The following is a 141,935-nucleotide window of genomic DNA, read 5'->3' as shown; positions in this document are numbered from 1 at the left end:
GGCAACATCAACGATTGTTATTCATTATAAACCAACCTTCACGTCACCAAATTGTCAACGTGAGACTACACTGGCACACACATTGGAGTCCTCTTATCCATCCATTTTCATTCATGTTTTTTCCAACAAAGGAAATCTTACTTGAGTCCACATCTAACTAATTCACTCCTGGAGCCAGTTAGTTAAATCCATTTTCATTCATGTTTTTTCATTCATAGTATTCGAACTCACTTAACAAGTCTCCAAAACGAGTCAAAAAACAAACTCTAAAACGAGTTCGAGCTTGCTTAACGAGTTAGACTTGTTAATTATGATAATCGAGCTAATAACGAGACGAGCTTAAACTATTGGTGAGCTTGATAATTCCAAAACGAGCCGAGCTTGAGCCTTATGATAAAAGTTTGATTCAAGTTTGATCCAAACTCGAACCCGAATATAACTTAAATGAGCCGAACCCGAACTTACTCGTTTACATCCCTACAATGCTGCATTGTGAATGGAAGGGCATTTCATGGGAGGTGATGGTTGTTGTGATATGATTACGCTAACACAGTAATCTATAATTGCACCAATAAATGACAAGCATGCAATAAACGGTAATAAGAGTAAGGTTAAGAATTTGTGTATCTCCGGTTGAAGCGTCGGGCTTGCCGACTGTCTTTAGAGAATTTATTGCCGCCCATGGTGCAGAGGCTCTCCGGCAAAATCTTCCCAAGATCCGACAACCGCTCGTTCCGTTCGTAGGTGCACTCTAAGACGAACGCCGCAATCGGACTCAACCTCAGATCGCAGAACCAAGCCTCAGAACTTGGAAAGAAGAAGAAGAAGAAGAAGAAGAAAGCAGAGAGCAGAGGAATGCTTTGCTTTGTTCGGAGTGAGTTGAGAAGGAGCAGAGGAAGTGTATTTATACACTTGAAGCAGTGCAGAGGAAGCGACGCACGCTTTGCTTCTGCTTCCTCATCTCACGTGCGGGTGCGCTGCTTCGCATCCTCACGCGACGCGGACAGAATTGAACAGATGCCGTCGCACTGCTACGCTTCCTCGCGCGGACAAAACCGAACCACCAGGTGCGAGGGACAGAACCACAAAAATAAACCAGGTCACCAAACTGGCAAAAACAGACCAGGCCACCCGCAAGCGCGAGGCCCACGAGCTGGGGATTTGCACCCCCCTGCGCGCGATGATCGCGTGCGTCGCGCCCGGTTTATGAATTTCCGGCTCGAACCCCCCGAAACCACCTGATTTGGGCTTAGCCCGCGCATGCGTGTAAGTCCCCTTAACATTGCTAAGCATGGATGGAAGGACTCCATATATAAGGCCTTCCAACCTTCTTGGCTTAGCAATGTGGGACTAAAAGCATAAGGAATAATGTGAATTAAAACTCAACAATCCCCCACTAATTCAAATTATTTTAGTCGAAAACAAAGATAAGTTCTGAGGCTTGGTTGCAATGAGCTTTTAGTGAAAATATCTTCCAGTTTGAATTTTCACCTAAGTACACCAATCTTATTCACATAGGTTTGAAGAGAACTGAGTCTTGATCTTAAACCTTTTATATGTGAAGATCAATTGGTAACAACTCATCACTGGCGACGGTTGAATCCTTCTGGGTTGGTGCATTACGGCCATGCCACCGAATCTTGTTTCATAAGTGTTAAGAAGAGTTGCCTAGACCCCCCACACTGCGACCCCACAGTTACACTTACATAGGTGAGTTCTCCAAGGATGTACTGCAAACATCTTGTCATTAAGACCTTGAACTCATTAAGAGCTCCTAAGCTCATCCTTACTAGCAGTCAAGCATCTATCTAGGGAAGAGACTATGAGATTACATATCAATCAATTTGATGCTTACGATTCATCCTTATAGCTTATTTATACCACATTGAACCTACTTCTTGGGATCTCCAATCACATAGGTTGGGTTGCTGCTATAGATGAATCCAGGACAGGCCTCAGTCCCATTTCCTTACTGGATCTCTTGATTTTCTCAGAATCAAGCCCTTTAGTGAGTGGATCAGCAATATTGTCCTTTGAACTTACAAAGTCCAATGACACCACTCCAAGAGACACTAACTCACGAATAGACTTTAATCGTATTCGTACATGTCTCTTCTATTTCTGGTTATACTTGGAGCTTCTAATCTGAGCTATTGTTGTTTGATTATCACAGTGTACTGAAATAGAAGGTATTGGCTTCATCATCAAGGGAATTTCAGAAAGAAGACCCTTCAGCCAATCAACTTCAGTTACTGTGGTATCCAAAGCACACAATTCTGCCTCAGATGTAGAACGGGTTATAATCGTCTGTTTAACAGACCTCCAAGCAACTGCACCGCCTCTAAGTGTAAAGACATAACCAGTAACGCTTTTACACTCAGCAGTGTCCGCTATCCAACTAGCATCACTATATCCCTCCAGGACTGCAGGGAATCTTCCATACCACAAGCCCAAGGATATAGTACCTTTTAGATATCTGAGTACTCTGTCTAATGCATCCCAATGCGTTCTGTCCGGACAGCTGGTAAACCTGCTCAATTTCGATATAGCAAAAGAAATATCAGGTCTAGAACAATTTGCTAAATACATTAGACTACCTATTATTTGTGAGTATCTTAATTGAGACACTGCCACACCACTCTTGTTCTTGTGGAGAGTTTTTGAAGGATCATACGGTGTGACTACATATTTAACTTGGCTATAGCCATATTTCTCTAATACTCTCTCAATATAGAATGACTGAGAAATTGCTATTCCATCAGTTGATCGAGTCAACTTCAGCCCTAAAATCATGTCAGCACAACCCATATCCTTCATATCAAACTTACCACTTAAGAGGGCCTTAGTATCATTAATAATAGAAAGGTTAGAACCAAAAAGTAGAATATCATCTACATATAAACATAAGATAATACAACTATCACCTTTCATTTTAGCATACACACATTTATCAGAGTCATTCATTTCAAAGCCAAACGATAGCATAGCACTATCAAATTTTTCGTGGCACTGCTTTGGGGCTTGCTTCAAACCATAAAGAGATTTAACTAACCTACAGACTTTATTCTCATTTCCAGAAACTACATGTCCCTCAGGCTGATCCATATATATCTCTTCTTCAAGATCTCCATTAAGGAATGTCGTTTTGACATCCATTTGATGAACCTCAAGATGATATATGGATGCCAATGCTATCAACACTCGGATTGTAGTAATTCTAGTAACAGGAGAATAAGTGTCAAAATAGTCAATCCCTTCTTTCTGTTTAAATCCCTTAGCAACTAGGCGGGCTTATCTCTAGTAGGAATACTAGATATAGACTGAGGTGTTCTTGTCTTCATAGGAAATATATCCTCAAAAAATGTAGCATTGCGAAGTTCGACAATAGTATTTGCATCTATTTCAGAAATTTCTGATTTAATAATCAGAAATCTATATGCAATACTATTTTGAGCATAACCCAAGAAGATACCATCTACGGTCTTTGGACCAAGTTTTTTTCCTTCTGTGTTCAGGTACTAGTACCTTTGCAAGGCACCCCCACACTTTAAAGTATTTCAAATTTGTCCTCTGGCCTTTCCAAAGCTCATATGGGCTTTTATCCCTAGACCTCATGGGGATTCTATTTAACACATGACATGCAGTGTATAGAACTTCCCCCCATATGAAGTTGGGTAACCCAGAACTACCTAACATGGAATTAATCATATCTTTAAGGGTTCGATTTTTTCGTTCTGCTATACCGTTGGATTGAGGACTATATGGAGCAGTTACCTCATGAATTATACCTGTATCTTGACAAAATTTTTGAAACAGGTTTGAGGTAAACTCTCCACCCCTATCTAACCTTAACCTCTTAACAGATTTATTTGTTTGATTCTCAACTTCAGATTTAAAAATCATAAATTTATTTAAAGCTTCATCCTTAGTTTTCAGCAAATAAACATAACAATAACGAGAGTGATCATCAATGAAGGTGATGAAATATCTTTTATGATCTCTCGTTATTACACCGTTAAACTCACAACAGTCAGTATGGATCAATTCTAAAATATCAGAATTTCTCTCAACTGATTTGAAGGGTTTTCGGGTTTATTTATATTGCACACAAACTTCACATTTTTTCTTATCATTTATAGCATGCTTAGGAATCATGTCTAGGTTCATCATCCTTTTCACGGTATTAAAATTGACATGTCCTAATCTGTCATGCCATATATCATAAGACTCAATGTTATATGAACAACCAATATCAGTAGATTTATTTAAGGTAGCATTTTCTACATTGAGTTTAAATAAACCTTCATTAAGGTAACCTTTTCCAATAAAGGTTCCTAAATGTAATATTACAACTTTAGTACATTTAAAGTTAAACTCATAACCAGCACGGACTAACTTTGACCCGCTAATCAAATTTCGACGGACTGCTGGAACATGATGCACCTCATGCAGTGACAGGACTTTTCCAGAGGTGAACCTCAGGTCAACTTGTCCTATCCCAAACACCCTGGCTACAGAATGGTTCCCCATGGTTACGGAAGTGCCTTCAATTACCTGATAAGTAAGGAAGGCAGAGCGATCAGCACAACAGTGCACATTTGCACCTGTATCAACTAACCATTCATTAGGTTGATAGATCAAATTTAGTTCGGGTTTGAAGGTAACAAACCTATTGCTGGTGTCGTCACTAGCAGTCACGACATTTGCTTGTGCTTTGATGTTGGACGTATTGCTTTGGTTTTTCTCCTTGTATTTTCGCTTAGGGCAGAATTTGGCATAATGTCCAATTTGTCCACATGCCCAGCACAGCTTGGTTACATTTTTCTTTTGAACCTTTGGTTTGGGTTTCATCTTGTTCTTCATTTTCTGATTTTTGAATTTCTTCTTGTCAGATGAGACTACTACATTTGCCTTTGGAATAAAATCCATAGGCATTCTTGTATCATCATTTTTTATGTTGCTTCCGATGTTCTTCTTCGATATTTAAGGCAATCATCAAATCTTCTAGAGAGATTTTACCTCTCCGATGTTTAAGAGTCATGCCAAAATCTTCCCAACTCGGAGGTAATTTTTCGATGATTGATAAGACCTGAAATTTTTCGGGTAATGGCATATCTCCTTCGGCAAGACCATGAATTTGAACTTGAAATTCATGTGTCTGCTCAATTACAGATTTGCCTTCAACCATTTTGAAGTTTAGGAATTTTGCCACAGTGTACTTTTCTAAACCAGAATCTTCGGAGTTGTATTTTTTATCCAAAGATTTCCACAGCTCTTTAGCTGAAGAGGTTGAACAGTACACATCAAATAGTGCGTCTGAGAGGGCAGACAGGATCCTCCCATGACAGAGATAATCCCTTTGCTTAAACCTCTGTAAGGCAGCACTATAGGCAGGTTCCTCTTCATCAGGTGAAGGAGGATCTGTTTCTATAACGGAGAATATCCCTAGCGTAGTAAGCCAAAATTTCATCCGTTGTTGCCAGCATCTGAAGTTTTGCCCGAAAAATCTTTCGGGTCGAGCGCTAGTCTCATCAAACCCCGTTACCCTATCATTCATCATGTCTATTGATGCTACAATAAATTCTCTAAAATTGTTGTGATATGATTACGCTAACACAGTAATCTATAATTGCACCAATAAATGACAAACATGCAATAAACGGTAATAAGAGTAAGGTTAAGCATTTGTGTATCTCCGGTTGAAGGATCGGGCTTGCCGACTGTTTTTAGAGAATTTATTGTCGCCCATGGTGCAGAGGCTCTCCGGCAAAATCCTCCCAAGATCCGACAACCGCTCGCGCCGTTCGTAGGTGCACTCCAAGACGAACGCCGCACTCGGACTCAACCTCAGATCGCAGAACCAAGCGTCAGAACTTGGAAAGAAGAAGAAGAAGGAGAAAGCAGAGGAATGCTTTGCTTTGTTCGGAGTGAGTTGAGAAGGAGCAGAGGAAGTGTATTTATACACTTGAAGCAGTGCAGAGGAAGCGACGCACGCTTTGCTTCTGCTTCGCATCCTCACGCGCGGGTGCACTGCTTCGCATCCTCACACGACGCGGACAGAATCGAACAGATGCCGTCATGCTTTGCTCAGTTGTCTTAGCCGAGCCGGGGCCGAGCAAGTTCAACTAAGCCCAGATCTCTTTTAGGCCGAGCCAGATTCTCTTTGGATTACGTCTGATCCGTCTTGACTTTAAAAGACAGCTCAACACAATTCTTAATCTCACGGGACACGCAGGGGCTGTAGGCTTCCACGACTTCAGTTGGTTTAGAATATTGCAAGATGCAAGGTGAAAGAAGGTTGCCCTTCATGTGTGGTTGAAACCTGCCACCGCAAGGGCCCAAGCACAAGCGTCCGCCATGCAAGCACCACGAGCTTGGCAGAGTTGCAGTAACAGATTGGGCACGCAATGCAACTGTTCGACCAAATGCCAAAACGAAGACGCATATATGGCGTAAGTCAGTAGCCTTGTCTGATTCCCGGAATCAGCAGAATCCCAACACACGTACCTGATCCCTCTCCTGCTTTTATTGATCTCTTTTCACCTGCTTTCCTCTTCTGCAACATCAATCTTGCAGCCGAGTTGCGGTTGTTCTTTTGACTCGATTACTTGTAAAAAGCCCTGCGCCAGCTCTTGTCCTTTTTCTTATGCTACTCTGGCTCGCACTCCATCTTATCTCCTCACTTGCCCATCAATGCATTCAATACCTGGCTGGCCTAATCCTCCTCCTCCTCTCCTTCATATTGGTGTTATAAATCCCAGAGAAAAAGCAGCGGAGCACACTCATCAATCAGTTCCCCTGCTTCTCTTTCTCTCCTCGGCAGCTAGAAATGGGCCTTCTCCACTGGATCAGCTTCCTTCTCTCATTCATTCTTCTTTCCACTGCCTTCAACAATTCAGTCGAAGGTAAGCTTCTTAACCTGACCTTTTCCTTAATCATTAAGTTTTAAGCTCGCTCCGGTTTGCTCGCAGGGAGATCATTATTCAGGTTTCTGGAAATCCCAAGTGTGAGTCCTCGATTAACTCAGAATTTGCTAAGAACGTAACTTCATGTAACTTTGGTTGTTAATTAGCAGGAAAGAGGAGAACAGACAAAGGTGAGAACTTTGATCGGATCAAGGCCACCAATGTGTGAGAGAAGCTGCAGAGCATGCGGCCACTGTGAGGCAGTGCAAGTGCCAGTGATCCCACAAGCATTGAACAAGGATCGAAGCAAGAAACTCCAGGCCTCGGCCTCTGATTCGAGGGGTGACATGAGCTCCAATTACAAGCCCCTCAGTTGGAAATGCAAGTGCGGGAACTTGATATTCAATCCTTAATTCCATGCAGGATCACTGAATTATAGATAATAGAATAGACACTGCTTTATCTTCTTCTCTTCTTCTTGTGTGGCATCGGAGCTTAGATTAAAAATAGACAGAGACTCAGTCCGACAAAGGGTCCGTGAAGGGACACGACAACATTTTGTACAGTTAAATGCTCACACAGCACGCCATTCCATCCCCATGAAAGGCTATGTCACAGCACAGTGCCCAACCCAGCTATCTCGTCTTATTATGTTATTATATATATATATATGGATTACTGTTTTGCAAGCAAAATTGGGGTGCAGAAAAGATTTCTCCTCCATGAGAGGGGAAATACTGTTTGAAGTGTGTGCATTGATGGGGGCATTCCATTGATGTCACTCCATAGCAAAAGAGATGAAAAGGATTAGGCAGGCAAATAACGGAGTATCTCTCATTTTGTTTCCGGCCAAATACTATAGACGATCAAATCATCAAACAATGAGCGAACTGACGTGCATATTCATTGGAGATCTTCCATGGGGAAGATGGGAAGACCTAAAATGCATTTCAACATAAAGTTAGAATGGTACCAGGAGGAATCTGGACATGTCACTCCATTAGAATTTACTTAGATATGAAGTTAGGAGGGATAAAAACAAGTGAGAGCTTAGTGAAGTCAAAGAGAGTTCAGAATATTTTTATACTTACCTTCTTTTATGATTTATATAGTTGTCAGAAGTTATCTCTATATTCCCACGTTTTTTCATCATCCTTGCATAATCCTATGAATGAATTAAATTTGATGACCGTTAGTTGTCTTTCTATTCATTAAGTATCACATATTTGACGGAGAATATCCAAGAGACCAGATTTGACGATCATTTTGATCATAACTTCATTCATTTAGTGTCACGTGTTCCAAAATATTCATAATCGTTATTTGTATTTTTCAAAAAAAAAAAACTAGTCTTATTAATGAGACGATTATGCTGCCTCCTTATTCACATGTCTCTCATGTGTTTTCTAAGGATTCCTAGAATGTGAGTCTAATCCGATGATGAATAAGGAAATGACCTTGATATTGAGTGGTCATGCTGCAAAGGTTGGAACCGCCAACCCAGCGGCCCCCTCAACTCGGCCCCACAAGTATGAGAGGGAGTAAATCACGGTGAATACGGGCCCAGCTATGAGTGGTCATGAAGATAGATGAAGTGGACGACTGAAACTAAGACAGGGAAGATGTTCAAAGGTAGGAAGCATGTCGTCGACTAAGTCCGGACAAGGAGGATGTCGATGATCAAAGTTGAATTTGAGATTATGATTGGATCTAAGACTGAGATATAGATGATGTCAAAATATAAGATAGAATCGAGGACGGTGTTGGGATATGATGATGTGGCATGGATAATATTGAGATCCGAGGTTGAGATAAAAAGGATATTAGATTTAAGTTAGAGATAGAGAGGATGTCAAAAATTGGAGATGAGATAGTGATGACTTAAGTCAAGTCTTAATAGTTATCAATCTCTTGACATAAGCTATTTCTTTAGATGAGTACGCTGAGATCAAATCTGAATCCGGATCTGATTTTTTTTAACGTGATTTATCTTGATTTTGACTAAGTTTCGTATGATTTTGACCATATAAAGTATGTGGGACCCAGGATTCTATCACATCAGTTACATCAGTAGATTTAGTGACTATTTAACGTAAATCTATGCATGAGGCATCCTGCATCAGTTGCCACCATGCATGAGGCATGGCCACGTTGGCAGGGGCAACGTGGCAACGGCTGATTAGGCGTCCCAATGTTACCTCTTCATATCGTAGTCACGGACGCAGTGTCCGAAATAGTTCAGGGTTTAGGTCAATAAAACTAGGGTTCCCTACTAATGTACATTGTAGATGGATAATTGGATATACAATTTCCTTTTGTGCATTTAGAGTCGGATCGGATATATAAAAGAAGTTTTATTCATTTCTCATCAATTTAATTAGTCTTAGTTTTGGACTCTTATAATCAATTACCGTTACTCAACCGAAACAACAACTTAGTAAACCATTAAATATAATTCACAAATATGTGCAAGTGAACCTCATTTGCACATGTAATAATGTCAAAATTGAGTGTGAGTTGTTCCCAATTAAAAGTCCTTCCTCTTTAAGTTCTATAGCAATCTTTTCCATCTAGACGGTCGTCGTTCGCTCAATTTACGCACCGATTACGCCGGCATACGACACATTTGTCGTAAGCATTAATAACTCTCAACCAATTTTCTCAAAACCATAAGCGGGAATCCATAATTCGACTATGCGATTCGATGCGTGCCTATTTTTGTCGAATTAATAAACACTTTTAATTTATAATCATATATAGATAGACTTGCTTAAATCATTAATATAGAAGCTCAAATGTAAAACACACCAAAAACACTTGAAATCATGGAAATCAAAAGCAAACTTGATCATAAAATGAGTCCAATTCAACAAGAACCAGCAAAAACTTAAGCAACATTGTAGAACAAAGCTTCATCTCTAGATCTCTCTCTTTCAGCTGCATGCCCCAGAAGCATTCATGGTAGCTCAGGATCCACATCTCCTCCTCCTCCTTCATTGGTTGTCGGATTTACATGTCCCTCTCCTCCTCTTTCTTCTTCTCCATCCATGGAAGCTTCATTACTCACATATCCTCCTTCTTCCACAGAGGTCAGATTATTGTAGTGACAACCATTTCCTTCTCCTCCATGAAAGGAAGTTACATTCACATATCCTCCTCCTCCTCCTTCTCCTCCTCCTCCTCCATGAAAGGAAGTAATTGTATTCACATATCCTCCTCCTTCTCCTCCTCCTCCTCCATGAAAGGAACTTGTGCCAACATTTCCTCCTCCTCCTCCATAGAAGCTGGGAGTTGGAGTATTCACATATCCTCCTCCTCCTCCATGGAAGCTGGGAGTTGGAGGAGTTGGAGTATTCACATATCCTCCTCCATGGAAGCTGGGAGTTGGAGTGTTCACATATCCTCCTCCTCCATGGAAGCTGGGAGTTGGAGTATTCACATATCCTCCTCCTCCATAGAAGCTGGGAGTTGAAGTATTCACATATCCTCCTCCTCCTCCATTGAAGGAAGTTGTGCCTACATATCCTCCTCCACCTCCATGGAAGAAAGTTGTGTCATATCCTCCTCCTCCTCCTCCTCCATGGAAGGGAGCTGTATTGACATATCCTCTTCCTCCTCCTCCTCCTCCTCCTCCTCCAAGGAAGGGAGTTGTATTCAAGTATCCTCCTCCTCCTCCTCCATGGAAGGAAGTTGTGCCTACATAACCTCCTCTGTTCAGATATAATCCTCCTCCTCCTCCTCCAAAGATGGAAGATGAGTTCGCATATCCTCCTTTGCCTCCTCCTTGAGCACTGCGAGCTCGAAGGAAGGAAGCTAAGCTCGCATATCCTCCTCTTCCTCCACCACTATCACGTTCAAGGATGAAATTTGAGTTACTGCGCGTGGAGAAGATGCCGCTGCTAGTTCCTGCTCTGGCCGCAGGCCAGATACTCCCTCCTCCGGCGCCGCTGCCACTGCCGCTTGCGCCGCCGGCACTATTGACTGCGCTCGCCATGCTCAAGTGCCCCCTCACTCGAGTCTCTGCTCGAGACTTGATGTTCTCCAGCATCTCCTTCATTTTATCCATCTCCTCCAGCCCCACGCCGGCGAGGTTGTCCATCCACTCGAACCACTGCATTGCCTCCGTATGCCTCTGCTCCAGCACCGCCCGCTCCGCCTTCGTCTCGTCCAGTTCCCTCGTCACCTCCATCACCTTCTGGTTCAGGTCCTTCACCACCTGCGCCTCACAAAACCTCAAAACGCAAAATTCGTAACAAAATCAAGCACCGCGCCATCGACGACCAAAATCCAATTCATCACCTGCTTTCTCTGGTACAGCTCAGGCGCCGGGCCGCCGATCCTGTACGGATCGCTGGACAAGAATCGGTCGATGATCAAGTTGACCGAAGGGCTTCCGAACGAGTGCGGCCTGCCGGTCGGGGAGAAGACCACCACCGCCACCTCCACGCCGCAGAGCGTGGCCAGATCACTGGACTTGGCATAGATCCCGTTCCTCCGCTTCGAGAAGCTGATGTACCTAGCGTCTTCGTCCTCGATCCTCTTGATCTCGATCTTCTGCTTCCCCCGCGTCGTCTTCCTCCCTCTCGCCATTGCCGCTGTCCTGATCATTAACTGCTCCCACACAATCTCACTCGACGAGGTCAATCCCATTTATAGGGGAGACTAGCGGACTAAAGAACAGAGCACTCGGGTTGCGCGAATTGTCTAAATTTGGAAACTGATTCAATCATTCGAACGTTTCGAACAAATTTTATATCCTTTTTTGGTAGGAACTCAAGTGCAAGGAATTTTTTTTTTCATTTTTTAATTCTTAAATTATGATGCAATAATAACTCCATTTCAATATAATAATAATATTATTATTAAAATCCATTGAATGTCCTCTCGAGATAATTACTATGCATGAACTCGTATTAGTAACATATTAACCAAAAGTCATTAGTATAAATTGCAAAGGATTAAGAAAATTTTACGTTCGTTATATTTTAATATATATTAACAATTAATTATTTTGAGGCCCGAATGCAATTTTTGGTAATTGATAAAGGGTTCTATAGGGTAAGTTGTAATTAAATAATATTAACCTAGGAATATATATTTATATATATTTGGTTAGGTGGCAAGAAGCTAGTGAACTAGGGTTAAAGGTTTAAATTTTAGAGAAACTCCTTCCCAACATGAGATACTTGTGAAGTGCTCATTTATTTGCGCATTTAATTAATTTATTGATAAAAAATTAATTAATTTTTTTTATTTTAGAGTTTCCTCTCCATGAAAATTGTTTTCCTCCCTTGGGTGAATGAAATAGTGGTAGTGAAGCAAATTAAAACATTTTCTCTATGTATACTCGATATGGAATTAAGTTCATCGCTAGCGAATTTAAGAAAGCCCGGCCGATCGAGCAATGTGGCATTTAGCACCTTGTGATTTTGCTATTATGGCTTATCGTTGGAGTAATGCGGCCAAAAATTGTCAAACACACTCTGATTTGATCCGTCTAGATTAATAAATCACACCGCGTGCCGACAATTAATCAATGCGATCGAACAAGTAATCATAAGATAATAATTGATCGTTGATCGGTACGATGTATGAATTCATTGTATAACCTAGTAGCCATTATAAGTCATTAATAATTAATTTTAAAAGCATCAATGACCACATTATACATGTGATTTAAGTTAGATAGGTTTATGCAAAAAAAAAAAAAAGATTTTTTTTTTGTTATTAAGACAATTTATTCACATGTATTTTGAAGTTTAAAGATAAATTAGGCAACTATTGAGGGTTTTATAGGTAAGTTATTATTGAATATTTATTAATAATGTAGGAATATATTTGATTATGAGACTCTCCTCCACGTAGATAAAATAGAAATTCTAGAAACCCTCCTAGCTTCCACGGAGAACTCAGCAAAAATTGAATTCTATAGAAACCCTTTAACCGGAGATAACTAAAGTTCATACGTTTGGTTTGGCTAGCAATGAAGTAAGAGTTATTTCGTTCACCCCGAGCCCTTATCGCCGACCCATTTGGTTTGGCTAGCATGGCGCCACCTAATGTGGTCTGTGTGAAAGAGATAAAGAGATGCGTATTTGTGTGACAAAAGACAGGCGATTTGCTCGCCCTAGTACTCACGTTCCATGCTTAGTACGTCGAGTTTCGATCTCGTAACCTAATTAATATAGTAATATTCTATATTTTAACCATCGCACCTGCCCCAAGAGGAAAAAGAGATATGTATTTATGGTGGTAAAATATGAATATGCTCATCCCGACGCCCTTGCCAATCCGTCCTAGGGACAACACGGAGGAGGTAAATCACTGATGACTACTAGCCTTTGGAATAGTAACTAACACATAAGGGAGGTATTTACCTCAACTTTGCTGAGATTCGAACCCCAGACCTCATGGTGGGAACACCTCATGCGCTAGCCACTGGACCGTCCCGAGGGGACACAGAGATATGTATTTATAGTGGCAAAAGACGAATACACTCACCCCCAGCGCCCCCGCCAAGCCGGAGGAGATAAATCACGGATGACTACTAGCCTTTGGAATAGTGATTAGCACATAAGGGAGGTATTTATCTCGGCTTTGCTGAGATTTGAACCCTAGACCTCATGGTGACAACACCTCATGTGCTAGTCACTAGACCGTTCCGAGGGGATAAAGAGATATGTATTTATGGTGGCAAAATGTGAATACGCTCGCCCCCAGTGCCCCCGCCAACCCGTCCCAAGGCCAACAAAGAGATATGTATTTATTGTGACAAAAGGCGAATACGTTCGCCCCCAGCACCTCCGCCAACCCATCCTAAGGTCAACACAGAGGAGGTAAATCACGGGCGGCTACTAGCTTTTGGAATAGTGACTAGCACATAAGGGAGGCATTTACCTCGGCTTTGCCGAAATTTGAACCCCAGACCTCATTGTGGCAACACCTCATGCGCTAGCCACTAGACCCATCCGAGAGGATAAAGAGATATGCATTTATTAATGGCAAAAAGGCGAATACGCTCGCCCCCAGCGCCCCCGCCAACCCGTCCCAGGGCCAACACGGAGGAGATAAATCACGAGCGGCTATTATCCTTTGGAATAGTGATTAGCACATAAGGGAGGCACATAAGGGCCAACATAAAGAGATATGTATTTATGTGGCAAAAGGCGAAATCGCTCGCCCCCAGCGCCCCCGCCGCACCCGACCCAAGGCCATCACGAGGGAAGTAAATCACAACATCCTGAGCGAGCATGTGGCAAGTGGGGTGAGTTGCACAGGGACCAGGGATTTACGCTTCGACTACCCTGAGTTTCGACCCCGCGACCTCATGTGGCAAGCATCCCACCACATACCAACTCGGATGACCTGTGGGGTCAAAGAGATATGTATTTATGATAGTGTGTGTGTGAGAGAGAGAGAAAGAGAGAGAGAGAGAATATGGGGGTACCAGTAAGGTTGAGTATTTAGGGAAAATCAAACGAAAATCAAATAAATCAAATATTTTTGAACAAATAGTATCCATCTACCTTTATCATTATAATTGAATAAACCGAATTGATCATATGATATTGATTAATTTGATAATCGATATTGTTAAGGGGTGACTCATATCTGAATAAAGGTCAATGTGAAGGACATCATGGATAAAAAGAAAGAAACAATGGAAAAAATTTATTAAGGTTTTTCATATTAGAATATTGTCAAGATTTTTTCTAACAGAATTTTATTATAATTTTTTCGTAATAGAATTCTGTTACGATTTTTCAGGTATATTTTAGCATGTTACGATTTAGACACTATTTATAGGGATCATTATGAACTTATTAGTAAGATCATCATTATAGTGCAGATTCTTTTGTGTAAAGAGAATTCTAATAAAGTTTCGGTCGTTTTTGTGGAGTAAGCATGCCGCTGAACCACAGTAACTCTTGTTCTCCTTCTTCCTCTTTTTCTTGCTCCTCGTATTTGGTCTTTCTTGTACACCTTTGTCTTGTTACTCCTCGTAATCTCTTTCTGTTTTCCTCTTCTTTTGTGTTAGAGGTTGAGAGGTGTTGCGATTTCTTCGACATGTCAGGGACGTCTTCTGTGAAGTTTGACAGAACTGGGAACTTCAGATTATGACAGAGAAGGGTGGAGGATTTGCTGGTGTAACAAGACATGGTAAATGCACCAGGAGAAAGGAAACCGGAAAATATATAGAGATTGGATTGGGAAAAACTTCAAGAGAAGGTAGTGATAACAATCATGCTTTGTTTTATGGATGACGTGACGTACCATGTCATGAACTAGGAGTCACTGGTGATAGTTTGGAAAAAGTTGAAAAGTTAGTACATATCAAAGTCATTAATAAATAAACTGTATCTCAAGTAAAAGTTATACGAACTCAAGATGACAAAGGGAACCAATTTGAGCCAACACATCAACTTATTCAACTAGATCGTGAGCGATTTGAAGCAAGTTAATGTAAAAATTGAGGACAAAGACAAGGCTTTGATGTTGTTGAATTCTCTACCTTCATCTCCTACGTACGAGAATTTGATTACTACTTTAATGTGCGATAAGAAAACTCTTAAATTGGAGAAAATCACAGGTGCATTGCTAGGTGTTCACCAAAGGAAGAAAATAAGCAATGAAGTTTCTTAGGGAGAAAGACTTGTAGTAAATAGCAATCAAGAGCGTGGTAGGAGCAAATCTCGACATAGATCAGGCAACAACAACAAGACTCATTCTAAGTCAAGAAAGAAGAAGGTGATCACTTGCTATAAGTGTGGAGGAAAAAGTCATATGAAGAGAGATTGTTTAGAGATAAAGAAATATATTGCAGAGAACAAAGGTAGTTCGCCAAAGTGTAAATATAATTAAAGAGGAAAATTTAGAGAGTGATGATGGAGATATGCTATCAGTTATGTTGAGTTCAAAGCAGTTGACAGATGTATGGATCTTAGATTCTGCATGTTCATATCACATGACTCCAAACAAAGAGTGGTTTTACACCTACTGGATAATAAATTTTGGTTCAATGTTGATAGAAAATGATGTGTCATGCAGAGTTATCGTCATAAGGAACGTCAGAATCAATATATTTGATGGTGTAATCAGAACCCTATATGATGTCAAACATATGTCATAGCTAAGGAAGAACTTGATCTCACTAGACAAACTAGATGATATTGGTTGTAATTACAAATCAGTCAACGGGGTGATAAAGGTCAATAAAGGAGCTCTGATAGTAATGAAAGGATAGAAGTTAGCAAGGAACTTTTACAAGTTGGTAGGGACTACGGTTGTAGGTAAAGTCACCTCTGGGAGTCTAAATCAAACTGTACAATCTGGTGGCATATTTGGCTAGGTATATGGGTGAATGTGAGATACTGGAACTTCACAAGAGAGATTTATTGAATGATGTCAAGACGTGCAAACTTGAATTCTATAAATTATGTGTTCTTGGAAAATAAAGTAAAGTGCAATTCAAGACGGCGGCAATACACAAGAAGAGGGGATTCTGGACTATGTACATATGAACCTCTAGGGACCAACCAGTATAGCATCATGAGGAGGGCACTTATATTTTATGAGTTTTATTGATAATTACTTACGAAAGGTCTGGGTATACTTTATGTGTCATAAATTAGAAATTTTTGTAAAGTTTAAACGGTGAACAATTGAAGTGGAGAACCAGATTAGAAGGAAGATCAAATATCTTAGGTCAGACAATGAGACTGAGTACATGAATTCAAAATTTTAGTAATTTTGTGAGCAGCATGTGATAATGAGGCATTTCTTGCTTCATAGAATATATTAGCATAACGGGGTGGTGGAAAGGTTAAATAGGGAAATCATTAAGAAGGCAAGATGTCTTACGTTAAATGCGGAACTAACAAAGAATTTCTGGGTAGAAATGATTAATATGACATGTTATTTCATTAATAGATCACCAAGAATAACACTAGAAGGTAAAGTATCAGAAGAAATATAAACAAAGAATCCTGTAAATTACTCTCATATTCGAGTTTTTGGATGTCCAACCTATATACACATATCTAGCGAGGAAAAATCAAAGTTAGATGTAAAGTCAAACTAATGAATTTTTCTGTTGGTATGGGAAGCATCCAACAATCGAACCTAAATTTTGATAATGGCAAAGGATTCAAAGTTAAGATGATTTGTGATCTAATGTGTTGAATGAGCTTGCAGGAAAAGTCCTAAGATATCTTAGACAAAAGTCCTAGCTGCGGTTAGGCAGACAGGAAAATCCTAGGGGGTGGTAACCCTAGGCGGAAAGCCTTGATGGGTCAAGGTCTTCGGGCAAAAGTCTTAGAGTCAGAGACTTTAGGTGGAAAGTCCTGGTGTTGCGAACCAGGTGAAAGACTAGGCGGGTCGTGGAGCGGACGTCCAGCAGAAAGACTTGAAGACTCAAATGCTGAGCAAAAGTCCAGTTGGTCTGGAAGACCGGTCTGGCAATAGGTATAATCTCATGAGTGGAGTAGGTGAGGACGCATTCCCTGAAGAGGGAACAGTAGGCGTCAATTCGACCTAGGGTTTCCGGGTCGAAAATCCAAAGTCAGAATCGAACAGTCCGATGACTGTCAAACATCTTTGTTTATCTTATTATTATGTGCTAACTTTGTGTTGCAAGGTATGCTTGGTATTTTGGGACTAACGTATCTTGCAAGAAGCAAAAAAGACACTTAAAACTTGGATGAATAATGTCCGGGGTGCCTCCATGGAGCTTGGAGGCGCCTCGGATGCTTTGGCAAAAGCTGCGCAAGAAGCCAACTTGGAGGCGCCCTCAAGGAGTGCTGAGGCGCCTCAGACGACATTGGAGGCACCCTCAAGGGAGATCGAGGCGCCTTCAAGAGGATAGGCTGCGATCGGTTCAACCCTTATCTTCGCCGCGGAAACGGCGGAGTTGAGGGCAGCCTCAAGGAAGTTGAAGGCGCCCTCAATGGGCTTTATAAGGAGGTCTCGAGCAGCAGCATGAATTATCACATTCTGAGCCATCTTTCAGCAGCGCACTGCCAACGAGATGATCTGGTTGAGCTACAACAAGACCCCCACGACCCGAAGCTACGAAGTTTCATTTCTTTGTTGTCGGTATAGTTTTTCTATTACTGTTATTGTAATAACTTTTGTAATACTTGTGCGATTATAGTGATTGCCCAAAGTAAACGCTCAATGAGTATGAACCTTGGAGTAGGAGTCGCCCTAGGCTTTGAACCAAGTAAAAACACTTGGTATCCTTCTGTGTTGTGTTTTAATTTCCGCTGCATTTACTCAATAGTTTTTCGTATACGAAAAGTGAAAGCCACGAGCGCTATTCACCCCCCTCTAGCGCGTCTCGATCCAACATTTTTCTAGGGTATTAAAAAGGAGTTAAAGGCTTCATGTTTTGGGATTCTAAGGCAAACAAGGTGGTGATCAATAGAGATGAGGTATTTGATGAAAAGACCATGTTATAAAGTACTCAGGAAGATGAAAAGTAAACATCACATATCAACAAGCAGAAGGACATTGTGCAAATGGAACTAGAGACTCATGACTCTAATAATGATAGCTCAATGCAAATAGAACATCACAATATACTTGGAGGAAAGACGAGACGGGTCATAAAGCCACCTACTAGATACGATTTTAAAGACTTGATATCTTATGTGCTTATCACTAGTAGTAGAAATCCTACATCTTTTCAAGAGGTAGTACACAACTCTAATAAGGATAAGTGGATGGGTGATATAGCAGAGGAGATGGATTCATTATATAAGAACCAAATGTACGATCTAGTGGAACTTCTTGAAGGAAAGTGAACTATAGGGTGCAAGTAGCTATTCATGAAAAAGGAAATCATGTTAGAAAAAGAAGAAGTGAAGTTCAAGACTCGATTGATAAAAAAGGGGTATTCACAAAGAAAGAAGATTAACTATGAAGAGATTTTCTCTCTAGTGGTAAGATATACATTAATTAGAACGGTGTTGGCTTTCATGGCACACCACAATTTGCAGCTGGAGCAAATGGATCTGAAGACATTAGAGGAGCAGATTTTTATGTCATAACCTGAGGGATTTAGCCAGCTCGGACAAGAGAAGTTGGTTTGCAAGTTGAAAAAATCGCTCTATAGATTGAAATAATCTCATAGGCAATAGTACAAAAATTTTGATTCATATATGATTCAAAACAGATATAAGAGATGCGAGTATAATTGTTGCATATATGTGAAGAGCCTTGAAGATGAATCATTAGTTTTCTTACTATTATACATGAATAACATGCTCATTATTGAGAAGAAGATGAAAGAGGTTGACAAATTGAAGAGACTATTGAGCAAAGTATTTAATATAAAAGATTTGGGAGAGACCAAGAAGATTTTTGAGATGGAGATTCACATGGATAGAGCTACAGAAAGATTAGGTTTGTCTCAAAGTAGCTATATGGAGAAGACACTGGATAGGTTTAATATGAAGAATGCAAAGTCAATGAGTACACCCCTAGGGCATCACTTAAATTATCTAGTACACAATACCCAAAGAATTATCTAGTACACAATACTCTAAGACAGACAAGGAGATCTAGGAGATGTCAAAGGTTCCTTATGTCAGTGTAGTTTGTTGTCTGATATATGTCATAGTTTGCACGAGACCAGATTTGACACAAGTAGTTAGTATGATAAGCAAATTTTTCTCAAATCCTAGTCAACCACATTGGAATGCAATAAAATAGTTTTTTATATACTTGAGAAATACAACTGATTATGACATCATGTTCAGTGAACAATCGAAAGATCTTTCAATTGTTGGGTACGTGGATGAAGAGTATATAGAAGATTTAGATGACAGGAGGTCTACTGTAGGATATATATTCACTTGGTGAGAGAACCTATCTATTGGAAGTCTATAATTCAAGCTATTGTTGTATTATCTACTATAGAATTAGAGTACATGACAGCAGCTGAAGCAACAAAGAAAGTTTTATGGCTTATAGGGTTGGTCAAAGAACTGGGTGTTCGACAAGGTGGAGTTAAAGTGCTATCTATTTAGCGAAGAATCAGTGTATCATGTAAGAATCAAGCACATTGATGTAAGGTTTCACAAGATCAAAGAGCTGATTGCTTTTGGGGGAATTCAATTTGAGAAGGTTTACATTGCAGACAATGTTGTAGACATATTGACAAAGCCTCTGAATTTTAAGTAGATGGTAAGGGAATACTTTGGATGAGGGAATGACTGTGTGCTAGATGTTGACTACCTCTGATAGGAAGTACTATTTGAGGCACACAAATCCGGATTCTTAATTCATCCTAGAAGTACAAATCTGTATAGATAATTGAAGAAAAACTTTTGGTGGAGTGCGATGTTATGAATTGCAAGTGCATGGATACATCGTCCGTAATATAAAAGATTGTCGAATCCACATGAACTGTTAATTAAGCACTAGTTAACTTTGTACGATGAATTATCTAGACAATCGAAAGATGGTTCACAAATGCTAGGAAAAGAAAGAGAAGAGAGAAGAGAGAGTGAGATTGAGAGCGAGAGTAAAGAGAGAGTAGAGAGGGAGAGAATGAACGTAGTGAAAGAAGGATGATAGATTCTAGGATTTTAGTTTTGTTATGATGCTAGTTAATATCTCTATACATTGTTCATCTACCTAACTCCATGCTTATACTCGTGTAGGACTTCTAACTAGAGTCCGGTATAACCCCGCGAAAGTCGCACTGGAGAGTCTACCCAACTTCTAATACCATTAAGTAAAGAACTAACTCTAGAAACTCCAGTTCAGAGAGAATCCCAATTACTAGGACCCCCGGTTATATATTTCTAGAGTTATCTAATGTACTTCCTAATGGTAGCACTAGAGTATCAACTCCAATTAGAACGCTCTAATAAGGATTAGTCCATATGTTAAGATCTTTTGACTCTAGAAAGTGGGTAAGTATCGATGCTTGATAACTAGCATTTTTATCTGTTATTTTGGTTCTTGGACTTGACATTTTTACCCTCTCATACACTTAATTTAATATTTATATCATGTTTTTCGAGTTAAGATTTATTTAGAGCGCTGATATAATTTTTTCTATATTTTTTGATATTTCATCTAAAAAATGTACATCTTATTTGTAGGGAAGCAATCTGGAAGATCTGGACCGTCCATAGAGATCATTTCATTCCAAGAGGAAAGAACCCAATTCAACTCTTAAAGCTCAATCTTGAAGCCCAATTTCATAACTCAATTTCATGCCCTCTTATTGGATCCAAATCTTTCCCCTTAACCCAAAAGCCTCAACTCGTCAAACCTGAACCATTAAGAAAATCGTTCCCTTTTCTCTTTATACGGATGACACAGTGCAGAACCTTCCTCTTCTCGTGTTTTCGTCGACTAGGGCACGCGACTTCTCACCCCCACACTTCTTCTTCTCCTTTCTTTCTCAACTCCAATCGGCGACTTCTTTTCTTTTCTTCACTGCCGCCAGCTGGCCATCCATAGTCCACCTCATCTTCTTGATTCCAATCGGTGACGACAGCAAGCATCCTTGGCGGAAGCTGTAAGCGACAGCGACGATTCCCTCGATCTAGCTCAACTCACCAACGAGGTGTTGGATCGAAAGCGCTAGAGGGAGCCTCCCTTTATGATTATTCCCACGTCTTCCACCATATCGTCGATCTTTCTTTCTTCCAGTCCTTCTTCTCACCGAGCCCCAGGCACTGATTGAACTAGAAGCCTTTTCACTCACCCTCTGCGGTCGCTCCCCTCTGAGCCTCTACGCGCCTGCCTTCGCATGAGCATGAAATGAGTTTGGAAGCGAGGTAGCCTGGGGAGGAATTCCCGTCGAGCAAGCAAGCTAGCGCCTACTATTGCTCTATTGCAAGACCACTACTTCAACCCTCTTTAGTAGGCACTGATCGCACCTATCATTAGCGCTTGCTCCTCCCTTATACCGCATCTCTACTTGAGCGAGTAGTCTCTCGTTCGCGTAAACTCCTCCGTTGAATAGCGCTCGTAGCTTTCACAAGTATCATATTCGGAAATTCAAGTAACGCAGCAGAAAGTAAAAAATACACACACAAGAAGACCAAGATTTACTTGGTTCGGAGCCTAGGGCGACTTCTACTCCAAGGCCCGTGATTGTAGATTGCTTTCGGTGGGCAATCACTATCAATTCGTAAGTCTTTTACAATTTTGAAATACAAGTGCTGGATAAAGAAATACGATACCGACAGTATAAAAGATTTGAAGAATGGAGTCGTCAGTTGTCGGAGTAGCAGCGCGTGGTGGAAGCATTCGGAGAGCGTTTAAAAGCACCAGTTGTTTTGTTCGAGATTGATGACTAGGCTGCTTCCCGAGGCTCCATTTTATAGGCTCTGTAAGACTGATCCAGATCTCCAAGTCTCGGGATCAGGTTTGACCCGAGGCGGATCAGTCTATCGATCAGGCGATCTCCTCCTATCCGATCTGCCCAATCCGCTCGCTCCGCTTCGATCTGGTCAAGTCTTATCCCCGGTTCAATCGACCGAAAACCCGATTCGGTCGATCGATCCCCTGGTCAAGCCCGGTCCATTAGCTAGAAATCTGATCTGCTACTTTGGGGGTTCGATCGACCGATAACCCTGTTCGGTCGACCGATCTCGGTCAATTCTGACCCTGCACAGAAACTGTTAGAAATGTTCTCCTGCAAAACAGAGTTAGAATATAGCAGAGAATATATAGGTAAGTAAATTGACAGTCTTCGGACTGTCCGGTTCTGACTTTGGATTTTTTATCGGAAACCCTAGGTCGAACCGACGCCTACTGGAAGGGCAGAATTGAAATTTTCCTGAAGATCCAGTTCGAGATGTGGATGATCATCAAGACTGGATTTGAACTACCAACTGACGGAGACGACAAAGGTGGAAGCCAATGCCAAAGCAACTTGCACCCTCCAGTGTGGACTAACAAAGGAGGAACTCAATCGAGATGGTCCGTTCTTAAGCGCAAAGGAGCTGTGGGAGAAGCTGATCGAGCTTCATGAGGGAACGTCTGACACTAAGGTAAGTAAAAGGGATTTGATACTTAATAAACTGTACAAGATTAAACTGCACGAAGGTGAGACGACTACCCAACTCCATGCCCGGATCCAGGATCTCCTCAACGGGCTTCATGCGATCGGACAAAGAGTGGAGAACCGCAACGTAATCAGGTACTCTCTGAACGGTTTTCCAAGGAACACCTTGTGGGCATCCATGGTAGATGCTTACAAGGTGTTTAAGGACCTTTCCTCTATAAAACTAGATGAGTTATTTTCCGAATTCGAGTTGCATGAGCAGATTAATGCACGATCGGTCGAGAAAGGGTTGGCTTTGATTGCAGGTATAGGCAGAGTGTGTGAATCGAAATCAAAACGCAGAACCGAACCGGAGTCAAAAGAAGAATCAGAATCAGACGACGACGACGAGCTCACGACCGAGCTTGTTAACCTGGTGAAGAAACTCTACAAAAGAAGGGTTTCAACAAAAAAGGATGTCAGAAAGGTCATCCAGTCTAAAGAAGCTCAACTAAGCTCAAAGGTGAAATTCGAGGTCACGTGCTACGGGTGCAATCAGAAGGGGCACATCAAGGCGAACTGCCCGAACCAGAAAGATTCAAAAAAGCCAAGAAGAAAGAAGGCCCTGAAGGCGACTTGGGACGAGTCTTCTTCCGAGGAATCCGACAACGAAGAACTCGAGCAGGCAAGCTTTCTCGCGTTGACAGCCCGGGACTACACCAACGAATCTGGAAGCGAGGACGAATCGGAAGCCGAGTCCAAGAGAAGCCACGGATCCGTATCTGTTTCCGAAGGGCCAAACCCCTCTGTAAGTATGAATCGTCTTTATAATTTAATTAATTATTTAATGCGTAAAGTAGCTAAGTCCAACGTTCAGATCAAATCACTTCTAAAGAAAGTAAAATCCCTTAAAGAAGCGACTAATAACGAATCTTTGACTGAATCTGTTCAGACTGGAACCTCAACTCAAGTCCAAAAGCTTGAGGAAGAGAATTCCAGCCTGAAAATTCAAATCAAAGATTTAAAGATTGCATTAGAACGGTTTACATTGGGCTCCAAGAATCTTGACTTGATTCTTGGAAAATAGAAAGTCGTATACAATCGATCCGGACTAGGATTTAAAGCTAAAAAGAAATTTCGTTCATATTTATCGCTTATTAATAGACCAAATAGTAGGATAGTCCAAGCATGGGTACCCAGGTCCAACCTGGCAAATCAAGTTGGACTTGGTCAATATTGGGTTCCCAAGGATCAAGTACATTACCTTGATAGATTATATCGATGCTATGATCCAGGAGGAGCAAATAGGAAAAATATCCAAATAAAAAGATAAACCATTAAAGGAATATAACTCAAATCTAAATTTAAATAAAATTATCAATAATGTAGGAGAAGACTCCAGAATAACTCGCACCTCTAAAACTAGCCTACCCGGCAGGATAACCCAAACCAAGCTACCTGGCAGGGTAATTAGGACTAATTAGAAAGGGAACAAGTTTAACTTGACCTATGGTACTGGTGAAATTTTGGATGATAGTACGTTAGGGAAGTTTAGTCTATGCATGTCTAGGAAGATATGACTTCGACCTGGTGCATTTGGCTAAGTGGAACTAACCTAAGCTACCCTTTATGGATCCTAACCAGTTAGACCAAGGTTTTGTATTAAGTTCAGTGGATAGGACTATTTGAAAAACCTCGAAGGCATGGTTACTTTAATGATGCCCAAGTGACTCACCATAGCCTAGAAGTTTATCCAGAGAATGCCTATTTGTTGAGCCCAAAGCTAAACTTGAATCTAACACAAAGTTAAACCAAACCCTATAATTAAACTCAATTCATCTCACAAAATTATAGGATTCCCTGATTTAAAATTTAGATCGGGTGAGATGACTAAAATTTTAAAAAAAACCTTTAAAAACTTATTTTATTTTTTTTTAAAAAAAACTTATTTAAAAATCTTTTAAAAACTTATTTAAAAATCTTTTAAAAACTTATTTAAAAATCTTTTAAAAAACTTATTTAAAAATATTTTAAAAAACTTATTTAAAAAAAACTTTTAAAAACTTATTTAAAAATCTTTTAAAAACTTATTTAAAAATCTTTTAAAAAAACTTATTTAAAAATCTTTTATCTTTTAAAAACTTATTTAAAAATCTTTTAAAAACTTATTTAAAAATCTTTTAAAAACTTATTTAAAAATCTTTTAACTTAATTAAAAATCTTTTCAACATAATTCATCAATCTAATCTACTTAACTTAATCCACTTAATCAATAACCAAAATAAATCATCTCACAATCACTCATAAGGGATACCTGATTGAAAACTCAAATTGAGTGATACGGAGATAACCTCAATCAAACTATCTGTTCCATCAAAGAGATTCCAATTTAAATACTTTCTGTGTAAGAATTGGATCAATGGATGTTGGATAGTGGATGCTCCAGACATATGACTGGAGATAGATTAAAGTTCATAAAGCTTAAATTAAAGAGATTAGGATCAGTTGCATTCGGCAATAACGGTAAACTTAAGGTAATCGGAAGAGGTAACATCGAACTCAGTTCCGATTTTGTTATACGAAAAGTATTATTAGTTGAAAATTTTAACTTTAACCTACTTAGCATCAGTCAATTATGTGATAGTGGTTACTCAGTGAACTTTACCAAATCTGGGTGTATAGTTAAATATGTTGACAACCCTGAAATCATTCTTAAGGGCATTAGGAGAAATAACGTTTACACAATTAACCTACCAACATCCTCTATAAAGTGCTTTCTGACACAACAAGAGGAAACTGAGTTGTGGCACAGGAGACTGGGTCACACTCATACTGGACTCATTTCAAAAATGAGTCAAATGTTGGTTAGTCTTAGGAAAATGTACCGGTTCCACTGTACAAAATTTTTTTTACAAGTGTCGAACCTTTCCTTAAATAACATATTGTGTTCTTTAGAAATTAAATTAGGAATCACAGATGGAACTTAACATCATTGATTCCAAATTTAACTTATCTGTTCTTAATGGTTTAGATTTGAATCGCAAGCGGAACATAACACTATTGATTCAAATCTACCTAAGTTATTAATTCCATAAATATTAATTTCCAAAATTGGCTTTCAGGACTGCATGGCGAGGCACATGACCTTCTTGGATATGGGAGCAACCACCACCGCCTAGGCAAAGCCTTTTAAGGAAAGCTAATATTTATTTCCTTAAATAACTCTAGGTTAACCAAAAGGAACAATCGAATCACAAATTCGAAAAAGAAGAAAACACAAAATCGAAAAATAAATTCGATAAACTAGATCTAATTGCCTCTTGTATTTAGAATTCTTACAAAGAGAAAAACTAGCATGATGCGGAAAACAATTGCTAATTATACCTTCTCTTTGTAAGCTAATGACCTCGAGATCTTCTATCATATTCCTCGCCTCGCCTTGGACGTCGTGTGGGCGACGATCCTCCAAGATGAACACCACCCAAAAGAATCCTTCCTCTTCCTCTAGAATTATGCCACCGCCACCACCAAGGAGAAGAGAGCAAAGGGAAAGGGCCGGCCACCAAGAGATCACCCAAGCATAAGAATAAGAGTTGTGTTTCATGAAGCCCCCTCACCCCTTCTTTTATATTACTTGCCCAAGGCAAATAAGGAAAAACCTTTTACAAAAAATAAAATCATCCAAGAGTTTTTCCTTTTCCCTTTTTATTTTTCCTTTTCTTTCCTCTTGATTGAATCAATCACCAATCAATGGTTGTGATCAATCCTATTTGGTTTAGGATTGGGATTAGCCGGCCCCTTGCTTGGACACCAAGCAAGGTGGCCGGCCACCATATTTAGGAAAGAAAAATAATAATTTTTTATAAAATTTTACAAGAAGAAAACTCTTATAAAATTTTACAAGCTCTCTTTTCTAGAGTTAAAAAAGGAAAGTTTTAAAAATTAAAACCATTTTTTAAAATTTAAAACTTCTCTTATAAGATTTCCTTTTTTAACATGATAATAGAAAATTTTAATTTTAAAACTTATCTCCCTTTTTTTCTTAAACCATGAGGACGGTTAAAAAGGAAAGTTTTAAAACTCTCTATTAAAACATGTGGCCTAATTCAAATAAGGATAATTTTAAAAATTAAAATCTCTCTTTTAAAACTTATAGTTTTCTACAAAGAGAAGATTTTAAAAATTGAAAACACCCCTCCTATTTGAATTAATCTTGGCCGACCCCTACAAGCTTGGTCACCAAGCTATAGGGCCGACCCCCTTCTTGGACACCAAGAAGAGCCTTACATTTGGATGGACTTGAGGCTATAATGAGGCTACGACACGGACCTAGAGGAGAAATTAGTTTTGACCTTCCGATGAGCTTGGGTATCCCGTGTTCGCCCCGAACACACAACTCAAGTTTATCGATAATAACTCATTCCACTAGAGAGTTATTACCGCACTACCGCAACAATCCCAAATTACATTATGGGATCCTTCTTATCATGAGTATGAAAGTCTCCCTGTGTTTAAGATTACGAATGTCCACTAATTAAGTAAGTTACTGACAACTCACTTAATTAATATCTAGCTCCAAGAGTAGTACCACTCAACTTTATTGTCATGTCAGACTAGGTCCACCTGCAGGGTTTAACATGGCAATCCTTATGAGCTCCTCTTGGGGACATTCTCAACCTAGATAACTAGGACACAGATTTCTTCTATAATCAACAACACACACTATAAGTAATATCATTTCTCAACTTATCGGGTATATTGATTTATCGAGCTAAACCTCACCCTTTGATAAGTCAAAGAAATAAATATTAAATATATGTACTTGTTATTATATTAGGATTAAGAGCACACACTTCCATAATAACTAAGGTCTAGTTCTTTTACTAAGTCAGTACAAAAAGAATTTACCTAAATGATCCTACTCAATACACTTAAAGTGTATCAGTGTAATTTATAGTTAAGATAAACTAATACTTAATTATACTATGACTATTCTGATGGTTTGTTCCTTTCCATTTTAGTCGTGAGCAACTTGTTTATAATTTATAGAGAACCGACAACATGATCTTCTGAGTATGACATCATTCTCCATGTTGTCTACTATATAAATTAATCGAACAATTACATTTAACAAATAAATACAGATATTGACCAATGTGATTCTTTTATTTCAACAAATAAATGTTTACAAAAGCTAGACTTTTAATATACACTCTAACATCAAAATGGTCTAGTTAGAGGTCTGCCCAAATTAAAATTTGAAAATTCAACTTGTGATGCTTGTCAACAAGGCAAACAAACCAAGTCAAACCATAAACTAACCAATCTAAATAGAACTACCTCAATACTTGAGCTCCTTCACCTAAACTTGTTTGATTCACACGGAGCCAAGTCACTAAGCAAAAACCAATATTGCTTAGTAATAATCGATGACTACTCAAGATCTACTTGGGTAAAATTCATAAAAACTAAAGATGAAACTTTTGAAGAAGTTATCAATTTCCAATCGTGGGTTAGTTATATATTGCCATTTATTTTCAGATTTTATTATAATCTCACTACACAAGTTAGGATTACTAATGATCAATTAGCAAGCGCAAGACAAATGTCATTCTTATCAAGTGATCCATTCGGCATGAACTCGTAAACCAAAGCCCTCTTTGATCTCTCCAAGCAAAATCCAAGAAGAGCAACAATGTTGGCATGAGAAGTTCTACTGATGCTTCCTACCTCATTGATAAAATCTTCTCCATTGCCTTTAGTTTCACTTAGGATTTTAACAGTGACCAAGTGTAACGACCCGACCCTTTGGCCTCTTGGGCGGCCCTTGCGGCGGCCCACTGGCGACCCTTATGTCATCGGCCCATTTGGCGACCTCTAATGTCGTCGACCGATGACCCTTGGCCGTGCCGTTACTCACTAGAACTTTCCACCCCTGGCCAATGGATTTTTGCCTTCCCCAGGATTCGAACTCTAGACCTCCAGGCTAAGTAGTAGAGTTTATGAATCCTGGTAACAAAGTGGGCGCTCACTTGGCTACCAGGATTCATAAACTCTACTACTTAGCCTGGAGGTCTAGAGTTCGAATCCTGGGGAAGGCAAAAATCCACTGGTCAGGGGTGGAAAGTCCTAGTGAGTAACGGCACGACCAAGAGTCGTCGGTCGACGACATGAGAGGTCGCCAAATGGGCCGACGACATAAGGGCCGCCCAAGAGGCCAAAGGGTCGAGTCGTTACACCAAGCGACCATCTTGGAGTGAACCCTTGAATACAGAACCATAACCACCATTCCCAAGCTTATCGCTGAAAGACTTTGTCATTCTTTTGATTTCAGTGTAAGTGTATCTCTTCGAAGTTGTGGACTCATACTGAAGTATGAAGTCTTGAATAGCTTGGTCTTTTTTCTCGTTTGGATGTCTAAAACATAGAAGGTAGCTTGAGATGAAACATGCAAGTATAAAGCCAACCATTGTCCCTGTAGTTTACCATGTTCATCAGGATTATAAATAAAGGCCAACTTTTTATGTGTGGCATGTGTGTGATTGAACCCAATATAAGAAATTCTGGATATGATTGACCTATTTTGGAAATTCACTACTTGTATTTTGTCCATTAGTAATCATTGAATAAAAGGTTTTCGTAGCTACCACAAACTTAAATAAGAATATTGATTAATTTTGAGCCAACTTTTTACTTGCCTATTAAAATTCCAATTATCAATTTTGTATGCTTCTTCTTTTGAGCACCTGCAGGAGGCCTTCCAACACCTGCAAGAGACAATCAGAAAATTTTTTTGAGAACATCATAAACAATAAGGCTAACTTTTTACTTGCCTATTACAATTCCAATTATCAACTTTTGTATGCATTATACCTCCCTATTGATCCAGCTGTAATCTATTTGACTATATTGATGATGGATGCCCCTATTGATCAGCTATTGACGATGAGACAATACGAATTGAGGTAATAATATTTTACTTTTTAAGTTAACTTTTATATATTTTTTATTTATAGTAACAAATTATTTTCTTGTTAGAATTTACTTAAAGAGGTTGTAGATCGTCTCCTCCAAAATAAACCTGAAGGAACACAACCATTGGAAGTCCATGAGGAGACATTTCGGTAACAATTTACTTATAATTTCATTTCATTTTTGTAAAAGTTGTTACATATGGTTCGACTTTAATTATATTCTTTATATAGTGAGGTTTTTGGACCTGAGCATTCTTGTCGGGTACGATGTTTAGGAGCTGGTGCGCTGCCTAGCCAAGTTTTCCCAGAGCAATGTAAACGCAGCTCAATGTATTGGCAAGATTATCACTAAAATTCAGATTTTACAGACAAATTTAATGAAATGAGAGAGAAAATTAAAGATATGGAGTTGCAAGAAGCACAACGACAAACGGAAATAGAGCTGATGAAAAAACAAATGCAAGAAAATGATCAGTTCCAAAATTTTGCACGAGTAATGTTAAGTATAATGTCGGGAAGTGTTGGGGGCTCTCGTGGACCCGAATTATTACCGGCACAAGTAATAACATTTCTCACTAAAAAAATAATTGTTTAAAATTATTTGTATAGTTAAGTACATTAATAACAAATTTATTTATTTTTGTAGATGACAGTTATGTTTGCAAATATTATGCAACAATAAGTTCCATCGCCTGCGGAAGAAGATAGGTGTAGATCCTCTCCATCACCAGAATAAGATAATAACTAGAGAGGTTGGTTTTTTTATTACAGATGTTCTTATTAGAGTATTTTTGACTTTCTATTTTTTTAAATTGATGTTTAAAATAAGTTAATTTATAATCCTAGGCATATGAGTTTTTTTATACTATTCTTGCATGCTTGTTCCTCTGAATCTTACATTTCAATAATCCTATTGATTGAAAAGTATATAATAAGTTAATTCATAATCGCGCCATTTCACAACAAGTGTTGCCTTGTTGCCATTCCAAGTTGAATATCAACACACTGTTATCCAAATTAAAAAAGCATGACTGACTATAGTACCAAATAAATTTCTGATGATTCAATTAGAATGTATTTATCTAAAATAATTTGTAAGATAAATCAACACATGAAGATTGAAGACTAAGAAGCAATCAGTCTGTCAACCTTCGTGGCCGCCAATGACTCTGTATTCTAATTATCAAACAATTATCAGCATTATTAAGATCATATTTTCAATGGCATATCAAGTAAATTAAGTGAGGTTGATTTTTAGTTTTATTAGAGATGTAGTGAATTCCCAGAATGTTGGTTGGTCCTAGGAATATTGTACCAGTTCCCCTGTACAAAAATTTTGTACAAGTCCTGAACCTTTCTTAATAACCTATTGTGTTCTTTAGAAATTAAATTCGGAATTGCAAACGAAACTTAACATTATTGATTACAAATTTAACTTATCTGTTCTTAGAGGTTTAGACTTGGATCGCAAACGATACTTAACATTGTAGATCCAAATCCACCTATGTTACAAATTCAATTAAATATTTATTTCTGAAATCAGCTCCCAAGTCAAACATGGCGAGGCACTTGGCCTTCTTGGGTATGGAAACATCCACCAATGCCTCAACAAAGCCTCTTAACGAAATTCAATATTTAATTTCCTTATATAACTCTAGGTTTAACAAAAAAAAACAATCACAAGATAGAAAAATAAAAGAAACACAAATTCGAAACAAATCCGAACATCCAAAATCTCTAGCCTCTTGTGTTTGGAATTCATACAAAGAAAAACTAGTATGATACGAAAAATAATTACTAGTTATACCTTTCTTTGTATGCAACAACCTCTTGATCTTCTACCGTATTCCTTTTCTTATCTCGGGCATCGTGTGGGCGACGATCTTCCAAGACGAGAACCACTCAAACCCTTCTTCTTCCTTCTTCCAAGTTTCGGCCAAGCAAATTTCTCCAAGAGATAGCAAGTCTCGGCCACCACCACCAAGCTCCAAGGGATGCTAGAAACAAAGCCTCCTTTTCCTCCTTCTTCTCCTAGCAAGATCCGGCCACCTTCCAAGCTCCAAGAGATGATGACGTTCGACCAAGGAGAAAAAAGAAAAGAGAGAATAAGAGGACCGACCACACTAAGGAAGAGAGGAGAGGAATAGAAGAGAGTTCTCTTTGTGAAGGTACCTCCTCCCTCTCTTTTATAATCCTTGGTCTTGGCAAATAAGGAAAGTTTTAATAAAAACTTCTTATTTTCTTTGACATGAAAAGGAAATTTTAATTGATAAAAAAAAAATTCCTTTTCTTTTATTAAAGTGGTCGGCCACCTCTAATTCTCCAAGCAAGGAAAGTTTTAATCACAAGAATTAAAACTTCCTAATTTGTTTCAGAAAATTTTTAAAATAAAAATTTCTCTATTAATTTTTCCCTTCATGGTTGATTATGAAAGGGAATTTTATAAATTAAAATCTCTCTATTAAAACATGTGGATGATTTCAAAAAAAAATTATCTTTAAAATTAAAATCTTCCTCTCAATCTACAAATAAGGAAAGATATCAAATCTTTTCTTAATCTTTTGTAGAAACTATAATAGGAAAATTTTAATTTTAAAACTCTCTTTTAAAATCATAAACATGGTTTCATAAAAGGAAAGTTTTATCAAAAATTAAAATCTTCCTTTCAATCTACAAATAAGGAAAGATATCAAATATTTTCTTAATCTTTTGTAGAAAGCTATAAAAGGAAAGATTTAAATTTTAAACTTTCTTTTAAAACCATGGTATCCACATAAGAATGATTTAAAAAATAAAATCCTTTTTAATTTAATGTGGCCGACCACACCAAGCTTGGACTCAAGCTAGGGCCGGCCACACAATTTGGCTCATCCTATTTGCTTGGCCGGCCAAGCTTGAGTTCCAAGCTTGCTTGGTCGGCCATCTTAGGATGGATATAAAGGTGGGTATAGGTGGGTATAATACTTTATTAATAAGAGGCTACGATAGGGACCGAGAGGAGGAATTAGTTTTGGTCTCCCGATGAAATTAAGCTTCCCGTGTTTGCCCCGAACACCCAACTTAATTTCATCAATAATAATTAATTACACTAAAGAATTATTATTGAACTAACGCACCAATCCCAAATTACATTTTGGCCTCCTTCTTATCATGAGTGTGTTAATCTCCCTGTGTTTAAGATGTCAGATGTCCACTAATTAATTGAGTTACTAACAACTCACTTTAATTAATATCTTAGTCCAAGAGTAGTATCACTCAACCTTATTGTCGTGTCGGACTAAGTCCACTTGTAGGGTTTAACATGACAATCCTTATGAGCTCCTTTTGGGGACATTATCAACCTAGATTACTAAGACACAGTTTCCTTCTATAATCAACAACACACACTATAAGTAATATCATTTCCCAACTTATCGGGCCTATTGATTTATTGAGCTAAATCTCACCCTTTGATAAGTCAAAGAAATAAATACTAAATATATATGCTTGTTATTATATTAGGATTAAGAGCACACACTTTCATAATAACTAAGGTCTTGTTCTTTTATTAAGTCAGTATAAAAAGAACTTATCTTAAATGACCCTGCTCAATACACTCAGAGTGTACTAGTGTAATTTATCAGTCAAGATAAACTAATACCTAATTATACTATGACTATTCCAATGGTTTGTTCCTTTCCATCTCAGTCGTAAGCTACTGTTTATAATTTATAAGGAATTGATAACATGATCTTCTGTGTGTGACACCACAAACCATGTTATCTACAATATAAATTAATCGAACAATTACACTTAACTTATAAATGTAGATAATTGACCAATATGATTCTTATTTCTAAATAAATGTTTATACAAAAAGTTAGACTTTTAGTATACATTCCAACAATCTCCCACTTATACTAAAAGACTATGCTGTCATATATCCTGTCATACATCTGATTCTCATCCCTTCAACATGCCCATCAAAAGCTCTTGCCTTAAGGGCCTTAGTGAAAGGATCTCCCAGGTTATCACCTAATGCAATCTAGACGGCAATAACTTCTCCTCGTTATACGATGTCTCGTATTGGGTGGTACTTGCGCTTTATTGTGTTTACATGCCTTATGGACTTATAGTTTCTTCGAGTTTGCTACTGCACCACTATTATTACAATAAATTGTAATAATTTTTGGGTAAACTAGAAATCATGTCTAAGTCCATCATGAAGTTTCTAAGCCATTCAGCTTCTATGGTGGAATCCGAAAAGCACCTATACTTAACACTCTTCCATTGTTATGGCTTCACTTCCTAAAGTAAATACAAAAACCCCGAGGTCGACTTACTATTGTCCCTATCTGATTAGAAGTCAAAATCTGTATAACCTTCAGGGAGCAAATTATCTGCTTGATAAACCAGCATATAATCTCTAGTCCTTCTCAGGTACTTTAATATATGCTTAACAGCAGTCCAATGTCCTTGTCCAGGGTTACTTTTGATATCTGTTAACCATGCCCACGGCAAAGCAGATATCCGATCTCGTGCATAACATACATTAGGCTTCTGATAGTCGAAGCATAAGGAACTGCCTTCATGTCCTCTATCTCCTTTGATGTCTTCGGAGACATCTCTTTAGATAAAGTTACTCCATGTCTAAAAGGTAGAAAACCTTTCTTGGAGTCTTACGTGCTAAAACGAGCTAGGATCGTATCGATATATGAAGCTTGGGATAATCATAATATTCTTTTCTTGCGATCCCTTATTACTTTAATCCCAAGAATATATGCATTCTCCCAAGTCATTCATATCGAATTGTTTGGACAACCATACCCTTACTTCCGATAACACTTTGATATTGTTTCCAACTACCAAATATGTCATCTACGTATAGTACAAGAAATATCACCACGTTTCCATCACACTTCTTATATACACAAGACTCATCTGGACACTGAATAAATCCATAGGTCTGGATTACTTCATTAAACCGGATGTTCCAAGACCTTGAAGCTTTGCTTCAGTCCATAAATAGACCGATTAAGCTTACATACTAGATGCTCTTTTTCCTTCGCAATGAACCCCTCTGGTTGCATCATATGGATGCTTTCTTCAAGACTTCTATTAAGGAAAGCTGTCTTGACATCCATTTGTCAAATCTCATAATCCATATGAGCAGCAATAGATAAAAGAATCCGGATAGACTTAAGCATGGCTATCAGTGAAAAAAATTTTCTTTTTCAACAAGCCTTACTTTGAAAGTTTCCACCTTCTCATCTATCCTTCTTTTCCTATTGTAGACCTATTTACACCCAATGACTTTTACACCATTTGGTGGTTCTACAAGCTCCCAGACTTTATTAGAATACGTAGATTCTATTTCAGTATTCATTGTTCTTTGCCAAGATGCTACATCTTTATCTTGGAGCGCTTCATCATATGTCCAAGGATCAGGTTCATGTTCACCAGGGATCAAGTCCAAAGACTCTCTCCAAACATGAATCTTTCAGGTTGCCTAACAACCCTCCCACTATGACAAGACACTGTATGAAATTATGCATTATTCGTAACACGTGGTGCAGTTTCTTGTGGTATCTCATCTTGTACTGTTGGTACTAGATTAGACGTGTCCTTTATTATTTCCTTAAGACTAAATTTACTTATGGGCATGTGGTTTATTACATAGTCCTCTTCTAAAAATCGAGCATTGATGCTAACAATGCCCTTCTGATTTTTAGGACTATAAACCTCCTTTCATTTCTCTAGGATAACCCATAAACAAGTGAACTTTTGTTCTTAATTCCAACTTATCAGTGTCTTCCTTCAGCACATGTGCTGGACTACCCCAAATCCGAATATGCTTTAGACTAGGCTTACGCTCATTCTACAATTCTATGGGAGTAGAGGGTTCTGATTTAGAAGGTACTATGTTCACTTCCGTTTCCAGAGTATATCCTCAAAACGAATTTGATAATTCTAAATAACTCATCATCGATCTAATTATTTCCATAAGAGTCTTATAGCTTCTTTCTGCCACACCATTCTGTTGGGGTGTACCAGGTGCAGTCAGTTGGGATTTAATCCCGACTTCTGATAAGTGTCTCCTAAACTCTCCTAAGAGGTACTCGCCACTACGATATCACCGCAGTGTCTTGATACTTTTACCTTGACATTTCTCCGCATCAACCCTGTACTCTTTGAACTTATCAAAGTACTTAGACTTGCGGCGCATCAAGTAAATGTACCCGTATCTCGAATAGTCGTCTATAAAAGAGATGAAATATTCGAAACCACCTCTTACCTGGATAGTCATAGGTCCTCACAAATCAGAATGAACCAATTCCAACACATCTTTGGCTCTATACCCCCTTAGACTTAAAAGGCCTCTCGGTCATTTTTCCTTCTAAGCAAGACTCGCAGGTTAGAAAGTTTTCCACCACTAATGAACCCAAAAGTTCATCGGCTATTATCCTTTGAATTCTACTCAAGTTAATATGGCCTAGCCTTAGATGCCAAAGATATGATTGATTCATTTTTGAAGGTTGCTTTCTCTTATTAGAGTTAGAAGATGTGTTATTAATTTACATTTGTTGCATCGTGGAATTTATTGGATTTATATAAATTGCCAACCAATGTACCAGAACAAATAACTTTCCTTTTTTTCTTGATAACAACTTTGTTATCAAAAGAGACAGAATATCAAGTTCTTTGAATAGTTTAGAGACTGAAATCTAGTTCTTTCTAAACTTGGTACGTAAAGATAATTTCTCAAAATTCATGTTTTATTCCTATCAGAGAATAAACATCTCCCACTGCAACAACTGCTATATTTGCAGTAGTGCTCATGTAGACGGTGATTTCTCCTTCATATAGTTGTCGGATTTCCTGGAACCCCTGCAATGAATTACAGACATGATCAGTGGTTCCCGTATCTACACACCAGGTACTGGTAGATCACACCACCAAATATATTTCAATAACTAAAAAAATACCTTTATTGTTCTAAGTTCTAAGAGGACAGTCCACCTTAGTGTCCAAGTTTTGTTTCCAATCATTATTGGGACTACTAAGTCTATTCTACAATATAACAGCTAGGGGATTGACAAATATTTGAAATCCTAAAAATCCCAAAAATATTTGGTCAAGACCAACACCTTAAAATCCCAGTGATTTATCCATTAATTTTATTGTCTTGTCAACCTAACTTTATGACAAATAAAATTAATAGTTGGTCTTTCTTTGATCAAATATTTGGTCAAAACTTTGAATTTAAAATAATATTGATTCCTCAAAACAATATCATTTAAATTCACCAACACCTCAAACACCGTGAATTTTGCATGCCACGATAGTGTGGACGTATACAAATTCAAACATTTGTAAGAAGAGAGTTTTACCCATTAATTACCTTGTCAACCTCTCTTTATGACAAATAAAATTACCTCAAACACCATGAATTTTATATGCCACGATAGAATAAATGTATACAAATCCAAATATTTGTAAGAGGGGTTTACGTACCCATTAATTTTATTTTCTTGTCAACCTGACAAATAAAATTATCTCATACACCGTGAATTTTGTATGCCACGATAGTGTGGACGTATACAAAATCACACATTTGTAAGAAGAAGTTTTAATTTTATTATCTTGTCAGCCTATCTTTATGACAAATTAATAGTTGGTTTTCCTTTGGTCACACAAATAATAGCAGCGACTCCGATGGGGAGGATATTATTAAATGTGCCTAAGTGTATACCATTACTTGATACTTAGTCCATTAAATAAGATTGTGCCCCTTCCGATGGGGAAGATCACACGCTCCTAATTAATTTCCTATAATCATCCGTAAAGGAAGTTTGATCTAGTGATCTGTAAACAAACTCATCCGATGGGGAGGAAGACACTCAGAGCCAACACGTAAGTTTGTCTCATCACTTACAAACCAGTAATGGAGACCGTGGAATTTATCTACTAATCCCTCTCCCACTTAGTTATTTAAGGTGAGAAATTTTAACTATGCAAGCAAACATCACATGCACACACACATTATAGTAAATAAAGCAATAAATATGGAAATTAATTTTCCAACTATTATGGCTTCTTCCATCACTGTCCTCCGTGTGCTGCCAGCCCTAGGTTTCATGCCGTCGGGTCCATCGAGCTTCCTTTTTCGCTGCGCCTCTAGTCCTCCAATAGGACCACGCCTCGCAAGGATATGATCCATGACAAAAATAAAATTTTACATATATCGATCCTATATTCCACAAAGGAATGTACATAATGTCTAGATCGAACAAAAAAGTAAAATCCTAGGGCTAATACAGCTCCTGCTGTATTTAATAAATACAATCATGCACACACAATAAAATACCCTTGACATGTCTAAGGGTTCAATCACACAAAATATCTGTAAGTCATAATAGTTGGAGCATGCAACCACAAAGTTAGCACATCCTACTATTATCCTGCCTAAATTATGTATGACATGTGCATAATTAAACTGAAAACCAAACACACAGAGGTGAACCCTAGCTCTGATACCAATTGTTGGTTGGTCCTAGGAATATCGTACCGGTTCTCCTGTACAAAAATTTTGTACAAGTCCTGAACCTTTCCTAACAACCTATTTTATTCTTTAGAAATTAAATTCGAAATCGTAAACAGAACTTAACATTATTGATTTCAAATTTAACTTATCTATTCTTAGAGGTTTAGACTTGGATCGCAAACGATACTTAACATTGTAGATCCAAATCCACCTATGTTACAAATTTAATTAAATATTTATTTCAAAAATTAGCTCCCAGGTCAAATATAGCGAGGCACTTGGCCTTCTTGGGTATGGGAACATCCACCACTGTCTCGACAAAGCCTCTTAATGAAATTCAATATTTAATTTCCTTATATAACTCTAGGTTTAACCAAAAAGAACAATTGAATCACAAGATCAAAAAATAAAAGAAACACAAATTCGAAACAAATCCGAACATCTAGAATCTCTAGCCTCTTGTGTTTGGAATTCATACAAAGAAAAACTAGTATGATGCGGAAAATAATTACTAGTTATACCTTTAATTATATGCAACAACCTCTTGATCTTCTACCGTATTCCTCTTCTTATCTCGGACGTCGTGTGGGCGATGATCTTCCAAGACGAGAACCACCCAAACCCTTCTTCTTCCTTCTTCCAAGTTTCGGCCAAGTAAATTTCTCCAAGAGATAGCAAGTCTCGGCCACCACCACCAAGCTCCAAGGGATGCTAGAAACAAAGCCTCCTTTTCCTCCTTCTCTTAGCAAGATCCGACCACCTTCCAAGCTCCAAGAGATGATGAGGTTCGGCCAAGGAGAAAAATGAAAAGAGAGAATAAGAGGGTCGGCCACACCAAGGAAGAGAGGAGAGGAATAGAAGAGAGTTCTCTTTGTGAAGGCACTCCCTCCCTCTCTTTTATAATTCTTGGTCTTGGCAAATAAGGAAAGTTTTAATAAAAACTTCCTTATTTTCTTTGCCATGAAAAGGAAAATTTAATTGATAAAAAATAATTTCCTTTTCTTTTATTAAAGTGTCCGGCCACCTCTAATTCTCCAAGCAAGGAAAGTTTTAATCACAAGAATTAAAACTTCCTAATTTATTTCCAAAAATTTTTAAAATAAAAATTTCTCTATTAATTTTGGTTATAAAAGGAAATTTTATAAATTAAAATCTCTCTATTAAAACATGTGGATGATTTCCAAAAAAGAAAGTTATCTTTAAAATTAAAATCTTCCTCTCAATCTACAAATAAGGAAAGATATCAAATCTTTTATAGAAACTATAATAGGAAAAATTTAATTTTAAAACTTTCTTTTAAAATCATGAACATGGTTTCATAAAAGGAAAATTTTATCAAAAATTAAAATCTTCATTTCAATCTACAAATAAGGAAAGATATCAAATCTTTTTTTTTAATCTTTTGTAGATAGCTATAAAAGGAAAGATTTAAATTTTAAACTCTCTTTTAAAACCATGATATCCACATAAGAAAGATTTAAAAAATAAAATCATTTTTAATTTAATGTGGCCGACCACACCAAGCTTGGACTCAAGCTAAGGCCGACCACACAACTTGGCTCATCCTATTTGCTTAGCCGACCCAAGCTTGGGTTCCAAGCTTGCTTGGTCGGCCACCTTAGGATGAATATATATAAAGGTGGGTATAATACTTTATTAATAAGAGGCTACGATAGGGACCGAGTGGAGGAATTGGTTTTGGTCTTCCGATGAAATTAAGCTTCCCGTGTTCGCCCCGAACACCCAACTTAATTTCATCAATAATAATTCATTCCATTAAAGAATTATTATTGAACTAACGCACCAGTCCCTAATTACATTCTGGGCTCCTTCTTATCATGAGTGTGTTAATCTCCCTGTGTTTAAGATGTCAGATGTCCACTAATTAATTGAGTTACTAACAACTCACTTTAATTAATATCTTAGTCCAAGAGTAGTACCACTCAACCTTATTGTCGTGTCGGACTAAGTCCACCTGTAGGGTTTAACATGACAATCCTTATGAGCTCCTCTTGAGGACATTATCAACCTAGATTACTAGGACACAGTTTCCTTCTATAATCAACAACACACACTATAAGTAATATCATTTCCCAACTTATAGGGCCTATTGATTTATCGAGCTAAATCTCACCCTTTGATAAGTCAAAGAAATAAATACTAAATATATGTGCTTGTTATAATATTAGGATTAAGAGCACACACTTCCATAATAACTAAGGTCTTGTTCTTTTATTAAGTCAGTATAAAAAGAACTTACCTTAAATGACCCTACTCAATACACTCAGAGTGTACTAGTGTAATTTATCAGTCAAGATAAACTAATACCTAATTATACTACGACTATTCCAATGGTTTGTTCCTTTCCATCTCAGTCGTGAGCTACTGTTTATAATTTATAAGGAATTGATAACATGATCTTCTGTGTGTGACACCACAAACCATGTTATCTACAATATAAATTAATCGAACAAATACAATTAACTTATAAATGTAGATATTTGACCAATATGATTCTTATTTCTAAGTAAATGTTTATACAAAAAGTTAGGCTTTTAGTATACATTCCAACACAGAAGACATGTATTGATTCATCAACTGTAAAGACCAGCTTTCAAACTTTCACAAAATTAGTTGGTTTGTCATATTATTCGTCTCTTAACAATTTGAGCGACCGAATGAAGGTTCCAATATCTAATTTCTCATATTCAACATTTTCTGTAATCAATCAAAAATTTAACTGCAATTGATTTTAAATTGATTATGCTAACAAACTTGATGAAGCAGTATATCTGTCAGTGAATTGTTTCTCTCTGATTTTAGTTTTTTTATTCATGAAATAAAATCCAATGTAATATGCACATGCTATATAGTATATACTGTATTGTTGCCAAGCTTTTACTTTGTACACAATTCTTCCTATAGGAGTATATAAAACTGTGTTAATTAGAGCTTAAGCTCTCAGTGAAAGTTAATGTGATACCTGGCCCAAAACCTATAAACATAGAGCTCGAAGAACTCGTTCTTCTAGGTCTACTGAAAGTTCCTTCCTGCATTATAGTGGGAACAATAAAGACAAGCCACACATTGTTGAAAAGATTTTATGTTGATGCCATGAAGATAGCTAACAAAATAAATAGATATCTAGATGTTTTCTTCAGCATTTCTTGTCTAGTTGACAGTTTCATAGCTTTTGATGTTTTAATTTGGTATAAGCTTTGGTTAAATATTTTTTTCATTATATATTGAAATATGTTGATAAAATATAATTTGGTGGGTCTATTGAAGGTTTGCTATTGAAGGTTGGAGCAAATGTCTTTTGTCGCTTGAAGCAAATATCTTTTATCGTTTGGAGCACATGTCTTTTATCGTTTGGAGCACATGTCTTCTGATATTTTTTTGGTGGAGAAAACTTGTTATTGAAGGTTGTATATATTTTGGAGATTGAAGAAAATATTGTGTTTGTGTTATAGTGTGGAGTTAAATGTTATATGTTATGAATGTTTTGAAATGAAATACAAATTGTACGTGTTGATTTGGTAATCCAATTTATATTTATGTGTTATGGAAATAAATTAAGTTTGTTAAATGAAATATGAATATTGTCAATTGATTTAATTTAAACATTTGATTTGGAATTCTACAAGTACAATAGAAAATAGAATTTGTTTTTGTAAAATTAATAATTCAATAATAGCAGCGGTTTTAATCGTTCCTATAACTAGGCCTCTAGAACCGGTTATAATCGCTTCTAAAGGGCAGTTTTCTAGATTGGAAAATTCTATTGAGGCGGTCATTAATCGCTTCTATAGATATCCATCAGGATCGGTCATTAACCGTTTCTATAGGTATGCATCAGGATCGGTCATGAACCGTTTCTATAGGTATGCATCAGGATCGGTTCATAACCGCTTCTATAGGTATCCATCAGGATCGGTCCTTAACCACTTCTATAAGTACCCATCAGAATCGGCTCTTAGTCATGAACCACCGGTCAGCTTTATCGCATCTGTTGGCTTTAGCTTCGCCAACATCCGCAACGGTTTTGAACCAGTGCAATAGATTTAGCAGCGGGTGAAAATCGTTGCTATAGGTGTCTTAACACCCCTTCTAAAGGTTTATTTTTTTGTAGTGTCTAGGGCATCCTCAGCATCCTTGAGTTGCCCCTTCAGAGTGGCTTCTCCAGCCGAGCGGCAGTCCCGCTCGGTAATCAGGTACTCCTCGGCTTCTTTGAGCTTCTGGGAGAGCTGTCGAGCCTCCTGGTTCTTTAGCTCCATATCGGCGATGCCTCGTCTCTTCCTTGTCGTGACCAGCTTGATCTTTTTATCATAAGTCTTCACCTGCACCTCAAGCTAGCCCAGCCGGACTTCCTGATCGGCGGACTTCTTTTGCTCGGCCTTGAGAAGCTTCTGGGCCTTCTCCAGATCAACCTTTAACTCGGCGATCGATGGCCCCTGGGAGGAAGAGGCGCCACCCGAGATCTTGAGCTTCTTCTGCTCGTCCTCCACAAAAGTGAGCCCCTGGCACATGACCACGCTCTCCACCCAGTACTGCAGATAAACAGACAAATGTTAAACATCAATCGGAGGTAAATTACAAATTGATGAAATGTGTACCCCGGTGGACATCTGCAGGTGGTTGTTGCCTAGCGCCCCTGGTGACATCGTTGCCGCTTGAACCCTCGCTTTTTCCCAAATATCGGCAAGTGGCCTGTGGATCAAGATCTTGTGCTCGGAGACATTCGAACAAGCGCACTGCTCGAGGTAGTCCTTTTGTGAGATACGGTAAAATAAAATAACCTATAATGATTATTGGGAATTTTTGGATATTTTTCTGGGTTTATTTGGAGGACTTATGATAGTGTTTAAGGGGATAATGGAAATCATCATTTGAGAGGCTTATGAGGGAGTTAAATTAGGTGGAGTAATTAAACCCTACCTATATAAACTAGACGCTACAGTTCTCGAGCCCTAAAGACCGCCTCCTTCCCTTCTCATTCCCTTTGTGTTCACTCCGCCGAAAAGCCCGATTTCCCCTCGAGCTCACCCTATTCCGCCGACGGGATCAGCATCGACGCACGCCCGTGGTCGATCGCCGGCGCTTGGTTGCGAGACGAGTCTCCAGCCTCCTCCACGTTTGGTCGGCGACCTCATCTGCAGCGATCCCTTCAAAACACCACAGCTCGCGAAGAGTCCATGGTCGGGAGAGCAGATCGGAGCAGTGGGGACGCCGAAAATTGAATCGCCATTCCAGAGCTCGAAGCTGGTCGAGGATCTGCACCTTAGGAAAATATCTAGTCTTCCCGAGCTTTAGGGTTGCGCCAAATTCGTCGGAATTCGCCTCGCCGCTGGTGGTGGAAGCTATCACTGAAGTATTGGAGGTAAGGATTGTTTGTTTAGGGTTTTTGGTAGCGATGGCAGTGGTGATGTGTGTCCAGATTTGGAGGATGATTGGTTTATGGTGTGGTTTTGGGCAGTGGCTTGCTGTGAGGGGTTCGGCCACAATCTCCCACTACTGTTTTTCATCCGGGATTCCTTGGGTAAGATCTCTACCATTTCAGATGTTAGGTTGTAGACCTAAATGTTGGTTTTAGATTGAATTCTATACTGATTAGGCATCAATTGGGATGTTTGTGATGCGTATAGCTCTGTTAGAGTTCAGATTTGTGGATCTACAATGTTGGGCAGCATCCGTGCGCTTGTGCCAGCGATTTCCATCTCCGGCAGTAGCACCTTCCGGCAGTAGCACCTTCCGACGGTGGCTATCAGTGGGGGAGATTGCGGTAAGGTAAGTGTTAGATTTTGGGATACATGGTTTAATTTAAATACGTATTGGTGCATTGGTGTAGTGGGAACAAATGCATGATTTGGGGGAAATTCTAATGTTATGATCTGAAGGCATACGGTTAGGGTTTTGGATTGGTTAGTAGTAGATTGGAATGGTTTTGTTGGGGTAATGAATGGGATTTAGATTAAATTCACCTGTCTTACCCAGTTGTTTAGTTGTTTAGTTTCAAATGTACTTAGTTAAATTGATACGTTGACACAGGACTCTGATCGAGGAAGGTGTCGTGACGAGGTGGAAGTCGGATTCAGCCTTCATTTGAGGCGGGTACTTCTTGACTTGTTTCTTTAGTTATTGATCCTAGTGCATGAGTTAGTTTCATATACGTAGTATTTATCCTGACTCCACTCGTCTTATTTCTTGTGCTTGATACTTTATCTACTCAATCTTTGAGCTACTCGTTTCTGTATCTATACAGTCTCTCGTTGCTATTCATGATATTTAGCAGATACTATAATACTAGGATTGGATACTAGATACCAGACATTAGATAGTAGGTATTGGATATATGGACACCTGATACCATGTTTACCTGCTTTGATTACTGTTTATTTATGCTTAGTATTGAGCATGCGGATTCATGTAGCATACCTGATTTCCTGTTATATATATATGATGACTGTTGCATTATTCGCATCATGTCATTGCATGCATAGCCGACGACTTTGGCTCCCTTGTGGTTGAGACGGTCGTTGGCCTGGGCCGCACGCTCGGCCACTCATGGGTAGTGGTAGCTGGAGCGTGCCGCTTGTCTTGTCGTGCCACACTCGGTCACTCATGGGTAGTGGCGGCTGGAGTTGCGGCAGCAGGGATCCCATCGTAGACGTAGCTATTCAGCTACTATGCACCTGTCCATCCGGTCACTCGAGAGTAGTGGCGGCCTTTGGGTGGTACAGTTTGTCATCGATCCGGCCTCTCGACCATACAGGGGTCGTGGTGCAGAGAGGTGGGCGGGGTGACCATCCGTACATACGCTGTTGTTTATATCTGCTGGTTGTTTACTTATGCTGTTGTTGCTTATCTATGCTGCTGTTGCTAGATTATGCTGCTGTTGTTTATTTATGCTGTTATGCTTACTTAGGTTGAGATTTATACCTATGTTAGGTGTTTAGACACTGGCTTACTTACTGTTGACCTGTATATACCTCACATGATACCATGTAGTTATGAGCAGTACTGTAGCAGGACTTTGCTACATCTACCTTCCCTTACTAGCCTAGGATATGGTTTCAGGTATGGTTATGTACTTTGTTTACTCAGTAGTATCTGCTATTTATCTTTCCCGAGACTGTATCCTGTTGTACTCTTAGCTGTTTATGATACTCATGCACTGTCTACTCTATTACCCGCTGAGTTTTTATACTCACCACCCGCATTGGTAATTTCACTAGGTAGCTGATAGCGATGCTAGTACGCTTGGAGGAGGATCCCGACTGCCGGTCCCACATCACTTCCGAGGACGGTTTTATGATTTTGGTTTTCATGTTATTGTGAGTTGAACCTTTGAATTTAGCATTGTAATAATTGGGTTGTGGACTTGCTATTCTATATTTGGTTGTTTTGTCGAGGAGTCAAGCCGGGCCGGCCCGCGGTGAGTTTTTGTTACTTTATACTTGTTATTCTTGCTTTCCGCTGTGTTTGACTTTACAGCCGTGTAGGCTGCATATTATCTGCGTGGTTGTGATTTTATTTGCATATGTATTCTCTGTTGGTGATGTATACCGGTTCCATTTGTCACTGCTACAGGGGAGGTGTTGTCCGATTTTCATCGGACAACCTTACTCTCGGGGCGTGACACCTTTGTTTGAGAGTTGAAGACCGTCGTCACGGACCGTCGGCCGCTTGAGTTTGACGAGGAGGAGGCCACCGGACCGGAAGGAGTGACAGTAGACGCAGGATCGACCCTAGACCGCAATGGTCTCCATCGGGTCGGCGGCAAAGATGCGACCAGCTGGGTAGCAAGGGTTTCTGGTGGTAGCTCGGCCAGAGATGGGGTCCGGTCGGATGAAATAACCTCCACCGTTGTCAGGAGGGTCACGGGAGAAGAGGTGTCGACCCTCTCGGCGACCTCCACCGCCGAGATGGCAGAGCGGGGTGGATTGTCCGTGCGGCGCCTCTTGAGCCTAGTAAGCGACACTTCATCACCAGAAGACTCAGAGCCTCCAGTCTGAGCGGCGGGCTGTGCTTCAGGTGTTGGGAGCAGGTCACCAGCCACTTCAATGTTGGTCGTCTGGTCAGTGGTGCCTTCACCCACAGCAGGCGTCTCCCCAATGGGTGTGCCCTCGTGGGAGCCGACCGGCGCTAGGCCGAGGCTCGCCAACTCCTTTGCAGTGACCGCCTCTACCTCGGCATCCTTCAGCTTGCTCTAGTCGGCCACCCGTGCTCGCATTATGATGTGGGCTGCAAAAAGAAAAGAGGAAATCAGTTAGACTCAAAGGAAAGAACCAGGAAGTTTCTTACCTAAGTCGCGTGGGAGTCGGGATCGGATTGGACTCAAGCCGAAGATATACATGACACCTTCCAACTGCAGGTTATGGATGTCAAATTTCTGGCCAGCCAGAATGGTCGCTGCGTGAAGATAGTCCGGCTGGCTCTTGTGCATCTTCAAATCGGGCTGAGGAGGCAAGCCGACCTGCCAGCGCGTTTGGTAGCAAGGCCGCTCGGGAAGATGCAAAAAGGAAAAAAATACTCCTTCCAATGCTTGTAGGAAGAAGACATCTTGTCGAAAAAGACCAGCCCGACCCGTGACTGAAAAAGGAAAGTTCCCAGCTTGGACTACTTGGGATAGTAGAAATAATGGAAGACACATGGGGTCAAGGGAATGTCATGTAGCCGAAACAAAACTACGACGCCACACAGCAAGCGGAAGGAGTTTGGTATGAGTTGTGGAAGGGGGATATAGAAATAGTTGCAAACTTCAATGATGAAGGGGTGGATCAGGAATCGAAGGCCGGCCGCAAATTGATCTTGGAAAAGACAAATAGTGCATGTCGGCGGGTTATTTGGCCGATCGGACGGGAAGGCTAAGATTATGTCATGATCAAAGGGGATATCAAAGATATTCCTAAGGTTCTCAACGTCGCCCGTATCAAATCTAGTCTCTATGGTACTATATCATAGACTAGGAGAGGGGTCAGATGGCCGAGAAGACCTAGCCATTGTCGAAAATCAAGAAAACAGAACTTCGATAGAGATACAGACGGACAGAGAGCACAATAAACACAGGGAAGTGGCGAGGATCCAAAAAAAATGGCAAGAGATCGAAGAGAGCTTACAAAGAAAAGGGGGCAGAAAAGGTTGCCGTAGGAGAAGACGGAAGTTGCCAGAGCAATGATCGCAGATCAATCGCCGGACACGAGCAAAACGCAAAGGTAAAGGGGAGAAGGGGTCTCTACGGGGTTATAAGCCTTCGGCTCGGCTAAGCGGAGTCGTCGGATCTAGGGCGTAACACCCAAGATACAGATCCGATCGTGGGATTCCAACCGTCAAACGTCGCATTAGATCCTGTCGCTTTGGGCAGGCGGCAACTGCGACATCGACACGTGGCATTCCCTCACTGGCTCACATTTAGGGGTGTGTGCTCAGCCTTAACGGGGGTGATCTGCACGAATTCCGAAGAGATTCTGGTGACATCAGCATTGACCGCACGCGTTTCAGGACACTGAAGGAGAAAGCCCAAGTGCAAATACTTGGAGCGCCGATCGGCTACGAGGATCGGTGTCGGAGTCGACCGACGCTCTTTGACGAACCAATCAGCTACAAGGATCTCCATTCTTCTTTTTGTCCAGTCAGTCAGACTTGTCGCCTCCTTCGGCTAGACTTGAGGGAGAGACATGTGATCCGGTGATAAGGGCCCACCCCTTAGAGGGGCGTTGCCGCGGTGGAAGTCAAAGTCTAGGCGGTCAACGCCCCTGTGTCACTGGCCGGTTGGACAACCCACTTGTCCGACCGAGGTGAAGGATAGCCAGGCCGATATCAACCCGATGTTACCACAGCTCGGTCGCATATCGAGTTTCTGGCACTCAGAAAATCATGTGCCGGCGAGGCACACGCCGAGTGACCAGCTCGCACGGACTTAAGTCGAACCTCAGAACCGGCGAAATGGGAGTGCAACCGAGCAGTCACACTCAAATATATCTCGACACAACAGCGAAGCTCGGACAGTGGAGTGTGGGCCGAGCGGCCACCCCACTCGGCTAAGGGCTGGCTGAGTGGCCACCCCGCTCGGTCCACTAGCAGACAAAAGGATGATCAACCGATATCTTTGTGGGAACTCATGCCACTGACAGATGACATGGCCAGGCAGAGGATCGTACGACGGAAGTTTCCACTGTCATGTCAGAGATATGCTCGAGTCATTGAAGTATGGTGTTAGAGACGCTTTCCTAACATGTCTTTGCAAGGAAAGCTTTGAGAAGCGTGCATGCCTCGAAAAGCGTGCACGCGTTCTCTCGGTAGCCCTATATAAGGAGCATCAAGCTTCAACGGAGGTATGCATAATTTCTACTGTAACTACACTGTTATTCTGCTTTTCCGCTTCCTTGCTTATACATCGCCGGAGACTGACTTGAACGCCGGAGGGTCATCGCCGGGAACCCCTCCCTAGCTCGGCACTGACGCTGCTGTGATTGCAGGATCCTCCAACTCGTAGTCCACCAACGGTTAACAGAAGAGACACGTCCCCAACATTCATTACCTCGACTCTCGGACATGATCAGTTCTTATAATTAAACAAGATCACTTATTCGATTTAAATAAAATTATTTTATTGTGAATTTTTTTTAAAGTCGTTTAATCTATTTGTCACACCTTCCATTGAGCATCCAACAATTAAAAACCAACAATATTGATATCAATTTTGATTTGGTATAAATTATACTTAACACATTCTTAATAAATTTTTTTGCTGAGTGTGCTGACTTCAGATCAGTATTTAATGAAAATATCTTCTAAATTTAATTTAGAATAAATATAATGAAATACAATCTCAACCCTTACTACAGACCTTTAACACAATTCTTTACCAAAATTCAATAAGCACCACCTTGCTCTACAACAGACTCATGAAATCGTCTAGATTGCTGCAGATTGGTCCACACACTAGAAAATAAATAAAGATTTCTTTCCATTCTTCATTGACCTTGAGCAATTATTTTAAATTCCTCCTACCTAAAACAAGTGGCCCTTCTGCTTCATCTAGACAAATGATATATTACATTATTAGGTCAATAGGAGGCTTCATCTAGACTTTTATTTTTTTTTCGATAATCTCAATAAATTTTATTGACTATCAACATATACAACAGATTCTCATAAAATCGTCTAAGGTTGCTGTAGATAGTTTTCATTTTCACCAATATTTTATTGTCAGATTGGTGCACACATTAGAAAATATATAAAGAGAATTCCACTGCAATAATGATTTTGTTTTCTTAAAAAAAATGAAATATTTCCCCTCCTGTTACCAAAAAAAATAAAAGCCCACTGGAAGCTTCCCTCCTTCATTGACTATGAACAATAATTTGAATTCCTCCTACCTTGAATAAAAGAAGCGACCCTCCATCTTCTTCATCTAGATAAATATAAATATAAATAATATATTGTATTATTAGGTCAATAGGAGGCTTTTGTTTGGCCCACCAGAGCCCATTATTTGTCATCGCCGTCATCACTCACTCCTGTATACGCGTTGACACACCAAAAGCCGCGACGGCGGGGGTGGCGGCAGCAGCAAGCAGCAGCGGAAGAAGAGGGTGAGGGAGATCGAGAATGGGTCTGGAGCCGGAGGAGCTGCAAGCGATGTCGGTGATGGACGTGGTGCGGGAGGCGGTGGCGATCGGGCACGGCGCGAGGCAGACCTTCGCGCTCATCACCCTCGCCCTGGTCCTCCCCCTTTCCATCGCCGTCCTCGCTCACAGCCTCTTCACCCACCCCATCCTCCTCCAGGTCCAGGAAAACGACGCCCCCGCCTCCCAGTGGCTCCTCCTCCTCCTCTACCAGTTCGCCTACCTCCTCTTCCTCTTCACCTTCTCCCTCCTCTGCACCGCTGCGGTAGTCTTCACCGTCGCCTCCATCTACGCCGCCAAGCCCGTTTCCTTCGCCTCCTCCCTCGCCGCCGTCCGCCCCATCTTTTCCCGCCTCTTCCGCACCTTCCTCTGGGTCGCCCTCCTTATGCTCCTTTACAACCTAGCCTACGCCATCGCGATCCTCCTCCACGGCCCGCTCTTCCTCCTCCTCTCCGCCGCCGTCGCCCTCGCCTTCCTCGCCGTCCACGTCTACATCTCCGCCCTCTGGCACCTCGCCAGCGTCGTCTCTGTCCTCGAGCCCCTCTGCGGCCTCGCCGCCATGGCTAAAAGCCGCGACCTCCTGCGCGGCCGCGGACGCATGGCTGCTACCCTCGTGGCGGGCTACCTCGGTGCTTGCGCCGTCATAGGCGCGTCCTTCCGAGCTTTAGTCGTCAAGGGAACCCACGAGGAGGGCAGCCTCGGCGTGACTAGCGTCCCTGCCAGAGTCCTGATCGGCTACGCTCTCGTGACGTTGCAAGTCGTGGTCAACTTCATCGGCCTGCTCGTGCAGAGCGTCTTCTACTACGTCTGCAAGAGCCACCACCACCAGCAAATCGACAAGAGGGCGCTGTACGACCACCTAGGCGGTTATCTCGGCGAGTACGTTCCTCTCAGAAGCTCCATTCAGATGGAAAACTTATGAAGGAAGATCGATCGTCTTAATTTGTTGCTCTTCTCTTAAACTTTAAAGATCCTTAATTAAGTGCGTAACAAGCAAGTAACTGTGAGTTGAAATGATTACACCCATTAATTAACTGTATTCTCGCATCTTCTCTAATAACCTGTTAATCTAAAAACAAACGATGAATGCCCGGTTTCATAGAGAGGTTGAAGCGAGGATCGGGCCAAATGGGAAAATTTTTTACGTGGCTGACAAATTAGCCGTGTGGAAGAAATTTGTAGAACTTTCATTTTCGTTGACTTTCCTTGAATTTTTTCCTTGTGGTTTCCGCATTGTGACTGTTGTCATTCAATAAATTGCAGCCATCGATAAGCCGAAGATATATATATATATATATATATATATTTGTTATCCTGCACGACGTCACAGCGCGCCGCATAGGATAACAACTGTTTTTTTCCTTTTTATTTATTTATTTATTTATTTATTTATGAATTAAAAAATAATTTAAAAAAATAAAAAATAAAATTTTTTTTTAAGAGTTTATTTATAGGGTTCAGGCTTTGGTTATAGTGTTAAAGTTATTTTTTTTTTAGATTTTACTTCTATGGTTTAGACTTCCCAATTAGGTTATAGTGTTTGGTTTTAAAAAAAAAATTAATTTAAGTATTTATTGAGTATTGTAATCTGTTGAGGGGATATATTAAGGTATTAAAAATTTATATAAGGAAATGTTAAATTTTTTAATTGATTTTTTAAATTTAAAATATTAAAAAAATAAAATTAAAAAAAACGAGCGATCTCCTGCGCGCGCGCAGTCGCGCACTGTGCGAGCGCGTAGGAGATCACTCCTATATATATATATATATATATATATATATATATATATATATATATATATATATATTATGATGGAGAATATATCGTTACATAGATATCAGTCGTTGGCACTGTAACGATGAAATATTAAATATCCTTCGTTATTAATAACAACAGAAATTAAATTATCCGTCGCTATATTTAATGACGGACAATTTAATTTCCGTCGTTACTAGTCAAATGGAGCGAATTTTCCGTTAAGATCTTAGCAACAAATTTTGCAATTATCTATCACTATTATATCAATTATCGATCACTATTAGCGACGGATATATCAATTATCTGTCTCTAATAGTGATCGATAATTGACAGTTTGAATTAGGCATCCAGTCAATGGAGGTCAGATCTTCTGGTCCAGGATCTTCTGGACCAAGGAAGGCCCTGCAAGCTCATTAGTGGGGTGAGTTAGACCCCTCCTGTTAAACAAGTGGGGGTACAATCCACCCCACCAATGAATGGGTAGGGGTCTAGGACTGGTTCAGGGATCCTGGACCAGAGGATCCCTGCCCCCTCTCTCCCCCCCCCCCCCTTCTCGGTCAATGGTACTAGAAATTTAATTAAGTGGTTATATTATATGGTTTTAAAGAGAACCCCAATGACTAGTACATATATGCCAAGTTTAGTGAGAGTAAGTTTGTTATACTTATTTTGTACATGGACGATATATTACTTGCAAGTAATAATAAAGGTATGTTGCATGAACCAAGTCATTTTTATTTGGTAGTTTTGAAATGAAAAATCTTAGTGAAGCATCTTTTGTTTTAGATATACAGATCCGTCGTGATCGATCCTTCAAGAGAGATTCTTGGACTTTCACAATAGGCCTGATGCGGCGATAAGGAAGAGCCTACCTGGCACGAGTCAATTGCCACAGTGTAAGTCAAAATTAAGGTGGTCAATACCAGGGCTTAAGCAAGGCTCGGCTGCACCCGAGCGGGAAACAGTTCATCGGCCGATCGGAGGGATCCTTGCCCGATCGGCCATTTGAGTAAACAAGTAAAGTTAACCCGGTCAGCACTAGAACAAGCTAAGTGGGTCACCCGTCTAGCTCGAAGAATGGCGTTGGTATTATACACATAATGAATCGATAAAATGATACAAGAGGAAAAGATGGAAAATTAATAAAGGAAAGAGAAAATCAAATACAACACTCTATCTATCATTAAATGAAAAGGAGATAAGACAATGATATCCTCTATCGGTAATCAATATCATTAAACAGGGAAAGATGGGGGGGGTCACCGGAAAAGGTATAAAAAGGACATGTCAGGTATGAAGAACGGCAAGAAAATTATGCATCCTTAGTACTCTCACTTTTTTCCTCTCCTACTTTTAACTTGAGCGTCGGAGGGCAAACGCCGGGACCCCTTCCATGGTTGTGGTTTTTGTTTTGCAGAAAGGAGCAAGGTCTTCATCCCGTCAGCGAAAATGCCACCTCCCCAGCTTTCCAGCTTGGCTCCTTCGGACAGGATCATTTTGGCATCGTCTGTGGGAACGTAACCTGCATCCAAATGAGAAGATGGAAGGCACTTGACGATTCACGACTGTAACACTGACGCAAGAGGAGCTCGATGCATTGATACAAGCCCGGGTTGTAAAGATAGTGGAACAACAACAAGAGCTGGCTGATCGGTAAGTGCAAGAACCTGCAGCCTTAATAGTGGGGTGGCAGGTTGAACAACACTCCACTCGAGAACTGAACAAGATGTCGATCGGCACCTATAGGGAAGCCCCTAATGCGCAGGCCCTGTTATGGGCTCCAGCAGAGAGCGACCGCGTGGATAAAGATCAGGGATCATCCTCTGATGAGGCACCCGTTCGAAACACAAAAGAAAGAAAACCCAGGGAGGTCGACTCGTCCGAACGGGTCAATCAACAGTTTTTAGAGGGGATTCTAAATGACCCTCTGCCGAAACACTACACCCCATTGACGATTGGGGAATATAATGGATGACTGACCCCGACGATCACCTGGTCAAGTTTGACAACGCGGTCACGTTGCACCAATACACAGACGGGGTAAAATATCGAGTCTTCCTTACCACGTTATCTGGATCGGCACGACGATGGTTCAAACATTTTCCAAGCGACTCAATCCACAACTTCAAAGACTTCCAAGCGGTCTTCCTGCATGACTTTGCTAGTAGTCATCGCCACCAAAAGACGAGTGTAAATCTATTCTCACTAAAGCAGGGTCGTGACAGGCCTTAAGGGCATATATCCAACGCTTCAATCAGGTGGCGATGAATTTCCCGGCAGTCTCCTCGGATGTATTGGTAAACGCTTTCACTCAGGGGCTTATTAAAGGAGAATTCTTTCGGTCATTCATTAGGAAGCCACCAAAGGACTTTGGCCATCTACAAAAAAGGGCCAATGAATACATCAATGTAGAAGAAGCCTAGGTGGCTAGGAAAAATGAGGCACCAGCCGAACCAGCGGCGACGTCTGAGCGGCGTCAACTGAGCAGCCATTACCCTCCTAAGGGCCCCGGTCAGGAGGAACTCAACCACAACACGAGCCTAGGGTGCATGTTGTGCAACACGTTGGGACTGGACGCCCAAAAGCCTCCAGGGGAAAAATATGGACATCGATGTTTTGCTCCTTCCATCAGTCGGTAACTCATAATACCTGGGATTGCTACCTGTCTAGTAGACCGGCCCCAAGAAGGCAGTATCATTAATCACCATCACCCGATCGGAGACATAGGCATCGATCGGTTGGGCGAAGGGAAGACAAAAGGACAACGGTCGAACCACGCCACAATCAATCTCAACGGAACAATCCAAGTCCTGTTCGGGAGCAGCCCGAGCGGAGACAACCCTCAGTTCTAGAGGAAGAAAATAGGAGCAACGTTGCTCAGGGTGAGATAGGAATGATCTCCGGGGGGCCGACCGGTGGTGATTCCAATCGGCCGAGAAAGTTGCACACTCGGCGACTTGAAATTCACGCGATCGGCTGTAGCAAGGTGAAGGCTAAGCGACCTAAGATCAGCTTCGGCCCGAAGGATTTGGAGAGGGTAGAGATCCCCCATGGCGACACCCTGATTATCTGAATGTTAATAGTTAATTATGTTATTCATCGTACCTTTGTTGACACAGGAAGCTCAGTGAACATCATATTCAAGAAAGCGTTCAATCAGCTGCAAATCAACCGAGGCGATCTACTGCCCATAATGACTCCACTCTATGGGTTCACCGGCAACGAAGTGTTGCCGATCGGCCAACTGCGCCTGGCCGTCTCGCTTGGGGAAGAGCCGCTGAAGAGGACACGGATGACCAATTTCATTGTGGTGGATGCGTCGTCAGCCTACAACATGATTCTGGGCCAACCGGCTCTGAATGAGTTCCGAGCGGTGGTATCCACTTTATGTCAGAAGATCAAGTTCCCGGTGGGCGACAATGTGGGCGAGGTCAGATACGATTAGTTGGCCTCCTGGCGTTGCTATCTCGAGATGGTCATAACAGAAGCACGAGTCACCCAGAGCACTATCATGGAGAAGCCTCTGCACTATCATGGAGCACTATCAATCGGACAATTGCATCTGCAATCTCTATATATTGTCAAACATCAAAACCCAAACATCAAGACTTCAGCTTGAGCCAACTCAAGCTTAGTCAACTTGGTCAACCTTGATCTGGGGGATATTGCACCAACAGTAACGACCTCATAAAGCTCCATTCCCCCCCCCTTTTTCCAGTTTTTTTACCACTACAACGTATAGTCAAAATGACACAAGTATACCTCTCACACACAAACAATTGTATACTCTCCATCTCTAAAATCATCAACCAAAATGAAAACAAGTATGCCCCTCACACCTAAGATGTATACTCTCAATCTCTAACCTCAACAACCAAAATGAAATAAAGTATAACTCTCACATCCAAAATATATACCCTCCACCTTTGAAACCCAAAAGTATGCCCCTCTCATCCAAACTGCATACTCACACTGTCTAAAACCGCAACAATCTCCTCACATCCACCCAAAATGTACCAATCTCATCCCTCTGCTCACAATACTATTGGTTAGTCCTAGGAAAATGTACCGGTTTCACTGTACCAAAATTTTTGTACAAGTGTCGAACCTTTCCTTAAATAACCTATTGTGTTCTTTAGAAGTTAAATTAGGAATCGCAGACGGAACTTAACATCATTGATTCCAAATTTAACTTATCTGTTCTTAATGGTTTAGATTTGAATTGTAAGCGGAACTTAACACTATTGATTCAAATCCACCTATGTTATTAATTCCATTAAATATTAATTTCTAAAATTAGCTTCCAGGACTGCATGGCGAGGCACATGGCCTTCTTGAATATGAGAGCAACCACCACCGCCAAGACAAAGCCTTTTAAGGAAAGCTAATATTTAATTTCCTTAAATAACTCTAGGTTAACCAAAAATAACAATTGAATCACAAATTCGAAAAAGAAGAAAACATAAACTTGAAAAATAAATTCGATAAACTAGATCTAATTGTCTCTTGTATTTAGAATTCTTACAAAGAAAATAACTAGTATGATGCGGAAGAAAACTACTAGTTATACCTTCTTTTTGTAAGCTAATGAGCTCAAGATCTTCTGCCGTATTCCTCGCCTCACCTTGGACGTCGTGTGGGCGACGATCCTCCAAGATGAACACCACCCAAAAGCTTCTTCCTCTTCTTCTAAAATCCGGCCACCACCACCACCAAGGAGAAGAGAGCAAAAGGGAAAAGAGAAGGGAGAGAGAGGACCGACCACTTGAGGTTCTCCAAGCAAGAGAATAAGAATTGTTGTATTTCATGAAGCCTCATCACCCCTTCTTTTATATTAGTTGCCCAAGGCAAATAAGGGAAGAATTTTTACAAAAATTAAAATCTTCCTCTAGCTTTTCCTTTTCCCTGTTAATTTTCCTTTTCTTTCCTCTTGATTGAATCAATCACCAAAAATAAATTTGATGATTTTATAATTTTAAACATGGCCGGCCACCTTGCTTGGGCACCAAGCAAGGGTGACCGGCCCCCATAAGAGGAAAGGGAATTTTATTTTTTTTTATAAAATTTTACAAGAAGAAAAACTCTTATAAAATTTTACAAGCTCTCTTTCCTAAAGTAGGAGTTAAAAAAGGAAAGTTCTAAAAATTAAAATCATGTTTTAAAATTTAAAACTTCTCTTATAAAATTTCCTTTTTTAACATGATAATAGAAAATTTTAATTTTAAAACTTATCTTCCTTTTTTTCTTAAACCATGAGGATGGTTAAAAAAGGAAAGTTTTAAAACTTTTAAAACTCTCTATTAAAACATGTGGCCTAATTCAAATAAGGAAAGTTTTAAAAATTAAAATCTCTCTTTTAAAACTTATAGTTTTCTACAAAGAGAATATTTTAAAAATTCAAAACAACCCTCCCTTTTTGAATTATTGTGGTCGGCCCCTTCATGCTTGGTCACCAAGCAAAGGGCCGACCCCTATAGAAGAGGATGTGGCCGGCCCTTGCTTGGTCACCAAGCATTGGACCGGCCCCCTTCTTGGACACCAAGATGGGCTTATATTTGGATGGACTTGAGACTATAATGAAGCTACGACAGGGACCTAGAGGAGAAATTGGTTTTGGCATTCCGATGAGCTTGAGTATCCCGTGCTCGCCCCGAACACACAACTCAAGTTCATCGATAATAACTCATTCCACTAGAGAGTTATTATCGCACTACCGCACCAATCCCAAATTACATTATGGGCTCCTTCTTATCATGAGTGTGTTAGTCTCCATGTGTTTAAGATAACAAATGTCCACTAATTAAGTAAGTTACTGACTTCTGGTCTTCTCGGGCGAGCGACACTTGGTGATACCCTTGGTATGCGTCAAGCATGCAGATCATCTCACAGCCAGCAGTCGAGTCACCATCTGGTCTATCCTAGGTAACGGATAGTAGTCTTTTGAGCACGCCTTGTTCAAATCACAAAAGTCGATGCAGACCCGTCATTTATTGCCCGACTTGAAGACTAACACGACATTGGCTAGCCAGCTTGGGAATTGAACTTCCTTAATATGGTCGGCCTCCAGCAACTTCTCTATCTCCGCCCGGATGATCAAATTTTACTCCGCGCTGAAGTCCCTCTTTCTTTGCTTCACCAGCCGAGCGTTCGGTCGGACATAAAGCTCATGCTGAGCCATACTCGAGGAGATACCGGGAAGCTCGTGTGTCGACCAGGCGAAAACATCATGATTTTATCTAAGGCAGGCGATCAACTCTGCCTTCTTTTCCACCTCTAAGTCGACAACGATAAAAGTGGTTGCTTCTAGTCGGCTGGGGTGGATCTGAACCTCCTTCTTTTCTTCGTACACCAATGTGGGAGGCTTTTTAGTGATTGCGTTCACCTCCAAGCGCGAATTCTTCTGAGCGCTTCTCGCTTCGGTCTTGACCATCTCGACGTAGCATCGCCGAGCGGCCAGCTGATCACCTTTGACTTCGCCCACCCGATAGTCCACCGGGAACTTGATCTTTTGGCAATAGGTAGACACCACCGCCCGAAATTCATTGAGGGTCAGTCGTCCCAAGATGACATTGTAGGTCGACGGTGCATCCACCGCGATGAAATTGGTGGCCCTGGTTCTCCTCAGTGGCTCTACCCCGAGCGAGATGGCCAATTGGGCTTGTTCAAGTAGCAGTACCTCGTTGCCCATGAAGCCGTATAGTGGGGCCGTCATGGGCAGCAACTCATTTCGATCGATTTGTAATTAATCGAATGCCTTCTTGAAGATGGTGTTCACCAAACTCCTTGTATCAACGAAAGTTTGGTGAATAGTGTAATTGATGATCAGCGTGTCATCATGAGGGATCTCCACTCCCTTCAAATCGTTGAGGCCAAAGCTTATCTCTGGCCCTTCGACTTTCTCCCTACTGCATCCCACGGCGTGGATCTCCAGTCGCTGAGCGTATGACTTCCTGGCTCTGTTGGAGTCGCTGTCGATCGGCCCACCAACGATTATGCATATTTCTCCTCGAGCGGTGTTGCTTCTATTTTCTTCTTCCCAAGCAGAGAGTCTATTTCGCTCAACTGGGACTCAGGCAAGATCAGCGTTATCCCTCCCATGGTGTCGATTGTGTCGTTCGAGCGCTCTTCTTTCATCCTCTCGCCGCCCGGAAGATCGTTGTCTATGTCGCGGATCGGGAGTTGGAGATTAACGGCGGTATCCTCTCAGAGCCGGTCGACTATCGATCAGTGTCAGATTGTAACAGTCGCGCGTGCTGTGCGTCGCCGATTAGTGAAAGGAGTAGAACATTGGTGTCCATGCCTTGCCTCTTGTCATCTTTTGCCGACCAACGGCCACATGCTGCACGACATGTGTCTTGGCCTTCTGGTGTGGCCGCGCTCCCTCCGCTCTTGGCCCTTTGGGTGGTTGGTGGTTGCTCGTTGGTCACCACTCGAGTGTCGACGAGGGCTTGATCGGTGCCTCCTTCTTCCTTGCTTCCTGGGGTTCTTTCACATTTATGTATTCATTAGCCTTCCTGAGCAGGTGGTCGAAGTCCCTGGGCGGCTTCCTGATGAGCGATCGGAAGAACTCTCCTTTAACCAGCCCTTGAGTGAAGGCGTTCATCATCGTCTTGGATGAGACCGAGGGGATATCCATGGCTACTTGGTTGAAGCGCCCGATGTACGCTCAAAGCGCTTCCTTGGGCCCCTGCTTCAGGGCGAAGAGGCTGGCGCTCGTCTTCTGATAGCATCGGTTGCTGGCAAAATGGTGTTGGAACACAGCTCGGAAGTCCTTAAAGCTGTGTATAGATCCGTCCGACAGCCTTCGAAACCAGCGTTGCGCCAAGCTGGAGAGAGTAGTGAGAAAAACTCGGCACTTCACCCCATCTATGTACTGGTGCAGTGTGGCCGCATTATCAAACTTATCCAGATGATCATCTAGATCGGTCGTTCCATTGTATTCCCCAATCGCCAATAGGGTATAGTGCTTAGGTAAAGGGTCACTCAAGATCGCCTGGGAGAACTGCAAATTGATCGCCTCGGGCGAAGCGTGACTTCTCGGCGCCTTTCCTTTTTGCGCATCCCAAATGGGAGCGTCGTACGAAGATGACTCCCTTTCCTGGTTCCCCTGAGCTATCTCTGAGGGGGTATGGAACAAGGCGCGATGAAACGGGATGGGCACGGGCGACGCTTCCTGCGTGCCAGTCGGACCTCTATTCTGCCCCCATATGGAAACTGGTTTCGGTTGGTCTTCCAATCTCACTCGCCCTCCTGCTGCCGACATTGCCGGCTATTATACTAGCCGATCGGCTAGTGCCTGTTGTTGCTGCTGCTCGAACATCTTCGCCACTCGGGCTTGCACAAGCATCTCGAACTCTTCTTTAGTGAGCGTCACGGTGGTGAGTCGTCCAGCGCTCTCCATCTTCTCAACTCGTGCCAAATATGATCCTGTCCGAAAGTCGATGAGATGGAAAGCTAGGGATGTGGCGCTCCTGCTAACCGCTTGTAGACTCCGCTCGGACCTGCAACACAGATTACGTCAGTGCCGAGCCAGGGAAGGGATCCCCGGCGTTGGCCCTCCGATACTCAAGTCAGTCACCGACGATGAAATAGAAGGCGGAGCAAAATGAACAGTAGCGAGAACGGTGTCTATTGCGTATTGCCTATTGCATACCTCCGTCGATGCTTGAACCCCCCCCCCCCTTATATAGAGCCCCTGTAGTACGCGTGCATGCTCCCCAAGGCGAGCACGCTTCCCCAAGTTTTCCTTGAAAAAACTTGTTTGTAAAGTGCCCCTAACACAGTACCTTAACGGGCCGAGCATATTTCTGAAGTGACAGTGGAAGCTTCCGCCATACGATCTTCTGGCTGTCCATGCCTGGTGTGTTAGGATGTATACTAAAAGCCTAGCTTTTGGTATAAACATTTATCTAGAAATAAGAATCACATTGGTCAAATGTCTATATTTATGATAAATGTAGTTACTCAATTAATTTATATTGTAGATAACATGGTGTGTGGTGTCACACACAGAAGATCATGTTATCGGTTCCTTATAAATTATAAACAGTAGCTCACGACCAAGATGGAAAGGAACAAACCATTGGAAGGTCGTAGTGTAATTAGGTGTTAGTTTATCTTAACTATATAATTACACTAGTACACTTAGAGTGTATTGAGTAGGATCATTTGAGGTCGTTCCTTTTATACTGACTTTATGAAGGAACAAAGACCTCAGTTATTATGGAAGTGTGTGCTCTTAATCCTAATATAATAACAAGCACATATATTTGATATTTATTTCTTTAATTTATCAATGGGTGAGATTTAGTTTGATAAATCAATAAGCCCGATAAGTTGGGAAATGATATCACTTATAGTGTGTGTTGTTGATTATAGAAGGAAACTGTGTCCTAGTAATCTAGGTTGAGAATGTCCCCAAGAGGAGCTCATAAGGATTTTCATGTTAAACCCTGCAGGTGGACTTAGTCCGACATGACGATGAAGTTGAGTGGTACTACTCTTGGAGCTAGATATTAATTAAGTGAGTTGTCAGTAACTTACTTAATTAGTGGACATTTGTTATCTTAAACACAGGGAGACTAACACACTCATAATAAGAAGGAGCCCAAAATGTAATTTGGGATTGGTGCGGTAGTTCAATAATAGTTTTCTAGTGGAATGAATTATTATTGATAAAATTAAGTTGTGTGTTCGGGGTGAACACAGGATGCTTAATTTTATCGGGAGACCAAAACCAATTCCTCCTCTCGGTCCCTATCGTAGCCTCTTAATTATAGAGTACTATACCCACCTTCTTACCCATCCCATAGGGGTCGGCCAAGCTAGCTTGGAGACCAAGCAAGGGCCGGCCAAAGTTTGGTTCATGGGTGCTTCAAGGTGGTCGACCCTAGCTTGGGTTCAAGCTTGGTGTGACCGACCCAAATTAAAATAAAAGGATTTTTATTTTTAAATTTTTTCTTATGTGGATAACATGATTTAAAAGAGAGTTTAAAAATTTAAATCTTTCCTTTTATAAGATTCTACAAAAGATTAAGAGAAGAACTAAATCTCTTTCCTTATTTGTAGATTAAAAGATTGATTTTAATTTTGGTAAAAACTTTCCTTTTAACCATGTTCATGATTTAAAAGAAAGTTTAAAATTAATAATTCTCTTTTATTAGTGTCTACAAAAGATTAAGAAAAGATTTGATATCTTTCCTTATTTGTAGATTGAAAGGAGATTTTAATTTTTAGAGATAACTTTCCGGAAATTATCCACATGTTTAAATAAAGATTTAATTTATAAAATTTCCTTTTTATTAACCAATCATGAAGGGATAAAATTATTGGAGAAATTTTTTATAAAATTTCCGGAAGCAAATAAGGAAGTTTTAATTTGTGTTTAAAATTTTTATTTGCTTAGAGATTTGGTGTGGCCGGCCATTATAATAATGAGAAGAAAAATTATTTTTAATTAAATAAATTTTTCCTTTTCATGGAAAAAGAATTAAGGAAGTTTTTATTAAAATTTCCTTATTTGCCAACACCAAGGATTATAAAAGAGGAAGTGGAGGAGCCTTCATGGGTGAACAACCTCTATTCTTTTCCTCCCTGTCTTCCTTGGTTTTGGTGGTCGGCCCTATTTCTCTCCTCTCCTCTTGTTGGCCGAAACCTATCTTCTTGGTGGAGCTCTTGTTTGTGGTCGGATCAAGGAAGGAGAAGAAGAAGAGAAAGCAAGCCTCGTCTCTAGCATCCCTTGGAGCATTGGTGGTGGCCGAAATTCTTCATCCTTGAAGAAATTTATTGTGGCCGAAATCTAGAAGAAAGAAGGAAGGTGGAAAGGTGGTTCTCATCTCGGAAAATCGTTGCCCACACAACGTCCGAGGTTAGAAGAGGAATACGGTAGAAGATCAAGAGGTCTTTGTCTTCAAAAGAAAGGTATAACTAGTAATGTTTTTCTGCATCATGCTAGTTTTATTTCTTTGTAAAAAAATACTAAATACAAGAGGCATGCGATTCTAGTATTTCGAATTTGTTTTCGATGTTGTGTTCTTTTGTTTTTTTCTTTTCCTTGTGATTTGATTGTTCTTTTCGGTTGACCTAAAGTTATTTAAGGAAATTAAATATTAGCTTTCCTTAAAAGGCTTTGTCTAGTCGGTGGTGGTTGCTCCCATATCCAAGAAGGTCATGTGCCTCGCCACGTTAGTACTGGAAGCCAATTTTGGAAATTAATATTTAATAGAATTAATAACCTAGGTGATTTGGATCGAAAGTGTTAAGTTCCGCAGGAGATCCAAGTCTAAACCTAAAAGAACAAATAAATTAAACTTAGGATCAAACGTGTTAAGTTCCGCAGGCGATCCGAGTTTAATTTAAAAGAACACATGGTAGCTAGGAAAAGGTTCAGACCTTTGTACAAAATTTTTGTACAGTAAAACCATTAGGTTTTCCGAGTAGCAACCAACAATTGGTATCAGAACTAGGGTTTTGCCTCTGTGTATTTGGTATTAGTTTAATTATGCACATGTCATACATAATTTAGGCAGGATAATAGTAGGATGTGCTAACTTTGTGGATGTAGGATCCAACTATTATGGCTTATAGTTATTATGTGTGTGATTGGACCCTTAGACATGTCAAGGGCATTTTATTGTGTGTGCATGATTATATTATAAAATACAGCAGGAGCTGTATTTAGTTTTATTAGGATTTTATTTTTTGATCTAGTTACATGTACATTCCTTTTATGGAATATAGGATCGATGGATGTAAATTTTATTTTATGTTCGATCTAGTTTACATGTACATTCCTTCGAGGAATATAGGATCGAAAAATGTAAAATTCTATTTATGTCGCGGATCGAATCTTGCAAGGCGTGGAACCTTTTGAGGACCAGAGGCGCAGCGGAACAAGGAGCAAGATGGATGCGACAACTAGACCCGGTGGCGGTGGCCAAAGATGGCAGTAGCTAGGGTTGGCGACACACGGAGGACAGCAATAGATAAAAGTCATAATAGTTGAAAATTAGTTTTTCTATTTATTGCTTTTTATGCTGTGTTGTGTGTGCTTGTTAGTATGCATGCTAAGTAGGCTAGCATAGTCAAAATTCCTCACTTTAAATAACTAAGTGGGAGAGGGATTTATTTTTAAAATAAATTCCACGGTCTCCATTACTGGTTTATAAGTGATGCAACAAGCTTGCGCGTTGCCTCTGAGTGCCTTCCTCCATATCGGATGAGCTTGTTTGCGGATCACTAGCTTAAACTTCCATTTTGGATGACTATAGGAAGTTAATTAAGAGCGTGTGATCTTCCCCATCGGAAGGGGCACAATCTTATTAATGGACTTAGTGTCAAGTAATGGTATATACTTAGGCACGTCTAATAGTATCCTCCCCATCGGAGTCACTGCTATTATTTGTATGACCGAAGAAAACCAACTATTAATTTGTCAAATAAATAGGTTGACAAGATAATAAAATTAAAAACTCCTCTTACAAATGTTTGATTTTGTATACATCCATACTATCGTGGCATACAAAATTCAACGGTGTTTGAGGTAATTTTATTTTGTCATAAAGATTTATTGACAAGATAATTAATGGGTAAAACCCTCCTCTTACAAATGTTTAAATTTTGTATACGTCCACACTATCGTGGCATGCAAAATTCACGGTGTTTGAGGTGTTGGTAAATTTAAATAATATTGTTTGAGGAATCAATGTTATTTTAAATTCAAAAAGTTTTGATCAAATATTTGATCAAAGACAGATCAACTATTAATTTTATTTGTCATAAAGTAAAGTTGACGAGATAATAAAATTAATGGATAAAATCTCCTCTTTGATTTTGTATACGTCCACACTATCGTGGCATACAAAATTCATGGGGATTTTAAAGAATTGATCTTGACCAAATATTTTTGTGATTCTTAGGATTTAAAATGTTTGTCAATCCCCTAGTTGTTATACTATAGAAAAGACTTAGTAGTCCCAATTGTAATGATTGGAAATAGAACTTGGACATTAAGGTTGACTGTCTTCTTAGAACTAAGAACAATATAGGTGTATTTAATTCATTAGTTGAAACATGTTTAGTGGTGTTATCTACCAGAACCTGGAGTGTAGATACAGATGTCATTAATCATGTCTGCAATTCATTGCAGGGTTCCAGGAAACCCGACAACTAAATGAAAATAAAAACATCGTCCACATGGGCACTGCTGTAAAAGTGGCAGCTGTTGCAGTGGGAGATGTTTATCTTTTGATAAGAATAAAACATGGATTTTGAGTAATTGTCTTTACATACCAAGTTTAGAAAGAACTAGTTTTTAGTTTCTAAATTATTCAAAGAACTTGATAACAAAGTTGTTATTAAGAAAAAGAGGGAAGTTATCTGTTCTGGTACGTTGGTTGGCAATTTATAAATCTAATAACTTCCACGATGCAACAAATGGAAATTAGTAACACATCTTCTAACTTTAAGAGAAAGCAACCTTCGAAAATAAACCAATTATATCTTTGGCATCTAAGGCTAGGTTATATTAACTTGAGTAGGATTTATTGGTAGCTGATGAACTTTTGGGTTCATTAGTAGTGGAAATCTTTCCAACCTGCGAGTCTTACTTGGAAGGAAAAATAACCAAGAAGCTTTTAAGTATAAGGGGTATGGAGCCAAAGATACATTGGAATTGGTTCATTCTGATTTGTGCGATCCTATGACTATCCAGACAAGAGGTAGTATCGAATATTTCGTCTATTTTATAGACAACTATTCAAGATACAAATACATTTACTTAATGTGCCGCAAGACTAAGTGCTTTGATTAGTTCAAAGAGTACAAGACTGATGCGGAGAAACGTTAAAGTAAAAGTATCAAGTCACTATGGTAAGATCGTAGTGGCAAGTACCTCTTGGGACAATTTAGGAGTCACTTATCAAAAGTAGGGATTCAATCCCAACTAACTGCACCTGGTACACCCCAACAGAATGGTGTAGTAGAAAGAAGGTATAGGACTCTTATGGAAATAATTAGATTGATGATGAGTTATTTAGAAAATTACCAAGTTCATTTTAAGGATATACTCTGAAAAAGAAAGTGAACATAGTACCTTCCGAAGTCAGAACTCTCTACTCATATAGAATTGTTGAATAGGCGTAAGCCTGTTTTGAAGCATATTCGGATTAGGGTAGTCCAGCACATATGCTGAAGAGAGACAATGATAAGTTGGATAGGAATTCACTTGTTTGTTGGTTATCCTAGAGAAACGAAAGTAGGTTTATAGTCTTAAAAATCAGAAGGTCATTGTTAGCATCAATGACTGATTTTTAGAAGAGGACTATATAATGAACCACAAGCTCATAAGTAAATTTGTTCTTAATAAAGGACACGTCTAATCTAGTACCAACTATACAAGATGAAATATCACAAGAAACTGTAACACGTATCATAATTGATACACAATTATAGACAATGCCTAATCGTAGTGGGAGGGTTGTCAAACAACCTAAAAAATTCATGTTTTGGGAGAGTCTTTTGGACTTGATCCCAAATGAACATGAGCCTGATCCCGGACATATGATGAAGCACTCCAAGATAAAGATGCAGCATCTTGGCAAAGAATAATGAATAACAGAATTAGAATATATGTATTCTAATAAAATATGGAATCTTGTAGAACCACCAGATGGTGTAAAAGTCATTGGGTGTTAAAAGGTCTACAATAGGAAAAGAGGGATAGACAGGAAGATGGAAACTTTCAAAGCAAGGCTTGATGAAAAAGGAAACTTTTTCACTGGTAGCCATGCTTAAGTCTATCCGGATTCTTTTATCTATTTGGCAAGTGGATGTCAAGACAGCATTCCTTTATGGAAGTCTTGAAGAAAGCATCCATATAAAGCAACCAGAAGGGTTCATTGCAAATGGCAAAGAGCATCTTGTGTGCAAGCTCAATCAGTCTATGGACTGAAGCAAAGCTTCAAGGTCTTGGAACATCCGATTTATCAAAGTAATCCAGATCTATGGATTTATTTAGTAACCGGATAAGTCTTGTGTATACAAAAAGTGTGATGGAAACGTGGTGGTATTTCTTGTACTATACGTAGATAACATTTTTGGTAGTTGGAAACAATATCAAAGTGTTGTTAGAAGTAAGTGTATGGTTGTCCAAACAATTCGATATGAAGGACTTGGGAGAATGTATATATTCTTGGGATCAAAGTAATAAGGGATCGCAAGAAAAGAATATTTTACTTATCCCAAGCTTCATATATCGAAAAAATCCTTGCTTGTTTTAAGCATGCAAAACTCCAAGAAAGGTTTCTTACTTTTTTAGCATGGAGTAACTTTATCTAAAGAGATGTCTCCGAAGACATCAAAGGAGATAGAGGAAATGAAGGTAGTTCTTTATGCTTCGGCTGTCGGAAGCCTAATGTATGCTGTTTTGCCAAGGGCATAGTTAACAGATATCAAAGTAACCCTGGACAAGGACATTGGACTGCAGTAAAGCATGTATTGAAGTACCTTAGAGGCACTAGAGATTATATGCTAGCTTACAAGGCAGTTAATTTGGTCCCTGTGGGTTGCACGGATTTTGACTTCCAGTCAGATAGGGACAATAGTAAGTCAACCTCGGGGTTTTGTGTTTACTTAAGGAGGTAAAGTCATAACTATGGAAGAGTGATAAGCATAGGTGTTTTTTCTGGACTCAACCATAGAAGCTTAGTATATGGCAAGCCTCTGAGGTAGCCATAAAAGCTGAGTGACTCAATAACCTCAAGATAGACTTAGATATGATTTCTGGTTTGTCCAAAGAATATTACAATTTATTGTAATAATAGTGGTGCAGTAGCAAACTCGAAGAAACCATGAGTCTATAAGGCAAGTAAACACAATAGAGCGCAAGTACCACCCAATACGAGAAATCATATAAACGAGGAGAAGTTGTTGCTGCCTAGATTGCATTAGATAATGACCTATAGATCTTTTCACTAAGGCCCTTAAGGCAAGAGCTTTTGATGGGCATGTTGAAGGGTTAGGAATCGGATGTATGGCAGCAGATATAGCAGCTTAGTCTTTTAGTATAAGTGGGAGATTGTTAGGATGTATACTAAAAGCCTAGCTTTTGGTATAAATATTTATCTAGAAATAAGAATCACATTGGTCAAATGTCTATATTTATGATAAATGTAGTTGCTCAATTAATTTATATTGTAGATAACATGGTGTATGGTGTCACACACAGAAGATCATGTTATCGGTTCCTTATAAATTATAAACAGTAGCTCACGACCAAGATGGAAAGGAACAAATCATTGGAAGGTCGTAGTGTAATTAGGTGTTAGTTTATCTTAACTATATAATTACACTAGTACACTTAGAGTGTATTGAGTAGGACCATTAGAGGTCGTTTCTTTTATACTGACTTTATGAAGGAACAAAGACCTCAGTTATTATGGAAGTATGTGCTCTTAATCCTAATATAATAACAAGCACATATATTTGATATTTATTTCTTTAATTTATCAATGGGTGAGATTTAATTCGCACTACAACAAAAACCCTCATAGACATCGGTGGAACAACAACAGTTTTAAGCAAAAACCGATGTCTATGAGTATTTTACACCGGTTTTTCCAAAAACCGGTGTCTATGAGCACAGATTTTCGCTCATAGACATCGGTTTTTTAGCCGATGTCTATGAGCGCCTTTTTTTTTATTAATAGACATCGGTTTTAACATCGGTTTTTAAAACCCGATGTTAATGAACCAAAAAAAAAAAAAAATTAATGTTTCCACTAGTCAAAATTTACAACACTTCGTTCCTTTCAAACCTAAACCAATATCGTGCCCGCTTCTCTCAACCTAAACCTAAACCTCCTGACCATCTCTCTCAGCCTCATCTTCCCCTTCCCCTTCCCAAAAAATGTCAATTTCTTTGCGCGTGTCCTTCGCTCCGCACCTCCTTCTCCATGCCACATTCCGCCAGAATTCCATCGGCCGTCGATGTAGAGTTTTTACTATCAGGATCTGCAGCTATCAGGCAATGGCGTCTGCTGAAGCCAAGACGACCCAGCCGCAAACCCTAGACTCTAAGGAGTCTCACTACATGAAGCTCCTCAGCCGCTCCTGCAAAGCCGGAAAGTTCAACGAGTCCCTCTATTTCCTGGAGTACATGGTGGGCAAAGGCTACAAGCTCGACGTCATCCTCTGCACTAAGCTAATCAAGGGGCTCTGCAGCTCGAGGAGCGTCGATAAGGCCGTGCGCGTGATGGACATCCTGGAGTCTCACGGTGAGCCCGATGTCTTCGCTTATAACGCGCTCGTCAGCGGCTTCTGCAAGGCCGGCCGCATCGAATCGGCTATCGAGGTCCTCGGTCGGATGAAGAGCCGGCGCTGTCCTCCGGACATCGTCACCTACAATATTCTCATCGGCTGCTTCTGCACCAGGGGGAAGCTCGACCTGGCCCTGGAGGCCTTGGACAGGCTTCTGGACGACAAGTGCCAGCCGACTGTTGTCACCTTCACCATCTTGATCGAGGCGGCGCTGCTGCAGGGAGGGATTGGCGATGCCATGAAATTTTTGGACGAGATGATGTCGCAGGGGCTTCAGCCGGATAACTACACTTACACCGCCATAATCCGAGGGTTGCGCAGAGAAGGAATGGTGGATGCGGCGTACGAGTTCCTCAAGAGCTTGCCTTCGAGAGAATGCGACCCGGATGTAATGTCCTACAACGTCTTGCTCCGTGGGTTGTTGAGTTACAAGAGATGGGAAGATGGAGAGAAGGTTGTTGGTGAAATGCTTGAGACAGGTGTGAAGCCCAATACTGTTACCTATAGCCTTTTGATCAACTCTTTGTGTCATGAAGGTAAGCTAAACAGAGCAAAGCAGTTGCTTGACGATATGATCAGCAGAGGGCTGAAGCTTGATTCTTATAGCTATGACCCCTTGATCTCTGCTTATTACAAAGCACAATGGGAAATTCTTAGGTCCGTGGTTTGTGAGAATTATATTGTGATAGAGCTTGTAATTGGAAATCATCTGTCTTTTTCTTCATTCATATTTGCAAATAGCATCTTAAAATCTTGTGTTAAATACTTATTCCAGGTTTTTATAAATGTGTTTGCAGTATGTTCTGTAATCTTTTTGAAAACTATTGGTAATATTTTGGCATAGCTGGTATTGATTTTCTATATACCTCCTTTCCTTTAAAAGCATTAGTTCTTCTTACTATTTCTGAACTTGACTTCTCAATCTTGGGTTACCAAATTTCTCAGTAACCTGATTTACAGGTCTTAGCTAGAGGCATAGAGTGCGACATTGCATTACTTGCAGTTGAGAGTGAAGATTTCTGGAAAGGTGCTGAACCACTTCGTTTTGGTCAATTGCCTTGCCTTCAGGTTGCTGTTGTTCATGAATTGCAAAAATGTTGCTCTTCCTTCATGATAAGCAACTTTTCCATAAGTAATTTGTGTTTCTTTTGATGCATCATTGAACTCGGTATTAGCCCTTCTCCAGTTGTTCATTGAATTGGCTTAATTATTTTTTAATTCCTATAAGCATTTTGCTTCAATGATACAACATATGATTGTTTTTTTAATCCCTGACTTGCAGGATAATGAAGAGCTGGAAAATTGTAAATAACTGGCCTACACTTCTATATCTATAATTTTGATGAATTAAGTGTATCAAAATGCCATAATTAGCCTTTTTGTTCATCAAAGCAAACTCCAGTTACCAAGTTTGATAGATTGCTTGTGGTTCTTGTCACATAGTGGTTAGGTATTTATCCAATGTGAAGAAAGTGAGGAAATTTTATGTTCCATTTTGAATCACTGGTAGATGATGGGCTATTATAATATAATCTATAATGTTCTTTCATAAGGCAACGTACTCCATGTTTCTCCAAGTGAATTTATGCTTTGCCACTTGCAGCATGTTTTCTTTTGAAACAATAAAGATATTGATTATCCACACTTGAATTTTATCAGTGGTAATATGTACTTTTGGTATGCCAAGTCTGTATTTGTTGTCAAATCTTTATGTGATGAAGTGTGATCAAGTAGAAGTTCAGTTGTTGCAACAGTTAACATTTTCTAAGGCTCTCTTTTCTATAGGGTTATTTAATCTAGTTGTTCTTCCATAATTCATCAAACTAACAAGTTATATGATACACATGATTCAGTAACTGTTGTAGGATATGCACTTGGTGGAGATACAATCTCTGTGACAAAGGGTGTGGTATCACGAATTGAGGTTTGATTTCATGAAATTGTGATCATAAGCTTTTAGTATTTTTTTGGTGAATTTTATATTCTTGTTGAGATTGTTTTATAGATGATAAATTGCTGACTTAAGTGTTATCAATTTTAAGTTGGTTGAAAATTTTAGAACATGGTGTCCAAATGAGCTTTTTAATATTAATCATTGTCCAAATTTTAGAACATGGTGTCCAAATGAGCTTTTTAATATTAATCATTGTAATGCAATTGTAATAATATGAATCCTTTACGTTATTTTTGTATGTTTCATTATAATGCTAAGTACCGCTCCTGAGCCTTGTTTCCCCTTGTTGTGATTAGGAACAAATTAGTGCATACTCGCAGTCTGGGTGACTATACCTGTATTTTTTTAGTAAGCTTACCGATTCTGATTGATGCCTAACAGGACCTAAATGACAATATGGCCATGGGTTTAAGTAATAAAAACACTTCTTATCTGTGTAATTATGAGTGCATAATATATCAAACATTTTAAAGATTTTTTTACTTTTCTCTATTTTGTAGGAATCCATAAATTGTATCAGCTTTAGTAATAAAAGTTCTAGATATCTTTGCTCTGGAGGAAGTGGGCATATTGTCAGAATATGGGACCTGCAGAGGAAAAGGTGCATCAAACGGTTGAGTGGTCATATTGACACAATTACAGGTGTAATGTACAACTGCAAAGATGAACATTTAGCATCCATCAACGAGAAGGGGGATCTCATACTTCATTATCTTGCTTCCGGAACACGGGCTGAACTCAAGGATCCAAATGGGCAGGTTATTGGCTGTCAAATATTTTGAAAATTCCAAACTTTCGCTCTACTAACATCTTTTTTGGTTTAACATGAATCTGTATCGGTGATGCGATTGCAGGTACTAAGAGTACTTGATTATTCTCGATTTAGTCGACATCTTTTGTCAACAGCTGGGGATGATGGATCTGTTCATATTTGGGATACAACTGGTCGCAGACCAAAGGTTAATAAAATAATATTTCTTAATCTGCTAAAATGAAGGAGAAATTGTATTTGTTCCCTGCATTCACTAAAAAATTGATCTCCATTCACTCTGGCTCTTGGTGTCAGGTTTCTTGGTTGAAACAGCATTCTGCCCCAACAACTGGTATTTGCTTCTCTCCATCAAGTGACAAGGTATTATCTTCCTAGGAATCTATTAAATGATTTGGATTTCTGGTGGATAATTATACATGGTTTGGCTAGTTTAGTTGGATGGGAGGTGCTTGTTCTATAGAAAATCAATGGCCATTATATCCTGACTTGTTTTCCCTGTAGATTATTGTTACAATTGGTCTTGATAAAAAGTTGTATATGTTTGATTCTGGAACAAAAAGACCCTCATATTGCATGCCTTTTGAGGCACTCTTCTCATTGCTGGCATACTGTGATGATGGTAATCTATTGGCTGCTGGGACAAATAATGGACGTGTAGTATTCTATGATGTTCGAGGGAAACCTCAACCTTTCACAGTTCTTCGTGCATACAGTAGTTCAGAGGTAAGATATCTTATCTGCCAAGAATAGCATGTATTTCATAGTCATCTTGATTCTTTTTTTCACTGCTTCATTAAATAGTCTATTTATATGCTGATGATAGCATGCCTTTCATAGTCATGTTTGTTCTTTTTATGCTAAACAATCCTGTCAGGTCATGCAGAACATGCAAGCATATAGATGCTACAAAGGTTTTTATTAGTTTATTTGATCTCATATGATAGATTTAGATTCAATTTCATCAAGTAATATGAGAAAATCACACGTTTGGGTTTTAGATTATTAGATCACAGGCAGTATAGAGGTAGTACAATAAATAGTATATCTCTTCATTTGCTTGTTAACTATGAACATTTTCTTTGTTCTTCTATGCTTCCTTCACTGTTATATTCGTTATCTTCCACAGCAGCCTTTAAAAACTCAGTATTCTATTTTATTTGATACATGCACACATTTGTTTTAGTTATTTGACATATGGTGAATTTATGTGTTTTTACAGTTTACAAATCTCAAGTACTCCAGAGTTGAAATTGATGAAGTGCGGTTCGAGTGGGCTGAATGCATGCTAGATTACATTTGAAGAGCGGTTGTACCTTGATGTGTTAACAGAATGTTATACTTTGATTTTGATATCTATTAGCTAGCTTTTGATGTAAAAAGAATGTTTGGGTATTTTATGGATATTGTTGTAAGAAGATTATTTATATAATTTGTGAATATTTGTGTATTTTATGGATATTACTGAATGAAGAATATTTGTACAATTTGTGAATATTTGTGTATTTTTTTTTGTTATTGTCGATTTTAAAATCAAATCTGTACTGTTAAAAAAAATACATATTACATCAGTTTTCCACCGATGTAAAACCGGTGTTATAAAGTAATATTACATCGGTCATTTACCGCTGCCAAAACTGGTGTTATTAACATACAATATTACATCGGTTTTACACCGTGTATGAAACGGTGTCGTTAAGTGATACTACACCGGTTAATAACCGATTCGAAAACCGGTGTCGTTAAGTGATACTACACCGGTTTTAACCCGATGTCTAAAATGGCAGACTTTTAACATCGGCTTCATAGACATCGGTCGAAAATCAAATAGACACCGGTGGAAAACCGATGTCTATGAGCGATTTTGTTGTAGTGTCGATAAATCAATAAGCCCGATAAGTTGGGAAATGATATCACTTATAGTGTGTGTTGTTGATTATAGAAGGAAACTGTGTCCTAGTAATCTAGGTTGAGAATGTCCCCAAGAGGAGCTCATAAGGATTTTCATGTTAAACCCTGCAGGTGGACTTAGTCCGACATGACGATGAAGTTGAGTGGTACTACTCTTGGAGCTAGATATTAATTAAGTGAGTTGTCAGTAACTTACTTAATTAGTGGACATTTGTTATCTTAAACACAGGGAGACTAACACACTCATAATAAGAAGGAGCCCAAAATGTAATTTGGGATTGGTGCGGTAGTTCAATAATAGTTCTCTAGTGGAATGAATTATTATTGATAAAATTAAGTTGTGTGTTCGGGGCGAACACAGGATGCTTAATTTTATCGGGAGAGCAAAACCAATTCCTCCTCTCAGTCCCTATCGTAGCCTCTTAATTATAGAGTACTATACCCACATATACCCACCTTCTTACCCATCCCATAGGGGTCGGCCAAACTAGCTTGGAGACCAAGCAAGGGCCGGCCAAAGTTTGGTTCATGGGTGCTTCAAGGTGGCCGGCCCTAGCTTGGGTTCAAGCTTGGTGTGGCCGGCCCAAATTAAAATAAAAGGATTTTTATTTTTTAAATTTTTCTTATGTGGATAACATGATTTAAAAGAGAGTTTAAAAATTTAAATCTTTCCTTTTATAAGATTCTACAAAAGATTAAGAGAAGAACTAAATCTCTTTCCTTATTTATAGATTAAAAGATTGATTTTAATTTTGGTAAAAACTTTCCTTTTAACCATGTTCATGATTTAAAAGAAAGTTTAAAATTAATAATTCTCTTTTATTAGTGTCTACAAAAGATTAAGAAAAGATTTGCTATCTTTCCTTATTTGTAGATTGAAAGAAGATTTTAATTTTTAGAGATAACTTTCCGGAAATTATCCACATGTTTAAATAAAGATTTAATTTATAAAATTTCATTTTTATTAACCAATCATGAAGGGATAAAATTATTGGAGAAATTTTTTATAAAATTTCCGGAAGCAAATAAGGAAGTTTTAATTTGTGTTTAAAATTTTTATTTGCTTGGAGATTTGGTGTGGCCGACCATTATAATAATGAGAAGAAAAATTATTTTTAATTAAATAAATTTTTCCTTTTTATGGCAAAAGAATTAAGGAAGTTTTTATTAAAATTTCCTTATTTGCCAACATCAAGGATTATAAAAGAGGAAGCGGAGGAGCCTTCATGGGTGAACAACCTCTATTCTTTTCCTCCCTGTCTTCCTTGGTTTTGGTGGCCGGCCCTATTTCTCTCCTCTCCTCTTGTTGGCCGAAACCTATCTTCTTGGTGGAGCTCTTGTTTGTGGCCGGATCAAGGAAGGAGAAGAAGAAGAGAAAGCAAGCCTCGTCTCTAGCATCCCTTGGAGCATTGGTGGTGGCCGAAATTCTTCATCCTTGAAGAAATTTATTGTGGCCAAAATCTAGAAGAAAGAAGGAAGGTGGAAAGGTGGTTCTCATCTCGGAAGATCGTTGCCCACACAACGTTCGAGGTTAGAAGAGGAATACGGTAGAAGATCAAGAGGTCTTTGTCTTCAAAAGAAATGTATAACTAGTAATGTTTTTCCGCATCATGCTAGTTTTATTTCTTTGTAAAAAAATACCAAATACAAGAGGCATGCGATTCTAGTATTTCGAATTTGTTTTCGATGTTGTGTTCTTTTGTTTTTTTCTTTTCCTTGTGATTTGATTATTCTTTCAGTTGACCTAAAGTTATTTAAGGAAATTAAATATTAGCTTTCCTTAAAAGGCTTTGTCTAGTCGGTGGTGGTTGCTCCCATATCCAAGAAGGTCATGTGCCTCGCCACGTCAGTACTGGAAGCCAATTTTGGAAATTAATATTTAATAGAATTAATAACCTAGGTGATTTGGATCGAAAGTGTTAAGTTCTGCAGGAGATCCAAGTCTAAACCTAAAAGAACAAATAAATTAAACTTAGGATCAAACGTGTTAAGTTCCGCAGGCGATCCGAGTTTAATTTAAAAGAACACATGGTAGCTAGGAAAAGGTTCAGACCTTTGTACAAACTTTTTGTACAGTAGAATCATTAAGTTTTCCGAGTAGCAACCAACATGGTGTATGCGACACCAACTCCCAAAAGGATGTCGATAGATATCAGAGGAAGTGTACTGTTAGGTCGAGCGGGTTGGCCGCTCAGCCGGAATTTCTCCACTCCAGTGTCCCGTCCAGTCGGCCAGAACCACACTACTCCTGTGCGTGTGTCCACTCGACCGAAGTTCCATTCTACCACTATCGAGACTTGCTGCCAAGCCGAGCGGAGTAGCCGCTCGGTCAAAGTTGAACTCTGCCAATGCTGAAACCTGCTGTCTAACCGAGCGGGGTAGCCGCTCGACCGAGTTCCGCTTTGCCAATGTCGAGCTCTGTTGCTTGGCCGAGAGGGGTAGTCGCTCGGCCCGACTTCTGCACATCGTCTCCTCCTCCGTTCGACGTCCAGTACTCCATTGAGCGTCGGTTATTTGACACCTCCCCATGTCGAAGGCGGGATCGTACCAGAACCTTCTCCCCCAGTCGAGACATGCTCGCCCGACCGGCCGATGCTATCTACGTGTTGACCGCCTTGACTTTGACCTCCACCGTGATCATTATCCTCCGTTGGATGGGGCCCCTCATCATCACCGCATCAATATTTATGTTTTTTTATAACTTAAATTGAAAAAGTAAAATTTTAAATTGATATAGTAAAAATTTAAAATTATATTCTTAATTTAATTAGTCTTAATATATGCTATTAAATTTAAATTTGATGGCGCAAAATTTAGGAGAGTAAATTGATTTTGATTTAAAGTCAATTTGATAATTTAGGTATTATGAAAGTTGGTAAGTTATTTGGATAATACCTTACGGCGGTTCAGTAGAATGCCGTTTTTTTTTCCTCCCACCGTTCGCAGTGAAAGCAGGGATCTCGAGCAATGTGGCGATCGGCCGTAGCCTTCGCTCCATGGCGCATGGGCCGGGCGTTCTCCTCCGCCGCCGCTGCTGCGTCAAGCAAGAAGTGGGACGCCGTGGTGATCGGAGGCGGCCATAACGGCCTGACTGCCGCCGCCTACCTCGCCCGTGCCGGCCTCTCCGTTGCCGTCCTTGAGAGGCGACACGTCCTTGGCGGCGCCGCCGTCACTGAGGAGATTGTTCCTGGGTTTCGCTTCTCACGGTGTAGCTACCTGCAGAGTCTCCTCCGTCCTTCCATCATCCGGTATTCTCTTCTCATTCGCAACTCTGGAAATCTCGTCCTTTGTCCAATTAACTTGGGGTATCTGAAGGGATTTGGAGTTGGCGAGGCACGGCCTGAAGCTTCTTCGGAGGAATCCGTCGTCGTTCACCCCTTGCCTCGACGGCAAATACCTTCTTCTGGGCCCTGATGCTGATTTCAACCATTCGGAGATTGCCAAGTTCTCAAAGAAGGACGCTTTATCTTTTCCAAGGTGAAATCCTCTTAGCATCTCCTGTTCTAATCGTTACCTATTCTAGGCATCATTGCTTTTGCAAAAGATGAAAGAACATAAAATTTGCTGTTTGCTGGTAAACTTCACCCATTCAACTAATTAAAGACATGTTTTTTTTTACGACCAATTTGTAACAATCTGATTCATCATCTAGAAATAGCTTCCATATTGTCTGTCAATCTATCACCTATGGTATGATAGAGGTTCATATTCGTGTAGAACGATCTCCCCAAACAAATGCACACGCTGGATGTCAAATTGTTTACCAATATAATTTTTTTGAGAATATAAAAGGGGCCTCTATGCTTTTACAAATATATCGTATGCAATGGAGACCATTGGTTGAATTCAATAACTGAAAGCATGTAAATTTATGAATTTTTTTCTTCTGTTATTCAGATATGAAGAGCAACTAAAGAAATTCTGTGGATTTATGGACTATCTTCTTGACTCACCAACTCCAGAAATCAGTCATGATCATTCATCCCTAATGTGTCAACTGAAGGATAAATTACGAAAATCCACATTTTGGGGCCATCTTGTCCAACAAACTGTGACATTAGGACAAAAGGATATGTTGTGAGTGTTCTCATTACTCATTACCTATCACTTTTAACTTTTTTTTAACATCGAATCAGTACAAAATTTTTGGTTTTTCTAGTTCTTCAGGAATGCTTTTCCAAACTTCTTTTGAGTGCAAAAGCATTTTGGGAGTTCTATAATGTGTTCGATAAACTTATGCTTAAACTACTTTTGCTCAAGTCACCGCATTGGTCACTTATCCAATGTTGATGGCAGAGTGCATTACAAATATTATTTTCCTATTCCTAACTGATCTTACTTTTGGTAGGGATTTCATGGATCTTTTGCTTTCTCCCGCATCAAAGGTTTTGAACAATTGGTTTGAGGTTGATTTCTTAGTGGATTTGTCCATAAATTTGCTTCAGCAAGTATTTAACGTAGCAATTCATCCCTCATTTTCTTTAGCATATTGCAGACTGAGATACTAAAGGCAACACTGGCCACAGATGCTGTTATTGGAACTACGGTGAGAATATCCATTCAAGCAGCATCTTATTATCAATGGTTATGCAACTAGGAATAATCTGCGTCTAAATTTATTTATTAAGTAGTATATTTTTTCCTTTTTTTTGCACATGTAATTAAGTTATTTTGCAGCTTGATGCCTGTCAGATGCTTTAGGAATAGAAAAGTAAATTCATTCAAGGACACCTATGTTGCATGGATATGCGTACGGGTATCGTATCGGACACGGCACAGATACAAAATTTTGAAAATATAAGATACGGTATGGCTAGGATACAACAATTAGTAAAAAAATATTATATATATATATATAGTATTAAAAATTAAAAATCCTAGAATAGAAAACCACATTACATCAATCATAATATGCATTACAAACAAAAAGTAAACATAACAAAATATAAAGCACCCAATCCATCCTAAACAAGTAAAAAAAATCAAATATCCATATCGGTCTCATCACCAACACTGCCTTCTTAAGTATTTAATTTATTTATTAATTAGTCCTCAGATATTTATTGTTTTTCAATTTAACCTTGCAACTTTTAATTTTTTGCAATTGAGCCCAAGTGTATCCAGAAACGTGTCTCATCTGTGTCCTAGTTGTATCCAGCCGTATCCGACTGGTCAAAGTTTATAAAAGTCAATGACACTGTTTTTGCCATATCCGGCACGTGTATTTGCGTGTTGTGTCCGTGTCCAACACTTTACAAAAAAAATTGGAGTGTCAATGCTACACAGAAGGATACTGGTTTGATATAATGTAAGATTGATTGTGCATCTTGGGAGGTCAAAGTGTTTCATATTGATGCTTGGTGAAAGCTGTAAAGAAAATAGGATTGCTGTTATTTTATTATTAGTTGTTGTTAATGAGGCATTGTTGCATGCGAGACTATATGCCATTAAATTGAGTGTCTCTTGTATTAAGTAAACATTTAAACTCTGGATACTGCAATAAGGTAGTTGATTAAGAAAAATTTCTTGGGTACTCTATGGATTCTCCATTGTTTCTCCTCCTCCTGTTATCACACAACGGCTTGTATTTTTTGCTTGATCGATGGTCCTTTTGGCTGAAGTCAACTGTTAGTTTTCTAGTTCGAAGTAATTTCACACTACACAACTATTTTCTATCAATGCTCATGTAGTTTGTTCTCTTATCAAAATTCTACTGCAGGCAAGTGTTCATACACCAGGTTCAGGATATGTCTTACTACATCACGTAATGGGAGAGACTGATGGAGAACGTGGTGTTTGGTCGTATGTATATATTGTCATATCTGCCATATATTCCTCTCAAAAGCATGATTTGATGTTTGATATATCAAGCATTTAGCCTAAGAATGAACAACATGACCTCCTTATGCCAGTTCCTATATATGATATACATTATCGCTTGCTTATGGATAAAGGTCAGGTGATATAATATATGATAATATGAAGTTGCTTTAGGCATTTCATCTAAGCATTATGTTGAATATTTTGCTTGATTTTCTCAACTGAAATTCAAGTCTCTTAGTGTTTTCAGTATAACTTTTTTTAAGCAAGACTCTACTAATTTACATTTGATTGAGTTTTTCATTTTGTTTGGGATTAGATTTTTTTGTGTTCTTCTTTTTGAACCCATCAAGCAAGTCCGTATGGTTTTCTTCAAGCATTAGAAAAGAAGTGTGCTCCAAGAGAGATGGATTTCTGTTGCAGGTATGTTGAAGGAGGAATGGGTGCAGTATCAAAGGCTCTTAGTAATTCTGCTTGTGAATCAGGCGCCCATATTGTGACTAATGCAGAGGTAATTTTTCAGAAATATTAATTTCTCCCATCTATAAGCACACTTCTAAATCTTTCCCATTGCATTCAAGTTTTGGGATGCAAAAAGTTACTTTGTTTAACTGTTTAAGTACTTTACTAATAACTCATGCCAATGATGTAGCTACTGTATATCTAGTGGGGTCGAGTGACCACCCCACTGGATTTTTGATCAAGCATTAAGTACTAGTGGTATTAAGTTTTATATTGGATAATATTAAGGGGGTGTTTGGTTGATAGGTTTGGGAATGAGGTAATGGAATGATACTAAAAGATAGTGTTTGGATTGTGGGTTTGTGAATGATTTCCAGATTTATGAAAATCAGCCAAACCCATATAACTAGGTGGGTTTCATTTCCATTCTCATTCCATTCCACTTTACTATCGAACCCATAGTCATTCCAGTCATTTAATCAAATGCCACCTAAATCAATCAAACATTATACCTATTATAAAATGTCCAACAATCTCATTGTCAGAAAATATATATATATATATGTTGTTTGATTTTACTTTAATATTTCCTTTAAAACAGATAACTTGCAATACTAGCTGCCCTAATTTTTTTACACACCAAACTAATTGCTACCGCTTTCCTCTTTTGCTTGCCATTGTTGCTCTCTCCTTTCTCGCTCGCTCGCTCGCTCTCACCGCTATCTTTTCTTGCTCGCGGCCATCACTCTCCTCCCTCACTTCCCATCACCTCTCCTTTCTCGCTTACTGTCATCGCTCGCTTTCTATGTCATCCTTTTTTTAAATCTTTTTGAACATTATTACATCTCATATGTTGTTTTACTTTTTGTTTTCATATTTTCTATTTGTGTCAAGATGTTTACACATGAACTCCAGTGACCCCACCCAAATAATTTTTTGACTACACCATTGACTCATGCAGATATGTCAGTAATTCTTCATCTTAAATTAGTGTGATTATCTTATATGATTCAGCAAATTTTTAATCTCTAAATTGATAGTAATTGGTTTTGTCTATAAGGTTGCGCACGTCATGTTGGATGAGGCTACTGGAATGGCAACTGGAGTGAGCCCTTAATTTGATTGCTTAATCTAATTGCAGTTTTTAGTTACTGAAAATTATTTCCCTCAGGTTGCACTGCTTGATGGGACAAAAATCCATGCATCAGCTGTTCTATCAAATGCGACTCCTTACAAAACTTTTGTGGTATGACAATATTTTAATTAACATCCATACTGCATTGGTGGTGTTTGAAATAGTTTTCTACCTTCATCCAGGAGCTTGTACCTCCCAATATCCTTCCTGAAGATTTTCTCTGTGCCATCAAAAACATTGACTACAGCTCAGTAAGATCCTCCTACAATTTTGAAGTACCACTTTTTAACAGAAACTGTATATGAATTAGTAAAATTTCCACAGCACAACATTAAAATGTCATCTAGAATACATTAATCAAGGTTGGATCTTCATGATCAGATTATTATTGTATATTTGGAAAATGAGGCAAAAAATTTTTAAAAAATTGAAAAACCAAGTTTCTATTCCATCATGTGCATACTCAAAGAAAAAGTTGTGTCAGGATTGGTTGGTTCGACTGATTTGACAAGGACCTATTTGTCAACTAATTACAAAACATGAGATTACTCATCCGTACCTATGTTGTATTGAAGTAACCCTGCACATTCTTGAAGGCTTTAGTGTTTGCTTGTAGCTGCAACTATTATCATGTCTTTACTTTGCCAAGCAAGAAAAGAACCATAAACTGTTGTTTTGACTGTATTCTATTTTTATTTCACTGAACAGGCAACAACCAAAATAAATCTTGCTGTTTCTAGGTTGCCACAATTTAGGTGTTGCAATTCAAATGTGCTTGATCCAGGTCCTCAACATATGGGTACTATACATATTGGATCTGAAAGGTAGGTTGAGTTCGTTAAAGAGAGTAATTCATTGATCACTGTTACCAACCAACAGCGTACATGCTCATAGATTGTCTACATCTAAATTTCCATCATATATAAGACTATACATGCCATTTAAGCAATTGTTCTACAACATCCATGGTTATTCTAATACTTCATGCATTTGTGACTAACTTTGAAGAAACTTGATTGCAAAAGGAATTCAAATAATGGGAATTTGACATGCAAGAACATGAGGAATCTGCACAAATTTGCTGCTAATAGTTTTTGTGGCAATCATTAAAACTGCTTGTTAGGCCCAACTATTGTTGGTTTTCACAGGATTAGTCACTTTTTGTTATCTAGCTTCCTGGAGATAGAACTTGATCGATTAGATGAGTCGTCTTGGTGTTGGATAACGTGGGGTTTGTTATTTTAGTTTGATACAAACTTCATTATATAATTGTGCAAACATATTAGGAGTATTCTGTGGTTGCTATGCAGTTTGAACCATAATAAAGTTATTGCCTTTTCTTTTGTGCTTTTAGCATGGAGGAAATTGATGTAGCTAGCAGAGATGCTTTTAACATGGGGTTTGTTATTTTAGTTTGATACAAACTTCATTATATAATTGTGCAAACATATTAGGGGTATTCTGTGGTTGCTATGCAGTTTGAACCATAATAAAGTTATTGCCTTTTCTTTTGTGTTTTTAGCATGGAGGAAATTGATGTAGCTAGCAGAGATGCTTCTAATGGCATACCATCAAGAAGACCAATCATTGAAATGACAATACCTTCTGTCTTGGATCACACCATTTCTCCACCTGGTATGACAGATGCATATGTTAATTTTTTTTTTCAGTAATATGATCTATATATTGTAGTTATTCTTTTACAAACACTTCAAAATTTATGCTTGAGATGGCATTAGATGTGCCAAAATAAGTTTGACCCTGGATGTATGATTCTCACTGATCTTTTTTCTAAAAGGATTTTTAGATAAAATATCTATACACCTTTATGTCCTTTTTTTTCCTTACTTGAAATTGATAATAAAAAAAATACTGATTCTTAGAAGCTTGTATAATATAGCAAATAGGAAAACAAGGAATTTGACGTTCTTACAAGATCAAAGGATAAAACTGAAGTTGACTATAAATGGAATGGTTCTGACTATAAATAGAATTTCCTTGGTACTCCCGGTATTCAACAAATAAACTACACTACTTGTTTTGGGTAAATATAGGCAGAAGCAAGGGCAGCAATCATTGCACGAAGTTCTTTTGCTATCTCGTTGTTCTCATATGATGTGGTTGATTATGAGTAACTTACAATATATTTTTTCTTAATCTTAGGTCAGCATGTGATCAATCTTTTTGTCCAGTATACACCTTATAAACTTTCTGAAGGAACTTGGCAAGACCCTAGCATCAGAGTGAGTTGTTTCTCTCCTCTCTATGTATCAAAAAGATGTGTTACACATGTGTTTTTGCTTTTTAACGAGTTTATTGAAATTAAAACTCCTGCAAATGGAATATCCACGAATTTACATGAATTTACTCGTGCTTTTACCTTTTGAAATATCTGTTCAGGAAAATAGAAAATATGGCAACTGTCGAAGCTATTGACACTTATACACTGAATTATGAAAAGGCATTCCTTGACTAGCTTCTCATTGCTTATAAGCTGTTACACAGTGAGAAATATTGCTGATAATATTAGTTGTTGGATAACATACTCATTTCAGGAATCATTTGCTCAAAGATGTTTCTCATTGATTGACGAGTATGCGCCTGGGTTCAGCTCCTCCATCATTGGGTATGACATGTTGACTCCTCCTGATCTTGAAAGAGAGTTTGGACTCACAGGTAAATTTCAGAAGCTGATATAAATTATCCATATCTAGGCAAAAATACCATGAGAGTTACTAAATGTGTCAAACTTTTCAAGAAAATCTTCTTCTCAGCAAATCAGATAAAGTTTTTTCAGATACTGGTTATCAGTACCCTTAGACAAGCAATGTTCTCAGGAATTGCCAACGTTAGATATCTTACTTGGGTACATATTTAACAGGCGGAAACATATTCCATGGTGCCATGAGTTTGGATTCTTTGTTCCTAATGCGGCCAATCAAAGGCTGGTATGCATGTTGTCTTTTCTACGCCATTTACTAATAACAGAAGCACTTCAGAGAAGTTTTCCATTTTGGAAACCGAAGCAAGCATATTTTGATAAGATTACAGCATTAGCAGTGCTCTATTGCAGTTCCATGAAAACTTTTATTTTTGCAGGTCAGGTAACAGAACACCTGTGAAGGGTCTTTATCTTTGCGGGAGTGGTACACATCCTGGAGGTGGCGTAATGGGGGCACCTGGTCGCAATGCTGCCTCTGTTGTCATTGAACACCTAAAGTCCACGAAGAAGTAGATCTCTGTTCAACACAGGTTAGGGATTAAGAGATGTGTTTTGTTTGTTGATGCATTGCGATAATCAACTACTTATTGGTTAGTTGCTTCAATTACTGACAGCAAATCCAATTATGGCAACAAGCTATCTTTCCTATAGAGAACCATATTCTTATGGGTACTAATCCCTGCTTCGGCGTGTTATTGATGGATCTTTTGATGTATCCATTTGAAGAGACGAGAGGTAGACATGGACGATAGCGATTGCCTAATGTTGATGCATTAGTTGCATTCCTATTTAAAAACTCACCAAGTTATGGTAGTGACATGGTAACTTGATCTGTTCTTGTAGCTCAAGCAGTAGTAATAAAATTCATGTTAGTATGCTCTTCGATAAAACGATAAGATCTGTAAGTTATGTATGCAATTGCTTTGCGATTTATTAATGTTATTGATGTTCTTGTTTCTGTTGCTGTTTTGGTTTGGTTTGCATGGACAAAGTTGAGCTTGCCTCGTAAAGTATAATTTTGCGACAAAGATGAAGGTTAATGACAAATGACCTATTGTAAAGAAAATAATTGTTAAAAAAAAACAAGATTGTTCAACCTTTCTCTATATACTTGTGCTACAAAGCTGAGAGATCAAATGAATGAGCTATACAATCAAAATTTAAACAAGAAAAAGACCTTTCCTCTACCAACATTAACCTCGACTAGGTTCCGAATTGACTAGCTTGCCTCAAAGAGCTATACTTCTTTGGGGTTCTGACTCGGAAGAGAGTCCATGCTCGACGCAGATCGATGACCCTCGTGTTCCCTGATCGGTCCACTGCACTCGCTGCTATACTCAGAACTGGCTACTATGACTCTCTTAACTCGGTTGGTCTTCGGAGTCGTGTAGGAGCTCGAGTCATAATCGGAGCTTGAGCTGAAGAGCATGTTGGGTCCAAGCCTCCCTCCCTCACCAAAGTCTTCATTCAATAGATCACCTTCTAGAGCTCTAACAATCTGACTCATTCTAGGCCGTTTCTTCGCAGAATGGCGAATACAAGCAGCCGCAGATGCTACCATGCGTGCCATCTCGAACGGGTTATAGTTACCTTCTAGGCGAGGATCAACTAACACATCGTAGTTTCCATCAGCCAGACCTTGAGAGAGAATAGGTCGAGCCTAGTATCAATCAAGGAAAATGAGCATAATTTAATTCGATGAACCAAGTAAGAATAACTCATGCACGAGCTAAACATGCTAACCCAATCGACCAAACTATCTTCCATCTGTGAGCTATCAACCGGCCGTCTCCCGGTAATCAACTCAAGAAGCATCACTCCGAACGAAAAGACATCGGATTTCTCAGTTAGCTTTCCACTCGATGCATACTCTGGAGCTAAATACCTAGCAAGGAAGACAATGCCTCAAATTATCAAAAAAATTTTACCATTTGGCAAATCACTTATCGAAGCACGCTTCACGCTCACCCGAAAGTTCCCATAACTCGAGTCGATACATGAGTGTAGTTGTCTAACGATAGCTTCGCCAACCCAAAATCAGCAACCTGGATGTGTTCTTTCATGGGTTAATTCTCAAGCAAATTTGAAATTTACTATTGAACCAAATGCCCGCCCTTACCATGGCTTCAAATTTGAAATCCAAAAGGATATTGGCGCCCTTGATATCCCGATGAATAATCCGAGGGTGACCTTCACGAGCAATTCGACTAGACAAATCAAAATTGATACTCGTGCGCGTGTGTGTGTTCAAGAAACATGAACAAGCATACGTATAACTCACAATCCTCGTGCAAGTAGGCGAGGCCTCTAGCTGATCCTAGCGCAATCTTATGCCTCGACGGCCAGTCCATCACCGGGAGCCCTTCTCCTGCAATAAATGGTGAAAATTTGCATTAATCTATTCCACCTCTTACGGAGAAAAGAACTTAAAGCAAAATACTTAATAACACGACGAGAGAGTGAGTGCTAACCATGGAGGTGATACTCAAGAGTATTGTTGGGCACAAATTCATACACCAACAATCTTTGTGAACCAGCAATGCAGTAGCCTACTAGAGAAACAAGGTGGCGATGGTGCACTCGACTGATGATCTCAATTTCAGCTCGGAACTCCTTCTCGCCTTGCCCGCTCTCCGACTTGAGCTGTTTAACGGCGATCTCTTTTCCGTTGGGTAGGATTCCTTTGTGAACATACCCAAATCCACCCTGCCCCAATAGATTCGAATCCGAGAAGCCGTTGGTGGCAGTTGCAAGCTCCTCGAAGGTGAATGTGCTTTGGTTGAAGCCGAGCGCAATGACAGGGGAGGGAGGAGGCAGGAGAGGTCCACGGGGCCCCGAGTAGGCCGAGCTTGCATCACTGGCGGCCACCATGCTTGACGGCGGCGGCGGCGGCGGCGATGAACCCGGAGGAGGAGGAGGAGGAGGTGAGAGCTTCACGATTTGCGATCGCCCGTCGATGTAAAAGCCATCAGTGTCTACAAACATGAAACTTGTTGGGTATATTTTCCATTAGACGATCGATCGAGCGTTTTGCGTTTGCATGACGACCAACCTTCCGCGTGATGTTGCGTTGGATCATGGCGCTTCTTCTTCTTCTTCCTCAAGCAGCATATGCAGAGGCCGAGCATGAGCACTAGAAAGAGGCCTAAGCCTGTCACGGCCCCGATGAGGATGGGCAAATTGATGTCGCCTTGTGCTTTTGAATGGGGAGGGGGTGTTAGTTCCTCCGGAGGCGATGACCGCCACCACATATTTGGAGGTGGTGGCGGAGGTGGTGGTGGCGGCGGCGGCGGCGGCGGCGGCGGTGAAGAGCCATCGTCCTCATTGTTCTTTAACTTTACTGGCGGTGGCGGTGGTGGACTCTCAGAGGTTGAAGGAGGTGGAGAATTGGACGACGAGGGAGGCTGCGGCGGAGGGGAATCATCCGGTGACGGAGCAGAAGACAATTTTCTCATTCTTCTTCCTCCTCAAATTGCTCGAGCTCTACAAAATGTAGAAGATTAATGGAAACGAGGAAGAAGAAGATCCTCTGAGCTGTTGTTATACGACAAAGCTATAATTTAATTGATGTGCTAATGCCTCCTCCAATCCCAATCAAGATCATCAAGACGATAGAATTATATTGATTGGAAACAGGAACAAGAGAGGAAAACCAAGAGAAAAAAAAAAAAAAAAAACAGGGGAAAAGAAAGAAGGCAAAGTGTGATGATGACCATCGTCCAATTTCAATTGAAGTAGTAACTAATTTGGGGGTGGTGATCGATTGCTTCATGCCTACCACTCGATCTATGTTTCTTTGTTTCTTCTATGTATATTGTCTCGTACTTTCAAAAATTTTAGGGTTAAAGTTTAGAAAGCTCCCATTTTTTAACGTCCTATGTTATTTTTTTTTATCAAAAGGATATGACACCCCTTATAAAATGATATAATTGTCATTCAATATTATTTATCTCCTATCTAAATTTTGAATTTGTCAGGCGCATTAACTATAAAATCATAGTTGATATAACTGAGCTATCACATAATTATAACCGTTACAAAATACTAAATTTTAATATGTCATAATTTTTAACTCGGATTGAACCACGGAACGAATAATATATCAAATCAAAACTCGTTTAGATATCTACAATTAATTATGAAGTGGAATTCAAATCAAAACTCGTTTAGATATCTACAATTAATTGTGAAGTGGAATTCGTAACAGATTCATTTTAATCTCAAAAAATATCATTTAAAATGTCTTTTCAAAAGCTCTAAATAATTTAAATCATAAATTTATTTTAATCATAAAATAAAATGTCTTTTCATAAGAAAAAATCAACATAATAATATGTTCTTTACTATTTTGGGGGAAAAAAAAAATGCCTTCGTAGTTTTTGTCCAAAATTTTATCTTCCTAAGTTAATATATCCTATAATTATAAGACCTGGCTATGGCGTAGCTAGGGCTGGGCTTTGCTGGGCTCTAGCCCAGTGCAACCTAGCAATGCCCAGCAATTTTAGGCCTCACCCAGCAAGCAACCCAATAATTTTAGGTCTCAATTTTGTTATGCTAGGCTGGGCTTTATTGGACTCAACATTTTTAGCCTAGGGCAATTGTTCAACCTGATTATGCCATTGGCACCGATGAATCATTAACTAAAATGGATAATTAAGGAGGCAAGAAGAATATCATAGAGAAGTTGTAAGAAGTTGTGCTCGAAGAATCAAAGATTAGCATTGACAAGCACAATATAATTGTCAATATTGTATCAATTATAGTTGACATATAATCAAGCAACATTTGAAGTAGTAAATCTAGACGCGAGTAAACAAAATAATATTTATAATTTATTTGTAAATTCAGCTTTTGTATGAGTAATCAATAGTTAATAATTGATGAAGGAAAAAAGGGAAATAATTGAGAAGGATTTGTGAGGTATAGAGTATATGCTTTGAGATCAATTTAGAAGACTATAACCAGGTAACATTGAACCGCTCTGTCCCATATAGAATTTTTTTTATCGGCTGACAAAGTAATTCAGAAAGTGCTCACGATGAACGTCCCAGAAGTTTTGCATCTTATAGCTATGCATCCCATTTAAAAAAAAATCCTATAAATATGTTGTAACTGGAGATTGAATTACATATGTCTGGATGATAATTTGGTGTCATTTCGTTACGAGCGCTTACTGATTTATCCTAACGGTCGATGAAAAATTTATGTGAACCAGATCCGTCACCCCAAATTCACTATTACTTTAGTCAACACTTAGAAGAGTATAGACTAGAAAGAAAATGGTATTATTCATGTACATATACTTTATTTTAATAATTATTATTTATATTTCCTATCAAAATAAAAAAATATATAGAAACTCTAATTCTAAATAATAAATATCACAAAAAATTAAATTCTATATTTTAAAATATATATATATTCCTCTAATTTCTTTAAATTTTTTTAATAGATTGACGGTCTTCCATATTAAAATGCTTATTTTCTTTATTACAGTAAAAAGTGACAATTCTTCTTATTAGGATTGTCTCATTTAATTTAGAAGGGAGATAAATTTATGATAGCAAAAAGGTGGAATCTATCATCCTCACGACCATTTGTGAGGAGGTAAATCGAGAAGTTATAGTTGCCAATGTGAAGGAGGGGTTTGTTTCCCCTCAATTTTGTCGAGATTTGAACTCTTACCCTATGATAACAACTCTGCTATACACTAACCAACTCAATCTTGTCTAGGGCAGCGTTTAGTTTATATGTTTTTCATTTTTATTTTATAAAGAGCACACAGCTATTTTCTAAAAAAAAAATGGATAATATTTTCTAGAAAAATAGAGAAAGTATAGAAATTATTTTATATTTTTCAAAAAATATGTATTATTCAGAAAATAAAAATAAAAATAAAAATAGGAATATCCAAAACGCTCTCTTAGCTTTTTGTGTTGTTGTTCCTCCTCATTTCAGAGGAGGGCAATAACTCTACAAGAACACGTTTGTATCATTGTGCTCAAAGTGAAGCCGGTCACCACCATCTCATTATTAAACTTCGGCCTGCTCTATCATTCAGCTCGCCACGCCATTGCCTTCTCCTCCATTGAATGCAGCTCCGAGAGGGAGAGAACAGAACACAAGAAGCTCTGTAATTATATTTCAGGAACACTGTTTACTACTGCGCATGCAAACTCTCTCTCTCTTTTGCTCGATGAGCAAAAGTAAGAACACTTTTTGTGCTTTTCTTCAATTAAAAAGAAAAAGAGATACCAGCAATAATTTCCTCGAAATTGTGATCAGTCGCATGACTTTGAGGTTAAACAATGAGTTTGAATCTGTATAAAGCCTGTTGCATGGAGGATGCACTCTCATAATCAAAATCCAAACTTGCCTTGATCGAATCATTTCTTAGCTTAATTGATCCTCAATAATCTCCATGGCTTTGCTTTACTTTGCTCGTCTCATTGTGTCTCTTCTTGCTTTTTTTTGCTTTCCCTGTTCTTGCTCTCTCGTATATTAAGCACCTAAATTCCATCCCAATTATAGAATGATCGCGCGAAGGAGGAGGATATATATCATGGTGATGAGCAAGGAGAGAAGGAAGAAGAGCAACAGCAGCAGCATTGCTTCTCCCTGCGCCGCTTGCAAGCTTTTGAGACGGCGGTGCGCGCAGGACTGCATCTTCGCGCCGCATTTTCCGGCGGAGGAGCCGCACAAGTTCGCCAACGTCCACCGAGTCTTCGGAGCTAGCAACATCAGCAAGCTCTTGCAGGTGAAAGCCAAACCTCAAAAGGAGGGAATAGATCGATCTTCGTTGCTAATTGTTGGATCGGCAGGAGGTGACGGTGGGGCAGCGAGGCGACGCGGTGAGCAGTCTCGTGTACGAGGCCAACGCCCGGCTGCGTGACCCTGTCTACGGCTGCGTCGCCGCCATCTCCTCCCTGCACCGCCAAATCCAAGCCCTGCAGGCGCAGCTCGCCATGGCTCAAGCTCAGGTGGTCCACCTCCGACTCGGCCACGCCGCGTGCTGCCTCGCGCTCCGCCAGCGCCCGACCACCGCGCCGGCCGGCTCCTCGGCCGGGACGGAGGACAAGGCGGCGTCGCAGGTGGTTGCGCTGGACATGGTGGTGGTGGAGGAGTCCAACTTGGGAGATCAGCCGCCAATTTGGTTTGGTTGATTGTTGCTACTGCTCGCAGTAGCTTCTAGATCAAGGAATCAAGAACAATCGAGCGTAACCCCTTTCCTAGATTAACCTTTTCTAAAATCTGATGAAATATTAAGGTTTTTTGTCTAAATCATCTCAAAGTATCGATCGTGAACTTGGCGCAATTCGTAATGTTGATATTCTGAGTCGAAAGAGGCTCAATTCGACCGTTGCAAAGTAAATCGTACCACCGGCGGAGAAAGAATCGCGTCGCCGGCGTTGGAATTCTTGTACCGTGAGCAACGACACCGGTTCCACCACTTGGCTGAGAGCGCCGCCCAAGAACTCCTCCTCGAGTTGTGGATCAAGGAAGAGGAGGAGCTCGTCGCCCGGCGCGTCGCCGTCCGTGAATTCCGGGTTTGCTCTGTTCGCCGCCGCGAGATCGCCGGCATATTCTGCACTTTATTCGTCTTTCACTCCCTCCTCCTCTTTCTCTTCCTCTTCCTCTTCCTCTTCCTCTACCATGCTGCTGCTCGCGCTATCCTATGCCTTGTCGGCTCCCGCCAGTACGTTCTCTGCCATTAATGGACCTCGATTCTGCATCAAAATTCTTCCTTTTCCGGTTTTTGTTGCCAAAAATTGGATTTTGCGAAACTTTCTTGGGTATTGGAAATACGAAATTCTTCATTCTTCTACGAAGACTTGTTTTTTTTAAAAAAAAAAGATTGCTGTACTTCAACTATTACTTCGGAATTTTGAGAAAATGGCGGTGAATTCTTGTCATAATTTAATAGTTTGAGGAGATCGAGCAAAGAGTTTCATGGAAATCCATGTCCCCTAAACCAGGAGATGAACGCCTATCAAAAATCTTAGCTTTAATATATTAACATGTCTGAAGAAGACAAGACAAATAAGATCGAAAGAGAGAGATAGCCAGAGCTTTATTTTCCACAACCACACTCCGTGGCCGGCGGCTGCTTATCTATAGCGAAGCTCCCGCTTCGACTCGCCGGCTCAACTCCGGTCGAAAGAAGACAGGAACCGCTCGTCGAACTAGGACTGGAGCAGCTCCTCCTCCGCTCCCTCCGCCGCCGCCGCCGCTTTCCCTTCCTCGGCCGCGAGGAGTCGGCGGAAGAGCGAGGCGGGGCAGGGGATGCGGAGGACGCCCCGCTGCTGGTATCCGTACTCCTGGGCGGACCGGCGGAGCAGCTCGACGATGGCTGGCCGGTTCAGCAACCGTGTCGGAACCTCAAACCGCTCCGTCTCCTCCCCGACGTAGACCGGCACGTGGCCTTCCGCTGCCGCCCCCGCTCCGGGCTCCCCCGGCAGCTCCTTCCGCTGCCCCCGCCGCCGCTGCAGCGCCTCGTACTGGGAGTAGTCCGCCACCCGCGACAGCCGCCACATCATCGTCGTCTTTCGCCGACGATACGCAGGAACCACCGAGTGGTTTTCCTTTTAATTTGGAGGCATGTTTTTTTATAGCAAAATATTGAAGAATTTTAGCTGTCCAAAAAAAAATTAAATCAAAATAAATAAAATAATGGGGGTCGGGGATGAAAAGTCGATCAAAAAAAATTAAGTTTGGATTAGGTATTTTTAGATTTGGGTCAAGTTCGGATTCAAGGGTTAAAATTTTTGGTTTGAATCGGATCGAATTCAGATTGTACCATGTTGACATAAATATAGGGTTTAGTGAATTTTTTTAGTTAAGTTGAATTTTATTTTAAAAATTAAGATATTTTTATGTATATTAATATCGTGTTTGTATGATAATGATGAATTATTTAAATACAAGTGAAAAAATATAAGAAAAATAGTTAAAAATAATAATAATTTTGAATCGGATTTTTGGATTATCCGGATTGAGTTCGGATTGATCAGGTTCGGGTTCAAGTTTAGAGGTTTTGAGTTAAACTCGAGTTCAGATTAAGTTAAAAAAAAAAAAATCTGATTTGACCCATCCAAATTGACACCCTTAATCGAGGTGAACATACTCTTTTTTTTTCTATCCAATTTTAAAATTCAATTCGATACAAGTTGTACAAGAAAATATTATCACAATGCAATCGCATAAATCTATATAAAAAAAATTAATGTATAGGCATGTTGCATGCCCATACTCTTAAAAAAAAAAAGTTTATTATAATAATTTTTTTATGAGTCAACTAAAGGAATATTTTTTTTGTTGAACAAGCAATAGATATTAATAAAAATACTAATAGACTGGATCGCATGCTTTTTTGGATTATCTAAAATTATAGGTATCTTACTTAAATTGGATGCCAACTAATTAGGATATTTATTTATTTCATTAGTGGAGCTTGAGGACTAAGCTTTCCACAAGTGATCACGAGGAAGCTTCCGTGAGTGATTACTACAAAGATTTCATAAGTAACCATAAGCACTAGGATTCTATGAATCTTATAATTATGAACTATTATTCATCACATTAATATTAAAATAGGAAAAAGAAAAACAAGGTTCTTCAGAAGATAATGGCAATATTTTATATGTTTAAACAAAGCAGTGGGTGAAGAATATAATATATTTTTTAGGGTTCCGTAGTCATCGTGGTACGGTTCCGTGATATTTTCAATTTTCCCTTTTTTTAATTATCTAATATTATATTTACTAATTTATTTATTTAGTTAGATGTGGCACTCGCTCTCAATAGGTATAAGATAAAGAAAGAGTAGAAGAAAGAGATTGTGTCCCATCCACTTTGTCATGGTGGGAAAAGAAGAATATTTTGAACAATTCAACTCAATGTCTTTTGAAAGTTTGAAACGGAGGAGGATCGGAGGAATAGGGTTCTATAGTTGATTATGAAATATGCTTTGTTTCATTGGTTTTTTTTATTTAATTAGATTTGCTTGTTTTAATTTTTTTTTTTTTTTTAGTAATTTAGGTATCCAAGTTTTAGAAATTTTTCATAGACTACTCAGCTAAATTCAAAAGTACGAATAGCTCATCGCTCCACAATGCACAGTAATTAAGAATTGACTCGTGAACGTTTGATTAACTATAAAAGTATTTTACCATTATATCATTGTACTATAACTCAAGACTAATTTTATATTCAACATATTGTAAAAGGTAAAATCCGTCATTTTGACGGTCCCTCCTCAACTATCAAATGATACTAGGAGAGAATAAATCAGGTACCGAACATGCCTCTCGTGGGAGGGCATTTTTTACCAACTTCGTTAGGATTTGACCCTTGTTCCATACTATAAATCTATTATATGATTACCGACTCGACTACGCTCTTGTGATAACGAGGTGAAGGTGTGATTGTATGGATGGGTGAATTTATAATCCCAAGTCATCAGTTGTGTCATGGCAAGTACGACTCAACACTAAACATGACCAACCAACAAGTAGGGTTGTAAACGAGCTGAATCAAGGCGAGTTTTTGGGTATTCAAACTTATTTGATAAGGTAACCGAACCGAACTTAAAATAAACCAAACTTTTGAAATGATTGTTCAAGCTTGACTTGGTTTATTTCTTATGAGCTTGAACTTGAATGAAGCTTGGCTTGAGCTTAGCTTGTTTAGATGTTATTGAGCTCTCAATTCAAATTTGGTTCGAGCTTGGCTTGAACTTGGTTTGTTTAGATGTTATCGAGCTCTTAATTCAAGCTTGTTTGATTGTTTGAAAACTTTAGTTGTTTAATTGGTTACTGAACTTGATAATTTAAACTTATTTGTTTATTTTATTTTATTATTTATTTAGCATATTAAAAAGAGTTTTATTAATTAATATAGTTCATAAACATTGTTCACGAATATTATTCATGGACGTTGTTCACGGACGTTAACAAGCTCAACACATACATGTTCAAGCTTGTTTATTTAATTTAACGAACTGTTCAAACTTATTTATTTAATTAATCTTATGTATATTGAACGAACATAAACAAACTCTTACCAAACAGAACATTAAACTTATTCACAAATACTTGGTTCATTTACAGTCCTACCAACAATTCCAATTCTCAAAACATGAATCATCCAAGTACAATCCAAACCTACTTGACTTGACCCTCTTATTTTGATAAATGTTATTTTCTTAATTCATTGAAATGATTAATTATTGAGATAAAAAAAAATGGAAAAATGACAATAAATAATAAACACGGTCAGAGCTTAATTTAAAGGCCTAAAGTGTATGATTTAAGGGATATAATAAGATTTATCAACACCAGCTTTGACGTGGAAATTAAAATTTTGTATTCATAGTTTCAGTCACTTTCGTGGATTTATAATAAGGATGAAAAACAAGAAGAGAATAACGATACAACTTTGCAGAAAAAAACAAAAAAAAAAGTATTGGGCACCAGATGAAAAAGAAAAGAATATTCCAACGTTGCTATAAACAAATAAATAAATATATATATATATATATATATATACTCAATTTTTGCGATAAATAATGGTGGATTGGCGTTTATTGAAATATCAAAATCAATCAGTTTCTCTCTCTCTCTCTCTCTCTCTCTCTCTCTCTTTTTGTTTTTTTTCCTTTTTCCACTGAAGCAAAATGAAATGCTAGAACTCTTCCCACCATCTCGTGTATATCATGTTTTATGTTTTTTTTTTTCAAATATCTAATAAAACATATGCTCAAATTTCTTTAGATTAGATCATGTTTGTTTTTTTATTCGATATCATTGCTCTAATATGCCTTAATCAGCTAATAGCTTCCCAAGCTAGAGTTAAATTAGACCCACTAAGAAATTTTGATGCTATACAAAGTCGGTGTATATGCTCTTTCAAACTATTAAGTATCGTCTCATCGTCTTTTGCATGAGCTGCTGAAGTATTGCAAACTTTATATACCTGTGGTATTTTGAGTTTTAAGAGGTGATCATACCTAAATTTGTTCATAATTGTTACTTTGCATATAGTCGTCATCAACTGAACCTCTGAAAACACAAAATTTATTCAAAAGGGAGGAAAACCGTAGAAGAAAGGTCACATACCACACGAAGAAGAAAGTGCACATATTGAGAAGGAATAAAGCCACCCTACAAAAGTCCCATAACCACCCTACAAATACAACACTTAGGAATCAGTGGACAATTTAAGTGAACAAGATCTCCAATTCAGTTCGTTCTCACCTCTGTCGACACTCTTGAGGATTTGGAGCATCTTTCTGAAGGAGAAATGGGTGCTAAATCCAACAAAAAATCATTCTTCTGATTAATTATTGAAGTAAAAGTTATCGACTTAGAGCTCACCCACACATACATGAAGTCAGACCCTGCTAAGAAAAACGAGGAAATATCAGATTAATTGCACAGTAGAAGAGTAACTTTAGCGGAACCGTTCTAAGATTTCATAGGGGATGGGACTATTTAAGCTATCTCAAGTGGCACAGACGCCAAATGAAAATGAGCAGGAACAATAATCATGTAAACAAGTCTCAGAGATCCGGTATCAATTCACACGGTTTCATCAACGACCAATGTAAGCTTCAGATAATACATGGTTAACAGAATCAAGTAGCATGGCAAAGTTGTACATATTTAATAGTGTTCTGAGATAGCTGCGAGCAAAGAGTGGACATGAAGCTAACTCAAAGAACATCGAGTTCCAGCTCGCCCTTTTGAAGATCTGCTTTAATGCGCACGTTCCCGAAGAACATCGAGTTCCATCTCTGTTGGATCAGTAGCCTGAATTTCATAGTGGACACCATCCATTTCTCTCCTGAATCGATCTTTGGAGGTTGCATACAGCATCTTAGCCCTGATTCGAGAAACAGCTGGAGACCTGATGCCCAGAAGAAATATAACACATCAATTTGTACGAATCAGGTAAAGTTATACATTATTAAAGTCGAGCAATTCATGGAATGCAAAACAATCATAGGCTAACTGGTCAAGTTCACATGGGAATGGACATTTCTGATGAATCAGTGATTCACAGATTAGTGAAAATTTGGACAACTCACAATACTCATGAATCTAGATCAAACTGTAGAACTCTTTTTTGAGATTGTCAGTGTACCATCATAAATGATAGTGACTAACTTTGATGAAAAATCAATTTGATAGCAGTTAATATAGTATGCACTGATATCCAATGTATAGCAGAGGTGATGCTCTCATATGATTTACTTATCATTCAATCCAAAGACTTCTGCTGGCCAAATCTGTTGAAGTTTTTGCATGATCAACTACAGCAAAGTTCTATCACTTTCCATAAAGTGCTCAAAATGATTGAATATAACTCTATTAACTAGATTAGAAACGATTTTGAATTTAAGGTGACGTTTGATTAAATGACTCGAATGACTATGAGTATGAGTTTGATAATAAGGCGGAATGAGAATGATAATGATAATAGAAATGAAACTCACCTAGTTATATGGATTTGGTTGATTTCCATAAATCTGAAATCATTCCCAAATTATCATTCTCAAATCCACAATTCAAACACTATCTTTTACTAACATTCCATTCTTTCATTTTCAAACTCACCAACCAGACACCCCTTACAAATCTTTCATGCTGGTATAATACCCATGTTAAAGATGAATGATGGCACGGGGAGACTCACCAGGCAATGAAGAAAATCTTGCTTTTTTGGCAATTCTCCTCAGTAACAAAGTCAAAATCATAGACAGCATAACGGCAATCATTTTCAGGCAGAGAAGCCATAAATTCATCATAGCTCTCAGTAGCAGCCCCAACCTTTTCCACAATAACTTCTTTTCGCTTTTCATCAATCTTGAAAATCACATACCTATGCGTCTTCTTTCTCTGAAGCTCTAAGAAGATATTTTTGCAATCATCAGCAACACCCATCCCAGAGGAAGCATTCGACTGAAATCAATTAACAAGAGAAAATAACAAAATAGGTAATATGTTTACAAGGAGAGAGACGTTACTTCAACATTAATGAGACATCTATGGCCCACTTGATTGTGGGCTTAGTTTATCAAATCTACACAAAAGAAGGATTCATACAAAGCAAGCTATTCTTTAGTAAGTTGGCATGGATACATATACATATAAACCATAAAACTGTCTCACAATTATAGCCAATTTACAAAAAAAAAAAAAAAAAAAAAAAACAGAAGTTAAATATAATTGTATTATATGAAGTCCTTGCAACCAAGACTGACGCTGGATAGATATATCTTGCTATTAATTACATATACACTTCAATTCCACAGCTAAGTTTAAACTTCCAAGTCATAGGAATACCAAGATTACCTTGGAACAGTCACTGAAAGGTCAAAAAAAAAAAAAATGTATGCACTTCACTCTTAGTTTTAGCATTACGAGGAGAGTATATAAATAAAAAAAGGTAAATCAAGCATAATGGTCAGTTTACTTGAGAGAGCAAAAAGTAAAACTAAGAAAAAGTTTCCGCATGGAAAAGTCTTCACCATTTACTTCATTAAAATTTTTAGAGGGAAGAGAAACGCAATCCATTAGCGGATAATTTTAGAGCCAAAATCGATCACATCAAATCCGACGGAAAACAACGAATGGGAAAAAAAATGATGCATGTACCCCTTTTTATTCACGAAATTACACTATATACAAAAAAAAAAATGATGCTATGTACCCTTTTTAACTCACAAAATTACATCATGTACACACACAAAAATGACGCATGTACCCTTTTTTTTATTTACAAAATTACGTCGCATGTATCCACCTTCCTCTATCAAGATAAACAAGCATGCAAAGGAAGAGATTTCTTCACCCTCTTCTCTTCTTCCCAGGATAATTTTCCACCATAAATTTCTTTCCCTTCCTCATCCGCACTTTGGAGTAAACAAAGCATATAGTCCCCTCAAGATGGTCTAGCGGCTAGCGCATGAGGTGCTGCTACCATTGGATCTAAGGTTCGAATCTCGGCATAACCGAGGTAAATGCCTCCCTCATGCGCTAGTCACTATTTCATAGGCTAGCGACACGTGATTTACCTCCTCCATGTTGGCCTTGCAACGGGTTGGCGAGGGTGTTGGGGGTGAGCGTAGTCGCCTTTTGCCATCATAGAGTAAACAAATCATAAGTCTGCATGGAAAATAGTAATGCTTTGTCTACTTGAAAGGACGGATTTAAAAACTAATGAAAGTTTTTCGCGGGAAAAACCTTCCGTTGTTTACTTCATAAAAAAGGATGGATTGTTTATTTTGTCCCTTGTTTACTTGTTACAGAATAATCAACGGATGGATTTACGAATCCATCTTTCAATTCATTTGTGAACAAGTTTTTGTCTACCCAAATTGGACAGAACCACTTTCCTTCCCATCTCCGCCTCAACCACTCAAGCCGCGGCTGGTCTGCAGTTCTACGCGGGGGATGCATTGTGCGGCTGCCCTGCCTTATTCCGTGTGGGCATCCTTGCACAACCACCTCATGCTCGTCAGAGCAACGAGCAGGCGGGTAGTCGAGCGACAGGAGGCGCTGGTATGCGAGCAAGCTGTCGAGGGCGCTCACCCACGAGTAGGCGAGCAGTCGGGGTCGCCCGCAAGCAGGCAGCCAAGGGAGCTTGCCCGTGAGCAAGCGAGCGGTCTCTTCCTTCTTCTCTTTCATCCCAAAGGATTCTTTTCTTTTCCCTCTCCTTTTTCTTTTCTCTTCCCTTCCCTTCCCTGTTGGATTTTTTTCCTTCATTACTTTCTGTCCTTCCTCAATCCACACTTCGGAGTAAACAAAACATAAATGATGGTGCATGATGATACATGACTTGTGCAATGATAATATTATAGTCTTTCAAGGTGAAGATAAGGATAGAGTTCCTTGTGTTATAATTGCTAATATAAAATTTATTTTGTTGACCATATATCATAACACAAACAGATACTAACTGGTTAACCTGATATAATTTAGATGCTCATCAGAAGAAAAAAAAAATGGTAATACTCCCCCATCTAAAATTTATTCGCCTATAAACTACTACATTATCGATGGAGATAATTGAGATTGTTTTGATCTCCCTCACTCAATGTTTCATGCCCTGTAAAAGCCCAATATCTAATTCAGTCCAGGATCCAATCCTAGTTGATTGCATGAGAGGTCCAGTTCCACTATGAAACTAGCCAGTTCCAACATAATCAAGCTTGGAGTAGCTCCACCCTCATGCCATGATAATATTAAGTTAATAGCACGCATACTTTAACAGAGTTTGTTGACAAATACAAGGCACTGCAGCCAGAGTATTTTCCAATTATTCTCCAAGTCATTTCCTTTTCTATGTTATTGGTTTCCCTGTTTGTATTAGTTTCACTACAGGGCAAAATTTATCTTAGGCAACACAACAAGTCAAGATCAAGTGTACACATAATTCATGAAGGGGGGATATGGTAGGAGATACCTTTCACATCACCAACTAGGGCTTCATTCTAGGGAAGAAGTTGGAGTTGGGGCCTAGATAACTGAGTCAAGACTTAAATGAGACACAATAGGGTTTTTTACAAGCTCAAGCACACTCATGTTGGACACAAGTCATACTGATCGTTTTGAATTCTAGTCTTTACAGCAAAGGTTCGAAATTTCGAGTTTGGGATTAGTTCTATCTTAGGTATTGTAAGTGTGTGCATGCTTGTCTTGAAGTTGCCTCTAGAACAAATACTTAGATAGGTATCTGCCAAACTTTTGAAAAGTAGCTTACTTGATTGTTTAGTTTCTTTTGAAATGAGAGTCAGTAATGACAAGAACCTTATTCTTAACTATACATGGAATCTTATTGTAACCATGATGAGGACTTCTGAACCGTGAGTAAAATTATTTTCTTTGAAGGTGGGTTTCGTTGTGTCTCTTGAAGATGTATTCCTTCATTAGTTTCCACAATTTCACTTTTGTTGATGATTTCCTTGTAAGGAAAAGACTGAGTACCTCTAATTGTCATCCCTCCTCACTTCTATCATCTATCCAACAACAATGAGGGAGATTATAGCACCACTAGTTCAGTGGATAGTTTGACATTTAACAAGACCAAGTATATGTATTAACATGGGATTTAGCATGTATAATGTAGTGAGAAAATAAAATAAAATTTCCCAATTTAATCTATATTGGTCGGCCACATCAAGGAGAAATAATTTAGACAAGTTTTAATCAACAAATTAAAACTTCCTAATTTGTTTCCGGAAATTTTAAAAAATAAAATTTCTCTTCAAAAATCTCTTCATGGTTGATAAAAGGAAATTTCTATAATTTTAATTTTACAACATGTGAATAATTTTTAAAGATAAAATAAAATATCTCACCAATCTACAAATAAGGAAAGAGATCTCTTTCTTTAATCTTTTTAGATCTTTTACAAGAGAGATATTTTAATTTTAATTCTCTTTAATAAATTATATCTTCCACATAATAAAAATTAAAATTAAAATCCTTTTTTAATTTAATTTGGCCGGCCCCTCTAGCTTGGGTTCAAGCTAGGGCCGGTCACCCCAATTTATACCTAGGCCGGCCCTAGCTTGGTTCCCAAGCTAGCTTGGTCGGCCCCCTTTGGGTGGGTATAGAAGGTGGGTATTGTGGGTATATTACTCTACAAATAAGAGGCTACGATAGGGACCGAGAGGAGGAATTGGTTTTGGTCTCCCGATAAAATTAAGCATCCCGTGTTCACCCTGAACACACAACTTAATTTTATCAATAATAATTCATTCCACTAGAGAACTATTATTGAACTACCGCACCAATCCCAAATTACATTTTTGGGCTCCTTCTTATTATGAGTGTGTTAGTCTCCCTGTGTTTAAGATATCGAATGTCCACTAATTAAGTGAGTTACTGACAACTCATTTAATTAATATCTTAGTCCAAGAGTAGTACCACTCAACCTTATCGTCATGTCGGACTAAGTCCACCTACAGGGTTTAACATGACAATCTTTATGAGCTCCTCTTGGGGACATTATCAACCTAGTATCTCTAGGACACAGTTTCCTTCTATAATCAACAACACACACTATAAGTGATATCATTTCCCAACTTATCGGGCTTATTGATTCATCGAACTAAATCTCACCCACTGATAAATTAAAGAAATAAATATCAAATATATGTGCTTGTTATTATATTAGGATTAAGAGCGCACACTTCCATAATAACCGAGGTCTTTGTTTCTTTATAAAGTCAGTATAAAAGAAACGACCTCAAATGGTCCTACTCAATACACTCTAAGTGTACTAGTGTAATTATACAGTCAAGATAAACTGATACCTAATTACACTACGACCTTCTAATGGTTTGTTCCTTTCCATTTTGGTCGTGAGCTACTGTTTATAATTTATAAGGTACTGATAACATCATCTTCTGCATGTGACACCACATACTATGTTATCTACAGTATAAATTAATTGAACAACTACAACTAAATATAGACAATTTGACCAAATGTGATTCTTTATTCATAATGAATGTTTACAAAGCTTAGGCTTTCAGTATACACTCCAACACTTGGGAATTGAACTTCCCTAATATGGTCGACCTCCAGCAACTTCTCTATCTTCGCCCGGATGATCAAATTTTACTCCGTGCTAAAGTCCCTCTTTCTTTGCTTCACCAGCCGAGCGTCCGGTCGGACATGAAGCTCGTGCTGAGCCACACTCGGGGAGATACCAAGAAGCTCGTGTGTCGACCAAGCGAAAACATCATGATTTTATCTAAGGCGGGTGATCAACTCTGCCTTCTTTTCCACCTCCAAGTTGACAATGATAAAAGTGGTTGCTTCTAGTCGGCTAGGGTGGATCTGAACCTCCTCCTTTTCTTCATACACTAATGTGGGAGGTTTTTCAATGATTGCATTCACCTCCAAGCACGAATTTTTCTGAGCGCTTCTCGCTTCGGTCTTGACCATCTCGACATAGCATCGTCGAGCAGCCAGCTGATCACCTTTGACTTCGCCCACCCGATAATCCACCAGGAACTTGATCTTTTGGCAATAGGTAGACACCACCGCCCAAAATTCATTGAGTGTCAGTTGTCCCAAGATGACATTGTAGGCCGACGGTGCATCCACCATGATAAAATTGGTGGCCCTGGTTCTCCTCAATGGCTCTTCCCTGGGCAAGATGGCCAATCGGGCTTGTTCAAGCAGCAATACCTCGTTGCCCATGAAGCCGTATAGTGGGGTCGTCATGAGCAGCAACTCATTTCGATCGATTTATAATTGATCGAACACTTTCTTGAAGATGATGTTCACCGAACTCCTTGTATCAACGAAAGTTTGGTGAATAGTGTAATTAGCAATTACCGCCTGGATAATCAGTGCGTCGTCATGAGGGATCTCCACTCCCTCCAAATCGTTGAGGCCAAAGCTAATCTCGGGCCCTTCGACTTTCTCCCTACTGCATCCTACGGCGTGGATCTCCAGTCGTCGAGCGTATGACTTCCTGGCTCTGTTGGAGTCGCTGTCGATAGGCCCATCATGCATATTTCTCCTCGGGTGGCGTTGCTTCTGTTTTCTTCTTCCCGAGCAAAGAGTCTATTTCGCTCAGCTGGGACTCAGGCAAGATCAGCGTTATCCCTCCCATGGTGTCGATTGTGTCATTCGAGCGCTCTTCTTTCGTCCTCTCGCTGCCTGGCAGATCATTGTCTATATCGCGGATCGGGAGTTGGAGATTGACGATGGTATCCTCTCGGAGCCGGTCGACTATCGATCAGTGTCAGATTGTAACAATCGCGCGTGTTGTGCGTCGCCGACTGGTGAAAGGAGCAGAACATTGGTGTCCATGCCTTGTATCTTGTCGTCTTTTGCCGACCAGCGGCCATATGCTGCATGACATGTGTCCTGGCCTCTTGGTGTGGTCGTGCTCCATCCGCTCTTGGCCCTTTGGGTGATTGGTGGCTGCTCGTTGGTCGCCGCTCGAGTGCCGGTGCGGGCTCGATCGGCGTCTCCTTCTTCCTTGCTGCCTAGGGTTCTTCCACATTTATGTATTCATTGGTCTTCCTGAGCAGGTGGTCGAAGTCCCTGGGTGGCTTCCTGATGAGCGATCAGAAGAACTCTCCTTCAACCAGCCCTTGAGTGAAGGCATTCATCATCGTCTCGGATGAGACCGAGGGGATATCCATAGCTACTTAGTTGAAAGCGCCCGATGTACGCTCAAAGCGCTTCCTTGGGCCCCTGCTTCAGGGCGAAGAGGTTGACGCTCGTCTTCTGATAGCATCAACTATTGGCAAAATGGTGTTGGAACGCAACTCGAAAGTCCTTAAAGCTGTGTATGGATCCGTTCGGTAGTCTTCGGAACTAGCGTTGCGCCGAGCCGGAGAGAGTAGTGAGAAAAACTCGGTACTTCACCCCATCCGTGTACTGGTGCAGCGTGGCCGCATTATCAAACTTATCCAGATGATCATCTGGATCGGTCGTTTCATTGTATTCCCCGATCGCCAGTAGGATATAGTGCCTAGGTAAAGGGTCACTCAAGATTGCCTGGGAGAACTGCAAATTGACCCACTCGGGCGAAGTGTGACTTCTCGGCGCCTTTCCTTTTTGCGCATCCCGAACGAGAGTGTCGTACGAAGATGAATCCCTTTCTTGGTTCGCCTGAGCTATCTCTGAGGAGGTCTGGAACAAGGCGCAATGAAATGGGATGGGCATAGGCGGCGCTTCTTGCATGTCGGTCGGACCTCTATTATGCCCCCATATGAAAACTGGTTCCGGTTAGTCTTCCAATCTCGCTCGCCCTCCTGCTGCCGACATCGCCGGCTATTATAGTAGCCGATCGGCTAGTGCCTGCTGTTGTTGCTGCTCGAACATCTTCGCCACTCGGACTTGCACGAGCATCTCGAGCTCTTCTTTGGTGAGCGTCACAGTGGTGAGTCGTCCAATGTCCTCCATCTTCTCAACTTGGATGCAAGTAAAGCTTTCCACAGACGGTGTCAAATATGATCCTGTCCGAAAGTCGATGAGATGGAAAGCTGGGGATGTAGCGCTCCTGCTGATCGCTTGTAAACTCCGCTCGGACCTGCAACACAGATTACGTTAGTGACGAGCTAGGGAAGGGGTCCTCGGCATTGGCCCTTCGATGCTCAAGTCAGTCACCGGCGATGAAATAGAAGGCGGAGCACAATGAACAATAACGAAAACAGTGTTTATTGTGTATTGCCTATTGCATACCTCCGCCGATGCTTGAACTTTCACTTATATAGAGCCCCTATAGTACACGTGCATGCTCCCCAAGGCGAACACGCTTCCCCAAGTTTTCCTTAAAAAAACTTGTTTGTGAAGTGCCCCTAACACAGTACCTTAACGGGCCGAGCATATCTCTTAAGTGACAGTGAAAGCTTCCGTCGTACGATCTTCTGGTTGTCCATGCCTGGTGTATGTGACACCAACTCCCTAAAGGATGTCGATAGATATCAGAGGAAGTGTACTGTTAGGTCGAGCGGGTTGACCACTCAGCCGGAATTTCGCCGCTCCAGTGTCCCGTCCGGCCGGCCAGAACCACACTACTCCTGTGTGTGTGTCCGCTCGATCGAAGTTCCATTCTACCACTACCGAGACCTGCTGCCATGCCGAGCGGAGTAGCCGCTCGGCCAAAGTTGAACTCTACCAGTGTTGAAACCTGCTGCCTGGCCGAGTCGGGTAGCCGCTCGGTGGAAATTCCGCTCTGTCAATGTCGAGCTCTGCTGCCTGGGCAAGAGGGGTAGTCGCTCGGCCCGGCTTCTACACATCGTCTCCTCCTCCGTTTGGCGTCCAGTACTCCATTGAGCGTCGGTCATTTAACACCTCCCCATATCGAAGGCAGGATCGTACCGGAATCTTCTCCCCCCGGTCAGAGCATGCTCGCCCGACCGGCCGATGTTATTTGTGCATTGACCGCCTTAACTTTGACCTTCATCGTAGCCACTATCCTTCGCGAGGTGGGGCCCCTCATTATCACCGCATCAATATTTATGTTTTTTTATAACTTAAATTGAAAAAGTAAAATTTTAAATTGATACAGTAAAATTTTAAAATTATATTCTTAATTTAATTCGTCTTAATATATGCTATTAAATTTAAATTTGATGGCGTAAAATTTAGGAGAGTAAATTGATTTTGATTTAAAGTCAATTTGATAATTTAGGTATTATGAAAGTTGGTAAGTTATTTGGATAATACCTTACGGCGGTTCAGTAGAAAGCCGTTTTTTTTTTCCTCCCACCGTTCGCAGTGAAAGCAGGGATCTCGAGCAATGTGGCGATCGGCTGTAGCCTTCGCTCCATGGCGCAAGGGCCGGGCGTTCTCCTCCTCTGCCGCTGCTGCGTCAAGCAAGAAGTGGGACGCCGTGGTGATCGGAGGCGGCCATAACGGCCTGACTGCCGCCGCCTACCTCGCCCGTGCCGGCCTCTCCGTTGCCGTCCTTGAGAGGCGACACGTCCTTGGCGGCGCCGCCGTCACTGAGGAGATTGTTCCTGGGTTTTGCTTCTCACGGTGTAGCTACCTGCAGAGTCTCCTCCGTCCTTCCATCATCCGGTATTCTCTTCTCATTCGCAACTCTGGAAATCTCGTCCTGTGTCCTATTGACTTGGGGTATCTGAAGGGATTTGGAGTTGGCGAGGCACGGCCTGAAGCTTCTTCGGAGGAATCCGTCGTCGTTCACCCCTTGCCTCGACGGCAAATACCTTCTTCTGGGCCCTGATGCTGATTTCAACCATTCGGAGATTGCCAAGTTCTCAAAGAAGGACGCTTTATCTTTTCCAAGGTGAAATCCTCTTAGCATCTCCTGTTCTAATCCTTACCTATTCTAGGCATCATTGCTTTTGCAAAAGATGAAAGAACATAAAATTTGCTGTTTGCTGGTAAACTTCACCCATTCAACTAATTAAAGACATGTTTTTTTTTACGATCAATTTGTAACAATCTGATTCATCGTCTAGAAATAGCTTCCATATTGTCTGTCAATCTATCACCTATGGTATGATAGAGGTTCATATTCGTGTAGAACGATCCCCCCAAACAAATGCACACGCTGGATGTCAAATTGTTTACCAATATAATTTTTTTGAGAATATAAAAGGGGCCTCTATGCTTTTACAAATATATCGTATGCAATGGAGACCATTGGTTGAATTCAATAATTGAAAGCATGTAGATTTATGAATTTTTTTTCTCTCTGTTATTCAGATATGAAGAGCAACTAAAGAAATTCTGTGGATTTATGGACTATCTTCTTGACTCACCAACTCCAGAAATCAGTCATGATCATTCATCCCTAATGTGCCAACTGAAGGATAAATTACGAAAATCCACATTTTGGGGTCATCTTGTCCAACAAACTGTGACATTAGGACAAAAGGATATGTTGTGAGTGTTCTCATTACTCATTACCTATCACCTTTAACTTTCTTTAACATCGAATCAGTACAAAATTTTTGGTTTTACTAGTTCTTCAGGAATGCTTTTCCAAACTTCTTTTGAGTGCAATAGCATTTTGGGAGTTCTATAATGTGTTCGATAAACTTATGCTTAAACTACTTTTGCTCAAGTCACTGCATTGGTCACTTATCCAATGTTGATGGCAGAGTTCATTACAAATATTATTTTCCTATTCCTAACTGATCTTACTTTTGGTAGGGATTTCATGGATCTTTTGCTTTCTCCCGCATCAAAGGTTTTGAACAATTGGTTTGAGGTTGATTTCTTAGTGGATTGGTCCATAAATTTGTTTCAGCAAGTATTTAACGTAGCAATTCATCCCTCATTTTCTTTAGCATATTGCAGACTGAGATACTAAAGGCAACACTGGCCACAGATGCTGTTATTGGAACTACGGTAAGAATATCCATTCAAGCAGCATCTTATTATCAATGGTTATGCAACTAGGAATAATCTGCGTCTAAATTTATTTATTAAGTAGTATATTTTTTTTTCTTTTGTTTTGCACATGTAATTAAGTTATTTTGCAGCTTGATGCCTGTCAGATGCTTTAGGAATAGAAAAGTAAATTCATTCAAGGACACCTATGTTGCATGGATATGCGTACGGGTATTGTATTGGACACGACACAGATACAAAATTTTGAAAATATAAGACACGGTATGGCTAGGATACAACAATTAGTAAAAAATATTATATATATATAGTATTAAAAATTAAAAATCCTAGAATAGAAAACCACATTACATCAATCATAATATGCATTACAAACAAAAAGTAAACATAACAAAATATAAAACACCCAATCCATCTTAAACAAGTAAAAAAAAATCAAATATCCATATCGGTCTCATCACCAACACTGCCTTCGTCAGTAATTAATTTATTTATTAATTAGTCCTCAGATATTTATTGTTTTTCAATTTAACCTTGCAACTTTTAATTTTTTTGCAATTGAGCCCAATTGTATCCAGAAACGTATCCCATTTGTGTCCTAGTTGTATCCTAGCCGTATCCGACTGGTCAAAGTTTATAAAATTCAATGACACTATTTTTGCCGTATCCGGCACGTGTATTTGCGTGTCGTGTCCGTGTCATGTCCGTGTCCAATACTTTACAAAAAAATTTGGAGTGTGCATGCTACACAGAAGGACACTGATTTGATATAATGTAAGATTGATTGTGCATCTTGGGAGGTCAAAGTGTTTCATATTGATGCTTGGTGAAAGCTGTAAAGAAAATAGGATTGCTGTTATTTTATTATTAGTTGTTGTTAATGAGGCATTGCTGCATGCCAGACTATATGCCATTAAATTGAGTGTCTCTTGTATTAAGTGAACATTTACACTCTGGATACTTCAATAAGGTAGTTGATTAAGAAAACTTTCTTGGGTACTCTATGGATTCTCCATTGTTTCTCCTCCTCCTGTTATCACACAACGGCTTGTATTTTTGCTTGATCGATGGTCCTTTTGGCTGAAGTCAACTGTTAGTTTTCTAGTTCTAAGTAATTTCACACTACACAACTATTTTCTATCAATACTCATGTAGTTTGTTCTCTTATCAAAATTCTACTGCAGGCAAGTGTTCATACACCAGGTTCAGGATATGTCTTACTACATCACGTAATGGGAGAGACTGATGGAGAACGTGGTGTTTGGTCGTATGTATATATTGTCATATCTGCCATATATTCCTCTCAAAAGCATGATTTGATGTTTGATATATCAAGCATTTAGCCTAAGAATGAACAACATGACCTCCTTATGCCAGTTCCTATATAAGATATACATTATCGCTTGTTTATGGATAAAGGTCAGGTGATATAATATATGATAATATGAAGTTGCTTTAGGCATTTCATCTAAGCATTATGTTGAATATTTTGCTTGATTTTCTCAACTGAAATTCAAGTCTCTTTGTGTTTTCAGTATAACTTTTTTTAAGCGAGACTCTACTAATTTACATTTGATTGAGTTTTTCATTTTGTTTGGGATTAGATTTTTTTGTGTTCTTCTTTTTGAACCCATCAAGCAAGTCCATATGGTTTTCTTCAAGCGTTAGAAAAGAAGTGTGCTCCAAGAGAGATGGATTACTGTTGCAGGTATGTTGAAGGAGGAATGGGTGCAGTATCAAAGGCTCTTAGTAATTCTGCTTGTGAATCAGGCGCCCATATTATGACTAATGCAGAGGTTATTTTTCAGAAATATTAATTTCTCCCATCTATAAGCACACTTCTAAATCTTTCCCATTGCATTCAAGTTTTGGGATATGCAAAAAGTTACTTTGTTTAACTGTTTAAGTACTTTACTAATAACTCATGCCAATAATGTAGCTAATGTATATCTAGTGGGGTCGAGTGACCACCCCACTGGATTTTTGATAAAGCATTAAGTACTAGTGGTATTAAGTTTTATATTGGATAATATTAAGGGGGTATTTGGTTGATAGGTTTGGGAATGAGGTAATAGAATGATAGTAAAAGATAGTGTTTGGATTGTGGGTTTGGGAATGATTTCTAGATTTATGGAAATCAGCCAAACTCATATAACTAGGTGGGTTTCATTTCCATTCTCATTCCCATTCCACTTTATTATCAAACTCATACCCATAGTCATTCCAGTCATTTAACCAAATGTCACCTAAATCAATCAAACATTATACCTATTATAAAATCTCCAACAATCTCATTGTCAGAATTATTATATATATATATATATATGTTTGATTTTACTTTAATATTTCCTTTAAAACAGATAACTTGCAATACTAGCTGCCCTAATTTTTTTACACACCAAACTAATTGCTACCGCTTTCCTCTTTTGCTTGCCATTGTTGCTTTCCTTTCTCGCTCGCTTGCTCTCACCGCTATCTTTTCTTGCTCGCAGCAATCACTCTCCTCCCTCACTTCCCATCACCTCTCCTTTCTCGCTTACCATCATCGCTCGCTTTCTATGTCATCCTTTTTTTAAAATCTTTTTGAACATTATTACATCTCATATGTTGTTTTACTTTTTGTTTTCATATTTTCTATTTGTGTCGATGTTTACACTTGAACTCCAGTGACCCCACCCAAATAATTTTTTGACTACACCATTGACTCATGCAGATATGTCAGTAATTCTTCATCTTAAATTAGTGTGATTATCTTATATGACTCAGCAAATTTTTAATCTCTAAATTGATAGTAATTGGTTTTGTCTATAAGGTTGCGCACGTCATATTGGATGAGGCTACTGGAATGGCAACTGGAGTGAGCCCTTAATTTGATTGCTTAATCTAATTGCAGTTTTTAGTTACTGAAAATTATTTCCCTCAGGTTGCACTGCTTGATGGGACAAAAATCCATGCATCAGCTGTTCTATCAAATGCGACTCCTTACAAAACTTTTGTGGTATGACAATATTTCAATTAACATCCATACTGCATTGGTGGTGTTTGAAATAGTTTTCTACCTTCATCCAGGAGCTTGTACCTCCCAATATCCTTCCTGAAGATTTTCTCTGTGCCATCAAAAACATTGACTACAGCTCAGTAAGATCCTCCTACAATTTTAAAGTACCACTTTTTAACAGAAACTGTATATGAATTAGTAAAATTTCCACAGCACAACATTAAAATGTCATCTAGAATACATTAATCAAGGTTGGATCTTCATGATCAGATTATTATTGTATATTTGGAAAATGAGGCAAAAAATTTTTAAAAAATTGAAAAACCAAGTTTCTATTCCATCATGTGCATACTCAAAGAAAAAGTTGTGTCAGGATTGGTTGGTTCGACTGATTTGACAAGGACCTATTTGTCAACTAATTACAAAACATGAGATTACTCATCTGTACCTATGTTGTATTGAAGTAACCCTGCACATTCTTGAAGGCTTTAGTGTTTGCTTGTAGCTGCAACTATTATCATGTCTTTACTTTGCCAAGCAAGAAAAGAACCATAAACTGTTGTTTTGACTGTATTCTATTTTTATTTCACTGAACAGGCAACAACCAAAATAAATCTTGCTGTTTCTAGGCTGCCACAATTTAGGTGTTGCAATTCAAATGTGCTTGATCCAGGTCCTCAACATATGGGTACTATACATATTGGATCTGAAAGGTAGGTTGAGTTCGTTAAAGAGAGTAATTCATTGATCACTGTTACCAACCAACAGCGTACATGCTCATAGATTGTCTACATCTAAATTTCCATCATATATAAGACTATACATGCCATTTAAGCAAGTGTTCTACAACATCCATGGTTATTCTAATACTTCATGCATTTGTGACCAACTTTGAAGAAACTTGATTGCAAAAGGAATTCAAATAATGGGAATTTGACATGCAAGAACATGAGGAATCTGCACAAATTTGCTGCTAATAGTTTTTGTGGCAATCATTAAAACTGCTTGCTAGGGCCAACTATTGTTGGTTTTCACAGGATTAGTCACTTTTTGTTATCTAGCTTCCTGGAGATAGAACTTGATCGATTAGATGAGTCGTCTTGGTGTTGGATAACGTGGGGTTTGTTATTTTAGTTTGATACAAACTTCATTATATAATTGTGCAAACATATTAGGAGTATTCTGTGGTTGCTATGCAGTTTGAACCATAATAAAGTTATTGCCTTTTCTTTTGTGCTTTTAGCATGGAGGAAATTGACGTAGCTAGCAGAGATGCTTTTAGCATGGGGTTTGTTATTTTAGTTTGATACAAACTTCATTATATAATTGTGCAAACATATTAGGAGTATTCTGTGGTTGCTATGCAGTTTGAACCATAATAAAGTTATTGCCTTTTCTTTTGTGTTTTTAGCATGGAGGAAATTGATGTAGCTAGCAGAGATGCTTCTAATGGCATACCATCAAGAAGACCAATCATTGAAATGACAATACCTTCTGTCTTGGATCACACCATTTCTCCACCTGGTATGACAGATGCATATGTTAATTTTTTTTTTCAGTAATATGATCTATATATTGTAGTTATTCTTTTACAAACACTTCAAAATTTATGCTTGAGATGGCATTAGATGTGCCAAAATAAGTTTGACCCTGGATGTATGATTCTCACTGATCTTTTTTCTAAAAGGATTTTTAGATAAAATATCTATACACCTTTATGTCCTTTTTTTTCCTTACTTGAAATTGATAATAAAAAAAAATACTGATGCTTAGAAGCTTGTATAATATAGCAAATAGGAAAACAAGGAATTTGACGTTCTTACAAGATCAAAGGATAAAACTGAAGTTGACTATAAATGGAATGGTTCTGACTATAAATAGAATTTCCTTGGTACTCCCGGTATTCAACAAATAAACTACACTACTTGTTTTGGGTAAATATAGGCAGAAGCAAGGGCAGCAATCATTGCACGTAGTTCTTTTGCTATCTCGTTGTTCTCATATGATGTGATTGATTATGAGTAACTTACAATATATTTTTTCTTAATCTTAGGTCAGCATGTGATCAATCTTTTTGTCCAGTATACACCTTATAAACTTTCTGAAGGAACTTGGCAAGACCCTAGCATCAGAGTGAGTTGTTTCTCTCCTCTCTATGTATTAAAAAGATGTGTTACACATGTGTTTTTGCTTTTTAACGAGTTTATTGAAATTAAAACTCCTGCAAATGGAATACCCACGAATTTACATGAATTTACTCGTGCTTTTACCTTTTGAAATATCTGTTCAGGAAAATAGAAAATATTGCAACTGTCGAAGCTATTGACACTTATACAGTGAATTATGAAAAGACATTCCTTGACTAGCTTCTCATTGCTTTTAAGCTGTTACACAGTTTGAGAAATATTGCTGATAATATTAGTTGTTGGATAACATACTCATTTCAGGAATCATTTGCTCAAAGATGTTTCTCCTTGATTGACGAGTACGCGCCTGGGTTCAGCTCCTCCGTCATTGGGTATGACATGTTGACTCCTCCTGATCTTGAAAGAGAGTTTGGACTCACAGGTAAATTTCAGAAACTGATATAAATTATCCATACCTAAGCAAAAATACCATGATAGTTACTAAATGTGTCAAACTTTTCAAGAAAATCTTCTTCTCAGCAGATCAGATAAAGTTTTTTCAGATACTGGTTATCAGTACCCTTAGACAAGCAATGTTCTCAGGAATCACCAACGTTAGATATCTTACTTGGGTACATATTTAACAGGCGGAAACATATTCCATGGTGCCATGAGTTTGGATTCTTTGTTCCTAATGCGACCAATCAAAGGCTGGTATGCATATTGTCTTTTCTACGCCATTTACTAATAACAGAAGCACTTCAGAGAAGTTTTCCATTTTGGAAACCGAAGCAAGCATATTTTGATAAGATTACAGCATTAGCAGTGCTCCATTGCAGTTCCATGAAAACTTTTATTTTTGCAGGTCAGGTAACAGAACACCTGTGAAAGGTCTTTATCTTTGCGGGAGTGGTACACATCCTGGAGGTGGCGTAATGGGGGCACCTGGTTGCAATGCTGCCTCTGTCGTCATTGAACACTTAAAGTCCACGAAGAAGTAGATCTCTGTTCAACACAGGTTAGGGATTAAGAGATGTGTTTTGTTTGTTGATGCATTGCGATAATCAACACAGGTTTGTTGCTTCAATTACTGACAGCAAATCCAATTATGGCAACAAGCTATCTTTCCTATAGAGAACCGTATTCTTATGGGTACTAATCCCTGCTTCGGCGCGTTATTGATGGATCTTTTGATGTATCCATTTGAAGAACCGAGAGGTAGACATGAACGATAGTGATTGCCTAATGTTGCTGCATTCCTATTTGAAAACTCACCAAGTTATGGTAGTGACATGGTAACTTGATCTGTTCTTGTAGCTCAAGCAGTAGTAATAAAACGATAAGATCCGTAAGTTATGTATGCAATTGCTTTGCGATTTAATGTTATTGATGTTCTTGTTTCTGTTGCTGTTTTGGTTTGGTTTGCATGGACAAAGTTGAGCTTGCCTCGTAAAGTATAATTTTTCGACAAAGATGAAGGTTAATGACAAATGACCTATTGTAAAGAAAATAATTGTTAAAAAAAAAACAAGATTGTTCAACCTTTCTCTATATACTTGTGCTACAAAGCTGAGAGATCAAATGAATGAGCTATACAATCAAAATTTAAACAAGAAAAAGACCTTTCCTCTACCAACATTAACCTCGACTAGGTTCCGAATTGACTAGCTTGCCTCAAAGAGCTATACTTCTTTGGGGTTCAGACTCGGAAGAGAGTCCATGCTCGACGCAGATCGATGACCCTCGTGTTCCCTGATCGGTCCACTGCACTCGCTGCTATACTCAGAACTGGCTACTATGACTCTCTTAACTCGGTTGGTCTTCGGAGTCGTGTAGGAGCTCGAATCATACTCGGAGCTTGAGCTGAAGAGCATGTTGGGTCCAAGCCTCCCTCCCTCACCAAAGTCTTCATTCAATAGATCACCTTCTAGAGCTCTAACAATCTGACTCATTCTAGGTCGTTTCTTCGCAGAATGGCGAATACAAGCGGCCGCAGATGCAACCATGCGTGCCATCTCGAACGGGTTATAGTTACCTTCTAGGCGAGGATCAACTAACACATCGTAGTTTCCATCAGCCAGCGCTTGAGAGAGAATAGGTCGAGCCTAGTATCAATCAAGGAAAATGAGCATAATTTAGTCCGATGAACCAAGTAAGAATAACTCATGCACGAGCTACACATGCTAACCCAATCGACCAAACTATCTTCCATCTGTGAGCTATCAACCGGCCGTCTCCCGGTAATCAACTCAAGAAGCATCACTCCGAACGAAAAGACATCGGATTTCTCAGTTAGCTTTCCACTCGATGCATACTCCGGAGCTAAGTACCTAGCAAGGAAGACAATGCCTCAAATTATCGAAATTTTTTTACCATTTGGCAAATCACTTATCGAAGCACGCTTCACGCTCACCCGAAAGTTCCCATAACTCGAGTCGATACATGAGTGTAGTTGTCTAACGATAGCTTCGCCAACCCAAAATCAGCAACCTGGATGTGTTCTTTCATGGGTTAATTCTCAAGCAAATTTGAAATTTACTATTGAACCAAATGCCCGCCCTTACCATGGCTTCAAATTTGAAATCCAAAAGGATATTGGCGCCCTTGATATCCCGATGAATAATCCGAGGGTGACCTTCACGAGCAATTCGACTAGACAAATCAAAATTGATACTCGTGCGCGTGTGTGTTCAAGAAACATGAACAAGCATACGTATAACTCACAATCCTCGTGCAAGTAGGCGAGGCCTCTGGCTGATCCTAACGCAATCTTATGCCTCGACGGCCAGTCCATCACCGGGAGCCCTTCTCCTGCAATAGATGGTGAAAATTTGCGTTAATCTATTCCACCTCTTACGGAGAAAAGAACTTAAAGCAAAATACTTAATAACAGGACGGAGCGACGGAGAGAGTGAGTGCTAACCATGGAGGTGATACTCAAGAGTATTGTTGGGCACAAATTCATACACCAACAATCTTTGTGAACCAGCAATGCAGTAGCCTACTAGAGAAACAAGGTGTCGATGGTGCACTCGACTGATGATCTCAATTTCAGCTCGGAACTCCTTCTCGCCTTGCCCGCTCTCCGACTTGAGCTGTTTAACGGCGATCTCTTTTCCGTTGGGTAGGATTCCTTTGTGAACATACCCAAATCCACCCTGCCCCAATAGATTCGAATCCGAGAAGCCGTTGGTGGCAGTTGCAAGCTCCTCGAAGGTGAATGTGCTTTGGTTGAAGCCGAGCGCAATGACAGGGGAGGGAGGAGGCAGGAGAGGTCCACGGGGCCCCGAGTAGGCCGAGCTTGCATCACTGGCGGCCATCATGCTTGACGGCGGCGGCGGCGATGAACCCGGAGGAGGAGGAGGAGGAGGTGAGAGCTTCACGATTTGCGATCGCCCGTCGATGTAAAAGCCATCAGTGTCTACAAACATGAAACTCGTTGGGTATATTTTTTCCATTAGACGATCGAGCGTTTTGCGTTTGCATGACGACCAACCTTCCGCGTGATGTTGCGTTGGATCATGGCGCTTCTTCTTCTTCTTCCTCAAGCAGCATATGAAGAGGCCGAGCATGAGCACTAGAAAGAGGCCTAAGCCTGCCACGGCCCCGATGAGGATGGCCAAATTGATGTCGCCTTGTCCTTTTGAATGGGGAGGGGGTGTTAGTTCCTCCGGAGGCGATGACCGCCACCACGTATTTGGAGGTGGTGGCGGAGGTGGCGGTGGCGGCGGAGGCGGCGGTGGTGAAGAGCCATCGTCCTCATTGTTCTTTAACTTTACTGGCGGTGGCGGTGGCGGTGGTGGACTCTCAGAGGTTGAAGGAGGTGGAGAATTGGACGAAGAGGGAGGCTGCGGCGGAGGGGAATCATCCGACGGAGCAGAAGACAATTTTCTCATTCTTCTTCCTCCTCAAATTGTTCGAGCTCTACAAAATGTAGAAGATTAATGGAAACGAGGAAGAAGAAGATCCTCTGAGCTGTTGTTATACGACAAAGCTATAATCTAATTAATGTGCTAATGCCTCCTCCAATCCCAATCAAGATCATCAAGACGATAGAATTATATTGATTGGAAACAGGAACAAGAGAGGAAAACCAAGAGGAAAAAAAAAACAGAGGAAAAGAAAGAAGGCAAAGTGTGATGATGACCATCGTCCAATTTCAATTGAAGTAGTAACTAATTTGGGGGTGGTGATCGATTGCTTCTTGCCTACCACTCGTAATTTGAATTGATCTAGTGTATTATAGGAATTATGAAATCATAATTGATAATTATAAAATTCTAAATTTTAATATATCATAACTTTTGACTCAAATTGAATCACGGTACAAATAATATATCAAATCAAAATTTATTTAAGTATTTACACAACATTTCAATATCATTTAAAATGTCTTTTCAAAAGTTCTAAATAATTTTAATCATAAAATTTCTTTTCAGAAAAAAAAAATCAACATAATATATCCTTTATGGGAAAAAAAAGATGTCTTCATAGTTTTGGTCCAAAATTTTATCTTCCTAAGTTAATATATCCTATAATTATAACACCTAGTTATAAATATTATGGTAAAAGATGAATACACTCGTCCCCTAACTATAAATATGCACCCATGAATCATTAACTAGAATGGATAATTAAGGAGGCAAGAAGAATATCATTGAGAAGTTGCGCTCGAAGAATCGAATATTAGCATTGACAAGCACAATATTGTATCGATTATAGTTGGCACATAATCAAGCAACATTTGATGTAGTAAATCTAGTTGCAAGTAAACAAAATAATATTTATAATTTATTTATAAATTCAGCTTTTGTATGAGTAATCAATACTTAATAATTGATGAAGGAAAAAGGGAAATAATTGAGAAGGATTTGTGAGGTATAGAGTATGATTTGAAGATTAATTTAGAAGACTATAACCAGGTAAGTAGGTAACATTGAACCGCTCTGTCCCATATAGAATTTTTTTATCGGCTGACAAAGTAATTCAAGAAAGTGTTCAGATGAACGTCTCAGAGTTTAGCATCTTATAGTTGTGTATCCCATCTAGAAAAAACTCCTACAAATATGTTGTAACTGGAGATTAAATTACATATATTTGGATGATAACTTGGTACCTTTTCATTACGAGCGCTTATTAATTTATCCTAACGGTCGATGAAAAATTTGTATGAAGGAGACCCGTCACCCCAAATTCACTATTACGAAAAATTCAACACGTAGAAGAGTATAGACTAGAAAGAAAATGACATTATTCATGTACATATACTTTATTTTAATAATTATTATTTATATTTCCTATCAAAATAAAAAATTATAGAAACTCTAATTCTAAATAATAAATATCACAAAAAAATTAAATTCTATATTTTAAAATATATATATATATATATATATATATATATATATATATATATTCCTCTAATTTTTAAAAATGTTTTTTTTAGTAGATTGACGGTCTTCCAAATTAAAATGTTTATTTTTTTTGTTACAGTAAAAAATGATAATTTTTATCAGGATTGTCTCTAAATTAAGGAAGATAAATTATATGATAGTAAAAAGGTTAAATCTATCATCCAACGGAGTCGGCCCCACGATCATTTGTGAGAAAGTAATTCGAAAAGCTATAATTGGTCAATGCGGAGGAGGGGTTTTTCCTTTCGATTTTATCGAGATTTGAACTCTTGCCTTAGGATATCAACTCTGCTCCGTACTAGCCAACTCAACCTTGTCTCAGGGGAACATTTAGTTTATATGTTTTTAATTTCCATTTTTTCAAAAGCACATATTTTTTTTTTAAATAGCGTTAGGTTTGTATTTTTCATATTTATTTTTTAAAAAATAGATAATATTTTCTAGAAAAATAAAGAAAGCATAGAAATTATTTTCTATTTTTCAAAAAATATATATTTTTGAGAAAATAAAAATAAAAATAGGAATATCCAAAACGCTCTCTTAGCTTTTTGTGTTGTTGTTCCTCTTCATTTCAGAGGGGGGCAATAACTATACAAGAACACGTTTGTATCATTGTGCTCAAAGTGAAGCCGGTCACCACCCTCTCATTATTAAACTTGGGCCTGCTCTATCATTCAGCTCGCCACGCCATTGCCTTCTCCTCCATTGAATGCTGCTCTGAGAGGGAGAGAAGAGAAGAGAACAGAACAGAACAGAACAGAAGAAGCTCTGTAATTATATTTCAGTAACAGTGTTTCCTACTGCGCATGCACACTCTTTCTCTCTCTTTTGCTCGATGAGCAAAAGTAAGAACACTTTTTGTGCTTTTCTTCAATTAAAAAGAAAAAGAGATACCAGCAATAATTTCCTCGAAATTGTGATCAGTCGCATGACTTTGAGGTTAAACAATGAGTTTGAATCTGTATAAAGCCTGTCGCATGGAGGATGCACTCTCATAATCAAAATCCAAACTTGCCTTGATCGAATCATTTCTTAGCTTAATTGATCCTCAATAATCTCCATGGCTTTGCTTTACTTTGCTCGTCTCATTGTGTCTCTTCTTGCTTTTTTTGCTTTCCCTGTTCTTGCTCTCTCGTATATTAAGCACCTAAATTCCATCCCAATTATAGAATGATCGCGCGAAGGAGGAGGATATATATCATGGTGATGAGCAAGGAGAGAAGGAAGAAGAGCAACAGCAGCAGCATTGCTTCTCCCTGCGCCGCTTGCAAGCTTTTGAGACGGCGGTGCGCTCAGGACTGCATCTTCGCGCCGCATTTTCCGGCGGAGGAGCCGCACAAGTTCGCCAACGTCCACCGAGTCTTCGGAGCTAGCAACATCAGCAAGCTCTTGCAGGTGAAAGCCAAACCTCAAAAGGGGGGAGAATAGATCGATCTTCGTTGCTAATTGTTGTAACTAATGGCTGAGCTATGTGTGATGGGAAGCGTGTTTGGATCGGCAGGAGGTGACGGTGGGGCAGCGAGGCGACGCGGTGAGCAGTCTCGTGTACGAGGCCAACGCCCGGCTGCGTGACCCTGTCTACGGCTGCGTCGCCGCCATCTCCTCCCTGCACCGCCAAATCCAAGCCCTGCAGGCGCAGCTCGCCATGGCTCAAGCTCAGGTGGTCCACCTCCGACTCGGCCACGCCGCGTGCTGCCTCGCGCTCCGCCAGCGCCCGACCACCGCGCCGGCCGGCTCCTCGGCCGGGACGGAGGACAAGGCGGCGTCGCAGGTGGTTGCGCTGGACATGGTGGTGGTGGAGGAGTCCAACTTGGGAGATCAGCCGCCAATTTGGTTTGGTTGATTGTTGCTACTGCTCGCAGTAGCTTCTAGATCAAGGAACCAAGAACAATCGAGTGTAACCCCTTTCCTAGATTAACCTTTTCTAAAATCGATCGTGAACTTGGCGCAATTCGTAATGTTGATATTCTGAGTCGAAAGAGGCTCAATTCGACCGTTGCAAAGTAATCGTACCACCGGCGAAGACAGAATCGCGTCGCCGGCGTTGGGATTCTTGTACCGTGAGCCCCGACGCCGGTTCCACCACTTGGCTGAGAGCGCCGCTCAAGAACTCCTCCTCGAGTTGTGGATCAAGGAAGAGGAGGAGCTCGTCGCCCGGCGCGTCGCTGTTCGTGAATTCCGGGTTTGCTCTGTTCGCCGCCGCGAGATCGCCGGCATATTCTGCACTTTATTCGTCTTTCACTCCCTCCTCCTCTTTCTCTTCCTCATCCTCTTCCTCTTCCTCTACCATGCTGCTGCTCGCGCTATCCTATGCCTTGTCGGCTCTCACCAGTACGTTCTCTGCCATTAATGGACCTCGATTCTGCATCAAAATTCTTCCTTTTCCGGTTTTTGTTGCCAAAAATTGGATTTTGCGAAACTTGGGTATTGGAAATACGAAATTCTTCATTCTTCTACGAAGACTTGTTTTTTTTAAAAAAAAAAAGATTGCTGTTCTTCAACTATTACTTCGGAATTTTGAGAAAATGGCGGTGAATTCTTGTCATAATTTAATAGTTTGAGGAGATCGAGCAAAGAGTTTCATGGAAATCCATGTCGCCTAAACCGGGAGATGAACGCCTATCAAAAATCTTAGCTTTAATATATTAACATGTCTGAAGCAGACAAGACAAATAAGATCGAAAGAGAGAGATAGCCAGAGCTTTATTTTCCACAACCACACTCCGTGGCCGGCGGCTGCTTATCTATAGCGAAGCTCCCGCTTCGACTCGCCGGCTCAACACCGGTCGAAAGAAGACAGGAACCGCTCGTCGAACTAGGACTGGAGCAGCTCCTCCTCCGCTCCCTCCGCCGCCGCCGCCGCTTTCCCTTCCTCGGCCGCGAGGAGTCGGCGGAAGAGCGAGGCGGGGCAGGGGATGCGGAGGACGCCGCGCTGCTGGTATCCGTACTCCTGGGCGGACCGGCGGAGCAGCTCGACGATGGCCGGCCGGTTCAGCAACCGTGTCGGGACCTCAAACCGCTCCATCTCCTCCCCGACGTAGACCGGCACGTGGCCTTCCGCTGCCGCCCCCGCTCCGGGCTCCCCCGGAAGCTCCTTCCGCTGCCCCCGCCGCCGCCGCAGCGCCTCGTACTGGGAGTAATCCGCCACCCGCGACAGCCGCCACATCATCGTCTTTCGAGTTTCGCCGACGATACGCAGAAACCACCGAGTGGTTTTCCTTTTAATTTGGAGGCATGTTTTTTTATAGCAAAATATTGAAGAATTTTAGCAGTCCAAAAAAAATTAAATAAAAATAAATAAAATAATGGGGGTCGGGGATGATAGGCGGTGTCAAAAACCTGATATTCCAACCAAGACGATAAAAAAAAAATTAGGTTTGAATTAGATGTTTTTGGATTCGGGTCAAGTTCGAATTCGAGAGTTAAAATTTTTGGATTGAATTGGATCGGATTCAGATTGTACCAGGTTGACATAAATATAAGATTTAGTGGATTTTTTTAGTTAAATCGAATTTTATTTTGAAAAAATAAGATATTTTTATGTATATTAATATCATGTTTGTATGATAATGATGAACTATTGAGATAAAAGTGAAGAATTATAAGAAAAATAGTTAAAATTAATAATAATTTTGAATCTGATTTTTGGATTATCCGGGTTGGATTCAAATTGATCAGGTTCAGGTTTAGAGGTTTCGAGTTGAACTCAAGTTCAGATTGAGTTAAAAAAAAATCAACCTGATTCGACCCATCCAAATTGACACCCTTAATTGAGGTGAACAAATTTTTTTTTCCCTATCCAATTTTAAAATTCAATTCGATTCAAGTTGTACAAGAAAATATTATCACAATGCAATCGCATAAAACTATATAAAAAAAATTAATGTATAGGCATGTTGCTTGCCCATACTCTTTAAAAAAAAGTTTATTATAATAATTTTTTTTGATGAGTCAACTAGGAATATTTTTTTTGTTGAACAAACAACAGAGATTAATAAAAATACTAATAGATTGGATCGCATGCTTTTTTGGATTATCTAAAATTATAGGTATCTTACTTAAATTGGATGCCAACTAATTAGGATATTTATTTATTTCATTAGTGGAGCTTGAGGACTAAGCTTTCCACAAGTGATCACGAGGAAGCTTCCGTGAGTGATTACTACAAAGATTTCATAAGTAACCATAAGCACTAGGATTCTATGAATCTTATAATTATGAACTATTATTCATCACATTAATATTAAAATAGGAAAAAGAAAAACAAGGTTCTTCAGAAGATAATGGTAATATTTTGTATGTTTAAACAAAGCAGTGGGTGGAGAATATAATATATTTTTTAGGGTTCCGTAGTCATCGTGGTACGGTTCCGTGATATTTTCAATTTACCTTTGTTTTAATTATCTAATATTATATTTACTAATTTATTTATTTAGTTAGATGCGGCACTCGCTCTCAATAGATATAAGATAAAGAAAGAGTAGAAGAAAGAGATTGTGTCCCATCCACTTTGTCATGGTGGGAAAAGAAGAATATTTTGAACAATTCAACTCAATGTCTTTTGAAAGTTTGAAACGGAGGAGGATTGGAGGAATAGGGTTCTATAGTTGATTATGAAATATGCTTTGTTTCATTGGTTTTTTTATTTAATTAGATTTGCTTGTTATAATTTTTTTTTAATAATTTAGGTATCTAATTTTTTAAACTGATTAATTTTGAAAATGACTAATTCAGCTCTATAGAAATTTTTCATAGACTACTCAGCTAAATTCAAAAGTATGAACAGCTCATCGCTCCACAATGCACCGTAATTAAGAATTGACTCGTGAATGTTTGATTAACTATAAAAGTATTTTACCATTATATCATTGCACTATAACTCAAGACTAATTTTATATTCAACATATTGTAAAAGGTAAAATCCATCATCTTGACGATCCCTCCTCAACTATCAAATGATACTAGGAGAGAATAAATCAGGTACCGAACATGCCTCTCGTGGGAGGACATTTTTTACCAACTTCGTTAGGATTTGACCCTTGTTCCATACTATAAATCTATTATATGATTACCGACTCGACTACGCTCTTGTGATAACGAGGTGAAGGTGTGATTGTATGGACGGGTGAATTTATAATCCAAAGTCATCGAGTTGTGTCATGGCAAGTACGACTCAACACTAAACTTAACCAACCAACAAGTAGGGTTGTAAACGAGCCGAGTCAAACCGAGTTTTGGGGTATTCAAACTTATTTGATAAGGTAACCGAACCAAGCTTAAAATGAACCAAACTTTTGAAATGATTGTTCAAGCTTGACTTGATTTATTTTTTATGAGTTTGAACTTAATTGAAGTTTGGCTTGAGCTTAGCTTGTTTAGATGTTATTGATCTCTCAATTCAAGCTTGGTTCGAGCTTGGCTTGAACTTGATTTGTTTAAATGTTATCGAGCTCTCAATTCAAGCTTATTTGATTATTTGAAAACTTTAATTATTTGATTGGTTACTAAGTTTGATAATTTAAACTTATTTGTTTATTTTATTATTTATTTAACATATTAAAAAGAGTTTTATTAGTTAATATTGTTCACGAACATTATTTAAGGACGTTGTTCACGGACGTTAACAAGCTGAACACATACATATTCAAGCTTGTTTATTTAATTTAACGAACTGTTCAAACTTGTTTATTTAATTAATCTTATGTATATTAAACGAACATAAACAAGCTCTTACCAAGCCAAACATTAAACTTATTCGTAAACACTTGGTTCATTTACAGCCCTACCAATAATTCCAATTCTCAAAACATGAATCATCCTAGTACAATCCAAACCTACTTGACTTGACCTCTTATTTTGATAAATGTTATTTTCTTAATTCATTGAAATGATTAATTATTGAGATAAAAAATGAAAAAATAACAATAAATAATAAACACGGTCAGAGCTTAATTTAAAAGCCTAAAGTGTATGATTTAAGGGATATAATAAGATTTATCAACACCAGCTTTGACGTGGAAATTAAAATTTTGTATTCATATTTTCAATCACTTTCGTGGATTTTTATAATAAGGATAAAAAACAAGAAGAGAATAGTGATCCAACTTTGAAGAAAAAAACAAAAAAAAAATAAAGTATTGGGCACCAGATGAAAAAGAAAAGAATATTCCAACGTTGCTATAAACAAAAACAATGATTCAAATAAATATATATATATATATATAGCAGTTCGCACGGGCTTTGTCCGCAGCATATGCATATATATATATATATATATATATACTCAATTTTTGCGATAATTAATGGTGGATTGGCATTTATTGAACTATCAAAATCGATTAGATTCTCTCTTTGTTTTTCCTTTTTGCACAGTTGCACTAGAGCAAAATGAAATGCTAGGAGAACTCTTCCCACCATCTCGTGTATGTCGTGTTTTATATTATTTTTTTTCAAATATCTAATAAAAACATATGCTCAAATTTCTTTAGATTAGATCATGTTTGTTTTTTTATTCGATATCATTGCTCTGATATGCCTTAATCAGCTAATAGCTTCCCAAGCTATAGAGCCAAATTAGACCCACTAAGAAATTTTGATGCTATACAAAGTCGGTGTATATGCTCTTTCAAACTATAAGTATCGTCTCATCGTCTTTTGCATGAGCTGTTGAAGTATTGCAAACTTTATATACCTGTGGCATTTTGAGTTTTAAGAGGTGATCATACCTAAATTTGATCATAATTGTTACTTTGCATATAGTCGTCATCAACTGAACCTCTGAAAACACAAAATTTATTCAAAAGGGAGGAAAACCGTAGAAGAAAGGTCACATACCACACGAAGAAGAAAGTGCACATATTGAGAAGGAATAAAGCCACCCTACAAAAGTCCCATAACCACCCTACAAATACAACACTTAGGAATCAGTGGACAATTTAAGTGAACAAGATCTCCAATTCAGTTCGTTCTCACCTCTGTCGACACTCTTGAGGATTTGGAGCATCTTTCTGAAGGAGAAATGGGAGCTAAATCCAACAAAAAATCATTCTTCTGATTAATTATTGAAGTAAAAGTTATCGACTTAGAGCTCACTCACACATACATGAAGTCAGACCCTGCTAAGAAAAACGAGGAAATATCAGATTAATTGCACAATAGAAGAGTAACTTTAGCGGAACCGTTCTAAGATTTCAAGTGGCATAGACGCCAAATGAAAATGAGCAGGAACAATAATCATGTAAACAAGTCTCAGAGATCCGGTATCAATTCACACGGTTTCATCAACGACCAATGTAAGCTTCAGATAATACATGAATAACAGAATCAAGTAGCATGGCAAAGTTGTACATATTTAATAGTGTTCTGAGATAGCTGCGAGCAACGAATGGACATGAAGCTAACTCAAAGAACATCGAGTTCCAGCTCGCCCTTTTGAAGATCTGCTTTAATGCGCACGTTCCCGAAGAACATCGAGTTCCATCTCTGTTGGATCAGTAGCCTGAATTTCATAGTGGACACCATCCATTTCTCTCCTGAATCGATCTTTGGAGGTTGCATACAGCATCTTAGCCCTGATTCGAGAAACAGCTGGAGACCTGATGCCCAGAAGAAATATAACACATCAATTTGTACGAATCAGGTGAAGTTATACATTATGAAAGTCGAGCAATTCATGGAATGCAAAACAGTCGTAGGCTAACTGGTCAAGTTCACATGGGAATGGAAATTTCTGATGAATCAGTGATTCACAGATTAGTGAAAATTTGGACAACTCACAATACTCATGAATCTAGATCAAACTGTAGAACTCTATTTTGAGATTGTAGCACCATCATAAATGATAGTGACTAACTTTGATGAAAAATCAATTTGATAGCAGTTAAGATAGTATGCACTGATATCCAATGTATAGCAGAGGTGATGCTCTCATATGATTTACTTATCATTCAACCCAAAGACTTCTGCTGGGCAAATCTGTTGAAGTTTTTGCATGATCAACTACAGCAAAGTTCTATCACTTTCCATAAAGTGCTCAAAATGATTGAATATAACTCTATTAACTAGATTAGAAACGATTTTGAATTTAAGGTGACATTTGGTTAAATGACTGGAATGACTATGAGTATGAGTTTGATAATAAGGTGGAATGAGAATGATAATGATAATAGAAATGAAACCCACCTATTTATATGGATTTGGCTGATTTTCATAAATCTGAAATCATTCCCAAATTGTCATTCTCAAATCCACAATTCAAACACTATCTTTTACTAACATTCCATTCATTTTCAAACTCACCAACCAGACACCCCTTACAAATCTTTCATGCTGGTATAATACCCATGTTAAAGATGAATGATGGCACGGGGAGACTCACCAGGCAATGAAGAAAATCTTGCTTTTTTGACAATTCTCCTCAGTAACAAAGTCAAAATCATAGACAGCATAACGGCAATCATTTTCAGGCAGAGAAGCCATAAATTCATCATAGCTCTCAGTAGCAGCCCCAACCTTTTCCACAATAACTTCTTTTCGCTTTTCATCAATCTTGAAAATCACATACCTATGCGTCTTCTTTCTCTGAAGCTCTAAGAAGATATTTTTGCAATCATCAGCAACACCCATCCCAGAGGAAGCATTCGACTGAAATAAATTAACAAGAGAAAATAACAAAATAGGTAATATGTTTACAAGGAGAGAGTCGTTACTTCAACATTAATGAGACATCTATGGCCCACTTGATTGTGGGCTTAGTTTATCAAATCTACACAAAAGAAGGATTCATACAAAGCAAGCTATTCTTTAGTAAGTTGACAAGGATACATATACATATAAACCATAAAACTGTCTCACAATTATAGCCAATTTACAAAAAAAAAAAAGAACAGAAGTTAAATATAATTGTATTATATGAAGTCCTTGCAACCAAGACTGACTCTGGATAGATATATCTTGCTATTAATTACATATACACTTCAATTCCACAGCTAAGTTTAAACTTCCAAGTCATAGGAATACCAAGATTACCTTGGAACAGTCACTGAAAGGTCAAAAAAAAAAATGTATGCACTTCACTCTTAGTTATAGCATTACAAAGAGAATATATAAATAAAAAAAGGTAAATCAAGCATAATGGTCAATTTACTTGAGAGAGCAGAAAGCAAAACCAAGGAAAAGTTTTCGCAGTGAAAAAGTCTTCACCATTTACTTCATTAAAATTTTTAGAGGGAAGAGAAACGCAATCCATCAGCAGATAGTTTTAGAGCCAAAATCGATCACATCAAAATCCGACGGAAAGCAACAGATGGGAAAAAAATTACGCATCTACCCTTTTTCATTCACAAAATTACATTATATACAAAAAAAAAAAATGATACATGTATCCTTTTTAACTCACAAAATTACATTATGTACACAAAAAAAAATGACGCATGTACCCTTTTTTTATTAACAAAATTAGGTCGCATATATTCACCTTCCTCTATCAAGATAAACAAGCATGCAAAAGAAGAGATTTCTTCACCCTTTCTCTTCTCTTCTTCCCAGGATAATTTTCCACCATAAATTTCTTTTCCATCCTCATCCGCACTTTGGAGTAAACAAAGCATATAGTCCCCTCGAGATGGTCTAGTGGCTAGCGCATAAGGTGCTGCCACCATTGGGTCTAGGGTTCGAATCTCGACATAACCGAGGAAAATACCTCCCTCATGCGCTAGTCACTATTCCAAAAGCTAGTAGTCACCCGTGATTTACCTCATCCGTGTTAGCCCTGGGACGAGCTGGCGGGGGCGAGCGTAGTCGCCTTTTGCCACCATGGAGTAAACAAAGCATAAGTCTACATGGAAAATAGTAATGCTTTGTCTACTTGGAAGGACGGATTTAAAAACTAATGAAAGTTTTCCGCGGGAAAAACCTTCCGTTGTTTACTTCATAAAAAAGGATGGATTGTTTATTTTGTCCCTTGTTTACTTGTTACAGAATAATCAATGGATGGATTTACGAATTCATCCTTCAATTCATTTGTGAACAAGTCTTTGTCTACCCAAATGGGACAGAACCACTTTCCTTCCCGTCTCCGCCTCAACTACTCAAGTCGCGGCTGGTCTGCAGTTCTGTGCGAGAGATGCATTGTGTGGCCACCCTACCCTACTCCGTGTGGGCATCATTGCACAACCACCTCATGCTCGTCAGAGCAACGAGCAAGCGGGTGGCCGAGCGGCCGGGGGAGCTCACTCGCGAGTAGGCTAGCGGCAGGAGGCGCTGGTATGCGAGCAAGCTATCAAGGGTGCTCACCCACGAGTAGGCGAGCGGCCGGGGTCACCCGCAAGCAGGCAGCCAAGGGAGCTTGCCTGTGAGCAAGCGAGCGGTCTCTTCCTTCTTCTCTTCCATCCCGAAGGATACTTTTCTTTTCCCTCTCCTTTTTCTTTTCCCTCTCCTTTTTCTTTTCTCTTCCCTTCCCAGTTGAATTTTTTTCCTTCATTACTTTCTGTCCTTCCTCAATCCACACTTCGGAGTAAACAAAACATAAATGATGGTGCATGATGATACATGACTTGTGCAATGATAATATTATAGTCTTTCAAGGTGAAGATAAGGATAGAGTTCCTTGTGTTATAATTGCTAATATAAAATTTATTTTGTCGACCATATATCATAACACAAACAGATACTAACTGGTTAACCTGATATATTTTAGAAGCTCATCAGAAGAAAAAAAAATGGTAATACTCCCCCATCTAAACTTTATTCGCCTATAAACTACTACATTATCAATGGAGATAATTGAGATTGTTTTGATCTCCCTTACTCAATGTTTCATGCCCTGTAAAAGCCCAATATCTAATTCAGTCCAGGATCCAATCCTAGTTGATTGCATGAGAGGTCCAGTTCCACTATGAAACTAGCCAGTTCCAACATAATCAAGCTTGGAGTAGCTCCACCCTCATGCCATGATAATATTAAGTTAATAGCACGCATACTTTAACAGAGTTTGTTGACAAATACAAGGCACTGCAGCCAGAGTATTTTCCAATTATTCTCCAAGTCATTTCCTTTTCTATGTTATTGGTTTCCCTGTTTGTATTAGTTTCGCTACAGGGTAAAATTTAGATTTTGGATTAGATAAGGGTGTCGAATCTTAGGCAACACAACAGGTCAAGATCAAGTGTACACATAATTCATGAAGGGGGGATATGGTAGGAGATACCTTTCACAATCACCAACTAGGGCTTCATTCTAGGGAAGAAGTTAGAGTTGGGGCCTAGATAACTGAGTCAAGACTTAATGAGACACAACAGGGTTTTTTACAAGCTCAAGCACACTCATGTTGGACACAAGTCATACTGATCGTTTTGAATTCTAGTCTTTACAGCAAAGGTTCGAAATTTCAAGTTTGGGATTAGTTCTATCTTAGGTATTGTAAAGTGTATGCATGCTTGTCTTGAAGTTGCCTCTAGAACAAATACTTAGATAGGTATCTGCCAAACTTTTGAAAAGTAGATTACTTGATTGTTTAGTTTCTTTTTGAAATGAGAGTCAGTATTGACAAGAACCCTATTCTCAATTATACATGGAATCTTCTTGTAACCATGATGAGGACTTCTGAACCATGAGTAAAATTATTTTCTTTGAAGGTGGGTTTTGTTGTGTCTCTTGAAGATGTATTCCTTCATTGGTTTCCACAATTTCACTTTTGTTGATGATTTCCTTGTAAGGAAAAGACTGAGTACCTCTAATTGTCATCCCTCCTCACTTCTATCATCTATCCAACAACAATGAGGGAGATTATAGCACCACTAGTTCAGTGGATAGTTTGACATTTAACAAGATCAAATATATGTATTAACATGGGATTTAGCATATATAATGTAGTCACCCCACAGTTATTAAGTTAATTCTCTCAATTCACATCAGAAAATCAGAATGAGGTAGTCCTAGGTTGGAAGAGAAGAAATGGGACTACTTATCGCAATTGTGGTGCATTAAACACTTAAATCTCACATAAGAATGCAATACTTTTGGGAATGAATCAATTCAAATCTAAAAATGGACAACAAGCTTATTAATTGTTTAGTAGGTTGATGTCCTGGTCTAAAAAACCTAACCAAGATTAGGAGGTTCATGTAGGATTTAAAGACACATGTAGGATTAGGAGACTCATGTTTAGTAGGTTGTTTCCGTGACTCGAATCCGTGACCACCAAGTCACATTACAGCAACTTTACTATTGTGGCAAGTATACCCTTCACCTCATAGCACAAAACAAATCCTAATATACAAAGGCGTGTCACAGTGGCTCCGCTATTTATATAGCCTTTCTCATCAAATTCCGTTGTAGAACCTAGATTTAGGTCAACTATTGGACGCCAAATCCACTACGATACTGATTGTCATGACCTAACCCCAACATAATGAGAAAATTGGCCCATAGCTTACCTAAACCAAATAACTGAAATGCTTAAGCCTAAATTGATAAAATCAATATCCGCTCTAGTATATACCAGCACTAGCAGTCCACATCCTTCTAAAACACTAAATAGTCAGTGTTAAGAATTATTTATCATAAAATAAGCTAAAAAAGAACTGAAAAAGAGTTTTGCAGGACCTTCTGCCAAATTTCCGGAAAATCAATCTTCCATATCAACCCCAACTTATTGAAAAATAAGGAAAATCAAAGGGGAAAACATTTGTGACAAATTGTATTCCCATGGACATGATTCAGGCTAACAACAAACCAAAAGTTTTGCAAAACACCGCTTCATGACTTTCAAAACAGGGCAAATTTATGTCCAAAAACAAATTCGTAAACAGGTCTTACTAGATTCCAAGGGAAAATCCAAACACGCACACACACACAATTAAGTAGTAAAAGTTATTAGATATATTAAATCCAGCGACCACAATCGCGCGACTTGAAGATTCCGGTAACTGATACCTAATTACGAAACAACTAACCGTGCCGACCACAAAATACGACACAGATCATTACTTATCGTCCCAAGCATTAAAACATCAAAAGGCCTAAACTATTGCAACAAAGATATCACAGCGAAATACAATTAAGCAGCCGTGGATCCGCGGTGATCAGTATAGAAAATGACCGTAGAACTGTACCAGATCTCCAAAAGAACAAAAACACCGACAAAAAACAACAGATCGACCGTTCTTCGGTACCAAAAGTGATGGCAAATAAATCGAAGTCGACTGAACCCGATCTGGCCGAGAAAAAAAAAAGTAGGCACTCTGAGAACTTACAGAGGATCGGAGCAACGACATATCGACGGGAGAACAGTAAGGCGATCCGCCCTTGCCTGGTTTTTCTTTATGCCGATCGGGAGAAAAGAAGTGGTGGTGGAAGCAGATGCCTTTTCTTCTGCCGGTTCACGGCTGCTGCTTTTCTAGCCTACTAAACAGGTTGTGCGCAGACGAAAGGATATATATTCTCTCTCATAGTTTACTCATTTTACCATTTTGGCCCGACCTTTAATTTAAATTATTATATTTTTATAAAAAAAAATTGAAACGCCCCTAAAAGTTCTTTATAATATCTTTAAATTTAATATAAATTATACATTTTATTAAATTTAGATAATTATTTTTAACTACCTACTATATTAAGTATCCTAAAATTTTTATTTTTTTTATTTTTTATTATTTTTTCTCTCCCGATGTAATATCTACTTTTCATTACCCAATTCATTTCTTTATTTTTTTTTCTCTCTTTATATCATATCTATTTTTCATTACATAATAAATTTCCTTTATTTTTTCGTTTCCTATGTAATATATATTTTTCATTACCCAATTCATTTCCTTTTATTTTTTCTCCCTCCCAAATTAAATAATATTTTAATATTTAGAAAATTAATTTTACTCCATAAATTTAAAGGGGTGTATTCAATCAAGAGATGAAATGACTTTCATTAACTTTTTCTTAATGATAGACTTTTGTGGAGTTATAGATTTTTATAGAATCTCAGTTGTAAAAAGAATTACATGAAGTTCTATAGACTTTTTTGCAAAACTTTTACAAACATTTATAAATTTTATGAAAACTTATATATTTAAGGGGGTTTATGCAATCTTGAAAAAGCGTAGGTAGTCATGATCTCACACGATATTTATTTTCGAATAAAACCTAAAATACCTAATTAAATTTATTTTTTAATAAAATAATAAATACCATATTTGTCTATAATTTTTTTCAACTTTTTATACTTTTATCTTATTTTGACTAAAAACAAAGAGAGGATAACGTCTCAATTTGTAATTTTTTTAAAAAACTTTAATAATATAATTTTAAATCTAACAATATTATAATAATTTTAAATATTTTTATTTACAAATTTGATCCAAATTATCATTAAATATTGGTAATCCTTTAATTTGATCAAATTTTTAATAAAGTGTTGAATTAATAAATTTGATTAGTAATAAAATTAATAATATTATTATTACTTTGATTAGTAATAATATTATTAAAATAAATATATATAAATATATAAAATTTATTTATGAATTTTTAAGATTTAAATAAATTTTATAAAATATTTTTCGGGTCTAATTTCATTAGACTTTATTAAATTATCTATTAATTAAGTTGAGAATTAATTTAATTTATTAATATATAGAGAAATGATATGTATCTCATCTTAACCAATGTGGATTCCTGCGTGGGCACTTCCACATTAGCACCAACAAATTGATTTTTTCTCTCTGCGCCCATCTCTCCGCGCTTATTTCTCTCCGCCTCCCTGCTCTAAATCTTTCTGCTCCCGCTCTCCGCGCCCATCGAGCTCCCGATACCCATCGAACGCTCGACGAACCTGGATTCTTCCTTTCTCTCAGCCTCCTTGCCCTAAATCTCTTCGCTCTCTGCTCTCCGCGCCCATCGGACGCCCGACGAACCTGGATTCTTCCTTTCTCTCCGCCTCCTTGCCCTAAATCTCTCCGCTCTCCGTGCCCATTGAACGCCCGGCGAACCTGGATTCTTCCCCTAGCCCTCTCCTACCCTAAATCTGCCCTGAATCCAAATATGAGGTATTTCTATGATACCAATATTGGTGACACTAGTTTCCTTAGCTGATTTTACAAATTTTGTGATTTTTTTATCCAAATCAACTTTCTTCTATTTGGATTTTAATGTTGCTTGGTTTTCTTCTATTTAGTTGCTCAGCTCGCCCCAAGGTAGCTATTGGGTTCGACTCTCCTTGTAAACAAGACTAGACTGTGGCACATACTTTGTACCTTCCAAAGAAGGTAATCTATTGACTGAATTCTATTGAAGTTTTGTGTGTGATTTTACCGTAGTTGGGGAGGGAGAGGAATGGATAGCTGGCAATATTTGGGAGAGACCTATTTTACCATTGTCCTCACCGTCCGGCTTTACAGATGAACTAGAAGAGCTAGGATTAAGTTGTCGGGGTTCTCCTTTAAATAAGATTTTTTCTTATTTGATTTCAACTCCACCCCTCTTTCTTTTCTAGAACTCCTTACTTTTCATTTGGATACTTAACTTTTTGGATCTATTTTCTATTTTTTTAAAAAAAAAAATGTAGGTGAATACTTACCTGCCTTCTATTTTTCAATAAATGTAGGTAAAAAATAGTCATGGAACAAGAAAAAAGTGATTCAAATGAGGTAAAGGATAACAACGACCATGTGAATTAAGACCTATTTCCATCTAATTTAAATGAAGTCATGATTCCTAAGATTAGAATGACTTTTCTATCTAAAAATGAAGTTCATAATTTTTATAAATTCTATGCTCAAAATGTTGGTTTTGGTATTTCCAAATTAGGTGATAAAAAATGAGATGATGGAAAGCAAAAAATTTTTTATTTTGGATGTGCCAAAAGTGGTAAAATAATATCTCAAGCAAAAAATGCTTTGTACCCTAGACTTTTTACTAAGACAAATTGTAAAACTAAGATTAATGTTGTTATTCGGAATGATAATAACTTTGTGATAAGTAGTGTATCTCTTGAACATAATTATGTCTTGAGCCCGAGAAAGTCATGACATTTTAGATGTAATAATTAATTGGATTCAACCACAAAGAGGAAACTTGAATTAAATGATCAAGCAGGAATAACTTAAGTAAAAGTTTTCATTCATTGGTAGTTGAGGCTGGAGGCTATGAGAATTTGACATTTGATGAGAGAAAGTGTAGGAATTATATTTCAGAAGCTAGAAGGTTGAGGTTAAGGGATGGAGATGCTGAAGCCTTGAGTAATTATTTTTGCCACATGCAAAGGCGGAACTCAAACTTCTTTTATGTGCTTGATTTAGATGAAGAGTCTCAAATAAGAAATGTTTTTTTGGCAGATGCAAGATGTAGGGCTGCATATGATTACTTTTATGATGTTGTGACTTTTGATATAACTTATTTGACTAATAGTTATGATATGTCATTTGCTCCTTTTATTGGGGTGAATCATCATGGTCAATCCATTTTGCTTGGATGTGGATTATTATCAAGCGAAGATTCAGAAATATTCATATGGTTGTTCAAATCTTGGCTGATATGTATGCTCAGACGTGCTCCGAAGGCCATAATCACAAACCAGTGTCGTGTCATGGCAATTACTATTGAAGAGATATTTCTGAATTCTCATCATCGTTTGTGTCTTTGGTATATAATGAAAAAATTACCAGCAAAATTAGGTGGTCACGCTCAATATAAAATGATAAAGAAATAATTGAAGAATATTATTTACAACTCACTTACTATTAATGAATGTGATGAGAATTGGATGAAAATGATTGAAAATTTTAATTTGGAGAATAATGACTGGTTGAAATCTTTGTATGAACAAAGGAATAGATGGATACTTGTGTACGTCGAGTTTGGGGCAGGTATGTCCACATCTCAAAGGAGTGAAAGTATGAATGCTTTTTTTGATGAATATGTTCATTCAAACACTTCTTTGAAGTAATTTGTTGAACAATTTGATAATGCTCTGTAGAAGAAGATTGAAAAAGAAAAAAAATTTGGATTTTGGTTCTTTTAATTCTATGATACCAGTAATTTCTGGTTATCCTATTGAAAGACAATTTCAAAGTTTCTACACTAATAACTTATTTAAGTTGTTCCAAGATGAGATAAGAGGGTTGATGTTTTGCAATACCTCACTAGTGAGGCAAGAAGGGGTTGCTTTTATATTTGAAGTGGTAGAAACTTTGTTGGGAAAAAATGGAGACCCTATAAGAAATGCTTCCTTCAGGGTATATTATACTGAGTTAGATTCTCAAGTTAAGTGTCTATGACATCTTTTTGAGTTTCGGGGAATTTTATGTAGGCATGTGATCTCTGTATTGATACGAATGAAGGTGATTGAGGTTCCTATAAATTATATTATGGGTCGATAGCACAAAGATATTAAGCGTGGTTATCAATGTTAGGGGTGTTTGGTGCTAGAAGGGGGGGTGAATAGCTCGTTGTGTGCTTGTTGCTTGCTTCGTGATAATGATTTGCAGCTGATAGTCTTTACAACATGCTCACAATGCTAACAATAGGATTTACTTGGTATCTACCTCAAGAAGAGGTGACTAATCCAAGGATCCACACGCGACACACACTCCACTAATCAAAACACTCCTCGGTAACTACCGAAGACAGAGAAGTTTTGTACAAACTCTCAATACAAGAAAAAAGAAAAGGGAAGTAAATACAAGTAAAATTTTACAAGATTTACAGCATGAAATCCTAACCCTAGCTTCTTCTTCTTGTGTGGAAAGCCTCTTGATCTTGGAAGTGCAGTAACACTTTGCTCCAAGAAAGCTTTAAGAACTAGCGTAAATCTCTGAGAGTGATCGCTGGAAGTGGAGTGGAAGAACTGTGGAGAAAGACGCTCGCCAACGGATTTATCCTGCGCAACGGTCGCCTCCCAATCGATTGACTGATTGATTGGGGAGGCTAAATCGATTCAGCCTTCTTCTGTGCTCTCTGGAAAATGCCTGAATCGATCGACCGATCGATTCAAGCTTTCCTGTGATCGCGCGAGAAAAACCAGCCCCCAATCGATCGGTTTATTCATTGGAGATGTCCAATCGATCGATTGATCGATTGGGAAGCGTTCTGTGCCTATAACAAAAGATCCTAATCAATAGACCAACCGATTCGGCCACTGCTTATTGCATCACAGTACCTATTGATCGGCTGATCGATTGAACCACTATTCAATCGATTGGTTGATCGATTGGTCTCCCCTTGACTTGCTTAAACCAAGTCTAGGGTCCCCAAATCCAACATCTGGTTAACCGTGACCTGTTGGAATCTCATACCTAGCATCCTGTCAACCTTGATCTACTAAGACTCTTTCACTAAGTGTCTGATCAATCCCTTTGACCCACTTGGACTTTTCTCCTTGTGTCAAGTGTCCAGTCAACCTTGACCCACTTGGACTTAACGTTTTGTACCAAGTGTCTCGTCCTTCATTATCCACTTGGACTTCTACCAGATGTCCAGTCACCCTTGACCCATCTGAATTTCCTCGTGTCAAGTATTCAGTCAATCCTTTAACCTACTTGGACTTCCCAACATCAGGTGTCCAGTCAACCTTGATACACCTGGATTTCCACGTGTCTGGCTTCACTCACCAGGACTTTCTCCTAGCTTCACTCATTAGAATTTTCCTCTGTCTGGCTTCACTCACCAGGACTTTCACATTGCCCCGCTTCACTCACCGGGACTTTCCATCTGCCTAATTTCACTCACCAAGACTTTCACCTAACTTTACTCACTAGGATTTTCCTCCGCCTGACTTCACTCACCAGGACTTTCATAGTGCCCGGCTTCACTTACCGGGACTTTCCATCTGTCTGACTTCACTCACCAAGACTTTCACCTAGCTTTACTCACTAGGATTTTTCTCTGCCTGACTTCACTCACCAGGACTTTCACAGTGCTTAGCTTTACTCACCGGGAATTTCCATCTACCTGGCTTCACTCACCAGGACTTTCACCTAGCTTTACTCACTAGGATTTTTCTCTGTCTGGCTCCATTCACCAGGACTTTCACAACTACCTAACCTCTAGTTAAGACTTTCTCAGTCAAGTATCTGGTCAACCTTGACCTACTTGACTCTTCTTCACACCAAACTGGTCAAACCCTAACCAGAGGGGAATTGCACCAGTAATCTTCCCAATCGGACGATTGCACCTGTAATTTTCACGTATTGTCAAATATCGAAACCAAACATTAAGACTCAGGCTTGAGCCAACTCAAGTCTAGTCAACCTGATCAACCTTGACCCAGGGGATATTGCACCAACAATCAAAGTATCACTAACATTTATGATGAATATGTTTGTGATGGAGAAAGACATCGGTATAATATTCTCACTCCATTGATACAAGAGGTTCAACAACTTGGGGCAAATAATAATGACGGTTGTTCTGTTTTGGTGGAAATCTTGAAAGATGCGAAGGAAAAAATTGATTGTTATTCAGATAGATTATTCAAGAGCGGACTAACTGAAAGAAACATCTACATCAAGCTCGAAAACAATACACTCTCCATTAAAAGTAGGACCTCAAGGTTGTCCACCCACAAAGAGGAAAAATCTAAGATTGAACACATTATGAAAAAATCAATTGCAAAGGCCAGAAGAAATGTATGATTTATTATGTTTTAAGCAATAGAGGATTATTGTTCAGTACCTATGAGATAACTTTTTCTTTATATACTTCGTTGTAGCAAAATATCTCTATTTACTATTTATAGGGTTCTTTGTTGAATACAATGTCAGGTGATTAATTCTGTGACAACCAGCCAATCAACAACATAATATGCTTTTCTTAAAATTTGATGTTAAAGTGAAGGTTAGTCCCTATAATTTGTCCAAATTGTTAATAGAGTTTGTACAATATTAAAGTAGTGTGATTTACTTCATTTGCCAAAGATACTATGTTTGGTTTACATGAATGGCATTCCATCCCTAGTGCTATTCTTCTTTTCATTATTTAGCTTAATTTTTCCTCTCATCAACCCAAATAGCCACTGTTTGTACTTATCATATTGGTTCTTTTACAAAATGTGAAAAAGAATCTTTCTAGTCACATGGATGGATATTAATATCATGGATCTTCTCCCTATTTATTACTTATGTTATTCTATACCTATGAAGTGAGAGCAAATAATGACCATCCAATACTAATTATTATTTTGTTTCAATTCTATTTCATTTCTCAAGAATAAATGCCCTTCTTGCTTAGCAGATATATCCGACTTCCTGCAAACGACCCAGGTAATTACTATTTAATTTGTCTCCCTCCACTGATAAAAATAATCATGTAATTGTGTTATATTGTTGTTGAAGGATATGCTTCTTGTAGGTCATTGAGGGCCCAACGTGGAGTGTAGAAGAGCTCAACAACACGACGAATGGCAAGCATGATTCTCTTGTACATTCTGATGGTGATGTTCTTAATTCAAATGTAACTGGTGAGAATGGTACACTAAACACCTCAAGCTCGACAGACTCTGAGCCTTCATGCAAGCGATAGAGAATCGAAAAAATTGCATGATTGATCTAAAGACTAAGCAGAAGCTCTGAGAGACTTTACTTTTTGCTTGCATTCTCTCTTATTTTGTTTCCAAGGAACTCAGTAAAGGAAATTGCTAATTCCATCTCCATTTTAAACCGATTAATGCCTTTGTGATTCACCCCTGTTTTGCTGGTTATTGGTATAGACGAAGTTTTTTGAGGAATACGATTTGAAGTTTTATTTTGATTGAGTAAATTTTTGTGATAATTGATGCTTATAAAGTTTATTATAAGGAGATCTTGATAACCATTTTATTAGTGATCAACTGTTACACAAGTTGCTGAGAATCAACTCTACTTGAGATTCTGGAATCAAATCATAGTCCTATTACAACAATGAACTTCACATAAGTTAGGCAATATGAAATAAAGCAACACATTTGCTTAAAAAAAGGATGGCTAAACCCATAATGATCATATTTATTATATAAGAATTTTAATACAAATAGAACATAAGCAATCTGCAGAAGACTCACTTGTACAACCACTATCATCAGCTACATTGGGATTAAATGTCTGCAGTTTTTCCTTTGCCAAATCAGATTCTAAGTACTCTTTGCCTTCAATTTGACTTTTATCGTGAAATAGATCATGTTTTAGAACAATGGAATCTGACATCTCACGTACCCCTTTAAATTAGAATATGGCAGCTCCGCGACATGCTCAACATCGGCTTCCAACTCATGATCACAATCGACATCCTCGCCATAAACTTGATCAATTACGACACCAACAAGATAAAGGGCAGGCGGGGGTGGTGCGTCAGCCTTGCGCTCATCGCTGTCCTGACGGTCATCATTACCGCTTGTTCCTTGAACAGACAAATCAAGGACCTTTTTATTCTTTATTGTCTCTGTTGATTTTTTTTAACAAAGTTCACAAGAAGAAAAAATCTGAAGTCATATGATTAACACAAAAGGGGAGAAGTCATAATTGTAGGACCGTTAGCGACCAGCTAGAAGGAGGTTGGATAGTTTGCAAATACAAAAACAAAACCACCCTTCTCGAACTCTTAAACTAATATTTGCATAAAGAATAAGCAGAAAGTAAATAAAACATTAAAAGAAGAGGCAAAAGGATTTACTTGGTTACAATCGATGTGGTTGTTAATTCAAAGAAGTTGAAGCACTAAATACTCTTTCAGGCGGAGAAGCCTCTTATAACGTTGAAGCGCAGAAAACAGAAGCTTAACTCTAAATTACAGCACACAAGCGTTGGAAGTGAATTTCTGAGTTCATTGAAAAGCTTCTGAACCAAGGCTATATTTATAGCCTTGGTCGGGGCGCCTGGAAGGGTTCCGGACGCCCTGGGGGGATAAAACTCTATCCCCCCACGTTCAGATCGCGAAAGACTCGATCTGGTCAAAGATGGACTTCTGGGTGCCCCGGTATGTTTCGGGCACCCCGGTACGTTCCGGACGCCCCGGACCCAAAAGTCAACTCTGGTTGACTTTTTCGGTCTGATCCTCTGCTCCTCTGCTCCGGCTCTGGTTGCTTTGGTATGGGTCTTCAACTCCATATCCGCTCGCTTGGGTGATCTCGGCCATTCGGAAAAGGGCTCACCCGAACCCAACTTCCGGTCTTCTCGAGCAGGTTACCGCTCCAACTTCTCGTCACTCGGAATCGTCGCATGGTTCCTTCTCGTCCGCCAGCGTACTCATCCGCAGTCTTCGTCCCTCGGTCGCACCCCGTGCCGACCTTCTCGCTAGCTGCGTCTCTTGCTCCTTGAGCAGTCTTCCGCTCCAGCTTCTCGTCCCTCGGAACCACCGCATGCTTCCTTCTCATCCGCCGGTGTATTCTTCCGCAGCGCCTTGTCCCTCGGACGCACCGTGTGTCATCCTTCTCGCTAGCTGCATCTTCCGCTCAACTACCTGTGCTCCTAAGCTCCTGCACACTTAGACACAAGGTTAGAAACATAGGACCTAACTTAACTTGTTGATCATACCAAAACAACCTTAGGGTTCCAACAATCTCCTCATTTTTTATGTGATCAATCCAAATTAAGCTAGGGTTAAAATAGACATAAAAATAAACAATTTATATTGCAATAACGTGCAACAAGATAGACAAATTAAATTTCAAAAAAAAAATAATTTCTACCTCCCCTAGACTTATATTTTTTTCTTCTTCCCCTTTGATCACATAAAAAATTGGGGTTGCAAGAAAAATCAAGGGTTGACACTTAAAAAAAACTATTTCAATGATTTTCTGAAAAACAGTTCTAAGTTAAAGAAAATTTGTAAGTTAAAAATAATTTTTGAAAAATTTCTAAGTTTTTGCAATCAAAATTACCTTTTTTTTATTTTAACAATTGCTAAGTTTTCGTCATCAGAATTAAGAGCTTTCTAGGCAGGGAACTTTATGCAAGAAAAATATTTTTGAGAAAATTTAGAAGAGAATCAAAAACTTTATAAGCATTTATTATATATATATATATATATTTAATTCTAATGCTATTATCAAAAAGTTTTAAATTTTCATTTTAATTTATTATAACTTCTCAAATCACACTTTTTCAAATTTAAAGTGACCAATATTAAACATGCAGAAAATTGTATCATGTTAATTTTTATTATTAGTTTGTCGAAATTCTTTAATCGGCAAGCTATTTCTTTTAACTTAATATCTTTTGTTATATTTTGAATTTCTAATTCACAAAAATATTTCGATAATATAAATTCTAACTTGATAAAGTTTTTCGACAGTATTTCTAATTTGCAAAATTCATTCGACAAAATATTTTGTAATTTGATGGAGTTCGGCTATCTCGGCAGTTTCCTCATTCTCGGACTGTTCTGTCAGCGGCTCGGTGTCCATTGAGTTGTCGGCTTCCAAAGGTTCTTCGTAGAGTTTCAAGAACTTTTCCCAAAGTTCTTTTGCGCTTTTGTACTCTCCGACTCTGTCGATATCTTCATTTGGTATTACAGTTAGAAGGTGAAATTCCGCCCGAGCGTTTGCCATACACTCGTTACGTTGCTTCTCGTTCCAGAGGCGTTTATTGAGTTCTTCTCCATTCGTTGTATTTGGTGCTTCATAACCAGATTTCATTATTAAACAAATACCAAAATCAGTGTTTAGGTATACCTCCATTTGTTTCT

General features: G+C 38.9%; 14 protein-coding genes across 14 annotated transcripts; 7 read left to right on the top strand and 7 right to left on the bottom strand.

The window, feature by feature from the left end:
• Positions 1 to 6,306: 6,306 nt before the first annotated feature.
• Positions 6,307 to 7,917, top strand: LOC122048950 (EPIDERMAL PATTERNING FACTOR-like protein 2). The gene is made up of 3 exons (XM_042610455.1): positions 6,307 to 6,905; positions 6,972 to 7,006; positions 7,076 to 7,917. Exons 1-3 carry the CDS (start codon positions 6,830 to 6,832, stop codon positions 7,316 to 7,318), a joined length of 354 nt encoding a protein of 117 aa, XP_042466389.1. The 5' UTR covers positions 6,307 to 6,829; the 3' UTR covers positions 7,319 to 7,917.
• A 20,583-nt stretch (positions 7,918 to 28,500) lies between these two features.
• Positions 28,501 to 33,121, bottom strand: LOC122048112 (PR5-like receptor kinase; the record flags this gene model as incomplete). The annotated part of the gene is made up of 3 exons (XM_042609719.1): positions 28,501 to 28,723; positions 29,155 to 29,264; positions 33,113 to 33,121. Coding segments are annotated over 3 exons (342 nt in total), but the record flags the coding sequence as incomplete, so codon positions are not given.
• A 16,741-nt stretch (positions 33,122 to 49,862) lies between these two features.
• LOC122045168 lies at positions 49,863 to 51,166 on the top strand. Its single transcript, XM_042605268.1, has one exon. The coding sequence runs from the start codon at positions 50,029 to 50,031 to the stop codon at positions 50,965 to 50,967; it is 939 nt and encodes a 312-aa protein (XP_042461202.1). The 5' UTR covers positions 49,863 to 50,028; the 3' UTR covers positions 50,968 to 51,166.
• Positions 51,167 to 68,830: 17,664 nt separating this feature from the next.
• Positions 68,831 to 70,432, top strand: LOC122048111 (pentatricopeptide repeat-containing protein At3g04760, chloroplastic-like). Its single transcript, XM_042609718.1, has 6 exons — positions 68,831 to 69,599; positions 69,657 to 69,784; positions 69,896 to 69,916; positions 69,965 to 69,967; positions 70,081 to 70,188; positions 70,403 to 70,432. The coding sequence occupies exons 1-6, from the start codon at positions 68,831 to 68,833 to the stop codon at positions 70,430 to 70,432; spliced, it is 1,059 nt and encodes a 352-aa protein (XP_042465652.1).
• A 6,221-nt stretch (positions 70,433 to 76,653) lies between these two features.
• On the top strand, positions 76,654 to 84,851 carry LOC122045167 (pyridine nucleotide-disulfide oxidoreductase domain-containing protein 2-like). Its single transcript, XM_042605267.1, has 17 exons — positions 76,654 to 77,002; positions 77,070 to 77,231; positions 77,652 to 77,831; positions 78,103 to 78,160; positions 78,250 to 78,300; positions 79,474 to 79,556; positions 79,998 to 80,085; positions 81,097 to 81,141; positions 81,208 to 81,282; positions 81,354 to 81,422; positions 81,880 to 81,995; positions 82,694 to 82,806; positions 83,335 to 83,414; positions 83,727 to 83,847; positions 84,053 to 84,119; positions 84,271 to 84,423; positions 84,508 to 84,851. Exons 1-16 carry the CDS (start codon positions 76,722 to 76,724, stop codon positions 84,404 to 84,406), a joined length of 1,725 nt encoding a protein of 574 aa, XP_042461201.1. The 5' UTR covers positions 76,654 to 76,721; the 3' UTR covers positions 84,407 to 84,423; positions 84,508 to 84,851.
• Positions 84,852 to 85,002: 151 nt separating this feature from the next.
• Positions 85,003 to 87,398, bottom strand: LOC122048949 (putative proline-rich receptor-like protein kinase PERK6). Its single transcript, XM_042610454.1, has 7 exons — positions 86,946 to 87,398; positions 86,365 to 86,868; positions 86,175 to 86,261; positions 86,013 to 86,083; positions 85,862 to 85,938; positions 85,637 to 85,778; positions 85,003 to 85,553 (listed from the first exon to the last, which is right to left on the bottom strand). The coding sequence occupies exons 1-7, from the start codon at positions 87,346 to 87,348 to the stop codon at positions 85,131 to 85,133; spliced, it is 1,707 nt and encodes a 568-aa protein (XP_042466388.1). The 5' UTR covers positions 87,349 to 87,398; the 3' UTR covers positions 85,003 to 85,130.
• Positions 87,399 to 90,281: 2,883 nt separating this feature from the next.
• On the top strand, positions 90,282 to 91,174 carry LOC122045164 (LOB domain-containing protein 4-like). The gene is made up of 2 exons (XM_042605265.1): positions 90,282 to 90,650; positions 90,715 to 91,174. Exons 1-2 carry the CDS (start codon positions 90,426 to 90,428, stop codon positions 91,054 to 91,056), a joined length of 567 nt encoding a protein of 188 aa, XP_042461199.1. The 5' UTR covers positions 90,282 to 90,425; the 3' UTR covers positions 91,057 to 91,174.
• A 699-nt stretch (positions 91,175 to 91,873) lies between these two features.
• Positions 91,874 to 92,496, bottom strand: LOC122045165 (auxin-responsive protein SAUR71-like). Its single transcript, XM_042605266.1, has one exon. The coding sequence runs from the start codon at positions 92,428 to 92,430 to the stop codon at positions 92,077 to 92,079; it is 354 nt and encodes a 117-aa protein (XP_042461200.1). The 5' UTR covers positions 92,431 to 92,496; the 3' UTR covers positions 91,874 to 92,076.
• Positions 92,497 to 96,442: 3,946 nt separating this feature from the next.
• Positions 96,443 to 97,885, bottom strand: LOC122045162 (actin-depolymerizing factor-like). The gene is made up of 2 exons (XM_042605263.1): positions 97,589 to 97,885; positions 96,443 to 96,799 (listed from the first exon to the last, which is right to left on the bottom strand). Exons 1-2 carry the CDS (start codon positions 97,834 to 97,836, stop codon positions 96,649 to 96,651), a joined length of 399 nt encoding a protein of 132 aa, XP_042461197.1. The 5' UTR covers positions 97,837 to 97,885; the 3' UTR covers positions 96,443 to 96,648.
• Positions 97,886 to 106,107: 8,222 nt separating this feature from the next.
• Positions 106,108 to 114,275, top strand: LOC122045158 (pyridine nucleotide-disulfide oxidoreductase domain-containing protein 2-like). The gene is made up of 17 exons (XM_042605260.1): positions 106,108 to 106,452; positions 106,520 to 106,681; positions 107,104 to 107,283; positions 107,554 to 107,611; positions 107,701 to 107,751; positions 108,936 to 109,018; positions 109,460 to 109,547; positions 110,564 to 110,608; positions 110,675 to 110,749; positions 110,821 to 110,889; positions 111,347 to 111,462; positions 112,161 to 112,273; positions 112,803 to 112,882; positions 113,197 to 113,317; positions 113,523 to 113,589; positions 113,741 to 113,893; positions 113,973 to 114,275. The coding sequence occupies exons 1-16, from the start codon at positions 106,172 to 106,174 to the stop codon at positions 113,874 to 113,876; spliced, it is 1,725 nt and encodes a 574-aa protein (XP_042461194.1). The 5' UTR covers positions 106,108 to 106,171; the 3' UTR covers positions 113,877 to 113,893; positions 113,973 to 114,275.
• Positions 114,276 to 114,429: 154 nt separating this feature from the next.
• LOC122048110 (putative proline-rich receptor-like protein kinase PERK6) lies at positions 114,430 to 116,771 on the bottom strand. Its single transcript, XM_042609717.1, has 7 exons — positions 116,339 to 116,771; positions 115,799 to 116,296; positions 115,600 to 115,686; positions 115,440 to 115,510; positions 115,289 to 115,365; positions 115,064 to 115,205; positions 114,430 to 114,980 (listed from the first exon to the last, which is right to left on the bottom strand). Exons 1-7 carry the CDS (start codon positions 116,769 to 116,771, stop codon positions 114,558 to 114,560), a joined length of 1,731 nt encoding a protein of 576 aa, XP_042465651.1. The 3' UTR covers positions 114,430 to 114,557.
• A 2,493-nt stretch (positions 116,772 to 119,264) lies between these two features.
• On the top strand, positions 119,265 to 120,240 carry LOC122045159 (LOB domain-containing protein 4-like). The gene is made up of 2 exons (XM_042605261.1): positions 119,265 to 119,684; positions 119,791 to 120,240. Exons 1-2 carry the CDS (start codon positions 119,460 to 119,462, stop codon positions 120,130 to 120,132), a joined length of 567 nt encoding a protein of 188 aa, XP_042461195.1. The 5' UTR covers positions 119,265 to 119,459; the 3' UTR covers positions 120,133 to 120,240.
• A 669-nt stretch (positions 120,241 to 120,909) lies between these two features.
• On the bottom strand, positions 120,910 to 121,795 carry LOC122045163 (auxin-responsive protein SAUR71-like). Its single transcript, XM_042605264.1, has one exon. It carries the CDS (start codon positions 121,456 to 121,458, stop codon positions 121,105 to 121,107), a length of 354 nt encoding a protein of 117 aa, XP_042461198.1. The 5' UTR covers positions 121,459 to 121,795; the 3' UTR covers positions 120,910 to 121,104.
• Positions 121,796 to 125,506: 3,711 nt separating this feature from the next.
• Positions 125,507 to 131,725, bottom strand: LOC122045160 (actin-depolymerizing factor 11-like). The gene is made up of 3 exons (XM_042605262.1): positions 131,543 to 131,725; positions 126,667 to 126,932; positions 125,507 to 125,884 (listed from the first exon to the last, which is right to left on the bottom strand). The coding sequence occupies exons 1-3, from the start codon at positions 131,561 to 131,563 to the stop codon at positions 125,734 to 125,736; spliced, it is 438 nt and encodes a 145-aa protein (XP_042461196.1). The 5' UTR covers positions 131,564 to 131,725; the 3' UTR covers positions 125,507 to 125,733.
• Positions 131,726 to 141,935: the final 10,210 nt, after the last annotated feature.

This window comes from Zingiber officinale, chromosome 2B (genome assembly GCF_018446385.1).
Source record: "Zingiber officinale cultivar Zhangliang chromosome 2B, Zo_v1.1, whole genome shotgun sequence".
Taxonomy (NCBI): Eukaryota; Viridiplantae; Streptophyta; class Magnoliopsida; order Zingiberales; family Zingiberaceae; genus Zingiber; species Zingiber officinale.
The sequence above is the reverse complement of the archived record's forward strand: the minus strand, read 5'-3'. Positions and strand labels throughout refer to the sequence as shown.

What these genes read in the sequence shown, in the direction of transcription:
- LOC122048950 (XM_042610455.1), top strand. Translation starts at nt 6,830, where the DNA reads ATGGGCCTTCTCCACTGGATCAGCTTCCTTCTCTCATTCATTCTTCTT. An exon ending in CTTCAACAATTCAGTCGAAG is followed by an intron (nt 6,906 to 6,971) that starts GTAAGCTTCTTA and finishes GTTTGCTCGCAG; the next exon opens with GGAGATCATTATTCAGGTTT. An exon ending in GGTTTCTGGAAATCCCAAGT is followed by an intron (nt 7,007 to 7,075) that starts GTGAGTCCTCGA and finishes GTTAATTAGCAG; the next exon opens with GAAAGAGGAGAACAGACAAA.
- LOC122045168 (XM_042605268.1), top strand. Translation starts at nt 50,029, where the DNA reads ATGGGTCTGGAGCCGGAGGAGCTGCAAGCGATGTCGGTGATGGACGTG.
- LOC122048111 (XM_042609718.1), top strand. Translation starts at nt 68,831, where the DNA reads ATGGCGTCTGCTGAAGCCAAGACGACCCAGCCGCAAACCCTAGACTCT. An exon ending in TGGTGAAATGCTTGAGACAG is followed by an intron (nt 69,600 to 69,656) that starts GTGTGAAGCCCA and finishes TGTGTCATGAAG; the next exon opens with GTAAGCTAAACAGAGCAAAG. An exon ending in GTCAATTGCCTTGCCTTCAG is followed by an intron (nt 70,189 to 70,402) that starts GTTGCTGTTGTT and finishes CCTGACTTGCAG; the next exon opens with GATAATGAAGAGCTGGAAAA.
- LOC122045167 (XM_042605267.1), top strand. Translation starts at nt 76,722, where the DNA reads ATGTGGCGATCGGCCGTAGCCTTCGCTCCATGGCGCATGGGCCGGGCG. An exon ending in TCACACCATTTCTCCACCTG is followed by an intron (nt 82,807 to 83,334) that starts GTATGACAGATG and finishes TCTTAATCTTAG; the next exon opens with GTCAGCATGTGATCAATCTT. An exon ending in AAGAGAGTTTGGACTCACAG is followed by an intron (nt 83,848 to 84,052) that starts GTAAATTTCAGA and finishes CATATTTAACAG; the next exon opens with GCGGAAACATATTCCATGGT.
- LOC122048949 (XM_042610454.1), bottom strand. Translation starts at nt 87,348, where the DNA reads ATGAGAAAATTGTCTTCTGCTCCGTCACCGGATGATTCCCCTCCGCCG. An exon ending in CGCCTACTTGCACGAGGATT is followed by an intron (nt 86,084 to 86,174) that starts GTGAGTTATACG and finishes TTGCTCGTGAAG; the next exon opens with GTCACCCTCGGATTATTCAT. An exon ending in CGAGTTATGGGAACTTTCGG is followed by an intron (nt 85,779 to 85,861) that starts GTGAGCGTGAAG and finishes CTTCCTTGCTAG; the next exon opens with GTATTTAGCTCCAGAGTATG.
- LOC122045164 (XM_042605265.1), top strand. Translation starts at nt 90,426, where the DNA reads ATGATCGCGCGAAGGAGGAGGATATATATCATGGTGATGAGCAAGGAG. An exon ending in ACATCAGCAAGCTCTTGCAG is followed by an intron (nt 90,651 to 90,714) that starts GTGAAAGCCAAA and finishes TTGGATCGGCAG; the next exon opens with GAGGTGACGGTGGGGCAGCG.
- LOC122045165 (XM_042605266.1), bottom strand. Translation starts at nt 92,430, where the DNA reads ATGATGTGGCGGCTGTCGCGGGTGGCGGACTACTCCCAGTACGAGGCG.
- LOC122045162 (XM_042605263.1), bottom strand. Translation starts at nt 97,836, where the DNA reads ATGGGTGTTGCTGATGATTGCAAAAATATCTTCTTAGAGCTTCAGAGA. An exon ending in AAGATTTTCTTCATTGCCTG is followed by an intron (nt 96,800 to 97,588) that starts GTGAGTCTCCCC and finishes TCTGGGCATCAG; the next exon opens with GTCTCCAGCTGTTTCTCGAA.
- LOC122045158 (XM_042605260.1), top strand. Translation starts at nt 106,172, where the DNA reads ATGTGGCGATCGGCTGTAGCCTTCGCTCCATGGCGCAAGGGCCGGGCG. An exon ending in AAGAGAGTTTGGACTCACAG is followed by an intron (nt 113,318 to 113,522) that starts GTAAATTTCAGA and finishes CATATTTAACAG; the next exon opens with GCGGAAACATATTCCATGGT. An exon ending in ATGCGACCAATCAAAGGCTG is followed by an intron (nt 113,590 to 113,740) that starts GTATGCATATTG and finishes TTATTTTTGCAG; the next exon opens with GTCAGGTAACAGAACACCTG.
- LOC122048110 (XM_042609717.1), bottom strand. Translation starts at nt 116,771, where the DNA reads ATGAGAAAATTGTCTTCTGCTCCGTCGGATGATTCCCCTCCGCCGCAG. An exon ending in CAAACGCAAAACGCTCGATC is followed by an intron (nt 116,297 to 116,338) that starts GTCTAATGGAAA and finishes TCATGTTTGTAG; the next exon opens with ACACTGATGGCTTTTACATC. An exon ending in CGAGTTATGGGAACTTTCGG is followed by an intron (nt 115,206 to 115,288) that starts GTGAGCGTGAAG and finishes CTTCCTTGCTAG; the next exon opens with GTACTTAGCTCCGGAGTATG.
- LOC122045159 (XM_042605261.1), top strand. Translation starts at nt 119,460, where the DNA reads ATGATCGCGCGAAGGAGGAGGATATATATCATGGTGATGAGCAAGGAG. An exon ending in ACATCAGCAAGCTCTTGCAG is followed by an intron (nt 119,685 to 119,790) that starts GTGAAAGCCAAA and finishes TTGGATCGGCAG; the next exon opens with GAGGTGACGGTGGGGCAGCG.
- LOC122045163 (XM_042605264.1), bottom strand. Translation starts at nt 121,458, where the DNA reads ATGATGTGGCGGCTGTCGCGGGTGGCGGATTACTCCCAGTACGAGGCG.
- LOC122045160 (XM_042605262.1), bottom strand. Translation starts at nt 131,563, where the DNA reads ATGTCGTTGCTCCGATCCTCT. An exon ending in TGTCGTTGCTCCGATCCTCT is followed by an intron (nt 126,933 to 131,542) that starts GTAAGTTCTCAG and finishes AATTTATTTCAG; the next exon opens with TCGAATGCTTCCTCTGGGAT. An exon ending in AAGATTTTCTTCATTGCCTG is followed by an intron (nt 125,885 to 126,666) that starts GTGAGTCTCCCC and finishes TCTGGGCATCAG; the next exon opens with GTCTCCAGCTGTTTCTCGAA.